Raw genomic sequence first — 144179 nt, 5'->3', positions numbered from 1 at the left:
TCAGCTTCCCCAGATTCCGACCTTTGCCTTCTAGCCCGGTGGGATCACCGTGCGCCTTTGGACTCCAGCTTTCTGTGCCAAATGGGAACCTTACACCAGGGCAAGCACGGGCTCACCTCATCAGCTTCCCCCACTTGGGGTCACAGTCTCGCCCTGCCTGCCGTCCACACCTGAACACAGGCCTCGCATAAATGTCGCCCGATTTTATGGCTGTTTAACATGGGGGGTGGGGGGATAGTCCAGGACCGGTTACTCTGCCACAGCCCAAAGCAGAAGTTCTCCCGACGTCCTTTAATCAGCTCCTTTCACCCAGCTCAGCTATGATCGCCGGCAACCAGGAACCCTGTCTAAGCCACGAAATGATAGCATCTCAACATCTTCTTACAGCAGACAGGTGCCGAGGCACCGTCTCCCGTGGTGTCCCTCAGGGCAATAACATCACTGCAGAGCACAGCTCAGCAGAGGAAGTTTTCTATAGGGAACAGAGGGTAGATAAAACGCAATCCCCAGGCAGGTCCTCGTTGGTCTGGCTTCATCTACGGAGAGCTTTCAAAGCACCTAGAGCAACAGACTCCAGCCCGCAGATTTCAGAGACATCACACCCTCGGGGACCTGGGAGTGACTGTGAGGTTCCACTAACCTGTGTGACTCCGGGAAACAGCCACAGACTAAATTAACACTGTATTCAAATGTGCGTAGATGCTGCTGTACTTTATAAAACATGATTCCATTTTTAAACTATAAATAAATGCATGGTAGTTTTATCTACGCTTTGTTCTCAATCAGCAAGTGTTTAAAGATAACCCACAAAATCGTTGAGGAGGGTGCGCTGAAAGTTTTTGAGGTGATCGAGGGGGCTCATTTTCTAAAACATCAGGAAGGCTGGTCCAGGCGAGTATGCAGTCTGCACCTCTGGCCTTCCCCCACCCAGGACTGTGTTACCAGCCTTTGGTCTACATTGGCTCTGGCCACATGGAACACAAGGCCACGCTCCCGGACAGAGACAGGGCGCAGGCTCCGGGCTGCCGGCTGAAACAGGCACCCTGGGCCTTTATCAGCAGGTGAGCTGAGGCTGAGGGTGAGATAAAGCACGTATTCAGAAGATCCGGCCACCAAGGAGTATCCCACGCCTCCTCAGAGGTCACCCCAAGGAGTAAGGCGCACCACGCTGGAAACGCTGGCTGTCAAGCCCAGTTGGTGCACTTGCCCCATCTAGGTCGGCACACCTGACCATCAGCGGTGGCTGGAAATGTGTGCGGTGCAATGAAAGCCTTTCTGGTGACCTGGCGTGACGCCTGAGTTCTCCTTGGCCTTGGCTGTGTCCCACTCCGCACACCTGGAGAGCCAGGGCGAGGGGCAGGGCAGCAGCAGAGATGCTGAAAGAAAAGATGGGGGGCACACTGGAGCTGGAGGGAGGGAGCTTCAGAGCGAGTCCGCCACTGGCTCAAACTGGTGTCTTACTTTAAGGCAAGAAAGAGGGAAACAAAAAAGAACAGACCACAAATAGAGGATGAACAGGGGTAGGGGAGGACCAGGCGGGAGAAGCAAGAGAAGCAGGGGAGGAGGAGGGTGAAGACACAGAGCAGGGAGGAGGTGGGGGGACAGGGCAGGCGACCACCGTCCAGGGGCCGCCACATCTGGGCCAAGGTGGGCACGGTCTGGTCTGTCCACCCAGCGGGGAGCGCGGTCCTGCTCTGCACAGGATTCCCACGACCGTGCAGAGAAACCCAGCATCGGGGCCCCGGCCAGACTCCGGGGAGTCCCGAGGATGGACACCACGGTGCTGGCGACTCCCCACCTCAGTCTCACGGTCCCCACCGTCCCTGCTGCCTCCACAAACCGGCCCACTCCCTGCTCTGGGTCTCTGCACCCTCCCCGGGGTCCACTGCACCGACATTCACAGCTGTGGCTTCAGGGCACCTTTCCTTTATGACTCACATACATTTTATTTACACATATTTGTCTTCTCCAGGTAGCCTCACAGGAGACATTTCATTTTTTTCCCTACTCCTGTAAAAATGCGTTTTCATGCATTATTCATGATTTATCAATTCCCAGAAATACCCGGCACAGTCGGTGGGGAGTTGGGGGGTGGGGGGCATGGAATGAAAGTCCAGCTTTGCCAGACTTCAGTACGATCTTCAATAATTGGCTCCCGACTCATTTTATTTAGTTAAAAACATGGATTCTTTTCGTTTCAATATGAAACAATAGTCGCCGAGAGTCAATAGTACCACTGTCTACACAAGAGCTGTCGAGGGCTCTCTGAGGGCCGTGGACCACAGCTCGGCTTTCGGTCCTGAAAACTCGGCTTCCCTTCAACCGTGAGCCCCCGCCTGGAGCACAGATCCCATCTCGGGGGCCTCTGCTCTCCCGCGCCCGACACCTGCCCGGGAAATGGGAAGTACTAAGTGATCCCGGATGAGTTAACGAGCTCACGGAGGACGCAGAAGGCCCCCCACCAACAGCAGCCTTGGTATCTGGAGTGGCCCCAGCACAGGACACACAGGAGATGCTGAAACAGGAGGCGCAGCCAAGCCGGAAGCCCACACGGTCGGTCCAGGGAAGACCCGAAGCACAGGTGGACGAAGCACCAAGTCCAGGGTGGACCCCACGGCCAGCGTTTCTGCAGGAAGGAAATGCCTCCGGGAAGTGGTGCCACCGCCCCAGCTAGCGAAACGCAGTTTAGATAGAAGACTGTACCCATCAAAACCATAATAAGGGATTTAAACGCTTCCACAGTTTCATGCTGATTTCAAAGGCCCACCGTCTCCACACACACACCTGGGGCCGGGCGATGCTGGGGCACCTGTTCAAGGTCATGGAAATCGTGCCAGTGAAGCTCTCATCGTTTGGAAGCTTCTCCCTCCCTCGGAGGCAGCCTGCTCCACATCCAGTTGGGAGAGTGTTTGTGAACGTGCGTGCATGCATGCGTGTGTGTGTGCACGCGCACACGTGCGTGTCCTCCCATCCGCTCGCTCAACAGTGGGCTTTGTATCAACACTGTGCTTGGTACTCAGGGCTGCAGGGACCATTTCTCAGCAGAAACATGAAGAGCTGGGTGTGAGTCAGCCTGGGAGCAGCTTCACGAGCTAACAGACCTGCTCTCAGACAACAGGTGTTGGCGAGGGTGTGCAGAAAGGGAGCCCACCTGCACTGCCGGTGGGAGTGCAAACTGTCATATAGCCACTGTGGAGAACAGTGCGGTGGTTCCTCACAAAATTAAGAACAGAACTACCACGTGACCCAGCGATTCTACTTCTGGCTTAAACTGGTGACTCACTTATCACTTACTTATTTTTCCAAAGAAAACAAAAACAATCATTTGGAAAGATATATGCGCCCCCATGCTCACTGCAGCACTATTTACAATAGCCAGGAGATGGAAACAAACGAGGTACCCATCAATGGATGAATGGAGAAAGAAGGTGTGGTGCATACACACAATGGAATATTACTAGGCCATAAAAACACAAGGAAATCTTGCCATTTGCAGCAACACAGATGGACCTTGAGGGCATTATGCTAAGTGAGACAGAGAAAGACAGACACCGTATGATCTCACTCACATGTGGAATATAAACAGCAAGCAAACCAAAGCAAACATGTAGATACAGGGAACAGAGTAGGGGTCACCAGAGGGGAAGGGGTGGAGACAGGGCAAAACGGGTGAAGGGGTCACCTGTATGGTGATGGACAGAAGCTGAACTTTTGGTCGCGAGCACCCTGTAGGGTATCCAGAAGTAGAAATAGAATGCTGTGCTATAAACAAAACATATAATTTTATAAACCAATGTTGCCTCAATAAAAAAAAAACAGTAAATATTAACAATAGAGACACAGGCCCCACGCGGCTGAGACCCTTAGTCACTCACTTGGAGGCAAGGCCAAAGAATTAGGATTTTTAAGCAGCCCTGACCCCTCTGCTGGTCCCTGGACCACCTTGGGAGATGCTGAGCTCATGTGTTTTGCGGATCAGTCACTTCCCAAGCGCTGCCCTTCCCTCAGCAATCCAGGCCTTGAGGGGCACTATACTGGGAGCAGGGTCAGGATGCTGCTCCCAGGGGTCCCTGGAGGGGAAGCTTAAGGGTGGGAGGGAGAAGCCCGAGTCGAGAGGCCCCCAGCCAGACCCTGTGCCTGACGGGCAGAGGAGAGGCAGGAATGGGTCAGTGGCTTTCAACTGTGCTTAGCTTTGCCTTCTGGGGTGGGGTACAGTTGGCTCTTAAGAAAAAGTGGTTTGGATCCCCAAACAGCTCAGGTCATAGCAACAGCCCTGAGACCCTCAGGCTCGGGGTTCCCATGGTTACTCACAAGGAACACTGACAGGGAGGGAGCCCAAGCCCACCTAAATGCCCTCTGCACATTGCCACGTGTCCTTAGAGTTGAGGGGGGAGGCGCTCACTACAGTTGGCCCCTGCAGAGCAAGGTCCTTGTTTTGCAGACAGGGCTGCTGACAGCCAGAAAGGAAGCCGACTCCCCAGGACAGAGTTCCACAGCCAGGCACCGGGCAGACAGAAGTGTTACGCTGTTCTCATAACCACCCCTTGAACCTCGGGGGCTACAGTGCTGCCCCCTTCACAGTCAGCTTCTCGCGTCCAAAGCCAGGCATCCGTAGGAGGTGACTCTGCGTGGCCTGGGCCCCCCGCCTGGGCCCTGCTCGCCACGGTCCCCCCTCGCCCTGCTCCCCTGCTCGGCGTGCACAGCTGCCTCATACAACCCGCCTCATGTCTGTAGGACAAAATTTTTCAAGAAGGGACCAGAGGGAGGTGGGGTAGGAGATGCAGACTGGATGCTTCTGGATGGCGGCCCCCTTCCTCCACCTCTCTTCCAGATGCTGACATCAAGGTTTACACCCGGCAGAAGTCTCGGGAATTTTTCCCTGAGGAAGCTGGCTAGCCTGGGGGAAAAGCCCTGCCAATTCTGTCAGCCGGGGCTCCATGACAAAATCCCTGGCCCCCCGAACTGACATCCTGCGGCAAAGCTCCCCACCCACCAAGACCTACCAGGCCCACAAAGCTGCCATCAGGTTTCAGTGAGCCATTCATAGACACGAGAAGAAGTGCTGATTATGGCCAGATATTTGAGGGAAACTTCTAACATCAAAAACAAAAATAGAACAGACAAACGCAGAACAAGCAAACAAAAGACTCAACTCAGACAGAAAAAAACAGAGTGTGAATCCTAAATTATCATCACAAGGATATACATATATATGTGCGATGATATATGTATATGTATACAGTATCTACGTGAGATGCTATATATGGTATCTATGTGAGATGATATATATAGTATCTATGTGAGATGATATATGTATATAGTATCTGGGTGAGATGATATATATATATAGTATATATGTGAGATGGTATATATATATATATATATATATATATATATATATATATATATAGTATCTATGTGAGGTGATGAGCTAGATGGTGGACTGTCCACTAAACCTATTGGGTTAATCACTGCATCATTTAAGTAAGTCAGATCATTATGCTGTTCAATGTAAACTTACATAGTGCTGTATGTAAATTATATCTCAATAAAATTGGGGTGGAAATTGGAAAAATTTAGAAACAGAAATACAAGAAAAATTTTAAAAGAAACTATCATTAATTTGCTCAGCAAGAAAAGAACAGAAAATGAATTTGTAAAATGAGGCCACTATGCTATACAAAAAAAAATATTCAGAGAAAAAGAAAAAAAACTCTTGGAAATTAAAAAGCAGAATAACAAATATTGAAGATACCATAATAAGTTTGGATTATAAAGTAGAACAAAATTAAAAAGGTAGAAAATGGGCATGAAAATTCAAGAAAGTTACAGAATCAGTTCAGGAGATCCAACGTCAAAAAAAAAGTAGCAGCACAGGAAAGAGAGACAAGAGCATCAAAAAAAAAGAGAGATCCAACATCAAAAAAAAAAAAAAAGTAGCAGCACAGGAAAGAGAGAGAAGAGCAGAGAGAAGGAAATTCACAAAGAAATAATGCGAGAAAGTTTCCAAACACTGAAGGGTAAGTGTCTCCAGCACTTATTAGCCCGGCCCTATGAGCAAAAATGTCCACTGAAAGCACAACCATGTGAAGGGTTCCCAACATCAGGCTAAAGAGAAGGCACCGTGTGGCCTGGTGGTGAAGACACAGGCCCAGCAATCGTTCCACCCGGCTCTACCACTCACCACCTGTGCAAACTGGGACAAGTCAGTCCCTCCAAGTCCCAGGAGCACTTGTCATCCTATTGCAATGACCTGTTCAATTACCTGGCTCCCTTTATGTACTATGAACTCAGGAGGGTAAGGACTGTCTTATCCTGTTAAACAATAGATCCTAAACTTCTGGGACAGTTCTTGGCACATAGCAAATGCTCAATAAATATTTATTGAATGAATGAGTGAATGAGGGGAAGAGCGTGGGTAAGTCAAGTGGCAGATTGAGGACAAAAGTAGCCACCTAGCTGCAATGTCCTAACTGCCTAATAAATCATGAACAGTTCTTTAACTACTCACGCAACATTTGTAAAGTACCTACTGTGCGGCAGGCACTAGGAAGGCAAACATGAATGGGATGCAGTCCCAGGCACAGAGGGGCTCACGGGCTCGCGTTACGATCACCAGTCATTCCCTCCGACACACCCTCACACGCTTACGTGCGTTTCCCCAATGCCTGGACCTCCGGCAGCGAATTCGCCAGCGCTGAACGTCACAAGTCAAGTAGGACACCCGAGACAGACGCCACCCACTTCAAAGAGCCCAAATAATCCTGGGATCACAGCGTTCGCCAGGAACAACACGGGGTGAGGGCCCGGCCGTGCTGCACCCACGGAGCACCTGTGGTTCTCACCTCAAAGGGCTGCCGTCCAAGCACCCCACAGACAGACACCTGCTCGCTCGGCTTCAGGATGTGATGAGCTCACAGCTGGAGGAGTTTGCCCCCATCAGCCTTGACTGATAAGCCCTGAAGAGCATCTCTTTTCTACCTCATTACTGTGCAGCTACCGCTGCCGAGCTGCTGGCATAAATAAGAGCTATTCCTCCTTCACTTAGAATAACCTCATTCTAGTTTCTTCTTCCTGAAGCAGTTATAGTGTAATGATGTCATGTATTTAAACTTGATAAACATAATTACTATCAACATTTAATTGATTCTTGATTACAATCAATTATATTTCTGAAACAATCAAGCATCCTACAATTAAAAATAATTGATTCATTAGCACACCCCCTTACTTGACAATTACACAAATGCATTATTTATGTAATTAGACGCATTTACAGTTCATTATTCCACATGTTATGCTATTGTTACAAAGCTACTAAACTCTCCGGCTTACTTTTTAATCACCCTCTGGCTAATACTGAGACAGAACCCAAAGTTTATTCAAATGGATCCAGAGAAAAACTGGAAGTTACCTACAGCAGCACAATTAAGTTATAAGTCAGAAGCCTGAGTAGCACATCAATTCAAAAACAAAAATTACCTAATTTACCTCCCATATTTTCAGAGGAAGATGTGAGGGTCCGGGGTAGCTGGGATCCGATCACGTATTTTACCAGCTGAGCGCAGGCCAAAATCTTCCAAATGTGGAGCAGGGGGAGGGGATTAGAGAAACGGGAAGCAGGCTGACCCAGAGCAGCGGCTTCTTCAGTCCGGGACAGCAGCTGAATCTGCCCTTGACCCTCCCCGCTCCCTGCAGGGTCCTCTGACCTCCTGTCCCCAAAGGGCATGGCTCACTCTGCTGGGTGGCCACCGCAGCCAACATCTCAGTCCAAGCTGTTCCCTGCTCTCCAAAGGCCTCTTTCTCCATCTCTCCCAATAACCCTTGCCCCACCAAGTTCTTTTTTCAAGACGGTCAAACTGGCATGTGCATTTTCCTTGTTCACTCCCAAAATTCTATTGCATGAAGATAAGAATTCACGGGAACCCCTGAGGCCACACTAGAGCGAGGCTCAGGGACAGCAGCCGTAAGTGGGCCACAGGCATTGGGACAGCTTTCCGGAGACAGAAGGCAAGTGGGGTCGCACTAGGGGATGAGCTGGAGCAGGTGACACGATGGCTCCATCCGCTCCCGGGAGAAAGGGCACCAGAGGCAGAAGCCTTCATCCCACCGGGGCAGTGGGGCCGCCGGCACGGCGAACGCAGGGGCGACTGGTGTTAATCTGGGCAGTTAATCAGAAGAGTTTGTATGCAATCCCGAAACCACTGCTTCCCACCCGCAGAGTCACTGACTCCCACGGTAAAACCGGGGGCGCGAAAGAAACCAGCCATGACTCAGGAGACATGGGCCTTCTCCTAGGGGTGCAGCGCCTGTGAGGAACAGAGCAGAGACTGGCTGCCCCAGAGCATCGCAAGGGAAGGCGAGAGGCCGGGCGTGGGGAGGAGGCGTCACGCTCAGAAGGTCGGAGCTCTCACACACACCGGGGCACCACATTCACGTGGGCTGCAGGGCCCCTTTCACACGCCCCAGCCTCCTAACGGAGGCAGCTATAGCAGAAGAAAATGTCCTTGAAACAAACAAATCTGTACGCTTAACAGACATTCCACATGTCAGTGACAACTGATTCCGAAATCCATGTCAGAACATCGAGAAATTTTCGAATTTTGTGGATAAAGCTTCCTTCAGCAATCCAGTGTTAAAAAATAGGTTTCTTTTTACAAACAAGTATCAGCCTGGCCTCAGTTTCCCTCCCACAACAGTAAACACTAGAAAAAAGTGAAGCAGGGACTTCAGGGTGTTAAGGAAAGTTGGTGATCCCAAAATTCTACACCCAGCCAAGGTTTCAGAGCCAACACCCACGGGCCTGTCCTCAGGAGTGCACGCCAGGCCACCAGCAAAGACATAAGGAGGAAGTCCCTCAAATATTGGCAAAGGGCGGCGTTAGAGCCACATCATCAAACAACTCTGGATCATTGTTTTTAATCAGATGCACCTGTCCTGTGCATTTCTTGAAAGGGAAAACATTTAATGTAAAAAACAGCCTGGTGACAATGTAAGGGGGAGACACACAGGAGAAAGAAGGTGAGGTCAAAAAATAAATGTACCAATTCCCTCCATTTATGTAGGCAAGATCGATAAACAGGTTTCACTCTTAATGTCGATATTTAGACAATATATGCTTTTCTCTTTTCCAGGAAAATGAGTCACCACAATTGAATCAATAAGCAATGGCAAAAAGCTGTGTGAAATTGAACACGTTGTTCAAGAATTTTTTCGAGCAAGCTACCAGCCCCAGACATTTCACAGGCTAGGTTTTCTGACTGTTGTGGAACAGATCATTTCCATGCTAGATAAATGTTTCCAGAGAACACAAAAGGATGGCATGCTTCCCAATCGTTCATTTCCCAAAGCCAGCATATCCTAGAGACACGAGCAAAAACAGGTTGAAAAGGAACCTAAAGGCAGATGCCCTTTATGAAGACAGAGACAAAAATTATATGTGAAATATGACAGCAGTGTGTTAACAACAGTACATCTGCTACAAACATGAAACAAAGGAAGGACTGATCCAGAGTAGGAGTCCTTTCATACTGAGTGATCACTCGTCACAAATACAAAGGAAAGGAGAAAAGCACCATGATGATGTCAATAGATGGTGCAAACCATTTGTGAAAACTTTTTAATAAGCTAAAGAAGAGGAATACTTTCTTGACAAGGTTAAAAATACATCCTCAAACCGCAAAGCCAATGGCCAACACCCAACAGTAAACAAGGGGGAAGACAAGGCAGCTGACTGTGGCCAACATTCTGTGGCCACACAACAGAATGAGGAGCAAAACAGATTTTAAAAGATTGAAGATATAGATATAGATAATTTTGCCCTTTTTTAATTGGTAAAGAAGAGGCGAAACTGACATTACTCAAATATGATATGATTGTCTACCTGAAAAAAATCAAAAATGCACTAATTTTTAAAATTCCATGAATATAAACATAAAAAAGCAATAGTTTTCCTACATGCCAGCCTTAACAGGGCAAAAATGGAAAAAGAATCCTATTTACAGTAGTAAAATTGAATATCTGGAAATTAACCCCACAACATGTACACTGAGCTCAAAGCACTAAAGCCGCAAGCCAGGCAGAGCAACATAGGACACATCTGGACCAAGGGATAAATACAGTATATTCTACATCAGAAGACCCATGCTAAGATGTACACGCTCACCAAACTAACTTATGAATTTGGTGCAATGAACGAAAATTCCAGTGGACTTGTTTCTGTAGAGTTGATCATACAGGCCACCTAGAAGAAGGGAAAGTAAGGAGAAGCAAGGAAGCAAAGAATAATAACTTGGAGGCACACAGGATCCTCCCTGCTGAGGCGCCAGGGCACAGAGAGGCCCAGAAACATGGCCAGCTGGGTCTAAGCAGTCAGCACGCAGGTGGTTTGGCATCCAGAGGCAAGGGCTGGCTGCTGGGGCGGGACCCTGACTCCACCTTCGCAGAGGTGGCCCTGAGCGGCCTGTGTGACTTCTCTTTTCCAGTTCCCTCATCACTAAAGCCAGGGTGACAGCATCTCCGCAGAGTCTGCTGTGCACATCAAAGAGGTCAGTATGCGCAAAGCCCTCAGCAGAGGACCTGGCACCTGGGTAAGTCCTATAAAAGCATGCATGACATAACAAAGATAAATGGTGCAAGGAAATGAGGTAATGGGCGGGGCGGGGGCTGGGGGGGAACTATGAATGAGACCCACATGTGCTCACAATGCACACCCACTGCAGGGCTCAGAGTGAAGTGGCTAAACAATTGTGAAGTAGCTGTGGAAAGTGTAGATGGACCTATCACCTTGAGGGAATAAAGTGTTTCTAACCTGAGAGGGAGGGAGGGAGAGTAAGAGGGGGAGGGGGAGGGGAGGGGGAGGGGAGGGGGGAGGGGAGGGGGAGGGGAGGGGGAGGGGAGGGGGAGGGGGAGGGGAGGGGGAGGGGGAGGGGAGGGGAGGGGGAGGGGGAGGGGAGGGAGGCAGCGGGTAGAGAGTGGTGAAATGCAAAACTGGAAAACTGGGAAAGGCAGCAGTTTTTAGAGTCAGAAGTCCTCAAAAAGCTGAGAGGGGTCAGCTTCCATTTGGGGGTCAATGCAAGGGGCTACAGCACCTCCACAAACCCAAGTGAAAATAAACAGGTCGGGGCAGAAATAATTTCTGGCCTAAGATTAGGAATTCCTCTACCCTTAGCCTTTAATCTACAGGAACCTCCAGAAAACAAAACAAAAAAACTAAAGTATCTCCAATAAATGTCATCCTTTTTTTACATTAAAAAATATTTTCTAAGGAAGAGCATCTCCTCATTAGGGCTACAGAATCCACGTGAATACGAAAGAATGAGTGCTGTGTCCAAGAGGAGTGCGCCCCGGGCCCCGCGCTGTGGCTGTGACGGGGGAAGGCCTCCTGGTTCCCCTTCCTGAGTCCCGCTGCTGCAGCTTCACAGGCGGAGAGCTGCATCCAGCAAATCAAACTGCAGGACGTGAAGCACCGCCGCTCCCGCACTGTGAGCTCACTGCCCTCATTTGTAGGAAATACGAGGCACTAAGATTCTGACACCATGTTCCTTAGACAGAATGGCGACAAGAAGAAGAAATGGCACAGCATGCATCCAGCCTCCCAGATGAGTCAGCCAAACCGTGACAACCGATCTAGGGCTGCTGTGATTTATCCCACGAGATGCTGACCCCAGAGTCAAGCGGATACCAAACACTCCGGAGAGTGCTGTGCGGGCACCAGCAGGCCGGGGCTGCAGAGGAAGCCGTGCCCTCGGCGAGGACTGGAAGGGTTTTACAATCACTGAACAGCGGCAACTGACGGGAAATCTAGCCCAGGCGGAAGAGAGAAGGGGGAGGCGTTTGTTTCCGGTGCTGACCGCCCCCCCCATACCTCCCTCCTCCATTTCTCCCCACCCACCCCACCCACCTAGGCAGCAGCTTGCCTGGTCCCCAAAATGGCCTGTTGTGTGATTGAAGATGTGACAGGAGGACAAGGGTTACACCATGGAAGATGCTCGCGCGCGCTATCTCATCACAGCCATCCCGGAGAGAAGCCATGGCCCCATCTTTCAGAACAGGAAACGAAAGCTCTACAAGCGACCTTGCCAGAGTTAGCCCAGGTCTGTCATGCTTGAGGCCCAGGGTGGAGGGCTCCAGGGAGGTGGTCAGAGCCCCGGGTCCTGGGTGATGGTGGGAAGGGGCCACTGCACACGGCCTCTCCCGTCTGCTCCCCACCCGACCCCTGCTCTGACTGGCAGATCCCCCCATCAACACCCTCCTGGTCAGGACCCTACTTATCGTCAGGTAAGAGTTCGGTGACCATCATGCCGAGGCAGCGAGGATGGATGATGGATTTGGTCACTCCTGCCACTCCCTCGACCAGGACCACAGAGGGCCTAGGCAGGGCCGGGCCAAGCACTGCTCCCAGGGTAGCGGAGAGGCAGGGCCCCAACTGTGCAGACGGCAGGAAGTGGGAGGAGGACACGGGTGTGTGCCACTGTCACAGGATTTGGACAAGAGGACTGAGGTTCCCTCCTGCCCCTTCCACCATCTAAGGATCCTGGCCCGGCCAGATTATGTGAATTTATCAAAACCCTTCATCTGTAAAATGAGCCAACGCCTATATACATAGCTACGCTGTATCTTCTCAATAAGGAGGCTGTGCGGGCCATACACAGGGGTTGTGAAGATCACGACCTGAATCCTGGAAGCAGTGGGGTGTGAACAGGCAGAGAGGAAATGAAAGGCTGATTCAGGCTTCAAGAGGACCAGAAACATAAAATGCTTGATTCCTGCTGGCGATGGGGTGAACGAGATTACAATATTATTTTCCGTAGAGATATGACTCTTTTAATTTCGCTGGAGTACCCAGCTTTAGACAGGAAATCAATTGTCTATTGTTATCAGCCTAGGAGAGGAAATAAGGGCCCACGTCCTTGGGCTGCTGTCTTGGATGTGATTTATTGGAAACAAAGGTTGACTCCTTGATACAGACGCCTGATGGTGGCCCTGGAGCCAGGCTGGTCTGAGCTCAGGCAGCAGTCGGCGGAGCCGCTGGGTGACGAGGGGACAGCGGAGCCCGAGGATGGAGCTGCTGTCAAGGGGGCACATGGGGCCCTTACAGGGGGACTGGACGCACCCACGGGGAGCTGAGGTCACCAGGCCGAGCCACAGTCCCAGGATGGGAGCCTCCACCCGCCCCACCAGCAGCGTCCAAAGGAAGCAGGTCAGAGGCAGAGGAGGCTGCGATGGGGCGTCGGGAGGACAGCCGGGTGTCTGTCCACTAGAGGCCGAAGGCTGACTGTAGGGCGTGCGGGGACAGGCACAGGGACCGGACCCGGCAGAGTCTGGACCCTCCCTCCCTCCCGCAAGGCAGCTCACAGAGTGGCCCCTGGACAAGGCAACTGCATTTCTGAACCAAAAATTGAGATGCAGGTTTTAAAAAGAAAAAAAAAAAGAGATTATTTTCATTTGTAAGTTTACTCGGGACGTCATAAAGGGATTTAACGAGTCATGTGTACTTGTATGTTAAAGAATCAGGTTTATTACAAAAATGAAACATTATGAAATCAGAAAAAAGCCACTCACTCCTGTTCTCATTCAGCACGTGGCTGCCGTGGGGTCCCTGTCACCACGCTCCACCCTCCCGGGTCCGCCTTTGGCTGGGGGGCTGCGGCGGAGGTGCGAGACAGACACGTGCACAGAAACGACCCCTTTAGCTCGGAAGCGAGAGCCATAAGGAAGCAGCCGGCCGAGGGCTGGGGCCGCAGGGCGGTGGCGGACCACTCGCTTTCCTGTCGCTGCCACACACGACCACAGAGGCAGCTGCCTAAATCACAAGCCCTCACCTCACGACGTGTGGAGGCCCCGGCGCGGGTGGGCTGTGCTCCTCTCGGGATGCTTGCGGAGGAACCGTTCCCTGCGAGGCCGCTCCCAGATCCAGAGGCCGCCTGCATCCCGGGGTTCGTGGCCCCTTCCGCCAGCCTCAAACCAGCAACGCGGGTAGAGTCCGTCACAGGGTGCCCCTGACTCACCCTCATGCCCCTCCCACGTGGTCCCGCCGGGTCGGGTAACCCAGGGCGTTCTCACTGCTCACCTTCTGAAGCTCCATCCCTTCTGCAAAGACCCTGAGGCCGCTGCACAGCCCAGGAGCTGGGGGTGGGCGTCTCGGGGCCTTGGTCTGCCTTCCGCAGGGTTAGGTCAGGAAAGGGCTCCTCGAGATCCTGTGACGCTGAAACTCAGACTTGTCTGTTGGAGACAGAGCTGGCCCCGCGGAGAACTGGGGGAGGCACCCCCCAAGGCGAAGGGACAGCAAGGGCCCAGGGCAGGCTGGACGGAGCCCTGCGGGGACGCCGTGGGTGCCAGCAAGAGGGCGGGGCCTGGACGCAGGGCACCCTAGGGCTGGGCTGCAAGTGCAACCAGACCATCAAAGGTTTTAAGCGTCAGAGTCACGTGATCTGATTTCCATTTTTTAAAGATCGCTCTGCTATTAGACATTGAAACAATATTTGCGATGTGTCTTGAGAGCACAGGCAGGATCGAGACATGAAAAGGCTGAGGAATGTGCTTTGGGTACACGGAGAGCAAGGACACAGGCCCGGAGGCAGGAAACCTAGACCAGAGACACAGACCAGGAGTGAGGGGCGCAGGGCTGGGGGGAGGGGGAGGGGGGACAGGGGGGTGCAGAGCCAGAAGGGCGGGGCCCTCGGAGTGGGCGGGGGGCTCAGGCACAGGGATGCAGGCTGTCGGGTGCCATGTGACTTTTAGCACGCCATCAGTGGCACTGAAACTGAGTCAGCAGCTTCCTTACATCATCATTAGATGCCCGTAAAGAATCAATAACTGGAATAGAGGAGGATCTTTGCACAAGGTCAGCTTGGGAGCTGCTGGGAGTGGCAGCCCTGGAGGACCTGCCCACTGATGGCTCTCCTAACACACACTCTGCCTGACCAGAAGTCGGTGGGAAGCTCGTTAACTCGGAAACCTTGAAGTCAACCACCTCCTTTTCTCTCTGCCCTTCCTTTTTAAATTTTTCTTGTTTCCCCAGTGTAGGAAATTCCACCTCAGAAAATCAGCCGCTCCCTGGGGCGGGGCGAGGCCCACAGCCCTGGGCAGCCTGGGGCCCGTGGGAAGGGGCGGCCGAGGCTGTGTCTGCCTTGTGATGTCTCCAGAACAACAAGGCCCCTGCCCACTTCTGCTGTCGGGATCCAAACTGCGGGCCGGGTTGGAGCCGAGTATCACGGGGATTTGTTGAAACGGTAAAACGGAAAATGGAGAGAAAATAGTCAGCTGAGAATACAAACTTACCTCTTTGGGTTCTGTCCTGTCCAAGCACAGTCAGTACAAACTTCACACACACACACACGTACACACACATACATACAAACACGCGTGCACACACGTGTGCACACAAACACATGCACACACATATACATGCATACACACATGCACACAGGCACACGCATATGCATACAAACACGCATGCATACACATGCTGCGTGCGCACACACATGCATACACGCAGGTACACACACAAACACGCACACACACGCACATATGCGCGCACACATACATATGCAATACGCGCATGCGCATGTACAAACATGCGTGTACACATGCATGCATGCACGTACACACATATACATACAAACATACACACACACACACATACACATGCGCACCCAGCCAATCACTAGAACGACTCCAGTTTCCTTGGAAGTGTCAGCCACCCAGCCCCACGATACCCACCTCACTTGGAGAGAGAAACAAAATCCGAGATCCCCAGCTGTGACCCGAGGCTTTTTGGCAGGTCACCGTGTCGCGGCCAGCGGTCCGAGCACAGCGTCAGGGTTGGAGCCCGGCCCTGCCGCGCCAAGTGAGCCCCGCTGGCCAGCTAAACTGAGGCTGGGAAACAGTTAAGGGCAAACCCACTTCTCAGCAGACACGGGTCCTTTAACCCTCCTTTCCTCCCCCACACAGAGGCACCGTGGTTCAGACACCCATCCTGGGCCGGGGCCCCGAGGGCGACTCGAAGCGCCTTCCTTCCCAGGCAGCGGGATTTGCTTGCCCGCCGGGGGCTGCTGACCCCTCGTCCCGGGTTCGGAAAAGGGATCGGGTGAGACTGTGTGATTCTAGTTTCAACCCCACCAATCCACTCGAGAACACACAACGGACTAAACTCTTCACCGCAGGGAGACAGATCCAGACGGCCGGCGCTGAATGCTGCACGACACCGCCCCGCTCCCTCACCTGCTGTCACCCTGGGACCTGCCACTACCTGGGCAGGAGGCACCTCCCCTGCTCTGCGCGCTCACTGTCTTCCCTGGAGCCCGGGAGCTCACAGGCTGATCTCAGACCGTGGCTCCTGGACTCCTGGATGGGCCTGCGTCCACCCTTTCCTTCCACCCCTAAATAGAAAACCAGGTCTGTATCTGTTATGCACAGCCGAAGGGAATGCAACACAGTGCAGCCACCGGGGAAAACAGTATGGATGTTCCTAAAACAAAAACTAAACACAGAACTGCCAAACGATCCAGCATTTCCACTCCTGAGTGTACACCAAAGAACTGAAGGTAGGGCCTCACGTTTGCGCACCCGTGTTCAGAGCAGCAGTATTCACAACAGCTGAAGGTGGAAGCAACCCATGCCTACGGATAAACGAATGGATAAACATAATGCAGTCCATCCCCGCCAAGGAATAGTATTTATCCCTGAAAAGGAAGAAAATCTGACACACGCTACAACATGGATGGGCCTTGAAGACACTATGCCCAGAGAATGAAGCCAGTGACAAAAAGACAGGTACTGCGTGGTTCCACTTACCCAAGGTCCCTAGAAGAGACACACCTGTAGAGACACAAAGTAGGGTGGAGGGGGCAGGGCTGGGGGAGGAGGGGAGTTAGGGTTTGTGGGCACAAACTCTTGGGGTTTTTTTGGTTTTGTTTTGTTTTTTTGCGGTACGCAGGCCTCTCACTGTTGTGGCCTCTCCCGTTGCGGAGCACAGGCTCTGGACGCGCAGGCTCAGCGGCCATGGTTCACGGGCCCAGCCGCTCCGCAGCCTGTGGGATCTTCCTGGACCGGGGCACGAACCCGCGTCCCCTGCATCGGCAGGCAGACTCTCAACCACTGCGCCACCAGGGAAGCCCAAGTCTCGGGTTTTTAAGATGGAAGGTCCTGGAGGTGGACGGTGGTGAGGGCTGCACAACCCTGTGGACGGATGGACATAACACCGCGGACATGTAACGTCTGAAAATGGTTAAAATGGTACATCTTATCAGGTGCATTTTACGGTGACAAAAATATTCAAAAAGAAAAAGAAGGCCAGGTCTTAACCAGCAGAATCACGGCGAAGGCGTTCTTGCCGTTTGAACGCCTGCCCTTACGAGGCCTCTGGACCCGCAGCCATGAGAAGAGTGTGGGCTGTGAGGGCAGGCCAGGGCCCACCACCCAGGCCCTGAGCAAACTGGGGCCAGCTTTGGCTTCCTCCCGCACAAAATGGTGAGAATGCCCACTGCCTCATGGGCCTCCCAGGGAACCCGCAGGGTCCCCGCGTGTGTCCAGGTGGGAGCACACATCCCAGCCCCCGCTGCCTTCTTTGGAGCCCCGCCGGGAAGGAGGAGTGATGGCAGTCAGCTGGGAAACGCCACCACGGGAGGTGTGAAGGGCACTCTGTTCACGGGACTTGTAAAACAGCAATCTGACTGATGAAGACATACAAATGGCCAAGAAGCACGTGAGGAGATGCTCACCGTCACTGGCCGTCAGAGGAATGCAAATCAAAACCACGGTGAGCAACCACGGCACGCCCACCAGGATGCTATCATCCAAAAGCGTGGAAAATGACAAGTGTTGGCAAGGATGCGCAGAAATTGGAGCCTCGTACGTTGCTGGTGGGAGTGGAAATGGTGCAGCCGCTTCGGGGAACACTTGGTCAGTGCCTTACAATATTAAGCACGTAGTTACCGTGTGACCTAGCAATTCCACTCTAAGAAGACGCCCAGGAGAAGTGAGAACACACGTCCACAAAAACCTGTATGCTGTGTCAGCGGCAGCTTTATCCACAATGTCCCCGAAGTGGAAGAAACAACTCAGATGTCCATCAAGTGGTGAACTGATAAACAAAATACAGGCAGACCTCATCTTATTGCGCTTCAATAAAATGGGCAGATACTGTGTTTTTTAGAAATTGAAGGTTTGTGGCAACCCTGCACCGAGCACGTCTATCGGTGCCATTTTTCAAACAGCGTTTGCCCATTTTATATCTCTGTGTCACACTTTGGTAACTCTCATAATATTTCAAACTTTTCCGTTATTACTATATTTATTATGGTACCTGTGAACAACATCTTTGATGTTACTGTTACAAAAGAATTAGGACTCACTGAAGACTCAGATAAGAGTTGGCATTTTCAAGCAATAAGGTATTTTTAAATTAAGATCTATGCATTGTTCTTTTAGACATGCTATTGCACACCTAATAGACTACAGTATAGCGTAACCACAAATTTTACACGCGCTAGGAAACAAAAAAATTTGTGACTCATTCTATTGCAATATTCACTATATTAGGGTGGTCTGGAACTGAACCTACAATATCCCCGAGGTGTGCCTGCATGGTATATTCATATAATAGAATATTATTTGGCACTAAAAAGGAAGAAGGTACTGCCACATGCTACAACATGGATGAACCTTGAAAACATTATGTGAAGTAAGGGAAGTCAGACAAAAAAGAAGACATATTATGGGATTTCATTTATACTAAATGTCAAAAAACAAAAGGCAAACAGACTGAGAAAAAAGTAGATTAATAATTGCCTAGGGCTGAGGTCACGGGGGAGGGAGTATAAATGGCTTGAGGTTACTTTTCAGGGAGATGGCAAAGTCCTGAAATTAGATTGGGGTTGGCTGTACAACTCTGTAAACATACTAGCATTCATTGAACTGTGCCCTTGAAACAGGTGAGCTTTCTAGTATGCAAATTATATCTCGATAAAGCTGTTTTTAACAGCAACCCTGTGCCCTCCCGCTGACTGTCACGCCCCTCTGTCAGATGAGAATAATCCCTACAGCAGCAAAGAAATAAAACCTAGAGTCATGAAATCTACTCATTTCGTAGGAGCATTAAGGGCTCGTAAGAAAATGCCAAGCCCTGCAGGACCCTCAGGTCTCAACGTTTCTTCTTCACTGATGATTTTCTTTCTTTTGTTTTTGGCTGTCATGTGAAATGCATACTTTACGAGAGAAGAGACAAAAGTTATAGCCCAGATGACGCCACTGGCTGAAATGAGGTAGCTGGCGGATATGCCCATGGAAACGCCGGGGGATGCGGGATCAGCAGATTGCTTCGTGCCCTCCTTCAATACGAATCTCCTCCAACAAGGTCAGCGCCGTGGCTTTAGATACAGGGCCTCTTGGGGATATGACATGCTTGTGCGCAACATCACGGCAGAGGCAGCAGGCTGATAGGCTAGGAGGAGGAGCAACGAGAACGACCAAGCACTTGATGAGTATTCCTTACATGTCAAGGAGAGTAGTGCGGGCTCACCGAGGACTTAGCTTCATTTAAACCTCAAAACAGCCTATGTAGTATCTATCATTACCCCACTTTACAGATGAGGAAACAGAAGGTTCATTATGCACTCCAGCGCTCGCAGTGCAGGGGGCCCAGGTTCGATCCCTGGTCAGGGAACTAGATCCTGCACGCCACGACTAAGACCCGGCACAGCCAAACAAATAAATAAATGTTTTTTAAAAATTTATGTGCTCCAGGTGGTGAGGCTGCATTCAGGGTCAAAGGTGATGCTCGGGGCCTGGCCTCCCGGGAGGTGGCAGGTCCCCGTGTTCTGAAAGAGCTGCTGCGATGCTGTCAAGGACGTTATGCCTCACAAGGGGAGGCGGTGGAGCCGCATTCCTAGGAGAGAGGCCAGGAGAGGAGCAGTGACCGGTGCCACACACAGCCGAGGTCCCCGTCAGGCAGCTGGCAGAACACTCTGCAGATGACAATGAAGCTAAGCTCCTTAAAAGGAAACAAAACCAGGGCTCCCCTGGTGGCGCAGTGGTTGAGAGTCCGCCTGCCGATGCAGGGGACGCGGGTTCGTGCCCCGGTCCGGGAAGATCCCACATGCCGCAGAGGGGCTGGGCCCGTGAGCCATGGCCGCTGAGCCTGCGCGTCCGGAGCCTGTGCTCTGCAGCGGGAGAGGCCACAACAGTGAGAGGCCCGCGTATCGCAAAAAAAACAAACAAACAAAAAAAGGAAACAAAACCGAAACTCCAGGAAATCCTCATCTAGAATTTCTTAACCAATTTGTTGTTGGTTCAAGGACTCTGAGCTTCTTGAATTATTAATTAATAATTATTAATTAATTATTAATAATTATTGTTGCAGCAATTCCTAATCTACTTTTTTCTCAGTCTATTTGCCTTCTGTTTTTTGACATTTAGTATAAATGAAATCCCATAATATGTCTTCTTTTTTGTCTGACTTCCCTTATTTCACATAATGTTTTCAAGGTTCATCCATGTTGTAGCACGTGCTCAGTTTTACCTTTGAAACCGTCCTCGTCAGTAATGAGCACTAGGGACACCCCAAGCCCCTATCACCGCCCTCACCCTGCGTCTGCAGGGAGGGCCGCGGAGCTTGAATCCCACACTCAAGGTCATCCTCTGTCTCTCACCGGCTCTGGCGGCACCCAGTGGGTTTCCAAACCAGCCTCGCGGGCAGATCTACCCGCAGCCTCGCACGGACGCAGCTCCTTACTCAGACACCTCGGCAGCGCTGCTGTGAACCCACGGCTTCTTCAGGGAGCATCACTCACGCAGACGACTGCTTCCCTCCCGGGGCAGCGGCACGGCGCGTGAACAAGCGTAAAAGCCACGTGAAGAGCATCCTGTCTCCAGCCTACAACACTGCCTTCCTGCCGAGAAAGCTCCTCCGTGGAAGCGGGGGCCTGCGTCTCCCCTGCTCCCCGCGGGTCCCGGGGAACGCAGCGTCCTGTGCGTGCTGCCGGGCAGGGCTGGGGAGTCCGGACCTCGCCACTGGCCTGCTCTCACTCCTGGCCTGTGGCCCCCGGACGCCGCCTCCACCTGCTGGTCTGGGGGCAGAGGCGGCTGGGTGGGGACAGCTTGAAAGCCTTTCCGGGCTCCTTGCCAGTGCCGACCCTCCCCCGGAGCCATGTTCTGTCCTTTTCCAATGAGGAGTCCTCGGAAGCCTAACTCTCCTCTTCCCCTCGATGCCCCGTGTTCAGAGGCACAGCTGCGGGGAGGTAGTTCCTGGTTCTACAAGTTCCCTCCCCCACCGCCTCCTCCCAGGACCCCGGGGCAGCGGTGAGGACCTGTACACACCCTGAACCCACAGCAGGCCATGCGCAAGCAGGTTTAACCGTCCGTCCCTGCCCTGGACGCCAGCCTCAGCCCCTGCCCAACTCTCTCATCTGCCTGCCGTCCTCCCGCAGTTACCTCACGGGGGGTTAAGTTACCTCTTACAAATTACTCCTCAATTTAGTGGCTTCGTACAACGACTGATTATCGCTTGAGATGCCGAGCGTCAGGGATTCCGGCCAGGCTCACTGGACGGGGCTTGTCTTCACTTCACACGGTGTTGGCCGGGCGGCTTACTGGGCTGGAGGGTCCGGGTGGCTCCTCCCGTCTGTGGGGTCTGGACGGGGTTGTCCCTGGAGCACATGTGCCCTCCTCCGATGGCGTCTCCCTGTGTCCACATGGTGTCATTCTCTAGTGGGCAGAGTGGAGCCAGACGCCCAGAGCAAACGCAGGGCTGCCAGGCCGCTCGTGGTGAGGCCTGGCTTGGTGTCAGTCCAGCACATTCAGCCGTCCAAGCGTCCCAAGGCTGGCCAAGATTCGAGGGAGAGGACGTCCCGGGATGGGAGGATGGCCTGGCACTCAGGAAAGGGCCCCATGGCCACCTGTGCAGGCCGGCCTCCATGTGGCCTTCTCGTGTCCCCACGGTCCTTGTCTGCTGTGGACACTGGCCTGAAGCCAGGACGGGCTCCTTCTCGATGACTCAGCCCCAGGAGGGTGTCCGCGAGGACAGCTCCACTGCCGTGCATGCTCGACTCCCAGCTCTGCACCAGTGACGTGACCTGGAACGAGTCAGTTACGCGCCCCGGTGACCCGACTGTAAATGGAGTTTGCCTGCGCACACCTCGCAGGGTTGTCAGGAAGGTCACTGGACAGCAGGTCCTCGGTGGAGGGAAGCACGTCTGTGCTGGGACAGTGCTGCAACGTCCCTCCAGACTCACCGCCTGATCCCCAGGGGACCGGGACTCAGTCATCCTGCCCCCCACCGTCTGGGGGCTCTTCCTTGGCGAGGCACTTAGGGATGGGGGGAGGGGGGATGCGGGACTGAGCTGGGGCCCCTGCCCCTGGGGAGCTTGCACGGGGAAGGTGGTATAGACCGAATCAGGTCAGCGTGTGGCTGGGTGTGTGGCAACGGTGTAGACCTCCCTGCGCCTCTGGGGAGAACGAGAGCAGCGTCAGCCCCATAGGACTAGTGCGCGGATGAGACAGGCAACGCGCACAGCACCCTGAGGATGGTGGGCACGTGACACACGCGTGGACACATCTGTGTCCCCACCACCAGGTGGCAAGGAAGATAACCGGGTTTCTCCCGGGTTCCTCCTCCGACCTCCCCCTTCCCCTCACTCCCCAGACCTGGCCTCATCACTTATTTACAGCACGCTGTTTTATGCTATTTTCTATCAGCCTCAGTGAGATGAAGCAGCATAAATAAGTGAAGACACTCAATAAAGCCTCGAGGTGCACGGACCCCTCATCGATCGCCACCCGGCGCCCTCTGACCCCTGGCCCTCAACCCCTGCCCTCGGAGAGGACAGAAGAGTCAGCATTTTCCTCGCTGAGCTGGTCCCCAAGTCCCCTCCCTGGCTGGCCCTTCCTCTCAGTTTCCATCTGGAAAATGTCACCGGCTCTGGTGATTTACGCCACTTGGGACATCAAGCTGCCCATGGCCTCATTCCTGGGGCTCCATCTCTCAGAGCCTGACTTGGATTTACTGTGAGGAACCAACGTCCCTGGAACGGGAACGCCTCCGGGCCTTTGCAGGGAGATCGTTGTCTGGGGCTGCCAGCTCCTCCAGGCGGGGCCTCTGCACACAGACAGGCCTGGAGAGCCAGCTGGGGACCTGCAGGCGGGTGGGGAGGACAGGCCTCGTCCTCCCACGAGTGCGGGAGCCTCGCGGACGGGCCCGCACAGCAGCCCCCTCCGCCCTTGTCTCCTGCCCCTTTGGCCTCACGTCAGCCCGACCTCCCGACCCCTCACCTGACCAGCACGGGCCCTCCAAGAGCTCCTTCCTGCCTCTTAAATTTTTAGCGACTAAATACATGTTCTTCTATTCCATTACAACAACAGCCAAGTAACCTTCAAATGCCCCTCTGTACACCTTTCTGAGCTCAGGGGAGGCCACGGGCTGACGGCTGAAAGGGGAAGAGAAGGCTTTATTAAATATGCATCTGCACCCGGCAACGATTTTCCACTCCACTGCTGCAACACAGCCAGGGGTTCCCTGCAGACGCCCCGTGCTCGGCCCCAGCCCAAGTTTTCTCAACTAAAATCACAAGGACACAGCTACGTTTTCGGCCAATAGAAAGAAGCTTTCCCGAAAACTCCTTTTCTTCCTCAGACCTCGCCTGACTCAGCGCCCAGGGCCCCTCCCGTCTCTCCCCGAGGCTCCCAGAGGCGAGGACCACATCTCGGGGGAACTCGCACTTACCCGGGCCCCTGGGCCCTCCGCTCAGCCTGCCCGCTCCTCCAGCCTCGGGTCTGCTCCCCTGGGGACACCAGCCTGTCCTCAGGCGACAATGTCGGATGTCACCTCTTCTCTGAAGACTTCTCTGCTGCGTTCAGTCCTGGAGTCCCAGGAAGGGCCACGGCTCCCTCCTCGCCGCCACCAAGGCCCCCCATTCTGTGTGACGGTGACCACCAGCACTCAGGTCCTCCCGGGGTCAGGGCCTCTGTACACTCATGCGACCTTGGCCTGGTCTGGTGGGTTGCTAGGTGACCACACCCCTCCAGCCCTTGTTAAATAACCACAGGACTTTGAAGTGATCACCCATCTCCACGTCACTCCACAGGGAGCTTCAGCTGGTTGGAAGGGCTGGCAGGACCAGGCCAAGGGGCAGCAGTGGCGCCGCAGCCCAGGAGGCGTGGCGAGGGGGTAAGGACAGGGCGGGGATGGCGGCATGTCCTTTGTCTGTACGTGAGCACCAGCCCCAGAGGTGCCAATGACACCGCTGCTCGCATGGCATTGGGACACGTGCAAAGAAACGCCCGTCTCGCAGAGGCTGTCGCCGCGTGGGACACCGTCCCGCTGATGATAGGATGCCCAGTGACGGCGGGAGAGGCTCCCCTGGTGGCCAGTGGGGAGGGAGGGCGGCTGGCGGGGCTGCAGGTGGGTGTGCCCGAGCCTGGGCTCTTCCTGGGCAGCGGGGATAGCGGCATGGGCTGCTCTGCCTCCCCCAGAAAATACCTGCCTTGCGGCACAAGATCAACTATAGAGTAATGCTTCTTGAATAAAAAATTAACTGTAAAAGGAACTTCATACCTCATTCTAAAGATTACCTAATTTTTATAAACTAGAAATAAGGTGCTGATATTCATGTCTTGATAGATTATAAAAGCCTCTCCCACCCTCCCTTCCGCTCGGGCGGCCGTAACAAGATACCACCCGCTGGGGCTGGAACATAAGCTCTGAGGCTGGAGGACGGAGACCAAGGCCTCGGCAGAGCAGCATCTGGTGAGGACCCAGTTCCTGGATGGCGTGTTCTCGCTGTGTCCTCACCTGGAGCAGGGTGCTCGTGGGGTCCCACCTATAAGGGTATGGATCCCATCGTGAGGCTCTGCCCTCGTGACACCACCACAGTGGAAGTTGGGCTCCAGCCGGGCAGGTGGTCCTGTGGCCTGGCCTGGCCAGGCTGAGGCGGCATCATCTCACTCACACCGGACAGCACCTGCTCTCAGGGACCCGCCTGCAGGAGGGTGGGAGCTGCCCAGTGGCAGCCACCTGCACCTGCTCCGCCCACAGGCCGGCATCCATGGACACGTGAGCCTTGTCGCCCTGGAGCCGGCACTGCCTCTGGGCAGACGTCCTCCACTCAGAGGAGAGGGTTCCTAGTGCCAAACTCAAGTGGTTTTCCCTTCTCACACGCAGCCAAGCATTCAAAACCGGCCCTTGTTTTTCTTGAACCGTATCTGGGGCATGTACTTATTACGGAGTTTCTCCCCCTAGAATTTTGAGTTCCTTTTCCTCACTGAGAGAGAATTAATAACCATCTTCACTGTCATCCCGACTACGTTTGAAGTTCTTCCACTTTTCGGGTGGCGACAGAGCCCACTCCGTCCCAGCAGCACCTGTGCTGACTCACACCAGTTCTCGCTCTGCTTTGGACCAGCCACTCCACGTTTGGGCCATAACTTCCAGTTTCCATCAGTTGAGGGTCAAAAACTCGTTGAACTCATCCAATTATATACCAAGCACTGTGCTGTCATTTTCATAAATTCTCTCATTTCTTACTCCTCAGGAAAGAAGGAGCATCACGTTAAAAATGCAAACAAGGAAAGTGATGCACAGAGTTTTGACTACTGGGACAAGTGGTGTGGCCAGGATTAGAACCTGTGTCTGCTTGGCTCCAGAGGCAGGGCTCTTTCAAGCACATCAGAGCTATTTCCAAATACCATGGTGCCACCATGCTAATTCCCTGCTGCCACCAAGCTGCCACCACACTGCCGCCACGTTACTGTCAGCTGCCCGTTCAGTTGCAGAAGACGAGGGGTCCATTGCTGGGAAAACACTGGCCACATTTAGGACACGGAGGTCTGTGCTCCAGTCCCTGTTCCTATAGGACCCAAGTTTGAGTTGTTTTGGTCCAAACCCACATGAGGCCGGGGTGACTGAACAAGCCTCTCACACGTGTCCCAGGAGTTCCCTTCCCTGGTGAGTGGCAACCAGAGACCAAATCCTAGCATCCCCAGAACATCTCCCTGGGAGCAGGGGGACACGTCCACTCACTGTCCCCTACTTCAGTGTAACTCAATAAAAGTAGCCCAGTGGGCTACCTGGAGATGCTTTGAATATTTTTAAAATTTAATGATTGAATGTAGACCCACCTACGTCTGTTTCTTGTCGCACACGCAGACACACTCCAAGAGAGAACCCCCACTGTCAGACGCTGTTCACCACACACTGTTTCATACCGTTTGGCCTGATTTGATTTCTCCAGGGTCTCATATATTTTGACAAGTGCTTCCTCATCACTCTGATTCGGCACAGAAGCCAACAGTCCCCACCACTGGGTGCCAAATGGTCCATTCAGCAAAGACTTACGGGGTCCTTCCCACAGCCCTGGAGGTGCTCTGGGCTCTGGAGATAGTGATGGAAATGTGCCATATCTGGTGGGTGCACACAGGGTAAAACCCCATATAACTGGATACGCACAAGCACAGATGAACACAAAGAAACCAGGGACATCAGAACAAGACTGGGGGGGGCCGTATCCATGCCAACATCTTGGGAAGAGATTGACTGTAGTTTTGCAAGATGTGCCTACTGAGGGAAGCTGGGTAAGGAGTATGGCGGGGTCTCTCCACGTTGTTTCTTTTTTTTAATTTTAATTATTTATTTTTGGCTGCATTGGGTCTTCGTTGGTGCACGTGGGCTTTCTCTAGTTGTGGTGAGCGGGGGCTACTCTTCGTTGTGGTGCATAGGCTTCTCATTGTGGTGGCTTCTCTTGTTGCAGAGCACAGGCTCTAGGCGCATGGGCTTCAGTAGTTGTGGCTTGCAGGCTCAGTAGTTGTGGTTTGCGGGCTCAGTAGTTGTGGCTCGCAGGCTCTAGAGCACAGGCTCAGTAGTTGTGGCGCACAGGCTTAGTTGCTCCGCGGCATGTGGGATCTTCCCGGACCAGGGCTCAAACCCGTGTCCCCAGCATTGGCAGGCGGATTCTTATCCACTGCGCCACCAGCAAAGCCCTCTCTGAGTTATTTCTTACAATCAGTGTGAATCTATAACTACAACAAAATAAAAAGCTAAATAATAATAAAGGGGGGGAGCCCAGATTTCTTCGCTTATCTCCAGAGACTCTGACCCAGTAGGTCTGGCTGGGCCTGGAGATAGACACAGAATGAACTCCCCAGGGACCTACAGGTCACCAGGACTGAGGGCCACCCCCCGAGCAATGACGTCCTGCAGCATCGCCCTCCCGGCCTCCCATCGTGGGAGGGTAGAGGCGGACATTTCCCAGGACGCCTCGAATTCAGCTGAGCATGTGTAGCTGCTTCTAACGTGACCACGCGGGTGAGCGACTCCCCTCACTTGCACCACCTGGTTTCTTTAAGGAGCTTCCAAACATTTTAACTGTCTCACTAATCAAATCGCGGGCGGTGCGGGCTTCCCCACCATACCCTCCTTGTTTAATTAACCCGCATCTCCCAGCAGCAGGGGCGGGCCGCACGCGCTGTGCTCTCCCCAGGCACATCCACGTCTCGGGCTCCTGGGCTGGGTCCTGACGGCTGTCGTGGGCACAGTGCCCGTGAACGAAGCGATTCAAGGGCACCGCGGTGATCAAGGGGGAGGGTAGTGATCGGGAGGCAGAGCACCGTGCTTTTTAATTATCTGCAGATCTCAATGGCAAAAACAATATTCAGGTTCTGTTCAAGTTAATATGATTAACTATGATTAATAATTTTTCTCTGTGTACTTGGTGGAGTGGTGCTCAAAATTACGATAATAATAATACCTTGTCTTACAGAGTCCTTCCCCCAAAGAGTTCAAAATCTTCCAGAGATTGCTTCGACTTATCTTTCAACATTGCTGTGCGAAGAAAAAATGTAAGACTATTGGCTCAGATTTATATACCCCATTTGGTTGGGGTTAAACTAAGATGAGAGATGGAAAGTAATGCATCAAAAGTCTGACATTTCCTCAGTGTCAATCCAGGGAGAGCTTCCAATTGCCCGTTAAGACTGTATCTGTCGGGATATAAAATCTGACTGCACAACAGACATCTCAGCATCTTAACCCAGTGACACCCACTCGGCACTCACGTCACAGGCTCACGAGGCCCAGGGACCAGGGACCAGGGTCCCTCCAACGTGTGGCTTGACCAGAGTGGCCACGGAGGCCTTGCTGACCTCCGCATTCACCTGGCCGTGAGCACAGCCCGACAGCAGGAAGGACAGCACAGGGGGTTTAGGGCGAGTCCTGGGAGAAACGCAACGCAGGGCTGCTCTCGAGTTTGGCCCCAATCACGCGGCCAGAGGAACTGTAAAATCCTCAGAAATGCAGGTGTGCACAAGCACAGGTGAGCCTCTGCACCTGGAACAGCACGTCCACTGTCTCATCCCCACACTTGTGCTGCCAACTGCATCCACCTTCTTCAGGAAGTACATTGAAGGAGAGGAAACCGTGAAAAATAACTCGTGCCAACCCACACAGAACTTCAAAGTCTCATGAGGAAAGAAACAAGCCCCACTTGTTTCTATAGAGAATCTGCTTACCCCCCAGACTCACTTTCATTCCTTCCCTTTCTCCTTCTTAACAAAGATAACAAGTCACTTCTGGTGCCAGCCGAGATGGAGTAGGTCCACCCCAAGCCATCCCTCCACTGACCACAGCTGGAAGCCCAGACAGAATCCAAACAGAGTGTCTGGGGACCCTGAAACGTAGCCAAGAGCAGGCAGACTGGGGAGGGAAGCCAAACTGGAGGAATGGTCAGCACAGGGGCCAGCTGCTCGGTCCTTTCCCTCCTTTATCTCGGCTTTGTCCTAAATGCAGCCTGAGTCTCAGAACTCTCGGTGAGGGACCTCCCTGGTGGTCCAGTGGTAAAGAATCCGCTTTCCAATGCAGGGGACCCAGACTCGATCCCTGGTCAGGGAACGAAAATCCCACATGCCGCAGGGCAACTAAGCCCGTGCACCGCAACTACTGAGCTCTCGCACCTCAATGAGAGAGGCTGAGTGCCACAACTAGAGAGAGAAAACCTGCATGCCACAACTAGAGAAAAGCCCACGTGCCACAACGAAGACCCGATGCAGCCAAAAAAAATAAAGAAATAAAATAAATATTTTTTTAAGAAAGAGAACTCTCGGTGAGCAGTACAGTAACTCCTGGCCAGAGGACGTGTGAAGGGGGACCTGAGAGGCAGAGCGTTGGGGGAGCCCAGGGTCCTTTCCCTCTTCCCTCTCCTGGCCCTGCTCCAAGGCAGCTCCATCATGAAGCCACAGCCACAGCCAAGGTGGGAGCTCCTAAAATGCCAAGAAAAGCCCACCTCTCTGGGGCAAACTGGGAAGATGGGCCCCTGTGTCCCACAGGATTGGGGGGGTGCATGCTGCTTATCTTTCCTCTTTCTTTTTCTTTTGCCATTTGCCCTAAAAACTACCCCAGTTCTGTGAAACTGCAATACAGTGCATGGGGTGAGGTGGGGTGGGGATTGAATCTAAGGCTCAGAGGAACCAGAACTTTCCAGCCAAAGGACTGGGGTGTGGGGAGTACTGGGGAATTCCTGAGCGGAGAGGGTTCAGAAGATGCACTATTATGTGTGTGAGCTGACACATGTCCCCAACTTACTTCCAGCTGTGCAAGCAGGGGACCCACCTAAGGAAGCACAGCGAGGCTTTTAGACGGAGCTGATACTGAAATCACTTCCCACAGATGGTGGGAATGGCCCGGGGCAGAGGGTCTTACTCTAGAAAGTTTTAACATTATTTCTGAAAAGGCAGCTCCCTTCACTTTATCACCTTTACCCCCAGCCCCGTCCAGCGGCCAGAGAAAGATGAGGGTCACCACCGTGGGCACCATCCTTGCAGAGGACGGGCAGCAGGCACAGTGGACTGAGTGTTTCTCACTAACAGACCCCTCCGTCCCACCCAATGCCATCCCAAACGTCCTTCCACACAAGAGCTCAGGTCACTGTTGGTACTTTCAGTGGACTGACTGCACAAGGTCGGCGACCTCACTCTGTAATCTCCAGAGTTTGCTCCAAATTTGTAGGTTCTATTCTTTGGCTCGTTCCAAGGCAGTAAATCAGAATTCTCTTTATTTTAAAACCAGAAAAAAGGGACTTCCCTGGTGGCACAGTGGTTAGGAATCCGCCCGCCAATGCAGGGGACACAGGTTCGAGCCCTGGTCCGGGAAGATCCCACATGCCGCGGAGCAACTAAGCCTGTGCGCCACAACTACTGAAGCCTGCGCTCTAGAGCCCGCGAGCCACAACTACTGAGCCCACGTGCCACAACTACTGAAGCCCGCACGCCTAGAGCCCGTGCTCTGCAACAAGAGAAGTCACCGCAATGAGAAGCCCGTGCACCGCAATGAAGAGCAGCCCCCACTCGCCACAACTAGAGAAAGCCCGCACGCAGCAACAGAGACCTAATGCAGCCAAAAATAAAATATAAATTTATAAAAAATAAACAGAAAAAAATAGTTTATACACAGAAGGAAAAGGAAATAAATCAGAATTCTCTATCTTCCTTTTGGAAGGGGAGAGAAGGAAAAAGGTATTGATTTGTACACGAGAACAGTTTACATCACGTGGGTGCTAGTTTTGTGGTTATAACGTTAAAGGTGGGTTAGTAAACTCTGGTGACTGGGGAGGCCGGCGGAAGGGAGCTCGGCTGATTGGATCATCTTAAGACACTTAACTCAGCGGCCTTGTGCGAATTCCTGATTTCAATAAATTAGCGGATGAACATGTATAACATGTTCACTAAAACATCTTAAACTAATTTATGTGCTTCTTCCGAGTCTTAGCCACAGTCACTAACATCAGTGATCAGAGTTACACAGGTGGCAGGGGCTAAAGGAGACTGAATTCTGCTACACTTTTATAACCACAAAAGCAGCTGGGGTGAGCGTCTTCCAGGGAGATAAGGCCCCCCGTGCGCCTCCCGACCCCCGCACCCCAGGATGGACACCTGGTCTCTCCAGCCTTGCAAATAGACCCCTATAGACTCCACTTTACCCATTATTATAACACAGCCCTCTGGCTGGTCTCGTTGTTTTCCAGGCAACCCTGAACAGCTGCTCAGGGAATGTCCTCAAATTCACGTCCTGCGCCTAGCCTGGCGCGCACACACGCCAACCCTCTCATTGGTTCCCCAGTGGCCACCGTGGGTGCAGCTCAACCCGCCCGCCCGGCATCCACAGCCCCATGGGCACCACCCGTCCTCCCGCATCTCCTGAGGCCGCGCGGCGCCCAGCACGGCCTCGGTCTCTCGAGCTCCCTGTTTCCCTCAGGCCTCTTCCAGTGCCATCACTGGCCTCTTTGCCAATCTTTTACCTCTTCTGAAACCCTTGATATTTTATCTTATTTTAATTCTGTTTAGGATTAAATCACACATTCGCCAGTCTGTTGCTTGCTTCTACTGTCAAAGAAAAACCAGAGCTGGATATCATGATAAAAACAGATTTTATTCAGGAGTAAGATGGGAGAAAAAAGGCGTCAGTACAGAAACAGTACCACGGAAGCACATGGGGATTCACAGCCCAGAAGCGGCTGGGCTTGGAAAATTACTCAGAGGAACCATCAGGGATGTGGGAGGAGGAAGGAATTTGGGCACCGGACCCAGCAGCGTTCTTGCTGCAGGCAGACGCGGGACCCTCACCTGCGGGAGGAGGCATCCCATCAGATAGGCAGACGGGGCGATTCCCGCTAGACCAACTTAGCAGGACTCTTGCTGTGACCGGACAACGCAGAGATGGATACAGAGGCCCAAAAGTTAAGGGCTGGTTGAAAAGCTGAGGCGGGCCTGCAGAGCGGGGTCAAGGAGAGAGTCCTGGTCACTAGACTGTGAGCCCTGGGACAGGGACTCTGTCACCCCCTGCCGCCCTGTGCCTGGCACAGGTGCCCGCCTGCCCGCCGCGCTGCAGGGCGCTGAGCAGTGCCGAGGGCAGGTGGTGACACATGGGGTGTGTGTCCCCCTGGCTGAGCAGCAGCCCCATGACCCCCACTCTCCCCGCCCCGGCGCCCGGGCCCCGGCTGGTGGCTGTGGTGCCGGGGCTGCTGGGTGCGGGCACTGAGCAAATGCTGGTCGAAGGAATGGACGAATCACTGACCCCTCGACACCTGGTTAAGGGACTGAGGCTGAGATAAGCGGGGAGAGTGGACTGGCCGTCGGAGGCTGTAAGGCCGTTTCCCTAGAGCAGCCGCGTCTAGTAGGGCCCCGGCCTGGGCCCCAGGCAGCACTTCCATGCACATTTATATGCCAGTGTGTGACTACAAATGCAAATCAAAGCTCACCCACCACAGGAGAAGTCGGGGGAGAGGGCCCTGGTCGTTTCCACCTGGAAATGAATTCCTCTCGGTGACAGGAGGGGCCGTTACACACACCACTTCAGAGGAATCCAGTGAGGGGAGTTTTTAGGACGCTCAGTATAACAAGCTCCGGGCGGCTGCTGTGTGAGGGCTACAGGTGGGAGAGCGCAGTGGCCAGTCCTGGGTAACACAGGCCCTCGTCAGGACGGGTGGACTCTCCCCAGGAATCGACGTCCCGAGCACGGGGCAGCGAGGGTCCTGGTGACACTGCTGTCATGGGGACAACCTGAAAGAAGCTGCCACTTCTTGGGGTTCTGCATTGGGCCAGGCACTGTTCTCTTTTCATACATTATAACATGAACCCTGAGGACACTGTTACGTGAGTAGGTACCACAATCCCCACTTTACAGGTGGGGAAACTGAGGCACACGGGAGGTGAGTCACCCTCCGACGGGAAGCGGCAGGTCTGAGCCCAGGCCCCAAGCTCTGCAAAGCCCCCTGCACAAGCGTGCCTGCCCCGACCCTCGTGGCAACCCGCTGGTGGGCAGAGCAAATCCTGCCCTCTCGATGGGTGAAGGAGAATGCTCGGAGGACACCAACAACAACTCCTCCGTCCTAATCCACCTCGCTCTCCTCTGGAATGGGTCCCTGGGGGGCTCACCCTCAGAGTGGATGTCCTGGGAGAGAGGACGTCCCGGGGGAGGGAGGATGTCCCAGGGAGAGGTCACCCCAGGGTAGAGGATGCCCCGGGAGCTGAGCCTTTCTGCTCTGGTCTGCTTCCGATGCATGGGCAGGAGTGTTGAAGGTAAGGGCTTCACAAAACTCGGATGGCTGTGGATGGACCGTCTGCTCTTTAGAGGCTGGTCTGTCGGGCGCTTTGGCCGCTGGCTGGGGACACAGTCTGAAGGAGGAAAGGGTCCAAAGAGCTTGACAGAAAGGTGGCTCGGCAGCACCTGGACGGTGCCCGGGTGCCACATGCGCCAACCACAGCTCCCACACTAGCCTCTAGGAGTGCTCGGGCTGCGTCACTGCCTTTGGGAGGGGACATAATGGGCCAGGCTCCTGTCCGGATCTCGCCAGGACGACTGCTTTATGGCACCTGGAATGGGTTCCACCCTACATGCAACACATCATTCCTCGAACCACCGCATGCTCTTTCCTTATTGGATTTTTAAGCACTTTCAGTCCTCTCCCTTAATAAGACGACCCCAACAAGCTAAAGTTTAAATAAAGCAGTAACTCACTTTAACCTGTCTTCAGTTTATCACACCCAACATCTTGAATATTTCAAAAGGAGCACACATTAACAGTTTTTAGACAAGGATGCATGAAGGTCACCCAGATTTATCCCCTCAGCAGGATGATGGATGCGGCCCAACTGTCGTGAAGACAGAGTGCCCTGCAGTGCGGACGCCTGAGAGGCACCGTCCCCTGGGAGTCTGCATGATTCCCTTGAGGTGGGGTCTGTGCTGACTTCAGGGGGCATAAATGTCCATCAGATCCTCCATTCCTAGCAGGATTCTGCACAGCAGTTAATCTTATCTTAATCATCCAGGGCATGGGAGCTCCAAGCATCAGCCCTGGAACCTTCCTGAGGCTGCAAGTAATTATCTGGGCTGCAGGCAAGCCCAAGGCAGCTGGAGGAGGTGCAGGGCCCCAGGGCTCCAATCTCCGCTTCCTCTGACAGGGTCCCCATGAGGACCCTCACTGCTGGGACACGGGGTCCCTAGACTCAGACTCTGTACCCCAGATATGAGTGTCCTTGACTGACATTCCTCCTCCTCCATGTGTTTTTGCATAAATGGACTAAATTGTGGGCTCTTCTGAGGCAGGACAATGTTTCATTTGTTTTACATCCCTAGTACTTTATATCCCTAGAGCCCAAAGCCCAATATATGTTTGTTAAAGTGATGAACTCAAATACTACTTTGCCAAGACAGATCCTACGGCACTCTTCCCTGAACACCTGCGATAGACCAAATTTTAAGAATAAGCCCAAATGGTGTCATTCCATTGTTTAACAGTATTCTCTTAAAATTTTTTAGAGTTTTGTATAAGGTTCAGATCATTTTTGGAATTAAGTCTATCTATTCACTTAGCAACAACATTTGTTAGAGGTCTATGGCCCCAGCACTGTGCTAGGTACAGATAATTCAAAGATAAAAATAAAATATTTGCATTAAGAAAAAAGAAAGATGTCACATAAGCAACCTAACTTTCCATCTCAAGGAACTAGAAAAAGAACAAACTAAGCTCAGAGTTAGCAGAAGGAAGAAAATAATAAAGGTAAGAGCAGAAATAAATGAAATAGAAACCAGAAAAACAATAAAAAGATCAATACAACTAAGCTGTTTCTTTGAAAGGTTAAACAAAATTGGCAAACTTTTAGCCAGACTCCCCAAGAAAAAAAGAGAGAGGGCTCAAATAAATAAAATCAGAAATGAAAGAGATGTTACAACTGATACCACAAAAACACAAAGGATCATAAGAGATTATTATCAGCAATTAAACACCAACAAATTGCTTGACCTACAAGGAATGGATACATTCCTAGAAACATACAACCTACCAAGAAGAAACTGAAAATCTGAACAGACCAATAACAAGTAAGGAAACTGAATCAGTAATCAAAAACCTCCCAACAAAGAAAAGCCCAGGACCAGACGGCTTCACTGGTGAATCCTACCAAACACTTGAAAAAGAATTAACACCAATCCTTCTCAACTCTTCTAAACACTTGAAGGGCAGGGAACACTTCCAAACTCATTTTACTAGGCCATCATTAGCCTGGCAGCAAAGCCAGATAAGGGCACTACAAGAAAACTACAGGCCAGTATCCCTGATGAATACAGATGCAAAAATTCTCAGGAAAACATTAGTAAATCAAATTCTGCAACACATTGAAAGGATCATGCACCATAATCAAGTGGGATTTATCTGGGACGCAAGGATGGTTCAACATACGCAAGTCAATAAATGTGATACACCACAGAACAGAATAAAAGATAAAACGATATGAGCAACTCAATAGATGCAGGAAAAGCATTTGACAAAATTCAACATCTTTTCATGATAAAACTCAGAAAATTAGGTGCAGAAAGAACATAATTCAACATAATAAAGGCCATATATGACAAGCCCACAGATAACATCATAGTCAACAGTGAAAGACTGAAAGCTTTCCTTCTACAATCAGGAAAAAGACAAGAATGCTCATTCTCACTACTCCTATTCAACATGCTACTGGAAGTCCTAGCCAGAGCAATTAGGCAAGAAAAAGAAATATACGGCATCTAAACTTAATCGAAGTAAAACTGTCTCTGTTTGCAGATGACATGATCTTATATATAGAAAACTCTAAAGATTCCACCAAAAAAACTGTTAGAAACTAAAAAACAGATTCAGTGAAGTTGTCAGATATAAAATCAACATACAAAATTAGTTGTGTTTCTTTACACTAAAAACAAACTATCTGAAAAAGAAATTAAGGAAACAATCATGGGCTTGTTTCCCATGATTTTGTACAACAGTATCAAAAAGAATAAAATACTCAGGAATAAATTTAACCAAGGAGGTGGAACCTCAGTACACTGAAAACTATAAAACATTGATGAAAAAAACTGAAGACACAAATAAATGGAAATATATTCTGTATTCATGATTTGAAAGAATTAATATTGCTAAAATGTCTATACTACCCAAAATGGTCTAGAAATTCAATATTGTTAAAATGTCTGTACTACCCAAAATGGTCTAGAAATTCAATGGAATTCCTGTGAAAATTGCAGTGGTATTTTCTACAAAAATAGAAAAAACAATCCTAAAATTCATATGGAACCTTAAAGTCCCTGGATAGCCAAAGAAATATTGGGCAAGAAGAACAAAGCTGGAGGCATCACACTTCCTGATTTCAAGTTCTACTATTATGGTGTGGTAATCAAAAGCATTAAAAAAAAGACAAATGGACCAATGGAACAGAAATAAACTCATGTGTATATGGTCAACTAATCTTTGACAAAGGCTACAAGAACACACAATGAAGAAACCATAGTCTCTTCAATAAATGGAGTTGGGAAAACTGGGTATTCACCCAGTGAAATTGGACTCAACACCAATGACCAAAATTAAATTGAAATGGATTAAAGATTCAACATAAGACCTGAAACTGTAAAATACCTGGAAGGAAACATAGGAGAGAAGTTCCTTGACATTGGTCTCAGCAATGATTTTTTCAATAAGACCCCAAAAGCACAGGCAGTAAAAGCAAAAATAAATAAGTGTGATTATATCACATTATACAGCTTCTGTACAGCAAAGGAAACAATCAACAAAATGAAAGGCAACTTACGGAATGGGAGAGTACACGTGGAAACCATATATGTGGGAAGAGGTTAATATTCAAAATATATAAGAACTCGTACAGCTCAATAGCAAAGAAACAAAACAAAAACAAAAACCACCCAGATAATCAGAATAAAAAATCGGCCAAGTACCTGAATAGAGATTGCTCAAAAGAAGACACAGAGATGGCCAAGAGCTATATGAAAAGGTGCTCAACATCACTAATCATCAGGGAAATGCAACTTAAACCCACAGTGAGAGATCATCTCACACCTGTCAGAATGGTCATCATCAAAAAGACAAAAGATGAGTGTTGGTGACGATGTGGAGAAAAGTGAATCCTTGTGCACTGTTGGTGTGAATGTAAAATGGTACAGCCATTATCAAAGACAGCATGGAGGTTCCTCAAAAAATTAAAAATAGAACTACCATAAGATCCAGCAATCATTACCTCTGTGTACTTACCTAGAGGAATTGAAATCAGGGTCTTGAAGAGATACCTGCACCCCTATGTTCATAGCAGCACTATTCGTAACAGCCAAGACAGGCAAATGTCCTAAGTGTCCCCTGACGGATGAATGGATAAAGAAAATGTGGTATGTACATACAATGGACTATTATGCAGCCTTAAAAAAGATCATCTTGTCATTTGTGACAACATGGACGGACCTGGAAGGACAGTATGTTAAGTGAGGGGTCCCCAACCCCCAGGCCGTGGACCGGTACGGGTCCGGTCCGCACAGCGGGAGGTGAGTGGCAGGTGAGCGAGTGAAGCTCCTTCTGCCGCTCCCCATTGCTCACATCACCGCCTGAACCATCCCCCCTTCCCCGGTCCATGGAAAAACCGTCTTCCACGAAAGCTGTCTCTGGTGCCAAAAAGGCTGGGGACCGCTGTGTTAGATGAAATAAGCCAGACAGAGGAAGACAAATGCTGTGTAATCGCACTTACGTGTGGAATCAGAAATAGTCCAACTCAGAGTAACAGAGAGTAGAATGGCGGTTGCTGGGGACTGAGGGGAGGGGGGACTGGGGAGACATAGGTCAGCCTGCATGCCAACCCCGCCCAGCCAGTGTCACTCTGTCACCCTGCCTGATGTCGGGACACACTGCAGACGCGGTGAAACGCTGGTCGCCAGGGAGGCCATGGGGCACGGCTCTGAGTAACACCACCACTTAGTCCACGTCGCAGGGCTGTCCCAGCCCCAAAGGAATCGGCCCGAGGAGGCTAATGCAGACCCCTGCAGGCCGGTCATGTGCCTGTGCCCGGCCGGCCGGCCTGTGTTCAGAAGTGCCCGGAGCCCAACACCCACCAAAGAAGCCAGACTGACTTTGCGGTCCGGAGGCGGAGCCAGAGAGGAGCTGGCCCGCAGTTCCTCTGGAGACAGGATGGGGATTAACAACTTATTGGACACCTGCTCGTCCCGGGACCTTGCGTGTGTCAAACAATTTAGACTGCACCTTTAGGTGAGGGCATTATTATCTTTTTACAGTTGAGGAAACTATCGCTCAGAACAAGGAGACCCCCCAAATGTCCCACTTAGTAAAGGGGCTGTGACCCAGGCCCTCCGGCTGCAAATCCCACACACCCGGTTCCTGCTCTGAACGATACTGAGAAGTGGGGGGATCCCCTCGCACGTGTGACGGGCTCCAAGGTCGTCGCTGAGTCCGGCTGACCCAGGAGAGCTGCACGGGCTGGGGGCGGGGTGCCACTTCTGCCCGCCAGCGGCGTCAGGGACCCGCCCACGAGCACGGCCACCCACTGCCCTGCGTTTTTCTCTGTCTGATTAACATTAAACAAAATGAATTTCCCCGTGGCCAACTGCAGAGCTGCTCCAGAAGGCCCGGCTTCTGGATGGTCCTACAGGATGGCTGTGCCGCCCAGGAACAATCCAATGTCCTTGGTCATGGCCAGAGCTGAAGATCACCCTGTGGCCTGGAGAGGGTGGCTGGGGGAAGCTGGCCGTGCCCTGAGCAGCCCTAGCGCTAACTCTGAGCACTCCGGGGGCAGGACGGGGAGTGTCCTGCCAGGAGCCTGGGGCCCCGAGCGCACGAGCCAGCGTCGGAGCTGGAGAGCCTTGAGTCACAAGTGAGCTTCCCCGTGTTGTGCATGAAGCCGGGAGGGGAGAAGGAACTCCACCCATGTCGCCTGGCCAGAAAGTGACCACTCGCCATTCTGTGACCACACGATGGCAATGCCGCTGCATCCTGGCCATGAGCTCCTCTGCCCCTCTGGGCCCGGTTCCTGCCCAGGGATGTCAGGAAACACGAGCCCCATGTGGACCCGCGGGCTGCCTTGTTCAGGCACCGTGGGGCGCCGACTCGGTGGCTGCACGCATGCCAGGCGCTGTGCCAGGACACCAGGGTCCCCACCGGGAAAGAAGGAACCCGTGAGGCCCACACCGGCTGCTGAGGACCACGGCCAAGGACGGAGGGGACTGGTCCAGAAAAGAGGACCGCGGGGACCTCGGGCAGTGGTGCTTCCCGTGCACTCGAGCCGGACCCAAGACCACGCACGGGGCAGGCGGGGCCGGGTGACAGCGGTCGCCCCGGTCAGTGGGAGCGGCAGTTTTCACCCGAGATGCAAGCAAGACATGGCGTCAACTTTGACCACGTCCGGCAGACGCTGAGCCTGAGGACAGCGAAGAGGAGGCTCCCTGCCCACAGGAACCCTCCCACGGGCAGGAGGTGGCGGCTGTTTGCTCTGGCCTCTGGCGCCGGGCCCCTGCCGGCTCCCGTGGGAGCACCCAGCACCCCGCAGCCACCACAAAGCACAATTTAAACGGCACCGAATGACAAGAGGAAGGCAGCTCGCACGTGACCATTTTCCATACGCTTATTAAGCGGTAAGACACAACAGGGCGTGAATTATCATGCAATAGCTCCTGCCTCGAAGCGATTTCAGACACAAAAGTCAGAGGATTCATCATTATCATATATTCAGTTCTATTTTTCTTTTTCAAGCCCTAAAAAATCATGTCTAAATCTCCTAAACCCATCACGGCTACATCGAAGAGTGGATGCGCCGTGAGCTTCGACAGCTGAAAATACGCCACAGCTGCTGAGCAGGAAGAACTCTTACGAGTTCTTCACCTCGGGTCTGGGTTCTGTCACTGGAGATGAAGGTAAGTATCCTGATTCTTACTGTGCTTAAAAAACAAGGCAAGAGAAGGAAGCTGCCAGGGAAAGGCCCCGTGGGTTCAGGTGTAGGAGGGGCCCGAGGCCCAAGGCTCCGGCATGGGGGTGCCAGTGCAGACAGGGCCTCGCATCGCTATAGCTGGTCGCAGCCCCTGAGGCCCTCCCCAGGCCTCCACACGGGGCTCTGTCCCGTCCCAAGGATTTGTCGCGCCCCACCGTGTGGCGGGAATTCCACTAAGCCCCGGCAGCGCCGACGCCTAGCGGGCCCAGCGGGGGGTTCGTTAGCTGGCGGAGAGCAGTGATGCTGGAGAAAAGAGGGTGCGACACGGGGCGATTCTGCCGAAGTCCCTGATGATGCCTCTCTTGTCCTGGTAACTGGCTTCGAACACTTTTAACAACAGCTGATTACCACAAGCCTCAAAAGTGTCCTGGTTATTTTCTGAATGAAGTGCCGGAAAGCCCCTGCTTCCCTGCAATTAGTCGGAGGTGCTGCCACCCACCGCTGACATTTACAAAACGACCACACTGTGTCAGGAGGGCCCAGAACACGCTGCTCTAGCAGCCCGGGGAGCCGACGCCCACCCTGGCCTTGGGGAGCCCGCAGTTGTGCGCAGGCAAACAGGAGCCACTGGCCGTACCCGGGCCTCAGTCACACCCGCACGCATGTGCACGGCTGCCCGTGGAGCGAGGTGCCCTGACTGCATCTCCCTCGGTCTCGGAACCCAGAAGCCCCATGCTGCGTGGGTCCAGAGCGACGCAGACGAGCACCCCGTCCGCCAGCGTGTGACTGCAGGCCTGTTCCCCCGGGAGGAAGCCGTGAGCCCCGAGTGGTCCTGATGGGTGGCCGAGCAGAGAGCAGCAGCTTGTCCCTGAAGGCCTCTCGGGCGACGACACCCCGCCTGGGCCGCCGGTCGCGTGCCCTTGGAGAGCCAGGGGCTTGGGTCCCTCCCCACATGCCTGCTGCAGGCCCCCCGGGAACCTAGCAGCCTGGGAGCCAGGGCTTTGCAGGACTGAGACCCACACCCTGCGCTGGCCGGGGGCCAGCCCCTCCCCCTGCCACACGGCCTGCAGGAGCTGCTGCCTCCTCAGATCCCTCCTTGCGAGGAGACTGGAATCGTCTAAGAAACACCTGGGCCGTTCAAGCAGGCTCCGGCCCCATCAGCGAGCTGCCCTATATCAGAATGTCTGCGTCTGGCCCTCCCTGGAATCCGGGTCCGCGGAGCTCTTCTTCAGAAGACGGAGCTGGGGGTTGATGTTCCTCAGCCTTCCATTCTCTGTCCTCTTCTCCATGGGTCCACCCATCCTGGGTGCTGTGGATGAACGGTCTCCTCCCAAATTCACGTGTTGAAGCCCTAACCTTCAAGGAGGAGGTCTTTGGGAGGTGGTGAGCTCACAAGGGTGGAGACCTCATAAAAGGGACCCAGGGAACTTTCTTCCTCTCTCTCCCTGTGAGGACACAGCCAGGAGGCACCTTCTGCAGGCCAGGAAGCTGGTCCTCCCCAGAGCCCAAGCCCGGATGTCCAGCCCCAGAGCTGTGAGGTGTCAGCCATGGGCGGAGTTCTGTCACAGCCGCCGGGTGGGGCTCAGGTACTGGGGAAGGCCCACTGCCCGGCGCCGATGACAGTACGGGGTCTCCCAGCCCCCCTCTGGGCCCCCACTCCCAGTCCACTGCTTACTGCGCGTGGCCCCTTGAGGCCTCACCAGCATCTCAAACTACAGCCTGAAACGGAATTATCACCACCACAGCCACAAATAAAGATGCGTGTCTCCTCCGTCCCATCCTGTCAGAGTCACCTCCATCCTCTGAGTCGTGCGAGAAATCAAGCTCTAAACCCAGAGGCGTCCCTACTCCTCCATCGCCCCTGCCCCCGCTTGCTGATGGTGTTTCCAAGGCGACTCCTGCATCCTTGGTCCAGGCTTTCTAAGCGCCTCCTGCCGCCATTCTCTCCACGTCCTTGCTGGGTCACAGGGGCAGCGGGACACAGCTTCTGGATCACGAGTGGTCAGTGCACGCACCCTGCTGGCCCCTTGAGACACGCAAGGCCAAGGACGGCAACCGAACCGACCAGCGGCCTCTCTGCACACCCACCCCACCCGACACCTGCGACGGGCACACCCGACACTCCGGTGCTCCTCTGCTCTGCCCAGGCTGTGCCTCTCCTGGGGGCCTTGCGGGGATGATGTCGGGGTCTCAGGGGATAGGACGGTCGCCCGACTCACTGGGGCACGTCCCCGTGGGCAGAGCAAAGAGGCCAATAAGCTCTGACGGCCCCAACGCTTGTGATGCCGGGTGAAGGTGACTCCGTTTACAGCCGCACACAAGCCAGGTGCCATGAATCTGCCGATCTCCTCCTGGAACCTTCCCGGCTGTGACCGGATCACGCGAGCTCAGCCTCCCACTGCCCACTGCACCCCTCAGCCCTCCCTCCCGCCCACCGGGGGTGGGGTTCATGCTGAGTTTTGGGCACGTCGATTTGGGATGCAGCGCATCCTGAGTGCAGCTAGACCCAGGGAATGCTTTCTGGCTTCATGTGAAACCTGGGAAGTCGTTAATTCCACTGTTTTCTCCATCGAGATATTTAAGCGTAGAAGGAAGGCTCCCACCGTGCTCACGCAGGGAGAGCCTCACCCTCCTTTCCCTGCGGCACAGGTGGCCAGCGGGCTCCTGCTCTTCTCCACAGTTGTGGCCCAACACAGCCCTCACTGGTCTGTGATAAAATTCCCTATGGACCCCACTCCTGCAGCACCCTCCCCAGGCCCCCTCACCCTTCACGACTTGGAGCTTCTGGGGGACCAGAGACTCTTCCTGCCTCCTTCCTGCTTCTGCCCAGAGCCCCCAGGGTGCCCCACCTCCACGGCAATCTGATCACGCCACATGAGCACACACGTGAATCTCCTAAGAAACACCTGGGCTGTTTAAGCAGGTTCCAGCCCCACCAGGGAGCTGCGTTCTGACCCTCCCGGTAATTCCAGTCCGGGGAGCTCTGTGCACCATCCTCTCCTGTCTCCAGTCATTCTCATCCTGGGGAGCCAGGGCAACCTATCCACCCATCCCCCCTCCCTCCACCCATCCCCCATTCATCCCCCCATCCCCCCACCCATCCATACAATCTTTGAGAACCCATGTGCCAGGCCCTGAACTGTGCACTGAGGGACAGCAGTGAACAGAGAACAGGTTTCGGGCCCCCATGACACAGTCCGCTGCACCATTAACATTTATCAATACTTCCCACGTGGGTAAGTGCCATGCAGAAGGAAGTCATATGAGAGAGAATAACAAGGAGGAACTACTTTAGATCTAGTGGTCGGGGAAGCTCTCTGGGGATTTATACTGAGTCTTGAAGGAGGAGCAGAGCTAATCAGGCAAAAACAAAACGGCACCTTCTCCATGCCTTGATCACAAAGGAGCACGCCCCATCTTCAAGGAGGGTTCATTTGGAAACTAGAGACGGAATCATCTTCCCGTGATATAGCTTCAGCCACGTCACCCTTGGGCACCAAACTTCCCGCAGCCCTGACAGCCTGTGTCCCTCCAAAGGAGTGCCTAGTCAGCGCAGTCTGCTTAGAGGCATCCCCGCCCCTGGTCTGCCCGCTTTTCCCGTGCTCTCCTGAGGCTGAAATCCATGGAGCGGTGCTGAGTCACTTATCTCTGTCTATTCATCTTCTTTCCTTTTTTGTTCCTCCTTCCCAACAACGTGTCCTTTTACTATGGGGATTATTTTAGGCTGATTATTTTGAAGAAGCAGAAGACTCAGGAAGAAGTCTTGCTTTTTATCCCCCCCTTTCCTGCCTAAAGGAGTGTAGATAAAGGGCCTGGTCCAGGAAGTGCAGTATCACCAGAGATGCCCACAAAGAATACTGGTGGGGTTGGGGGGGGGGGTGCTGCAGGGCCTGGAGACCAAAGTCCCATCCACGTCCCACTGTCTCTGCGTGGCCCAGCAAACACTTGTTTACCAAACATTTGTTTTTCCACTTCCGTGTGAATCTCTCCTCCCCTGTGAAGTCCCAGGCCCTCCCCGCTGCCTCAGATGGCTCAGGCCTCCACTGCCCAGCCTGTCCTGGGGTCTCGGTTTTCTCATGGGGCCTCTGAACCTACATAATTAAATTTGATTTTCTCTGGTTATCTGTCTCAGGTCAATTTAACTCTTAGGCTCAGCCAGAAGAATCTAGAAAGGGTAGAGAGAAAAATTTTCCTTCCACAACATATCATGTAATTTCTGATCTTTTATGTTGAAATGGACCAATGTATATGTGTTCCTATTAAGATAACCATTAACACCCATGCAGCGCTTACTGTCCTAAGTGGGCTATAAGGATAAATTAATTTAATCCCCCAAAGCCCTGTGAAGGTCATCCGACTCACAGGCAACTGAGGCATCCCTGGGGACGTGCCTGGCCGGCGCTGAGCCAGGCCTGAGCCCTGGAAATCTGTCTGGGGAGCCTTTGCTGTCACCGCTCGGCCACACGGCCGGGAGGGCCATGGGCGTTCGGAAGGAGCGCCCCTCATCCTGTCCTGCTGGACCCCAGCAGGCTCAGTGAGCGCTGGCTGAGCTGACTGCCACTCAGGGGGCGAAAGGCTGTCCAAGGAACCGTGGAGTTTAACTCAGCGCGGAAAGGCTCGAGGCTGACCGAGCACAACATGAATTCGAGGGGGCAGATGAACACAGGCTGAGTAACAGCAGGCGGCCTCAGGGAAGAGGCGAGAGCTGAGCTCAGCCGCAGAGGACGGACAGGCAGAAACCACGAGAAGACATCAGAGGCATGTTGGGTGGGGAAGGGGTATCAGGAGCAGAGTCAGGGAGGTGGACATGGGCAGAACGTGCCAGGAGAGAGGGCAGCCAAGGACAGTGACCAGCATGTGGTCTTGGTGACTCTGGAAACTACGGCTGGAAATCCTGGGTCACCGCGCTTCAGGATTCAGGACTGTTGGACCCCGGGGGCAGCGGGGTCCCTGAAGGCCCCTCCTGTGGGAGTCGGTCCAAGTGCTGCTCTGCAGTAGCCATGCTTTGTTGTTTTTCTAACCATTTTATCTAGATTTTATTTGTAGACCCTGAAAATTCCCATAAATTCCAAGGATCACAGGAGAAACAAGCTTATTGCTTTGAGCTTGCCTGAGATAAAATCTCCCTTAATCTTGGGTCTTGAAATATAGCCATGGAGAAATTTGGTTTCAATATGACAAATCTCCAAATTTCCACCTGCATCTCGACTTTCATTTCATGCACACTGATTGCAGCACTTTCTGTTGCAATTCTATTCTATAACAGCTTGTAATTATTTTATGGGTGAACGTCTAACTCTTCATCTCTTCACACGGATTATTTTCTTCAGATTTTGAAGTTCTCTTCTGCTCTACTGTCTGTTTTTCCTCTTGGTTCCTTTAATTTGTATGTTTTTTTTCCCAAATAACTCACATCATGAGCAAGACACACTGCTGGGCAATGTGGAGACACTGCAGGAGCTTTTCCTCATCCTCTTGGACCTGCCAGTGGACTGTTCAGGAAAAGTTCTGCAAAGGAGGTGGGATTTGAACTGGATCTTGGACTCTCTGAGAAGTCTGGCTCCAAGCCAAGATTCTGCGCTGGCATCTTCAGGCCAGAGGATGGGTAATGTCAAAGGCCATAACTGGCAGACCTCGCAGGGAAGCTGCCCTCCCCACACAACACTTGTACACAGCCAGTTCACTGCAGTCCCCGGAGTTTCAGTCAGGGTCTCAGGCCCCCTGGCTGGCCATGCTCTCCCACCTGCCGATGCAGGGGACACGGGTTCGAGCCCCGGTCCGGGAAGATCCCACATGCCACGGAGCAACTAAGCCCGTGCGCCACAGCTACTGAGCCTGTGCTCTAGAGCCCGCGAGCCACAACTACTGAGCCTGTGTGCCGCAACTATGGAAGCCCTCGCACCTAGAGCCTGTGCTCTGCAACAAGAGAAGCCACCGCAATGAGAAGCCCACGCACCGCAACGAAGAGTAGCCCCCGCTCACCACAACTAGAGAAAGCCCACGCAACAACGAAGACCCAATGCAGCCAAAAATAAACAAATAAATTTATTTTAAAAAATAAAATAAAATGACTCGGTTTATAAAGCATACATATATATGTGAAAAAATAAGTAAACATAAAATATCAAAAAAAAAAGAAAAAAAATGGGGGGACGAGCCCATCTCAGGCTAGATCCACCAGTGAATGAGTTTCATTTTTTGAGTTTTGAGGACTGAGGGTCTGTAGGCAACCTTTGCTTTGCCTTGACCTCTGGGGTCCGCCTGACCCGTGTACTGGCAAGGCCCACCGCCCCGGGCAGGCGTCCCAGCTCGCGTCCGTGCAGAGCCTGCGCGCATTCAGTCAGCGCCGAACGTGTGCAGCGTGATGCTCTTGGTCGTCTCAGTCCAGTCGTGAGCGTGGGAACGGGCAGCTGCTGTGACGGAGACTGGGGGGCCGGCCCCTCTGATGGGGCCCCCCAGGAGGCGAGGGGCCCGAAGGTGCAGAGTGAGGGGTGCAGGCTAGGGATGTGGGACATGTGCTGGGCCTGAACTGCAGAAAAACCGGCGGAGGCAGCCAGGGCACGAGGCGGGGCTGGGTTGGAGGAGGCGGGGCCGGCCGTGCGGAGCCCAGCAGACCCCGGAGGGACCCTCAGAGTCTGTGCTGAGCACACAGGATGCTGCCCAATGTGGGGCTGGACCTGGGCCTTTTGGGGAGTCGGTGCAGCCAATGGGTGAAGGGCGGGCGGCCGTCTGCAGGGAGACAGCAGAGGCCTGGAGCCCGAAGGCTGCTCCAGACACGGGCCCACGAGGCGCCGTGCTCACTCCTCCCCACCCACTGGAGGGAGCCCAGCTGGGCTGCTGAGCAGCTCACGACCTGATGGCGTCTTGGTTTAGGAGGCGTGGGGCTGGGTGCAGGGTCAGCCATGACCTCGCGCTGCTACCGGGGCTCCAGGGGATGAGCCTGGGGTGCGGCCGGAGGGAACCCAGGAGCAAGAGGCCTCACGACAGAAGGACAGGGAGCGGGCAGCCCTGCAGGGGCCACAGGCGGAAGGCCCACCTGGCCCTGCTCTCCTCAGCCCCACCCCAGGGCCCGGCGCCTGGCAGTCCACGTGTCCCCTCAGCCCCCTGGCGGACACACGTCCAGACCGAGCCTGCTGCCCATTTGCCCATCCCGGTCCACGTGTCTTGATCTGGTCTCTGCCCATGTTCTTGTCATTCTTTTGTTTTTCTTGTTTTTTCCTTTATTTTGGTCCTTTTGATTCTCTTCCCCCTTTCCTGGAATCTTCACATCGTTTTCTGTGCCGTGTGTTTGCCCATCCGGCCGCAGAGGCAAGGAGGGGGCCCGGGGTGGGGGGAGGGTGGGGGAGGACCCCGAACCTCCACTTGGAAGTTGCTTCTTCTGTTGCAGTGAAAGCTGCTCTGCTAGAGTCCACCTTAGGGCTGTCCTGACACTCGGTGGCAGGCCCCCAAGAGCACACCAAGCATTTAAAGGCAGCCCTACTCCCCCACCCCAGCTTTTCCACCTCCAGACGACATGGCTCTTGCCACGTGTCACAGACTGGGGCCTGTCCTCGGCGCGCCCATGGCCCCGGCTGGGCGGCCGCAGCTCCCCGCCAAGCAGGAGGATGGAAGGGGGCCCAGAGGCCTAGCTTGGAAAACAATCTGGGCACCGCTGGAAATAAAACAGGCACGTTCATCCCAAGCTCCTGACTTACCCCCACCCCACGTTTCCCCTTTGGTAATCACAAGTTTGTTTTCGACATCTGTAAGTCTGTTTCTGTTTTGTAAATATAAGATAGATAACCAACAAGGACCTACTGTACAGCACAGGGAACTCTGCTCAACATTCTGGGATAACCTATGTGAGAAAAAAATCTGAAAACGAATAGATAACATGTATATGTATAATTGAATTACTTTGGTGTACACCTGAAACTAACACAACATTGTAAATCAATTATACTCCAATAAAATTTAAGAAGGATAAGACACATTTGACTAAATGCAATAAATTTTTGTATAGTAAAAAGACAAAACAAAAAAATTAAATTTGATAAATCCAAATGTGTACATTTAAAAAAAAAATGCAAACATTCCCTCTGCATCGTCACATCTGCCACACCCTTCTGTCTGGTCCCGGACACGAAGGCCATCAGGCTGCATACGGTGAAGAAGGGGAGCCCACAAGATCCGTGTGGACGGGGAGGCGACCAGGGACCAGGGCTGCCCCAGGCTCCAGCAGAGCACCACAGGCCCGTCCACTCCCAGCTGAATCCCTGCACCCAGAGATGGCTATGTTTACCTCACAAAGACGTCAGCAAGGTGGACCGTGTCACGTATTTGAAAGTGTGCACATTTTACAACACGACTGTTATCTGCACCGACTCACAGGGGACCCACTGGATGATGTGATGGCCGTGGGTGTGAGAGCAGCAGCCCTGGGTCTGGGGCTTGGTGCCCTGGCATCACCGCTTCCCGCAGCCCGATCACTCTCCCCTCTCGTCCTGCAAACGACCAGCGTTTAAACACGGAGCTGTCCCCATTCTCGAAGCGGACAGCAGCCCTGCTGGCCCCTGCCTGCTGCGGGACCGTTCGCAGGCTGCCGACACATCTGCCGGCTTATTCCTCCCCATTCTCTCTTGAACCCACTCCACCTGCTTCCCGTGACAGCTGCCGTGTCAGGTTCCCCAGTGACCCCCATGCTGCCAGGCCAATGGGCTCTCAGCCCACCTGACACCCCACAGCGACACTGACAAAGCAGACGGGCTCGCCAGCTTCCAGAACACCCCACACACCGGGCCCTCCCAGCTCCCGGCGGCCTCTTCCCTCCCCTTGGCTGGATCCCCTGCGCCCAACCTCACGCTGGGGCTCGGCCTCTGGTCTTCTCTCCAGGGACGCCGTTGGCCCAGAGCTCCGCACACCCGTCTGCACCAGGAACACAGACTCCCACCTCCGCTCGCCTGGCCTGGACCCCACCCCAGCCGTCTCATGTCTCCAAGCATCTGGTTGGCTGGGCCACTTGACCACTTCACAGGCATCTCAAACTCAACAGCCCAAACCCGGCTGCTCATCTTCCCGTCCCACCCCCCAGCCTCCTCCTCTGGTCCTTCCTGTCTCGGTCACCGTCCTAGTTGCTCAGACCAACCCCCTGGGCCCTCCCTGGTTCCTCTCTCGGCCTCACACCTACTCTAATCTGTCAGTAAACTCGACAGCTCCATCTGCCAATCCATCCAGAAACCAACCACCTGCCAGCATCTCTGCACCAGCCCAGCCAGCGTCACCGGCACGTCTGCACCCCAGGCTGGCTCTCTCGCTGTTCTGCATCTGCGTCTCCACAGGGACACATTAAGTTAAGTTGCAGGGAGTTCCGGTCCCTGATAAGATGGAGGAGCCTCTCCAAAAACGCAGCCACACGCGGACAGGGCTTATGAACAGCTCTCTCCTGTCATTTTAGGAAAACGGAGGCTTGTTCTCTGGCATCCCAGCCTCCCGGGCGATTTTTGTGCGGCAGTGGGACAGTCTGCAGAAGCCTCGGACTGGGGGAGGGACGCCTCCTCTCCAACTGCCCGGAGGCTATGTCCCGGGAGGGGACCCTGCTCCCTCTCTCTGTTTTCCCACCGCTGGCCGGGCGGCTCCGGCATGGAGACGGTGCAGCAGAACAGGGGGAACAAAGCCGCAGTCTGATGTGTAAAAAGGAAAGCACCAGAAAGATCTCAAGAGCGGGAGGAGCTCGTGAAAGCACCCCATAAAGTTGTTCAGGAACTCCTCAGTGATAGACACACAGCTTAGCAGAACAGGACGGTCCAGAAATAGGCCTGCACAAGTAGGGCCAACTGACTTTTGACAAAGGAGCAAAAGCAATTCAATGCAGGAACTACGGTCTTTAACGAATGGTGCTGGAATACTTGGATATCTATAAGAAAAAAAAAAACCCACAACCAAAACCTCACACCTTATTTAAAAAACTCAAAATAGATCATAGCTCCAAATATAAACTGTGAAACTACAACTTTTAGAAGAAACATTGGAGAAAACCTTCCTAACATTGGATTTGATTCCAATATTTCAATCTATAAAAAAAAAAAAAGTTGGGTAAGTGGGACTTCAACGAAACTCAAGACTTTTGCTCTGCAGAGACGCTGCTAAAAGGATGAAAAAGAGAAGATAAAAACTGGGAGAAAATATTTGCAAATTACACAGCTGGCCAAGGACTTTTATCCAAAATATGTAAAGAACGTTCTAAACCTAATGGACTTAAACACAATAATCAACAATCGATGTAACTTTAAAAACGGGCTCCACCAAAGAGGACACGCGGGTAGATGGTGAGTTAAGTGCGCGGAAAGCCGTTCCGCATCGCTGCAGGGAAGCACAAATGACAGCACCCCATGCCCGTGGGCAGCTGAGAAAGCTGAGCACCCGCCCGCGGCCCCTCGGGAAGCAGTGCAGCAGTTTCCTCCCATAGAACGCAGTGCTCACACTGGTCAGAGCTGACCCTGCGGCAGGGGCTGCAAACTTTTTTGTAAAGGGTCAGACAGCAAAGATTTTAGGCGCTGAGGTTGCCTGGCCACTGCTGCACGTGTGCCGAAGCACGTGAGTAAGGGCGGTGCTGCGTGCCAATAAAACTTTATTGACAGAAACAGGTGGTGGCAGGGATTTGGCCCCCATGACCTCAGGCTATAGTTTGCCAACGCCTGCCCTGGAAAATGAAAACTTCTGTTTACACAAACACCCATACACAAAGATTTACAGCAGCCGATAGTTCCTGCAGGACTGCAGACCCCACGTGAGCCCAGAGCTTTGCCTCGGTCGCTGCAGAGCTGGAGCATCTTACACGGCGCCTGGCACACAGGAGGCGCTCAACAAACACCTGTTTGTTGAGGACTTTCATTAGAGCTTTTTTGCACTCCTCACAAACGCAGGTCTTCCCTGGAAGCAGAAATGCTGAAGGGCCTTAAACACCACCACCCCCTGCCTGCCCCTCCACCACAGCCCCGTCTGTCCTCCACTCACCCACGGTCCCCACTCTGCCCACAAACTCTTACCCCTGAAAAAAAGAAACAAAACCCAGACATGCCTCTCTGGGCTCACAGTGCAGCTAGAAACCACCACACAGACACTCCGGGGACGACAGATGGCTTCAGCGTTTAGAACGAGTCCATTCTCAAGCTGAAGCCCGTTGTGAAAAAAGGACTACGCCTGACAGCCATCTCGGTACAGACGCGACACCTGGGCAGGTGAGGCCACGCCCAGAACAGACCCCTGGACCCACGGGAGAAGGAATAGGCAAGAGTCCCGTGCTCAGAGTTTCAGGATCACCTGACAACGTGGGGTTTCAACAGGTAAGCGTGCTGCATGACCCGGGAACACGCATGTGACCTCCAGGCGATGAGGATGCCATCAGAGTAAAGGAACAGGACCCAGTGGGGCACCATGCCCGGGGATGGGGCACAAGGCCGGCAGGAGACCCCTGGTCACTGACAGCGTCAGGGCTCCCCCAGGCCAGGCCCGAGCATGGGCAGGTCAAGCCCAGGACGAAGCACGGGAGGCCCATCTGCCTTTTTTTCTGGGCCAACACGGAGAAAATGAACAGAGACCGGGTGATGGGGCCATACCGGGGGCAGAGCTCCTGAAGAAAGAGCTGGAGCCCATGCAGCGTGGCCCTGCTCCTTTTATTTCGTTTTTAATCTTGAGAGAAAGATGAGTCAACATTATGGAAGCAAATTACAGAGAGACTCCCGACAGCCTTAAAAGCGAGAAGAGGAAGTAGGCAGTGACCAGGCAGAGGCCAGCCCGCGGAGCCCCAGCTCAGTCTGGGGACGGTGTTTTCGCTTCCGGCAAGGGGAGACTTCAGGTGCCAGTGGTCGGCTGGCAGATGCTCCGTCACTATTCACAGGTGCTCGCATCAGAGCAGAGTGATGCTGGCTCTCCCAGACGGGGCTCCGCCTGGAAAGCCAACGCCCGCCACACGGCTGCCCGCGGCTGGGAAGCCGCCCAAGGACGGCCTGGCGGGTCAGAGCAGTATGTGGTACTTCAGCGCCCGGGGTACCCTGTTGATGACCAGCCTCCCGTCATAGCTCAGGGAGGCAAAGAGCCAGGGGTCGGCTGAGGACCAGTCCACGGCGTACACGCTGTCCTCGTGCTCCTCATAGGTGGCAATGACGCTGTCCTGGGGAGGCTCCTGGCTCCTACAAGGCACCAGAGACACGCGTGCATGAGTGAGGCGGGCGCCCTGCCCATCGGTGGCAGCAGGCCTGGTCTTCTCACCTGCGCAATCGGGCAGTCCCCAGGAGCCGAGGGGGCCAACGGGGGCGCCCCTGCGGGAGCCCAGAGCCATCCCGTCCCCAGCCGTGGGCCCTCGCGGCTCGTGGGGGGCCCCCTACCGCCTAACACCTCCCTCCGCAGCTCTGCAGCAGGACGTGCTCGGGCTCGGGGGACAGGGGCTGGGGAACGTTCATGGGGCTAAGTGGACAACGGCCAAAACTCCTGTGACATCTGCCAGAGGGACCTGGGGACCGGCCGGCACAGCCCCCTGGGGTGGGCATGGGGAACCCTGCTCAGGACGAGGGTGAGGGGCCGGAAGGCCGGCAGGCCCTGGCCTGGGCTGTGACACCTCCTGGCACCCCGTTCACATGGGAGTCGCTAGCCCCTTCCCTGGGACGCCTGCCCGGGCGGTGCTCACGTGCGCGGCCCTGTGTGGGAGCACGCGGAGCCGGGCCGCCCGCCTGGGCCTCCGAGGTCACAGGCCTGCCACGCGCCGGGCTGCTTCTCCACCCAGCAGGGCCTCCTCAGCACTTTTCTCCCCATTTCGTGGCTCTTTCTACCCAAGGAGCTCTCAGCAATCTGGGACTTTTCCCAGGAGACAGCCCGCTCCATGTGCCCCCAGGCTCGGACCCTCAGGCATCCCACGGCCCGACCCTCCCAGGAAGCCAACCTGCGGTGGCCAGCAAACACCCGGGTACAGACACCGCATACAAGTCCTCAGGGGACTCCCATTCTCCTGAACTCACTAAGACATGGGGACCAACCCCAGGAGCAGGCCTGCGGGAAACCGTGGCGGCACCTCGTGCCAGTGCCGTTGCCCGGCATGCCTGCCAGCCACACGCGCCTTCCTTCCTAGTGCGCTTCTCTGAAGCTGCCCACGTGCAGGCAGGACCCCTGGATTAACACACGGGGCCAACGAAGGGGCCACCAGCTCTGTCCCCGGTACAGACAGGGCTCGGACGCCTGCTTGGCCGTGAGAAGAGAGGACCGTAGAAAACACCCAAGCCCTGCACGTGGTAGGTTGCCGGACTGAAGCCGCTGCAACTGTATCTAAATACTCAGTTTGAACAGAAAAATGATTGCGTTTCTCTCAAGAGAGACAATCGGCAGACTGCCACCAGCCAGCTTCTCACACAGGAATTTTAGGCTCATCTCAGGTGGGCAGAGGAAGAAATCAGAAAGCAGAAGTGTGAAGAGTCTCCAAACAGAACGACAAACCCCTCTCGTATTTTACGGCTCAGACCACTCAGCTCGACAGGGTTTTATTCCAGAACCTCCTGCCCTGGAGGCGGGCGACTCAACTCCACGGTAGCTCTGAATCACAACGGGAAGCAGCGCCGCACACGAAGGCGCATCCACTCCAGGAACAAGACGTGCCTCCTTTACACCCACGCTGCTGACACAGGACACGGGCTCACCCCGCCACTGCTGCCCTGGACCAGGCCGCCCTGTGTGAGCCCCGAACCCCAGGACCCCACAAGTCTCGAGGTGCGACCCCATTGTGAAGAGAGAGCCCCCAAGCAGAGCAATTAGGATTGGAAAGAGTTTGGAAAATACTCAGCCAAGATGGTGAAGCTGTGGGAAAAGTCAGCGAGGTTTCCCGCACAGCACCCAGCGTCTCGGGGGAAGCAGTGCGGGGGGGCCGGGCCAGGTCTGGGCCCGAAGTCCCCGCCTTGACACCTGCCAGCGAGGGTGGCCAGTCCACGACCTGATCCAGGACGGCACGGCCAGGAGGGACGCCCGCCACTGCCTCTCCCACAGGGTGTTACGAGGGCCGGCGGAGGTCGCTTCTCACTCCCCAGGGCTGCAGACGGGCCACGGTCCTCACAACCTTACGTGTGACGCTCAGTAAGAACGTGGACAGACACGCGTTTCAGAGGCCACAGCGGATGGCGCGGCTCGGCTGCCCTACCTGGCTGCCCTACCCGACTCCATGGCCCACAGCCACGCGCCTGCGGGTGGACACGCCCGACACCAGCCGCAGGGACCGAGCCACGCCCACAGCCACGCCCATACACAGAGCCGCACCGGAGCGCTCACCTCTCCTCCTGCTCGCTCAGGTCGTCGTCGTCCACCAGGTGGCCGAAGGGCTCGGAGGAGATGGACACCATGTTGGAAAGGATGACCCTGCTGTCACTGCTGCCCGTGAGGACGAGCTGGTCGTGCGAGTGGTTGTATCGGACGCCCCACACCCTGTGGGAGGACAGGGAGGCCGGGTCCCACCCGCTCGTCTATCACTGGGTGGCTCCCAGCAGGGGCAGGCGCGTGGCACGGCTCTGAAACCTTCTGCATCCTGACTAACGGAGACCAAATGGCAGCACGGACCCCAGCGGGGAGGCTTACTGCTCAGGAGCCACACAGGCTTTCCAGAATTCTAAAGGCAAAGGCTGCCCAAGAAGCAAAATACGGACTAGAGAGAACCTGTGACATAGGTCGCACCCCAGGGCAGCCTCCCAAGGGCTGCTCTCTGGCCGGGTCACTAGACCCAAGAGCTTGTGAGCTGGGCCGCCCGCCGGTGGACCCAGGGGACAGCGGAGAGCCGGACTGCCGCTCGGGGCCAGGGGACGGAGCGCCTCCCCAGACCACAGGAATTACGGCCACTCACTGAACCTGTCCAAACCACACTCCAGCATTCAGGTGGTAAATACACACACACACAGATATGCACATGCACACAAGTGCACACACACAAGCATACACACCCATACGCATGCACAAAGAAGCATACATACACACACCAGTACATGCACACACACACGAACATGCACACAAGCACACGCATGGAGACAAACATATAAGCACACACATATACATACAAGCACACACACGCATGTACACACAACATGCTTTATTTGAATAAAAACTGGCTCATACTATGCACGATTTTCTATGACTCGATCTCTTTCACTTAGCAAAAAGTAGCCAGCACATGGCATATACGTAAAAACAGCGTCTCAGGGAGAACGGTCAGTCTTGGGCACTCTGCGTGTCCCTGCACACGGCCATCCCGCACTCCCTCTGAGAGCGGCACCATCCCCGCTGCAGCGACACCACTGGACAGACTTGACCAATCCCCTGCTGCCAGGCCCTGAGCAGCTCCCGGCCTCCCTGCGCTGTGCACAATGCCACGTGGACATCTGTGCATGCTCATTTTTGCCTATTTGAACCGGCACTATTTCAAGAGAAAACAGAATCTAGTGTTTTTCTTCTTTTCCTATGTTTACGAATCACAAACATTCAGATTTGGAATTAGTGTTCCTTTAGGAAAAATAAAACGGGGTTGATTGAATGATTCACAGCAGCACAAACTAAGCTGGTTTGTGCCTTTCCAAACGGTGAAGTAATTAGCAAAATAAATTGCCTAAGCCCCTCCCCCAAGCGGCCCGCGCGAGGAACGCACCAGTGGGAGTGCTCCTCCAGCGTCTTGACGGGCTCGGTGACGTTGCGGGTGTCCCAGAACTTCACCCTGCAGTCGTCCCCGCAGCTGGCCAGGTAGTACTGCTTGTTGGGGTTGAAGTCCAGGTCCCGCACCAGCTGGCCGTGTGCACTCTCAATGCAGTAGATTTGGCTGTGCAGGGGTGGAGGGGATGGGCACAGGTAAGAGGTGGGACGAGGGAAGCCAGTGACTGCACCCTGCACCTTCTCCCGGACCCCGTCCAGCGCAGGATCCAGGCGGGGCGCTCCTGTGCGCAGGCCACGCCTGCGACCCTGCAGAAGGGTGGCTGGTTGGCGGCGCTCAAAGGTGTGACCTAGAATCTTGAGGATGAGAGCGATCCGGAGGGATGAGGCTGCCACGGAGAAGCAGAGAGAGACTCCAGACAGAAAGGCTGACCAACGTCTGGAAGGACGCAGTGAGACAGAAGGAAAAGGGAGGGGCTGGGAAGCGGAATACAGCACTGTTGGTGTCGGGAGATGGAGACAGAGAAAAGGAAGGAAAGGTTGGGAAAGCTGTAGAAACACGGAAGGAAACAGTGCTCGTCACGGCTGGGCCTCATCCTCGCACACAACCCGGTGCCGACACTGGGCATGGGCGGGCACGGGGCCGAATCGGCCCCACCGCTGTTCAGAGCTCACGCGTGCCCATACGTGTGCGTGCTTGCACGTGTGTACACAATGCACAAGCATGCACACACCAGCCGTACACACATGCACACGCATGGGTACCTATGCCCACACATGCACGTGTACACACCCACATGTGGGTGCACCAGTGTGCACAGAGGTGCAGGCACACAAGCACACACAGACCTAACTGAAGCCCCGCCATCCACCTCCAGGCTGCTCCTTGCAGGGTGCGGAATCAGAATATTCCATCTCCTACAGTGACCCCCTCTGATACCACAAACGCAAACCAGAGGTGCAGGTCACCTGTGGCAGGACAGTGGCTTCAGACGAAGAGCTTGTGTCCCAGCAGGATGGACAGGGGCCCCCGCCAGTCCCAGAGTCGGCCCCGTGAGACACCCCGTCCACTCTGCCCGCTCCACTTCCTCCCTCGGCTGTGACTTCACCTCTCCTGCAAACCCTGAACCTCGTGCTCTGCATGGCTCCCACTGGGACTGCTCCCGTAACCAGCTCCCTCGCCCGAAACCAAGGTCTCCACAGTCCCATCTCACGTCAGATGACCTCAGTCCTTTTCATCTTTTCTCCCATGTTGGGTTTTCTGGCCCCAAACCACTTTTAAATCTTGAACCGGTTTTTACATCCTGAACCTTCCCAATAGCCTAATATTTTTTCCTAAAATAAGATACCCGAACCTTAAGATCTTCCGAGTGAAACAGGGAAATGAATAAAATTAAGCCCGGCGAGGTCCTAGGGAGCTGGGGGGAGTCACACAGGCAGAGAGTATCGACTCAGGCTTTCCTGGGGCTCTGTGGGCAGCGATCTGAATACAAAAGCACAATACATTCCAGAAGCAGCACTGAAAGCACCAACACCCAGGCTGTTTGCAGAAGAGACACAACACCAAGGAGAAGAGCCCCCGGGTCGCCTGCTGCCCATCCCCCCAGGGACGGCAGGCAAGGGGGCAGCAGGGCGCTGCCTCCCAGGGCCCCTCCTGCCCCCTGGCTTTGGGGTCTGTAATGTCAGTCTTCAAGGTTCTCATCTAGATACCCAAATCTACACATCCTTCAAAGAACAATGAAAACGGGAAAAGATAGCCACAGGCCCTGGAGGAATGGATTCCAGTCCCGACATCCAAGCGCACAGCTTTCAGCTTCTGATAGGAAACCCAACAACCCCCACCCCCACCCCCGCCACCGCCCAGACAGACAGACAGACACACACACACACACACACACACACACACACACACACACACACACACACACGTCAAATACTGATTACCCCCTGCGCTTTCAGAGGGGCCGTGGACCTAGATTTAAAGCTGGGCCCCCACCCTCAAAGGCAACACGAGCTATTTCACGACATCCGTCTTTGCGGCTTAGTGATAAATTACGGTGTGCTGAGGGGATAAACTGTATCTTAAAAAAGACTGCAGGGCCCTGTTGCCATGACAACAGTGTGCACACCACCACTCCTTCGCTGTCAACGCCACACCTGGCACAGAAAAGCAGCTCTCCCGTGTCCCATTAGAAGCACTAGCTGTGTGTGTAACGACTTAAATAACAAACTACGACCGCCCCATGGGTGTGCATCTTGAAGGTGCAGAGATGGTCGAGCTCCATGCTTAACCAGGGGACGGCAGCCCTCACCTTGTGGTCGCCGACCATGGAGACCGAGAGTCTGCGGTCACCACCTCAGGCCTGAGCTGCTACAAAAGCCTGACCTTGATCTCCACCGGAGACCGCCGCTGCCGCCGAAGGGCGCCCACGGGAACAGGACCACCGGGGCGGGGCGCGGACCCACAGCGCGGGTGCACTCAAGATGGGGCAGAGAAAGAGGACGAGGCGTACGACTTCCCACAAGCCCGAGGCCAACACAGACAAGCCACATGGCCTCAGCACACGAGCCCTGGTGGATGGGCGTGGGGGGGCAGGGAGGGGAGGGGCCGTCACTGACCTCATGGTCCGCGTGTCCCACCCTCGGACAGCCGTGTCGTTCGCCGTGGCCACCTGGGTGCAGTTGTGATGCGGGCTCCACCGCCCCGTCGTGAACTTCAGCTGTCCCTTCCCTTCCAGGGACGCCGAACTGGCCAGCTGCAAATTGGGTGATGTTTTCAAAGGAAGAAGAAAAGACAAGTAATTTGAACTCTATTCAGAGCATTTAAGAGGATATCTTGTACGGGCTATCATTGAAGATAATTACTGAAAATAATTAGGAAGCTCTGTCTTTGTTTCCTCCCCTTAGAAGGCAAGAATGTTTGAACCTTATTTGGAAAAAAAATATATAAAACTGAACACAGCAAAAAATAGAAGGCACGTTAACAGAGCCTCTATCAGACAGGACTTGCCAGTGTGGGATTAGGGAGAATCCACTCAAATCTGAAGACAACACGCACCAGCTCCGTCTGGCTTCCTCCAAAACCAAGGACGAGGCCCGCCGGTCCGCACGGCCAACCCCAGGTGGAGAAGGACAAAAGGCTGCGACCCACCCAGACGTGTGCTCAGACGTGTGCCCTCCCCTCCCTGCTGCGAGGATCTCGGCGTCCGTTACTCGGGGGTTAACTAAACCCCAATAGGTAACGGACGGCGGAGACCCTCGAGACCACCAGCGCAGTCGAGGCCGGGCCCTGGTGCAAGCCTGGGAGAAGGGCCCCCTCCACCCCCGACCCCGCTGCCCCACCGGCCCTCCCACTTGCCGTCTACAATCTTATGCACAAAGGCCTATCACGCGGTGGTGTCTGGAGGCAGGAGGGCTCCAGGCTTGTCTGTGGTCCTCAGGTTACTCGACCCTCCGTGATTCACTTCACTTTACCCTGAACACTAGCCTCGCCCTGCGGACCCTCTGAGAGGGACCCGGGCATGGCCACGGCAGCACTGGACAGAGGCCCGAGGCTGTCATCGGGCCCCAGACTTGGCCCCGGCCGGGGTGGGCGCACGGAGTGGGCGGTCAGTGCAAGGGGATGGAGCAGAAGCCTGGGGAAAACAGCCAGTTTCCGCTCCAGAGAGCCTGGACCAGTTAAGAAGCCTGACAGCGGGCACGTCGACTTCCGAGTGAGAGCCCCGCTTACTCTAGCACCCACTGCAGCAGAGGTCGCCCAGCCAGGACACGCTGACCAGCCGGCAGCGGCAGCTCGCCTCTCTCGGTTCTGGACAGTTTCATGTCTCAACCTGCCCCAGAAAAATCCTTCTCCCAAAAACCCATTTTCCTGCCTCACGGATTCAGCAAATCACGTGGATGATGGGCCTCTGAAGTCCTTGCGGGTGCACACGCCCCCCTCCCGGGGACTGAAGGGCTAGAGCTGACGGGAGGAAGGAGGACGGGTGTCTGTGCCCGTGAGCGCGGGGGGAGGGACGGGAGGGACACGTCACATCTCTAAGGAGACACGCAGGCGGCTCCTGTGTCTTCCCGGGTGCCTGCCCAGCTCCTGGGCCCCAGCCCTGCCCTCCCCCGCCCCACCCCCTGCCCACAGCCAAACGAGGCAGCGGAGGAGAGAGCCCGCCCCCTGGAAAAGCGGGGGTTCTTGTTTTATAAGACCCCAGTTAAAATACCTGTTCTGCCATTACAGACCGAGCACCACTTATTAATCTCCTCTCCACAAACGTTAAAGGGTTAGTCTGGTCTGGGCAAGACATGTGTGTTGTGTTAGTGTCGGGGGGACCCAACCAGGCACGGCGGCGACGGAATGAAACAGGGGTGCCCACCCGCACCTCAAGGAGGAAGTGCCCGTGCTCTGGGCACTCCCAGGGCTCACATTCAAGCTGCCAGGGAGGCTCCGGGGAGCAGCCATCACCTGAAACAGGCCCCGGGGTGCCTGGAGTGGGGAGAAGGGGCAGGGAGAGCGGCCGAGGGTGGAGGAGAGCAGCTCCTGGGCCGAAAGCTCAGCAGGGGAAGCGGGGCCTCGAAGGGGGACACACCCCCAGGAAGCTCCCAGTGGCGACGCAGAGCCGCACCCAGCAGCGCTCCGCCCGTGGAGCATGCCCGATGGCGGGCGCAGAACTGAGCCTGGCCGAGGACAGCGCCGCAGGGCGAGAAGAGCCAGAGGCCGGGCGAGACGTCAGGAAGGACAAAGCGGCTGAGGGACAGAAAGGGGGCCGCTGGCCAGCAGGGCCTGGGTGCTCCCACGGGACCTGGCAACACCTGCTGCCCAGGCCGCAGCTCAGGCCACCTGGGCAGAACCGGGCCTGAGGTAGCTTGGCAGAGAGGGCCACGTCGGGGACCCAAACCCAGGGCCATCCCAGTGCCTCCCCTCCAGGCCAGCACGCTCACGGCCACCCATGGAGCACCTGCGCCAGACACCCCACAAGAGGGCCCCACGGGGGACCCCACTGACCCTCAGTCTCACCCCCAATCTCCTGGAGGATGTCGACTGGCTCAGCCGGGTGGGGAGCCCGCCGGGAGGGGTCAGCAAGGGCCGAGGGGCTGGGGGCGGCAGAGGGTCTGCTCCTCTGATGATGGGCAGTGGTCCCACCCCTTTTCCCCTGCATCACGGGCCACGGCTTCTCCTTCTCTCGTCATCTGAGCAGCAGAGGCAAGTCAGCCCAGGATCAGGGGTGCCATCACCTTCAGGGGCACGTGGGGGGCACAGAGCATGGACAGGTCACAGGGAGGAGGCCCGGCCCCCAGGCAAGACGCAGAGGGGACCACACGGTGCGACCACCGCAAAGCCATGGAGGAGAAAGGGACGGTGGCAGGAGCCTCACAACGCAGGACCTGGACTCTCAACCACAAGGGAAGGCCAGTGAGAGCTGGTGTGGGCAGAGGGCATCTCGGCCCTGCCCGCAGCAGTGACAGGCACAGCCTCCTGAAGAGGGACGGCGGCACAGAGCCCCATACCCTGAAATGGGCCTAAAACACGAGCATCAGACACACAGGGTGAGCTTTTCCACACTGGGCTTCAGCTTTTCCAGCTGTGGCTGGACGTTTAACATCCACATTGACAGCACCAACCAAGAAACAGTTTTATGGCCTCTCCTTTAGGGAAAAAAAACTAGCCAAAAGAAACATGTACAGGCGCCATTTCAGTTTTCTGAAGACTAGTTAAGTAAGATCAACAATCAGGTACATAAAACGGTTGAGTATACAACTCAGCCATAAAAGAGCGAAATTCTGCCTTTTGCAGCAATATGGATGGACTTGGGGGGTATCATGCAGACAGAGAAAGACAAATACTGCATGATAACACTTATATGTGGAATCTAAAAAATACAGCAAACTAGGGACTATAACAAAAAAGAAGCAGACTCACGGGTATAGAGAACAAACTAGGGGTTCCCAGTGGGGAGAGGGAAGGGGAGCGACAATGTAGAGGGAGGGGATTAAGAGGTACAGACTATTATGTATAAAATTAAGCTACAAGGATGTAGTGTACAACACAGGGAATATAGCCACTATTTTATAATAACTATAGATGGAGTATAACCTTTAAAAATTGTGAACCACTACATTGTAAACCAGCTATACTTAAATTAAAAAAGGTTCCGTATATTTTCTAAGTAATCAGCATTCAGTGTTCTAATTAATTTTCTATGAACACGGGGATGCATTATCAAACTCTTCAGAAGCGTGAACACATAAGGTCCTATCATCAGAAGACAGGCACTGTAAACTCAGCAGAGTGAATTCTTGAAGAGGCTGCTGTGGGAAGCACCATGAAGTTTGCCAAGCGGGGAAGATCCGTAACAGTGCGCAAAGCACTCAGGTCGAATCCTAACAAACGACACTGCCAGCAAAGCTCTCTGCACTTGCTCTACTCTGACTCCATCAGGGCTCACGCAGAAGTTAAATCAGCAAAACTTAACACGCACTGTCTGCTTCCAAAACCCACACTGAGGAACAGCCCACAAGAAACCCAGGCCCTGGGTCCAACCGCATCCTGCCACAAACGCGTCCATGAGCTCGGGAGCAGGTCCTCCCGGTAGAGCCCTCGGATGAGACGCCAGCCCCACTGACACCTGGCCTGCGGCCTCACGAGAGACTTGAGGTTGCGGGCTCTTGACTGTCCCCGCAGAAACCACGTGATGGCCGTGGTGGGCAGCGGGAAGCACTAACTGGGTGGTCATTTGTTAGGAAGCACAGATAACTGATAAGGTGTTAACCTGAGGCAGGGGAGACTCCGAGTGAACTCAGTAGCTGAGAGGCGGCCCCTGCCCAGCCCCCTACTTCACAGGGAGGGTAGGTGTCTCGCACTGGGCCCCACAGCCGCGGTGCGGAACAGGACCAGCTCCAGCTCCAGCTCCACTGCACAGTCTGGTGCAGGAAGCACCAGGGCCACAGAACGCCATGCCCGCAGGTGCCGAGACGTCTGCAAGGTGGATTTTAATGAAAACCTGGAAGAGATCTCACCATCAATTTTTAAGGCGCTACTCAGGGCAGCCAGCATGGTGCAAGTCGTAAGGTTAATCAATCACTTTTTCTGGTTTCCTGGTGACGCAGAGACAGAACTCAGCAAGAACTCCAGAGGGTGCGATGCACACAGTACTCTGCTTCCCAGCATTAAAGAGAAATATTCAGTGCTTCCCAGTCCAGAAGGAATGATTAAAGGCTCCCCAAATCCTCTCTGAAGGAGTAACTAGTGCAGGACAAGAGCAAGAGAGGCACCTTCTATGAACAAAATGCTGTGACTGGAGCCTTCAGGAGCGGCTCGAGGGAGGCATGAGGTTCCAACCAAAGCTGCACCCCCACCAACAAGCCCCACGGCGCCGACAGGGGACCAGACCTGGGGAGGGGGCAGGCCTAGAGGACGCGGGACCGAGCACGTGCTCATCAGCACTGAGGGTGACGCAGGACCAGAGGGGACAGAGAGCACCACCGCACCCCCTGGAAGGAGAGCCTCGGCGAAGCCACAGCAGGGCTGCAGCTTTCGAGCGTAAGAGACATAAAGTGTCCATGCAGGCAAGTCCACCGCGTGCCCCGGCCCAAGCTGCTGGGAGACAGCAGCTTGTCACACAGCAGACGCCACCACCACCGGAGCCCCTCTTCCCGTCAGACCCCGCAGCGCCCCCGGGGACTGAGACGGCCCTGAGCCAGGGCTGACGGGCTTGCTCCCCTTGCCAAAGACGGGTTTAGGCCTGGACACACGGTCGTGCCTGAAAAGGGGACAGAGGGACTTCCAGGAAAGGCTTTCCTTTCAAACCGAGGGAGACGTGGGAAGGAAATCTGCTTTCTCCTTGTGGATGTGGTGGGAATCTGGATGTGATGCCTGGAACCGCTGCAGTCACCTTGCGGTCATGACGGGGGGGGGGGCAGCAGTGACACGTGGACATGGCAGAGCAGAAACATGCAGAGTATCTGCGTCCTCTGCTGCTGAGACACTGAATTAACCAACCCCAGAGGGGCTTTGTTTCCATGTTTCTTGTTACAGCACATTATTAAACATCCTCTTTATCTAAGTCACTTCTTATGTCCTGCAGCCAAATGCATTCTAACCGACACACCTGTGATCCCTCTGAGACGCCATCGGGGATGCCTCCAGCTGCGGGAACGGCAGCCCCAGCTTTGAGCAGGACCCCTGAGCTGGGTCCCCGCTCTGCTGCCTAGTGAGTAACCTGACGAGTTACTTTGTCCCTCTGAGGCCTGGCTTTCTCTCCTGTGTCTCACTTGTAAGACGGGGATATTAAAGAATCTGCCCCCCAAGGCTATAAGGATTCCAAGAGATGACATTCCTAAAAAGCCCAGACACTGCCTGGAGCTGTGCCCCACCTTCAGGGACAGGGCAGAAGGGGCGGGGTGCCCCTTCTGGCGCACAGGGTGGGTCCAGGGTGGGTCCAGGGTCGTGGTGGGAATGGGGCTCCTCAGGACTCCCCCAGGCCCATCGCTACCCTCAGGACGTGGAAGAAAGGGTGCTGCCGCCCCCGCCCCTGTTGCCAGGGTCAGGGAAGGCGGGCCGCCTGCCCTGCACATGGCCCACACCGGACCCAGACCCAACAGGGCTGGCGGCTCCCACCCCCAGTCAAGGACTCTGCCAGCCCCGAAGAAGCGTTCCCGCTCCACAGAGCTGACACGGGAAGGTTTTGAGGGCAGCCTCCTGAAAACCAGAGTCCTCCTGTGTTTAGAAAATGCACACAAGGCAGCAGGTGCCAGCACGGATGAGGAACTTGAGGTCATTTGCAATTTATTCTTAGTTCATTTCCAACAAGACTTTATTTGTAAGAAGAACAGAACTAAAAGGGCTTTTCCCCTTTGCTGCACCAAAACCCAACCTCTCCTTGTGGAGAAAAACGTGCGCCCGACACCCACAAATGTGGGCTTGACCTCGGCTCCAGACTCAAAACGGGAAAGGTTGTGAGGGCAGATTTAAAGTTTTTGGCCAAGGTGGACGAGAATGTAACAAGTATTTCTGTCACACCAGTGATACACTAGTGATGTGCTGGAGAGACAGACCTCCCTGTAGGTCATTCTTTGGAGAGGGAAGAAGAGGGAGGAACAATGAAGCTCAGAGCACCAGGAGCTCCGTACCAAGCAGAGCTCACTGCTGCTTCCTGTCTGAACTGTGATTAGCACTTGCTGACTTCGGGGCAAGTAACCTAATTACCAAGTAAACACAGACTGCTTTTCGGCACCTCGATTTCTCCGCCCTGTACCTCTTGCCTCTGCACTAGGATCCTACTGGGTAACCCGACGCTCAGTTGTAATCCACTTGTGGAGACCGGATATTCTAGCCGCTCGATCCGTCCACGCGTGCATGCATCCCTCCATCAGGCCTATATAGACCACTCGCAGTGCACCAGGCACCATGGGGGATGTTGTCCTCACATAATGTTACTGTTAAACTGCCCTACTCTACAGATGTGGACGCTGGGGCTTGGACGGCCAAGCAACTCGCCCAAGGTCACACTGTGAGTGGGACTTGACTCAACTGTCGGTGTTTGTCCCATGTCCACGTGTCCCCAGTCCCCCACGTCCCCTTAGCCACTGGCCCACGCCTGCCCCAGCCTATTCCAGGAAAACCTGAACATTTGAATTAAAGGCTTATCTGCACACTATAGCCCCTGTAACTGGTGGCAAACTACAAAAAAGCAGAGACAATATCTCCGTATTTGTCACACCCCAGGCTGTGTGGCCACGGCAGGCATTCAACCCCAATGTCAGTGACAAGCACGTCAGCCCTCCCAGCTCAGCAGGTGCTTTTTCTCACCCACTCTTAGTTTCTAAATGTACATTTACTCTTTCTTACAGAAAGAAGTCTTTTGCAAGCTCAGGAAACACTTCCTAGCTAAATACCTCCGTTCAGCCCATTCTGCATCTAATGATTTTCTCCAAGATCCACCTGGAAGGTTAAAAACTACTCATTGTCTCCAATATTTACAAAACCAAAAGGCATATGCAGCCATTAAGCTATGATACTAAGATATGTTACTAAATCCATGTTTTCTTAGAGTTCATGGCTTCTTTTTTTTAAACAAATACCCTAAAACATAAATTCAAAGGACTGCTGTCTGAGAGCTGTGGCTCTAAAGGTATTATTATGGTAACAATGCAGACACCGCTCAAAATATTTTGGAATACCTTTTTACGAGTCTCACAAGAAAACCAGTTTTCTGTCCATGAACAGAGAAGTTGTGGTATATATACATACACAATGGAATATTTTACTCAGCCATAAAAAAACAAAATAATGCCATTTGCAGCAACATGGATGGACCTAGAGATTGTTATACTGAGAAGTTAAGTCAGACACAGAAAGACAAATATCATATGATATCACTTATATGTGGAATCTAAAAAAAAAGGGGTACAAATGAACTTATTTACAAAACAGAAGTAGAGTCACGGATGTAGAAAACAAACTTATGATTACCAGGGGATAAGGCAGGGGAGGGATAAATTGGGAGATTGGGACTGACAAATACATGCTACTATATACCAAATTTGTATGGAAACACAAAAGACCCCAAAGAGCCAAAGCAATCTTGAGAAAGAAACATGGAGCTGGAGGAATCAGGCTCCCTGACTTCAGACTATACTACAAAGCTACAGTAAACAAGACAGTATGGTACTGGCACAAAAACAGAAATATAGATCAATGATACAGGATAGAAAACCCAGAGATAAACCCACGCACCTATGGTCACCTAATCTATGACAAAGGAGGCAAGAATATACAATGGAGAAAAGACAGTCTCTTCAATAAGTGGTGCTGGGAAAACTGGACAGCTACATGTAAAAGAATGAAATTAGAATACTCCCTAACACCATACACAAAAATAAACTCAGAATGGATTAAAGACCTAAATATAAGACCGGACACTGTAAAATTCTTAGAGGAAAACATAGGCAGAACACTCTTTGACATAAATCACAGCAAGATCTTTTTTGACCCACCTCCTAGAATAATGAAAATAAAAACAAAAATAAACAAATGGGACCTAATGAAACTTAAGAGCTTTTGCACAGCAAAGAAAACCATAAACGAGACAAAAAGACAACCCTCAGAATGGTAGAAAGTATTTGCAAATGAAGCAACTGACAAGGGATTAATCTCCAAAATATACAAACAGCTCATGCAGCTCAATATCAAAAAAACAAACAGCTCAATCCAAAAATGGGCAGAAAACCTAAATAGACATTTCTCCAAAGAAGACATACAGACTGCCAACAAACACATGAAAGGATGCTCAACATCACTAATCATTAGAGAAATGCAAATCAGAACTACAGTGAGGTATCACCTCACGCCAGTCAGAATGGCCATCATCAAAAAATATACAAACAGTAAATACTGGAGAGGGTGTGGAGAAAGTGAACCCTCTTGCACTGTCAGTGGGAATGTAAACTGATACAGCCACTATGGAGAACAGTATGGAGGTTCCTTAAAAAACTAAGAAAAAAAAAAGAAAACTAAGAATAGAACTACCATACAACCCAGCAATCCCTCTACTGGGCATATACCCTGAGAAAACCATAATTCAAAAAGACACATGTACCCCAATGTTCACTGCAGCGCTATTTACAATAGCCAGGACATGGAAACAACCTAAGTGTCCATCAATGGATGAATAGATAAAGAAGATGTGGTACATATATACAATGGAATATTACTCAACCATAAAAAGGAACGAAATTGGGTCATCTGTAGAGATGTGGATGGACCTAGAGGCTGTCATACAGAGTGAAGTAAGTCAGAAAGAGAAAAACTAATATCATATATTAATGCATGTATGTGGAATCTAGAAAAATGGTACAGATGAACCTATCTACAGGGTAGGAATAGAGACACAGACGTAGAAAACAGACATGTGGACACAGAGTGGGGAAGGGGAGGGTGGGACAAATTGGGAGACTAGGATTGACATATATACACTACCATGTGTAAAACAGATAGCTAGTGGGAACCTGCTGTATGGCACAGGGAGCTCAGCTCGGTGCTCTGTGATAACCTACATGGGCGGGATGGGAGGGGAGGGAGGTTCAAGAGGGAGGAGATATATGTATACATATAGCTGATTCACTTCGTTGTACAGCAGAAAGTAACACAACATTGTAAAGCAACTATACCCCAATAAAAAAAAAAAGATAACTAATAAGTACCTACTGTGTAGCACAGGGAACTCTACTTAATACTCTGTAATGGCCTATATGGGAGAAGAATCTAAAAATATTTTTAAAAGAGTAGATATATGTATAGCTGATTCACTTTGCTGTACACCTGTAACTAACACAACATTGTAAATCAACTCTACTCCAATAAAAATGAAAAAAAAAAGAAAGAAAACCAGTTTTCAGAGAGTTTGAACATGGTTTCCACTAACTAGCTTTACATTATAAAGCTTGCTTAACTATCTTATTTACTAGATTTTGCTCCAAATGACTTTTGACTGTTTCCCAAAATCTAATCCACGTTCACAGGACAAAATGCTGCTGCCCATCCAAGACACGCAGATTCCAAGCGCAAGCTCTGCAGGAGGGTCGGCTGGGCGCATGTGCACGAGAGGCCCTCAGTACACGTCTCTGTGGGACGACGGGGCAGAGCGGGCTTGAACTGCAGACCCACATCTGTCACCCAGGCCACCTTCAGAAAGTCCCTTGCTTCCTGGGCCTCACTCTTCTCACCTGTGAAGCGAGGGGTCAGATTACAGGATCCGAGGTCTGTGCCTCTCTTTAAAGGAGCTACTTTAAAATGAGTGAGCAAGGGCAGGCTGTTGCACCCTCAGTGAGTCCTGGCTACGCCTGCACAGCGGGTCCAGGGAGCCCCCACAGCCCCTCGTCTGCCCCCAGCCAGCGATGCCCCTGAGGCACCTGGGGCCGCAGGGCTTTCCTCTCATTAGAGGCAAGAGCTGTCATGCCCTCGGGCATCACAGGTATTGCAGGGAGGGAAGTGAGGGGCCCAGAGGAGGGCTGTGACCTTCAAATTCCCTTCAGGGATGCCTGCGGCTGGGAGGGTGGGGCAGATACACTTTTCTTTACAGCTCCCACCAAGTGCAGCAAAACCCCGGGACTTTATACACAGAACAAACACAGGTGGGGAACAGGCTGACCAGGGAGGGCCCTGGGGCACGAGGAACACACAGTGTCGAGGGTCTGTGTTTTCTCTCCCGCGTGGGCCCCAACCCAGAAACACCCCTGGGGACAGACCCCCAAAGCTCCAGGAATGCTGCTCCCTGCAGCCCAGGGGCCAGGAAAGGCAGCCCCGAGAGACAGGAAACTTCTTGACAACTGCTCTGCTCCAGACAGACACCTCACCCAGGACAGCGAAGGCCCCGAGACTCTGTCCTCACCTGAGCCCCCAGAGAGGGTACAGGCATTGTCTACCCACACCGATTCATGATGGACCATGGCTGAAATGTAAAATGCAAACTGTAAACCTGTAGGGAAAACACAGGAGAAAAACTTCAAGGTCCAAGGCTGTTCACAGAGTCCTCAGACCTGACACCCGAGGCACAATCTGTAAAACTCATGCACTGAACTTTATCAAAATGAAGAAGCTTGCAGACCATGGAATATCTCTCGGCGCTAAAAGCACACAAACTGTCAGGCCATGAAAAGCCACGGAGGAACCTTACATGCAGTGACTAGAGAAAGAAGCTGGCCTGTAAAAGCTACACCCTGTATGAGCCCAGCTCTAGGACACTCTGCAAGAGGCAGAACTGCAGGCGCAGTAAAAAGATCAGTGGTTGCCACAGGCTTAGAGGGAGGGAGGGCTAGTGGAGCAGAGGATTTTTAGGGCAGTGAAGACACCAAGTATGAATCTGTAATGGTGGATACGTGTCAGCACACGTGTCCAAATCCGCAGACGCGCGGCCACAGGTCAGTGTGGACTCGTCACTGTAGTAACTGCCCCGTCTGCCGGGGACTGTGTAGGGAGGGATGGGGAATCCCTGCACTTTCCCCTCAAATTTGCTGTGAACCTAAAACTGCTCTAAAAGATAAAGGTCTGTTGAAAAAAGAAAAACCTTAGCCCTGCAAATAAGAAGGGAGGCGACACCAGGACCTGCTTCCCCAACAGGACCAGGGGCTTGAGTGACAGAAGCGTACCCTCATCTAGGGCTGCTGTCCAGACCCCTGCTGTCTGGGGGGCGGGAGTGAGGCCCTGGTCCTGGGGCGTCCGGAGGATGGGCGTGTCTCGCGACCATCAGGGCGGAGGCAGAGATGAGCCCCCAGGCCGGGCCATGCGGCCTTGGCTGCGCTGAGGGCACCCAGTCTGCCAGGACCGAGCCACAGGGTCTGACCAGGGGCCCGCTGAGCAAGCCTCCCTCCTCTCTGTGGCCACACTCAGAGCCCAGGAAGCCAGGGAAGGTAGGGCCACGGGTGAGGGAGTGGGGAGCCCGGGCCGCACCACCAGGCCCAACCCGCCTCTGCCCTGGTCCCAAGGGGCTCAGCCTGCACCCAGTGCTCTGTCCCCAGACAGCAAGCACATTCTGTGCTCCGGGCTCAGCGGGCATGGCTGCACGGAATGATTCTCCGGTCACCACCTGCTCCCGCATCTGCCTGTGCTCAGGCCTTCTCTGGTACGCTGTAAACCTTGGACTAGAAATTTCTGAAAATACACTGTGTCCTTGAAGCCCGTTCTCTCCCTTCAAAGAAGTGCTCCTGTGGGCAAGTGCCCCCAGGCCTGCACCTTGAGTGGGTGACACCGGGCCCCCTTCCTCCCGCTCTGCCGTCCCTGCACCTCAGGAGAAGCTGCTTCTTTCCACAGCCAGTGAAAGGAACTAGAACCCAGAGGTGCACGCACACAGACCCAAACAGGGAGGCTCTGCCTTGGCCCTCATCGGGGTCCAGGACCCCATGGAACCTCCGCCCCAGGCCTCCCCTGGGCTCCACTAACGATTATAAATGGCAGAGAGCCTCCAATTTAATTGCAAAAGGTAATGATGCAGTGAGCATAAGATTAGATTCTCTGCAGACGGCAATATCCTCAAACAATAAGAAAAAAAATAGAGGAGCCGGGTATGAAGACGGTCGAAATCGATAGGAAGGTTTCAGTATTAAATACTCCAGCCGAGGGTCGCAAAGTGGTATCGACAGAACTGCTGACAGCAGATAAAAAAGGGGGAGAGAAAACGAAATTGGTCTCTGCAGAAAATAAGTTACAGATTAATCACCCCACCATAAAATCATTTTGAGATGACTGAGGGTCTGAAGAGGTGTTCACGCTTTGATGACAGGACGGGGCCCGCAAAGTCGGGGCCCTGGGAGCCACTGAATCCTAACGCCACCGGCTCCCCTTGGTGCCTCCTGCTGGGCGGGGCGGCAGCCGCTCAGCCAGCCCCCGAGCATCCTCTGGACCAGGCCCAGGCTCCCAGCCCCGAGCCTGCCTCGAGCCCCGGCATTTTCATAGGAAAGCACTGTCCCCCTTTCTGTCCTCAAGTGCAGTCTGGAGGAACACCCCACCGAGAGGTAGGCTGGAGTCAGGGGACGGGAGAGGCCCCTGGACTCCGGCCCAGACGGCCTCGCAAGTCCCCCTGGAAGGTGGGGGACTGTGCAAGTGTCTGCCCAGACCTGTGGGGGCCCCAAGGACAATTGGAGGCAGCCAGTTTCCTTCAAGTTTCCTGCTCGAGCTTGAAAGTCTGGGTGAAATTTGTGTTCTACTCCATGATACAGAGATGTGTCTTTTCTTTTTTTTAAATTTTAATAAAAATAGTGATTTCTTTCCTGAAGTATTATACTCTTAAGTTCACATTGAAGCCTGGGAGACACCCTTCTGACAATGCAGCTTTAAGACTCACACAGGACACCCCATACTGTGAAGGGTCTGCCTTCTGGGTCATGTATCGACAGTGATAAATCATCACTCACGCATCTCTTCACCCAGAGGGTGAAGACAGGCTTTACGAACACTGTGGGTACCACGAGGGGAAAGTGCTGACCACGCATCCCAGGAACAAGTGGATAAGGTGAGATGCAAGCTCACTGAAGAAACCTGTCCAAGAGACGCCGTTCATGAACCCGTGGCAGTTGGGCCGCAGGCCCAACTGAGTGGGTGGCATTAGAAGCTTTCATTTCAAATGTCTTGGTCTTCTCTCTAAAGTTGTCGCTTTGACATGCAAATGCAATGAAATTATGAATGCATGTAAAAAACACATTTTATAAGAGGAAACTTTAAGGGATCATATATGAAAATATACCAATTGGCAGAGCATTTACTCTATGAAGGACAAAGCATTCAAAGTGATGAATATTTGAAAGCCAAACTGGTTCCCAAGAAGGTTGCTGCTAAATATTAAACAGGTCTGGGAACGAACAGGCCTGTTGAGAGAGACGTAACCTTCTGGTTGGGAACTTGCAGAGACAGCTACTCTCGGCCTCGGTGGCAGGATCTGAGGGTGACAGGACGGGTGGGAATGGGATGGAGAGACAGCCTGTGTGCAGGCAAGGGCTCCAGCGCCCCCGTGGACAGATGGCTGACGTGCCTGACGGCTACACCCTCAGGACCATGCACACACGTGAATGAAAGGAAGGCAGGCTGAAAGGTCACTGGGTCACAGTCAACCATTATTTTCACAACCAGGAAATTTGCCTACATGACTGCTCCTACCTGAAAGGTGATTTTAACCAAATACACATTGAAAATACATTCATTAAAAAGACTTATACTTGAAACAGAAGACTATAATTTTGGATATCCTGCTAACTCTTTTGGACAAATTATGGCCAAAGGGGGGAGTTTTGTCAACATCCAGGGTTCTGTGTCCTATTTGTACATGGCCCTGAGGCCTGAATCCCAAACAGCTTTTGCCTGAAAGAGAAAAATCACTCAATTCTTTGACTGATGATTCAGTCTGTTCATTAATTATGTCACAAACAATGTCAAAATTCTAAACATATATGATCAAGAAGTGTATTCTGAATTTGGCTGAAAGGTCAAATTAAAAAAATACAAAAAACCAAAACTGTGTAATTCCTGTTACTTACCACAGCCTGGCTGGAGCTTTCCTGCAAATCCCACAGCAGGATGTGGTTGTCAGCCAATGAGATGACTCTCTTCCCGTCTCCCGCGGGCTCCCACGCGACACTGAGGAAGGAGGGGGTCAAGCATTACATGATGTGTGAGAGTCCCACCTGAGGCCAAAAGCTCTTACACATGGCCCTCAGCAAAGCCTCTGCCTGGCCCTTTGTCACCAGCAGTGTTGTCAACAGCTCTGCAATGACATGGTGCAGTACCAGGCTACCACTCTGCTGTGGCCTGAATGTCTGTATCCTTTCCCAAAGTCACCTGGTGTTGGGGGGGTGGTCTGGGAAGTGATTAGGGTTCAATGAGGTCAGGAGGGTGGGGCCCCATGATGGGATTAGTGCCCAGTACAGATTGACACCAGAGTTTCCTGAGCTCTGTCTCTCGATATATGTATATCTCTGTCTCTCCCTGTCTATTTCTCTGTCTCTCTCCCTATATATCTCTTTGTTTCTATATCTCTGTCTCTCTCTTGCTACCATGTGAACACACAGTGGGAAAGTGGCCACCTGCAAATCAAGAACAGAGCCCTCACCTGCACCATGATCTCAGACCTCCAGCCCCCAGAATTGTGAGAAATCAACATTTCTGTCGTGTAAGCCCCCAGCTGTGGTGTTTCGCCATGGCAGCTGGAGCTGAGACACTGCTGACAGGTTCTCCCAGAGCCCGAGGCATGGAGAGCTGACCAATTCTGGCCACAGAGACACAAGGGGGCCTGCTGGGCGCTGGGTCTGAAGAGGCACAGGTGGACAGTGTGATTTTGGAGAGGATGCCCACGTCTTTGGCTGCCACCACCTGGGAGGGCAGAGCTGAGAGCAGTGTGGGGCGGGAGGTGGGGAGGTCACAGCCCTCAAGTACCCACGAGGCCTGAGATGTCAGATAACAGCTTTCTGTTTCAGCCTATGTGAGCCACAGTGCCCTGTTACCTGCAGCCAAAACCTTCTTAACTGATACATATTTGAATAACAAAAGACAAAAATCACATCATCTCTATGATAAAACCATGAAGAGATCAAAAATTTTTCAGTTTGATCACAAGCGCGAATTTCTGTCTTCCCTGATGAAATTCTTAAGTGCTTATAAAGAAGAGAATTTCATTTCACGTCCTCCAACACGTGAGTATTGAAGACATCGATAGAGACCCTCACAATTTCTCTTTCACACAGAATACAATACTGATTGATTGGGTGCCCCTCCCTAATACCATTCTTCAAGACTGTCAATGAGCTATTATTACTTTTATCACAACAATAATGTATTTCAAAACTACAATTTCTTTCTCATTTATAGTTTAAAAAGCTCTCACAGTACATAGCTGCGTACAGTACAAAGCCCTCACAGTACATCACTCCTGTATTGAAGAGCTTACTGTATCTTTTCAAATAATAACAAAGAAAAACGCACAATATCTAGTAAACAAGAAACACCATAGCTGGAAGAGACACCAAGAAATCTGGTACTGAAATCTGTGGCTCCTATTTTGTTAAGATAATGGCAATTCTAATTTTGAAGACACATCTTTGCAGCAAGTTGACTGAACTTCTCTTGGTAGCCTGTTTTCATGGGGACACTTATGTAGAGTTCAGACAACTGACCATGAACACCAAGGAAAAATGCAAAACAGTGAGAGAGGGAAGAAAAGGGCCACCCACGGCCCTGTCCTGGTAGAAGGTCACCCGCAGCCCTGTCCTGGTAGAAGGTCACCCACAGCCCTGTCCTGGTAGAGGGTCACCCACGGCCCTGTCCTGGTAGAAGGTCACCCACGGCCCTGTCCTGGTAGAGGGTCACCCACGGCCCTGTCCTGGTAGAGGGTCACCCACGGCCCTGTCCTGGTAGAGGGTCACCCACGGCCCTGTCCCAGTAGATGGGCAGGTGACAGCTGAGAAGGCCCAGCTTGCACACCTCTTCCCAAGCTCTGCCCAGCAATAAAGACGTCTGACTAGGGAGAAGACAGCCCCACCCCAGGGGAGGGGGCCATCCCACAGCCACAAGGCCACGTGCTCCGTAAAAGTCTAAAACGTCAGAGTTTAGCTGGCCTCAGGTACCAGGCCTGAGGAACTGGAATCGTCATAAAAATAGCTTTTTCTTTCATAAAATGAGAATTAAGAATTTCAGCAAAGTAATCCTTGGGCAGTTTAAGTAGGTGTACGTTTTCCACTAGTAACTTAGAACATCTTAAGGCTGACACGCAAGTCAAAACTTCTCCTTGGGAAATGTGTATCAAAAAAGGAAAAAGGGAAAATCTTTGAGACCATCTACCTATTACTTCTCTCTTCAAAGACCTATAAGCAGACTAAGCATCACGATGACTTTAAAAGATGGTTCCAACAGGGCATTACAGTGGCATCACTCCAGCCGTTACCAGTCTGAAGGTCAGGAGCTACCACCATGCGCACATCAGCAGTTCGCTTTTAGTTACAGAGGACGTTTCATCAGAAGTGTGCTTTGAAAACACACACACGCGCGCACACACGCATGCACACACATGTGCACACACACACGCACGGACACGCACGCACACATGTACACACACCGAGCAACAAAACCTCTCCATGACTTCTGGAGGTACCTGGCAGGAGGGAAGGCTCTTAAGGCCCCGGCCATAGACCCACCTAATTTTTGAAAGCACCTGATAATAACAGAAAACTCTAGGTGCTCCCGGAACTAAAATTCTCTGAATAAGGCTCAAAATGGACTTGTTGTTTCAACTCCAAGTGATGAGAAATCTTAAGTAAAGATTTGTTGCATTTATTATAAAGTAAAAATTGTAAAGGCTTATAATACACATGAACAAAATTACCAGGGGCAAGCCAGAGCCCTTCCCTTTGAGCAATCACTCCGAGCTATTAATCTGGGCCCCAGCAGACGCGGCTCCATCGGCGCTCGGTCCGGATGTGGAGAAGGACCTCGATGAGACAGAAGTGTCTGGGCACAGCCCTTGTCTGACCCACACCGTCCCAGCCCCGCCGGAAAGCTGAAGTCTTACTGCAGGCCTTCCTTCCAGCGGAACTTCCCGGGAGGACGTGTGGGGAGAAAGGGCGCTGTCTGCCTAGAGAGCCCTGGGTCCCGGGGCTAGGGTTCCAGCAGCACGACGGGCAGCTCCCGGGGCAGGGTGCCGGCGCTCTCCTCTCCGTCCGCTGCACCACAGCCCACAAGGGGAGTCCCCTTCCCTTCCTCAACTCACAGACGAGGGGACAGACTTGGGAGGCTGAGTGGCCTGCCCCAAATGCAGTGGCTGTGAAAGGCAGGGCTGAGCCTCCAGCCAAGGGCTGACTCCAGAACCATAGGTCACGACCAGGCCTGAGAGCTCATTGTTTTTAAGCTCCTTAGCTTCAATATCACCATTAGGCAAAGAGACGAAGGAACACTGCCTGACGCCTCGAGTTAAAGCAGCTAATCATACTGACTTACTGTGTTGACACACTTGGGAAAAACAAAGCAGATAATCACTGTTTCCTTATGGTGCCTTGGTCCCCGTGACACACGCATCTTTACCAAGACACATGCAAACGCATCTGAGAAGTGGTTCCATGCAGCAACCCCCAAGAGTGTCCACATGAAGAACCTTCCAGAAAGGTAAAGTGATGACTTGTTAACCCAAAGAAACATCTCACTTTTCAGAATTAAGGATTTTGAAAGACTAAACACACTCAGACAAAACATACACACAACTGAAAACACAGACGGCATCTAAGGTAGATGACCCAGAACAGTGAGGGGCAGTGGGGCAGCTCAGAGTCTGAGGCGAGCCTGCTGGAGTTGGAGTCCCAGCTCTGGGTGCCGTAATCTCTCAGTGCTTTGGTTTCCTCATCCGTCCAGTGGGGGTAACAGGAGTGTGAAAGTAGTCAGCAGTACTGGTTTGCGAAGATCAGGGTGATATTTAGAACAGTGCCTGCACACAGCAGGTGTTGAATAAGTCCTAGATGTATATTATCAGATGCAGTTAGAGCTGAGCCTCTTAAATTGAGGACCGCACTGCCCTCCAGGGGTATTTGGGGGGGCACTTTTGGGTTTTCATGATGACTGGGAGGGCCAGGGCTGCTGGATGTCCCCTAATATGCCAACAGCCTTCCACAACAAAGACTGTCCACCCCAAATGTAACAGCTTCCCTTTGAAAAACCATAAAGCTTACTTTGAAATTTGCCTTGAACATTAAAATTATCACCCTTACATGCACCAAAAATAATTCCACGGAGATTTATTTTAAGGGAAAAAAATCCTCGAGCGAGAGCGTTCAGAAACTCCGCTCTTCACCTGCTCTGAAAGGGGCCCAAACTTAATGGTGTTTCCCTGTGAGCTCTTCGCTGCCAGCAGCTGGGGTCCTGAATCACCAGCCCCGCTCTCTCCAGCACCCGGGCTTTCCTCTGGTGGTCTTAACCCAAAAGTGGGCCAGGCATCCTGATTCCCCCTCGGGGTCTGAGAACCTTCCAGGGTCTGGAGTTACCGACCCAGGAACCAGTGACTAGGCTCAAGAGCCCAGTGCCCAGGCCCTGCACCAAGGGCTTCTGCTTGGCACTGTGTTAAGGTTAATACATGAAATGGGAAGCCTTCCCCATATTCTCATTCTCTTTGTCTCTCAGCATCTTAGCCCGAACTTTGGCTCCCCTCAGGGACGGCGTAGGTCCCTGCACTGCCGGGCAAGTGTCAGCCCCCCTCCAGCCCCCGGGCAGCTGTGCTCCAGGCACCCGAGCTGCTCCCCACGGAGCCCTGGCTGCAGTGAGGCAGAAAACAGGTAAACCCCAGAGCCGGGACTCGGATCCAAGCTTCAAAATAAGCGGACAAAGGGGAAGGGGGGGATGAGTGAGAAAGATGCCCAAGTCTGTTCCAAAGCTCGTCTCACTCGTTCTGAGTCACAGACACGCGCACGCACAACACATGCACATACATGCAGGCACAAACACAGACACACACACACACACACACACACACACAAGAGCACTGGGCAAGCTGGAGTTAAGGCCTTTTTGGAACTAATGCAACATCTGCCCCTGAGCTGGGCCATTCATGCTCAGCCCCTGTGTTCTGAGGAAGGCAGATCCACACGGAAGAATCTCCAGGAATTAAGGCGCGCCTCTGAACATCTGCCATTTACTTCTGAGGGGATTTAAGTGTGTAATCTCTGACTTACGTGCAGTTGAAAGGAAAGGGTGCATGTCTGCCTTTTCCCTGCTACAGGAGTTAACCTTGCCGTATTTACTTGGATGACCAGAGATGTCCAAAGTAGAAAAGGAGAGGAAAAAAGAGGTACTTCAGAAAACTTATATGAGTTATGTCACTAACAGTTTGTTAACTGCCCTTGAAAAAGCCTAGATTAAGCAGAAAGCCACCAACCATCCTGGGATGGTGCGAAAGCCCATGGATTTTCTCTCCTGGGATCCGTCTAAACCAGGCGTGAGGATTCCGGGGGAGCATGGAAGGAGAGGTAAACACACCGTTTCCAGGTATGGGACACACTCCAGAGTCTCACTGCTGCCGCACCACCAGCTCCCACCACAGAGCCCGGAGAGGTGCTCTAAAAACACGAGAAGGGGGCCCAGCACCCGGCACGTCTGGTGGAGGCTCTGATCGGGACGTGCGTCTGCCAACCCCAATGTTAAGGGTGAGTTTGGGCAGCCCACATTAAGAATGCTAAGAAAAAACAGACAAAACCCCACACGTACACTAAGAGGGGGGAGGGGGGTGACTGAAAGATGCATCAAGCATAAGCAGGACTGAGGCTCAACCCGTAAAACTAAGTGCACTTTCCAGGCCACCGAGCAGGGTGATGGTGGGTCCCGATCGGTGGACAGTCCCGCACGATTACCACCGGCAAGATGCGCCCAGACCCTCGCCTCCCGCCTTGTCAGCCTCACCCTGGCTTCCCAGCTCTTAGTTTCTCTCACCTCATTCCTTTCATATATTTGCCTTTTGTCCTATAAGTTCTGCTCCCGTGGAAGCTGCAACAAACCAATTCTGTGTGTTCTTCTCCAGGTGGGATCAACCCAGGACAGTCAACACAGCCACAGGATCGGGATCCCTCCTAAGGAAGAGGGTCCCCAAGGTGCACATAGCACTGTCGCCAAATGAGACGCCATGTACCACATGGGACCTAACTGCTGAGCAAAGCTGCTATTTATTGTCTACCCAGGGCGACACACCCGAAAGTAAGTGTGGTGAGTTTACAGGGAGCAACCCCTATGACCACGAGTGTTTGGAATAGTGGAGTATGCAAAGTGCAAAAACAAAAAGGAAATTCTATTGCGTCACGGCTCATCACCATGAAACCAGTGCTATAAACATAAGAAAATAACCCAGAATTTCTGCCATACTTGCTACTCCAAACTAAGTTTATTTCTTTGTTCATAAAAATCATCCACGTTTCTGCTTCATCACACTCTACCCGTGAATGTGAGTGGACATAAAATTATATTAACAAGCCCTGAACAAAGTAGCATACACCTAATATATGTACTCTAGCTATATCCCTTCGTAATCACTGAGAGAAAAACACAAGAAAAGGGCCATTTCTGCAAATAAACCCAAATTAAAAACAAATCTAAACTTCTCTCAGGCAGTTAACAAGGACCTAATGGCAGGAACAATGGTTCGCATCTGGCAGGTTTCATGCTGATCAAACAAAACACACACTTCTCTTCTTCAGATAAGTGACTCCAAAATGAATGATTCACACTCTGGATTTTGGCACCTGGGGTGAGGACACTCAAAGGACACTGAGAAACTCTCAAAACAACCTCAATATAAAATTAATTTTAATTCACGTAACTGACATATCCTACCTATTCCCTGCAGCCTCTTCGGGTGGGAAGTGGGGCCGTCAGGGCAGCATAACGGCCAGGAGGACAGAAACCACCCCGACACGACAGGCAGGAGACGGCTGCATGTGCCGCAGAAACCAAAGAGCCAGCACACGAGGGGCTGGGCCAAGACCGCTAGTTCCCGGGGCATTCCGAAACCCACAGTCACTACTTTACTGAAAAAGGGAAAACCCCAAGGCAGAAGCGAATCTATTAAGTCATTGGTGATTCTATCAGTGGTTACCAGTCAAATTTTGAAAACCCTTTACAAAAAGAATGTAAAACATTATTTCCCCAGTTTATACATCTCTCTCTTAAAATACACAGATGTGGCAATCTGGTTAATTTCTTCCTGCTCAAAAGTCAAAAAATCACAGCAGAACACAAGATAGCTTTTCATAAATGCTACAAGGATTAAAAAAAAGGTCACTTTAAGAGTTACACCATTAAGTCAGGAAGCCCGCTTTGATTGAGTCTGTGGATGCAAGGTTTCCCGTGGCCGAGACACACGGATACTTGTAGTGAAAGAATCATGCTTATGCACTGCCGGGTACCCCTTTCTGACAACACACGACTGTGGAACTTTGGGCACTGGGTGACTTAGTTATCCAAAGTCTGTGTTTCTTCTGACACCTGCACACACACACTTACATCAGCCATGTGCATGGCTCAACAGAAACACGCCCTCCCACTAAGAATCCAGCCATGGACAGTGTGTGGGCAAAAAGACCTGCACTCCTCAGAAGCCTCCCTGGGCGGGACACGACTGAGGCCCAGCGCCTATCACAACGCAGGGCAGATGCACACAGCTGCACTGGCCCTCCTGGGGCGAGGCTCCTGTCCTGTCCTTCTGCCCCAAAGAGGGCTGAGGGGCAGAGCCAGGGGGCAGTGCAGGGCCCTCAACCCTGGAACAGCTGACTCTCACCAGCCCTGAAGTCCAAGTTCACACAGGCCCACTGCGGCCGCTCACTGCAGACTCCACCCAAGGCAGGGAAAAGAGGGCAAGTGCAGGGCAGGGTGGGCGCCGTGTGGCTTGGCGGCACGTCCAGGAAGCTCAAGCCTTCTGCTCCTGGGTCTCACCAGCAAGTTCTGGGTTGGCTCGGAGCCATGACACATTTTGACGTGAAACACCTCCCGAACCCCAAGCAGCAGCCCTGGCTGTCCCTGCTCTCCCCCTCCTCCCACACCCCGTTTCTCAAACAGCAGAAGAAAAATCGACTACAGTTTAAAATTCTCCAGGCAGAGTTAGTGGTCCTTCAGGTTTACATTTTTTAATTATTTAAACCTCAAGTTTAAATAATCACAAACAGAACTTCAAAAAATACATTCTCCTAAACTATCCCACTGGATACAATGGTATATGTCTGCCCAGCGTGTTCTGGGAAAGACCCTTTGGGTTCACGAGAGAACCAACTGAAACACACTTTGAACCCTAGTATTTAATGGAAACTTGAACTACGATCTCAGAAAGAATATGAATTTATCCTGTAATATAAATATTTATACTCTGCACCGTACGTTCAGATTTTCGTATTTTGACTCTTCCTAGATAAGCTGTATCTGTACAGTGCATTTTACTATTTTTTCCTCATCACCCGCTTCCTAATACTTAGCTTCAATGACCCTCACAAGGCGCCAGGGTGGCTCTGACGACCATCCCCATTTGACAAAAGAGACTTTAGCCAAAGTGAGAGACGAAGACATCTTTATATTGTCCTGTAAAACCACAGACTGTTCTTTTCCTACAACATAAGGGATGCGAGGCCTCATTCCAGGCTTCTCTTAAAGCTAGCGGACCACTTTAGCGGTGAGCCAGTAACCAGGGAAGCAACTTCAGGGCTCCAGCTTAAAAACCTTACACCTAAGTACATCTAGGTTGGATGAAACCAGAAAGCACAAACCTGGACCTTATAAAATCTGATAACTCTTCTGTGATGACACTGTCATAATCACAGAGACCTTTCCATCATCACTGGCAGCAGAATCATACCGTAGGATCTCTGAAAATTTCAAACATCTTTTTTTATGTATCCTCAGAGACAACTTTGAAAAGATATTAAGGATAACTTTGAATTTACTCTTTGTAACATTCACCCAAGTCAACTTACACTGTTCTATACACTGAAGTGAAAAGAAGAAACACAAAATCAGAGAGGAGGTCAAATCCTTTCTTCTGGCCAAACCACCTCAAGTATTTGGAGACCTGCACAAGTTTCTTTTCTTCTCTTTCCTCTCTAAGCTCAACACCAAAGCTTATGGCCCTTTTTCCTTCTTCTAATAAGAACAGTAACATGCACACCCGCTTCCCAGAAATTCCTGACCCTCTCAGCCGGCCTGGCATTCCAGTGTGATATTTACCTCCATCTGCACTGCAGAGGTATCTTCTCCCCAGAAAGCAGAGGTCAGCGGTCACTGTGCAAGTGCCACGGGCATCTGCAAGGACATCAGAGAAAGACCCGGCACGTCCCCCGTAGTGAGGCTAACCCAGCCCGTCGCGGGCCCTCCACAATCTGGGGGGGGGGGGGCAGGGTGTGTGAGCAGGGGCTGCAGCTGACCGCCACTAATTTCGCTTCCATCCCCCAAAGCTGCTGGTTTCCGATTTTAGTGGTTTCTCCCTTAAGGAGACTCTCACCGTCCGTGAAACACTGCAATCTGTATGACTGCTCCCGACGCACCACTTGGGAAATGGTGCGTGTTTCCATTATCTTGACTTTGCTTCCACTCTCCAGCAGGACGCATTAATCCACAGCCAAGGTGCGTAACTCCTCAGCAGCTGGAGAGCCTCTTCACCATCAGAAGGAGACGGAGAGCCACAAAATTACCCTGTGGTGGCTAATCAGCCCTCGGGCCAATCTCGACGGTGATACAGCCCCTACCTCATGGGGAGCCAGCGCCAGAGAACTGTCACCTCCTTCCTGCTCTTACCTGCCGCGTCCCCAAACACCTCGCCTTCATCGGGGCTCCAAAAGACACCAGAGTACACAGGAGACGGGTGTAATGCCAGGAGGCCCTAGAGAGTTCGGTGGGTCTGCAGCCCCCCACGTGCCCAGCTCAGTGCCCATGTAGACACCGCACGTGCTGATAAAACGCATCACCCGTCAGTGTCAGCACTGACCCTGGGAGACCCCTAACTCCAGAGAAGAACGAGCACACAGCACACGAAGGGGGAGTGTCAGCAGCCCTTCCTCACCTACCCCCGAAAAGGGAAAGAGTGTCAACTACACGTGTGACACTAGGACGAACTCTCACCTCAGTGTCTTTAACATAACAAGGTAAAATTTTATTAATTTTACTTATCTACATCCCATATCCTTCCAAAAGGATTTAAGGCAGCTAATATACATAACCTGGAGTATGACGGGATGAGATACCCTGAAAATGGTGAAAAGACCACAGTTCGGTAAAAGCATCCTCATGGCTCGGTCCAAGCCCTGCAGGCAGCCCGCCACCAGCTGAACTGACTTCACCCAGGAGGACCTCACGTGAGTGGCGTGGTCACGGCCGTGTGTCTGTTGAGCAGCAGAGCAGCCAGTGCCACTCACCTCAGTGCGACAGGCAGAGTGGAAAGAGGGTCATGAGTTATGACTAGATTCAGGGAAAGGCACGCGACACTGAGCAGGTGTGAAAGAGAGCTCACTGCATCCAGTGAATTTAGAGCTGGTAAGAACATCAGAGACTCCTGAATTCAACCCATTTTACACACGAGGGAATGAGGCCCAAACTGACCTGACTCGCCAAAGGGATGCCGTGAATTAGCTACAGATCGGCAGGCAGAGCCCAGGGCCACGGACGCCAGGCCCACCGTTTCTTCCACAATCACCACGCTGACTGCAGGAGCGAACCAGGAGGGAGAGGAGAAGCATGCCGGAAAAGATGATGACTCTAGTATCGGCAAAATGAGGGGGTCCCCTCAAGAGCAGAATTCGTTTACACTGATCATCCAGAAAGGACCAGCAGGAATATGCATGAACACTCCCCAAACTTATTCTGATGAAGATGTGTCTATACTCCCAGCGCCTGACACCACTTCCAAACCACAGGATGACAGCCACAGGCGGTTCCCAATCCGCGTTCTGCAGGTGTGCTCCTGCAGCCAGACTGCCCAGCTGGGAGGCCCAGTCACTCCCCCGAGGAGCGAGGGACCCTGGACGCAATCTCCTCCTCTCTCTGGCCTACAGTTAACTTACCTACAGAGGTCCCCACTTTACAGGGTCACAGTCATGACTCAGCATCGTTTCTGCGGCCCCAATTCGCTCCCTTTCACACTCAGCACCCGGCGGAGCGCTCCGTGTGCCAGGCGCTGTCCTTGGTGCTGATGCAGGCTATAGGACGCAGCCTGCATCCTGACAGGCCCCTGCCCGGAGGAAGCTCAGGCTACAGAGAAAGAAGCAGGAGTACACGCACAGAGAGGGGAGGGTCAGGAGGTGGTGACTGCTATGACGAGGTAAGACTGGGTAAAATGACAGAAAGGCGTGAGTGGGGCTGGAGCAGTGATCATTTCGGAGACAATGGTTAGGAAGGACCTCTCTGAGGAGGGGACACTCAGCCCAGAGGAGCTGAGTGCTGCAGGTCATGGGGCGGCCCCTCCGGGTCAAGTCGGGACCTGTGTCCCCACAGGGCGAAACCAGGGAGTCAGGCCCGGAAGGGTCTGGGGGGTACGTTACACCAGCCCCTTCACTGCCTTATTTACATCCACGCAAAGTACCACATTCCAGAGACCCTGCCATCAGCACAACGAGAAATGTCTCACCTCCTTTTCAGGAATGGAGACCTGATCTACAGAAACAGGTGACTTTCCAGTGACCCTACGGCCACCTCGGGGAAGGTGAGCACAAGAGACCCACCGTGCACTAGCTGACCCTGCTTGCGGCGATGCAGACGTGGGAGCCGTCTACCCCATGCCCTGCGCTCCAGAACAGGAGAGGCTGAGGGGCCCTGAGGACAGGAGCCCCACGCCTCTGCCTGTCAGCGCAGCCACGACTCCAGGGCACTGGGACTGTGTGGCATTCCTGGACACTCCCTTCTGGCCAGCAGCGGCCGATGGTCAGAGCATCTGGGAGCCCCTCTCCTGGAACTGCTCTCAGCACAGATAACAAGCCAAAAGGAAAGCAAGCAAGTGAACACAGAACACCGACTGCCTCATGTCTGACCACAGTGTCCTTCACCTCCACGGATCCACCAGTCTTAAATTTCCAAAACTCATATTCCTTACCTAATAATGAAACCTTGACACCACCGAGGACACTTCAGAGAACGTGCACGACAGCCCCACATGCTGATCAGGATGCCGAGACTGGACCCGCACACACGGCTGGCACGACCCCTCTGGAGCAGAGCACAGCCGTTTCCACCAAACTAAACACTGCGCCGCACGGCCCAGCGGCTGCCCCCAGGCACCTGGCCAGGAGAGTGGAGACCCAGGTGCGCAGGGTACCGTTCAGAGGCTGTCTACGCACAACAGCCCGAAGCCGGGGACCCAGATGCTCCACAGGGGAACACTTACACGGACTGTGTCCACCCCACCCGGAGTCCTACTCAGAGTAAGAAGGAAGGAGGGACGATGAGCAAAAGCCGCCATCGGATGCACATGGCGTGACTCCACGTGCAGAATGCTCTCCCGGTGACGGCGCACCGGGTGGCGCGGGCTCACAGCGGTCAGGGATGAAGGGCGGGGCGTGGGGGGGCGGCGGTGGCCGCAACAAGGCGGCCCGAGCGATCCTGGTTCTGTGCCCCGACCGTGGTGGTGACTACACAGACTGACACGCATGATGAGATGCAGGGAACTCAGCGCACACACAGGCGGGGGTGCGGAACACATGAACCTGCGTGGGGCTGTGGGCTGCCTCGATGGCAGTGGTGCATGGTCCCTGCTGGGGGAGACAGGTGGGCACGCAGGGTCTCTCTGAGCTGTTGCTACAACCGCACCTGCAGCCACAGGTGAAAAGGTCAAAGACACAGAGCGATGCAATGGATAACAAAAAAGACTTCAAGCACTTTGAACAAGAGCAGCAAATCGGGAGTAACGGCATTCCGAGGAGACTCCGAGGAGGACGGGTCTAAACACCGACACTCATCTCCTAGCATGCTCCCTTCACAGGCGAGAGCGCAGGCGCGCTACATCCACCTCCCGACGATGCCCGTGGGTGGGCGCGGCCTGCTCCCCCACGACGGCAGCTCTGATGGAGCATTTGGGCCCAGGTGGGGAGCGGGGAGCGGACGACGGCCCCTCCCTTAGCCCCTCGTCCCTACATCCCCTCGTCCACAGGGGCAGGTCCCCTCCCGGCGCTCACCCCTCTCTGCACTCGCCAAAGGCACGTAAGCCGCCTGTATATGCCGGCCTCGCCCGAAATGACTGCGGGTCTGCACTGTCTCACTCACCCATTCCCCAGTGCCGGGGTAGCTCCTGGGACAGATACACGTGCACGCACACATGCACACACATGTGTGCACGCACTCACACACACGTGCAAATGCTTGCTGGGGAAGCAGGGCTGCCACCTGAGGCGCGGGCTGCGAACAGCTGTGCGGTCTGCAGCGCTGTCCTGCTGCACACGCGGGTAGTCTCTCAGGGGGCAGGACAGCCCCTTCTGTGCAGATGGCCGGCCTCCTGGGAAAACGCAACAAGCCCGACCTGGCACCTGCTAACCACCTCCACACACAGACCGACAGACGGAGGCCCCCCAGGGCCCTGGCCACGCAGGCCCCCAGCTCTGCCCCCCCCGCCCTCCCCTCCTCCAAACGCAGCTGACTGTGGGGACCAGTATAAGTCCCAGCTCCAAACGTCACCTCCCCAGAGACTCCGTCATCAACTCCTCTAGTAAAAATTAGGGACTCTCTCCTCGGCGGGCCCACGGCACACGGTTCAGAACGACTCCAGCGCGGTCCCCGCCTGCCCTGGGTCTCGGTTAGGTGTTTACACCACGGCCTCCCCGAGAGACCGTGACTCCTCGAGGCCAGGTCCCCTGACCCGCCACCCTGGGTCCCTGGAGCCTGGCAGGCGTGTCCAGCAGGTGCTTAATAAATACCTGCTGGATTAAATTTGTTTAATCGGTAGGGGTGACTAAGAAGTGACTACACGGAGGCTCTTTCTTATGTACCTGCACACACACGCACACGCACGCACACGCACGCACACGCACGCACACGTGGGAGTGTGACCGTATTAAGCAAAACAATTACTGTTGTAACCGTCAACACCCATAACAACACCCATAACATACGTTCCCACGGTCCCTTCTAGAAAGCACGGCCCCCTGAGTTTGCCAAGGCCTTCGGCAACTCGACACGTGAGCCATGAGCGTCGTGAGGAGTATCTGTGCGTTACTGCAGGGGGCACAGCAATCCGGCCATCGCAGCACGCGGGCAGCCAGGGGCCTGGGGGCCCTGAGGGATGCTGGCGGCGTCCCTCCGTCCTGAGACTGCACAGGACACTTGGGGAAATAAATGCAGGATGAAGCCTCAGAGGGCTGTGGGCACAGCACGACCTGCACACGGGGCGTCCACACTTGGTCCACAGAAGAAGACATCATAAGCCTTCAACCCAAGGTAACAAATAAGTTAATTTATGCACAGGATTGCTGAGTGAAGGTGCATCTATGAGGTTAAAAGCAATGCAGCGCTTAAGTGCTGGACGGCACCTGACTGCCATCCTCCTGGCAGGTACCCGGCAAGACTGACTTTAGAAGAAAAGGATCTGGACGCAGCTTTTCTCAGTACGTGTGCAGCAGGGTGTCCATAGATTTCTCTCATCTGGGAAACAACTGGCACTAAAGAGAGAGCGGAAGCAAGCAATTTATGCAGAGAGGCCTCTGTGGTGGGGGCCTGCCTCCAAGCCTGCCTGGGCACGCAGGGGCGGAACCTACCAGGCGGTGCTGCCGTGGGCCGCGGGGCCCAGGTGACAGAGCAGCTCCAGGGCGTGTGCAGGGCTCGCTGCATCCTCCGGGGACTCGTGGCCGCCCGGCTCCAGCTCCGCTGGCATCCTCCACACCGCGGCGCACGTCACGACTTTGCCATCTGCAGCTGAGGGACAAGGGAGACGTGAGCAGAGCGTGGCCGCCCGCCCTGCGGACGGCGCCCACACACGCAGCCCCGGGCCCGCACCCCTGCCCTCGAAACGCCGACCAGGCGGGAGGCTCCAGACCCTGCTCCCCTGCCCTGTTCCAACACATCATCCTGCTTTAGAAGAAAATTTAATTTCCTCAAAATCGATTTCCTCCTGTTCTTCCTCAACAGCTCTTCAAAAAAGGGAGTGAAATGAAGGTGGGGCGCAGCTAAAGATATAATCACCACGGGTGCAGCTGGGGTCTAAGAGAGGCATTAAATGGATTTTCCCTGAAAGCTCTGTGAGAGCACCTTGCACAGGGGCTGAGAGCCCTGCACACACTGCATTCACACGTACGTGCTAAATGGTGTCAGTGTCATGGCACAGGCCCCCGTCCACTGAGGGGATGAGTGCGGGCCGGATGCCACAGGCTAAGCCCTGGTGGAGAGCAGTCCGGCGCCCGATGGTGACGCACAGCCACTTTGTGGACAGGGGCACTGAGCACAGACAAGACACGCGGGTCACCTCTTTTCAGGAACCTGTCTGGCTCTAGGTCTCTGCCCTCTAAACAACTTTTCTTTTTTTTTAAAAAAACAATTTTTCAGTAAGACACAAAATAAGATGAAAAGACAAAACAAAAAGAAACAGATTTAACATTATGTGGTTAAAAACCGAATCATAAATTCCTAAATGTAAACCCTTTCAAAATTTGCTTTCCATTTAGTTCTAAATGGCATATGTGATAAACACCTTCCCCTTTAAAAAATGGTCTTTAATAAATGATAATAAAACAATGAACAGGCTTCAGCATTAAATCGTCAATTGGTAACATGTGAAGAATATGAAAGAATTGTAGAAAAAGAAAGAATACCCCAAGAAATAAGAAAACAAAGGACCTTAGAGTACATTTTAAAACGTCCCACTTCTTATTAGGTACATGGTCCTCCAATCTAAACACCAACTAATGAAGCAAGAAATACAGCAGTGAAGACAACGGGCAAAATGCCTGGCTCCCCAGGTACGATTATCATAATACCATTATTACCCATGATCAAATCGTCAGTAGAAGGATCAGGGTTTCAACCAAGGCTTTCTGATCCCAATCTCAGTGCTCAGTCCACATACTTCACTGGGTCTGAGAGAGTATGGAATTGCAGCTTAAAGAAAAAAGAATCATGTATATTACATATAAATTTAATGTTAACACATCCACCTTTAACCATGAAAAAGTAGTTCACGACAGCTTCTGCCTACAAGAGAAATTGATTTTTTTGCTGAGATTTTCAGTTCCACAGTCTTGCTGTAGAGCCCATGGGATTGGCAGTGGAACTCCTGAAACAGGAGAACTAACTAAAGAGAGAGTTGGCAACTTTAATAAGCTGAAAAGAATAAGCAAATGCCCGAAACATTCACCCGGCAGAGGCACAGATTATACTAATCTCCCTAAATGACAGAAAAAGAAACTTCTAATCTGAAAAGTGATGGGACTGACAACATGAGAACTGAACTGTGGCTGCAGTGCACAACATGACAGAAGATGACACAGCAAAAATAGCTACTGTGCGGGAAACTAGTGCGCGGGAGAAGCAACTAGTGGCGGATTTCCCACTGAACGGCTCCTTCTTCTGAGAATTCTGTGCATGTGTCAGGAAAGTAACTCCTCCTGTAGCTGCCTGCTCACCCAGCAAACATAACTGCCGGGGGGTGAACAGTTAAATACTTTCCTCTTGAGAAGAGGAATGAGACGAGAATGCTTTGTGCTACCACCTGTAGCTAACGTTACAGCAGAGGTCCCAACTACTTCGGTATGGCAAGAAAAAAAATAAAGATATGAGAACATGAAAAGAATAAAAATACTGGGGCTTCCCTGGTGGCGCAGTGGTTGAGAATCCACCTGCCAATGCAGGGGACACAGGTTTGAGCCCTGGTCTGGGAAGATCCCACATGCCGCAGAGCAACTGGGCCCGTGAGCCACAATTACTGAGTCTGCGCGTCTGGAGCCTGTGCTCCGCAACAAGAGAGGCCGCGATAGTGAGAGGCCCGTGCACCGCGATGAGGAGTGGGCCCCGCTTGCCACAACTGGAGAAAGCCCTTGCACAGAAACGAAGACACAACACAGCCATAAATAAATAAATAAAGTAAACTGTCAACAAGTAAAAATAAATAAATAAACACTATTAAAAAAATAAAAATACTGTTACTTGCTAATGATTATATGTATAGAAAATTTAAGAGAATTTACACTTATAGACATTAGAAATAAAACAGGGAATTTAGCAAAATTGCTAGACACAAGGGTGATATATAAAATTCGATTGGTATCTATAGATTAACAACAAAAATTTTAAAGACAAAATTTGAAAAACTATTAACAATAGAATTAAAAAATGAAATACCCAATAATATCTCAAACTAAAGAGGTGCCAAATGAAGACTACTGCTGAGAGAAGGCGAAGGCCTCAGTAAATGGAGAGGCATACCATGTTCAAGGATGGGAAGCTTCACTACTGTAAAGAGCCCTTGAACCCCAAAGTTCTAGATGGCTTTTTTTTTTCCTTTTTTTGGTAGAAATCAACAACCTGATTCTGAAGTCCTAAAACTTACATGGAAACGTGAACCGCCCAGATGGCCAAGACAGTCATGCAGAAGAACAAAACTGGATGGTTTACAACCTGATATTAATTTACTGCTGATACACAGATAGATCAATAGCCCAGAGAAAGAAAATGGAATCCAGAAAGAGACCTTACACAGATGGTCGCCTGATTTACAACAAAATGCCATTTACTGGAGTGGACAAAGGATGGTCTTTTCAATAAACGATGCTGGAGCAATTTTATCAATATATCCACATGAAAAAAACGAGCTGCATTCTACCTCACAACACACCCAAAAACTACCTCCAGACAGACTGAAGTTCAAAATGAGAAAGACAAAATCATACAAATCTTTTCTAGACGATATAGTAGAATATCCTCATAACTCTTCAATAAGCAAAGATTTCTTAATCAGGGCAGAAAAACCACTAATCACAAAGGAAAAGACCGATAACAGACTACTTTATAATTAAGAACTTCTATTCACCAAAAGACATTGGACTTCATCAAAATTAAAAACTGCTGCTCTTGGAAAGACACTGCTTTAAAAATGAAGCAAAGCTTGGAGAAAATATTCAGAATACATATGTCTGTATCCAGATAAAGGGCTTGTATCCAGAATATATAAAGAACTCCTACAACTTAATGACAAGACAAATAACCCAGTTTTTAAAAGTGGGCAGAAGACTGAATCAGACATTTCATAAAAGAAAACATATGAACGGTCAACAAGCACCAGAAAAGATGCTCAACATCAACAGTAACTGGAGAAACGCAAAACAAAACCAAAATGAGATACACTACATACCTGCCAGAACGGCTAAAATTTAATGTAAAAATGATCACCACCACCAAGTATTGGCAAAGATGTGGAGCAACCAGATCCCTCAAAGGACTGTTGGAAAGAGCGTAAAATAGTTCAAACACTTTGGCGGCTGGACACCCACATACCAGGTGACCAGCAATTCCACTCTCAGGAGAGGCTGTCACAACGCGCGGCCTGTTGGTAACAGGCTTTGTGGCCGCTCTCTGATTCCAGCAGTTAAACCTGGCCCCAAAGCAAGAGTGGCCTGGTGATGGTATGTATGTAACTGCCAGAAGCCACGGGCCAGCAATTAGCCTAATGACCGACAGGCCAGGTTACCAGCCAAGGAAGGCCAACTGGCCGATAGACAACAGGAGATGGTGCTGCAAGGAGCGAAACAGATGGCCCTCCGACCCAGCCCTGGCTGCCCGCACACGCAGGCAGGAGTCCACACAACTGTAGAAGGAAACAAGAGTGAGCGAACAGGAGGCTGGGGGCATAACCCCACTGAAAGTCGTGCTCCTTTACCCAGGCCTGGTCTGAGCCAGTTTCAGACACGGGACCCCCTGTCAGAAATAAGGCCGGATACCCAGCAGTCAGAACCCCGCAGCACCAGGGCAGGTGTGTACTGAGACGATTCCCCAAGTCTTCGCCCAGGGACCTCGCGCTGCTTACTTGGTGATCACACGCCGGGCACAGGGCCACACCCTGGCAGTTCAAGGTCCACTGAACCCAAAGCATCCCATGTCCCCCTGTTAGACTGGGGACATTTGGGGGCCAGGCAATAAATGGACAAAGACAGGTCACAGCAGACCCAATGGGCCTGAAGACCCTCCCGGACATATGTCATTTCCATGGGCCTGACATGGCAGTGGGTAGAACACCCACTGCCCTGAGGCCTGTGCGGTCAGGGGATGGAAGCCTCAGAAAGTGCCCTCCCACCCCATCAAAGGGTGGCAGAGACATGCGCCGACTTTAAGGACCAGGGCGTGGAGCGCCAGGGCCCTGTTTAATCCGCTCTCTGGCCTCTGCAGAAAGCCCGTGGGCCCTGGCGGGCAAGCGCAGACGGCCATCAGCCCAGCGACGGGGGAGCCCTACCTGCTCACAGCTTCCCTCGGCCTCAGGGACAGGACCTGTGGACACTGCCCCCGAACGCCCCCGAACATTCTCTCCTGCCCCAGAGAACAAAGAGGCCTGGGAAGCGCCTGCGCCTCTGTGAGGAGGAACCTGGGTGTGTTTCGCCAGAGCTGCGCTGGTGCCCCGCTCACTCCACCCTCCACGCCTGGGAACACTGGGCCTGCCCAACCACAAGGGGGGACGCGGGGTAAGGGCCAAAGGGCTCTCAGCAAGGTTGGGCTGGGATGCACGTTTGGGGGACCTGCTGGTGTGGAAGATGGTAGCAGAAACGGTAGAGCATCGGCTTCACAGAGGGACCCCAGGTTTCCAGCGAGTCACATGCCTTTTGAAAAACTACTCCGACCGTGTTTCTGGGCCCTGATGGATGGACCGCAGGGCACCAACTGACCGAGTATCACTCCTGCAAGAGCTTAGTCGTACCCACCAGGGCACAGAGCCAGGCAGGCCCAGAGGGCACAGGCCACAGAACACACATCCCCCACCAGCGCCTGCCTGTGCCGATGGCCAATTGGCTGCAGGGGGAGAAAGAGCCTGAACGGGTTTACAAAAGCGTGGGCTTGGGCAGGCATAGCCCACTATGGGCAGTGGCTACAAAGCAGGTGCACTCAGGGCGGCTGGGAAAACGATGGCAGGGCGGGGGGGGCAACACACAGAGCTGCGAGAGCCGCCCTGCCCCTCCTCTCTGTGTGTACCCGAGGCCAGAGGCCAACCGGTCCGAAGCCCAGAAGAGAAGGACTGGAAGACTCGGAGGCACAGAGCCGAGTCCGACACAGACGCTGCCCACGAGGATGCAAAACACAATCAAACGGTTAAGTGATACAAGGTCAAGATCGGCAAGTGCTTTGAGAGATCCAGGTGAGGTGCTAAAGGAAGGAGACGCCTTCCCTGAGCGGGGAGGACCAAAGGAAAGGGTGCTGGGAACAGGAGCTACTTGACCTCAGCCCCAAGGAGGGTTTGGGCACATGGAAATGGACACAGAGGCGTCCTGAAGCAGGATTAAGGGCCCAGGGACCTCGGAGGATGGAGAATGGTCAATGGTTGTACTTAGGATACGGTGAAGGTGAATTAAAGCTGGGAGAAATGAGGTTTGAAGCCCTCTGAGGACCAGACCAGGAAGGGCCTTGAGGACGGATGAGGAGTGTGGAGGATCTGCTCCAGACACCGGGCGGAGGCTGGCGGTTCTGAATTGGGACCCAAGCGCCTGGCAGAAAGTAGGAATTTAATCAGTGCAAGGTACAAGGTGAGTCCGAAGCCCCTCACTGGAAAATGTACACGCTAGAAGTTATCCTGAGGAAGACCAGAAAGTTACCGAGTTTGGTGCCCATGGGAGGTGCCTGCCAACGTCACCTCCCCTAGAAATGGGCAAACCTGCAAAACACGCTGCACCAGAGTGTGTGCTTTTGGTCTTAGGAATACGGTAGGCATTATCAGAAACTCTCCAAATGCTCAGAGGCAGATGAAATGGAAGGTAAACAGTGCAAAATGAGAAACGCTGGAGGTATACCCATCGAGACATGCAAATTGGCTCTGAAACGCTAAGGATTTCCGTATCCATATGAATCTCAACAGCATTCAGCACACACCCACCAGCTATCAAAGGAACTAAGGCGGTTTTAAGAAGGAAAACCCTATCTTTAGAAGGAAAATGCTGTAATAACCACTGAGGCATTCTTCTTTAATCTCTGTTTTCAAAGCTATCCTGAAGTTAGGACCTGCAATGTAACCGCCCGAACTACTGCTCCAGTGCCCAGGAGCCCCAAGAGGGCAGGGCCTGCCACCAAACGAGCCCAGCCTTCACACAGCAGATTCAGACCACAGGACATCCGAGGGAAGGGAACTCCGCACCATGCCTCTGCATCCTACAGATGAGGAAACCGAGGCCTCCAGAACCTAACTGCCCTCCCCTGGCTCACACGGCTCATAAGCACCAGAGTCAGAAATAAGATGAAGCCTCCTGTGTCCAGAACAGCCCACCGCTCTGAAAGGGAAAATACAAGCCGTGCCCTAAAGGCCAATTTGATGCCAGTCTATCTTTTACAGGTAACACACGAGCTAAAGGCACTTAGTGAGATAAAAAGATAATCGGGCAAACAAGTGGAAAAGGCGTACTTGAGGCTGCAAGTGTGCCCACGCAGTGTGCGGACTGCCGCAGGGATGTCGAGTCCAGGGCTTAGGGGGCTCAGAGGAGATGAGACTCTTTGTAAGCCTCAGCAACCGCGCCGGTCAGCTCGGCTAAAGGGCCAGCGGTGCCTGGCTGGGGACACAGTCTGACCCCAGCTGGAGGGGAGGGGCTGCCACAGGTGCTGCAGCTCAGAATCCCAGGCTATCTTTAGAGACTTCAGCCCGCTCTGAGTCTCACACAGGCTGAGCAGGGTGAATGAGGCAGAATCCGCTCCACTAAGCAACCAAGCAACCGCCCGACCAGGCATAACTCGGCCTGCCCGCCAGTGAGCCCGGAGACACGCCCAAGGCCCGCCTATAACAACCTCAGCCTTCTAGGTGCTTGAGAAGAGCGTCCTGCGTGAACTACTCCGCCCGGCGCGGGGAGGAGCCTGCAGTGAGGAACAAAGGAGAGAGAGGTGCCTCACCCCAGCACTAGTGCAGGAGCCCCTGTACCGGAGATGCCATCGCAGGGACAGGATGGGGTGGGGGGCTGGCCGTGAGCTCTACAGACGGGGTGGGCCCAGGAAGGAAGCACGCTAGCCCGGGGGCTCTGGCCTCGGAGAAAAGAGAGAGGAGATCTGGGCGGGTCCTCAAGAGCCCCTGACCTGTGTGACCAGCAGACTCGGGTCTGGGTGGAGCCTGCCCTGAGTCCCCACAGTGAAGAGTCACAGCCTCTCACTCAGTTCCTGAGACAGTTCACAGACCAGGGCCCCTGCCCAGGTCCCCCTGGGGAAAGACCCGATAGCACTGCCACGAGAATACACTGTACGTTTTCCTCAAAGCCTTCCCCCAAAGAAGCCAGGCGCTTTCCAGGACAGCTGGGCCACAAGGAGAGGGCCCCGTGAGAGCTGACAGAGCCCCCGGGCTCAGCACACCCCCCGTCTAGTCGTCAGACCTACGGGGTGGCGGCCAAGGCCCCCCCGCGAAGGGCCAGCGGGCCCAGCTCCTGAAGGTGTACTGGGGAAGGCAGGGGGAAGGACCCCCACACAGCACCCACCCCAGGGGCAGCGGAGCCAGTGGTGAGACGTCCCCACCCATCAAAACAGGAGCCAGAGGCAGCATCGCACACGGGCGTCGAGAGCCCAGATGGCCCTGACCTTGGGAAAGAGCTGGCACACTGAGTGTGCTCCCGTCCACACCAAACCCACAGGGCACCTGCGAGGAGGCAGCAGATTCCAGGACGGTGGCAGTGGATTGTCACAAAGCTCATCAGGCAGGTGACGCCAACTGCAGCCACGGTTCCGGTGTGCTGCCGTCACGGAGGCAAGACAATGCAGCCTCGGCTTCAGGCGCGGGTATCGATGGAGGGTTTCTGCTCACAAGGCAGCTTGGAAGGGTCACCAGCAGCCAGGCCCCATTGCCAGCAGAGACAACGGCTCCCGGTTCCGGCACGGCCGCACCTGCTCTCGGGTCCTGAACCCACCGGAACCTCCTCCGGGGTGTGCACGCCCTGCCCGCCAGCCCAGTCGGGCCCGCCACCTGTTTCTGCACGGCCCACGAGCTGAGCATGGGTTTGCATTTTAAAAGGGACAAAAAGGGAGACAGGAAGAGCCTGAGACAGGGTCCGCACGGCCCACGAAGCTGGAAGGGTTACTACCGTGCCCCCATCTCAGCTCCGTAGGCGCCGGTCACAGCCTGCTCTGCAACAAACACGCAGCCCCTCGGGCACCCTCCTGTCGGCCTGCCCGGTCGGGGGTCTGGGGGCACTGCAGGAGGAAGGCTTCTGCAAGGGGTCCCGTGAGTGGCACGGTGCCAGGGTGTCCAGAGAGCTCGACCCCGAGTGGGCCAGAACCCTCGTCCCCCTGCGGCCCTGCTGTCTCCGCCTGGCAATGACCTTTCCACGGCCTCCCAGCCCAGAGCCCCAAGCCCAGAGCCCCGGCGGCCCACCCAGCTCCGGAAGGCCTCACACCCAGGCCAGCCTTCTGGTTCCTCCCTCAGGCCCCTGTGTGGTCCCTGCACCAGCCAGGACGGAACCACGTGAGCACAAAGGCGCAGGTTCCCACTCACGGCCCTCGTCCCAGAGCTCCAGCACAGCCCTGCCCTCCCGGCTCTGCTGGGACCACCCACCCCATTACTCCTGAGACCGCCAGAGACATTCACAGCCGTGGCCCCAGTGCTGTCCAGACTCCCCCAGTCTCTGTAGCAGGCCCTGCGGGCGGCGCTGGGGCCACCGCCAGCAGCCTCCTCCGAGTGACCACAGGAACGCGCCCAGGCCACCTGCCTCTCGCCCTGCAGCCCCTGCCCACAGACCGCGCACCGGCGCCCGGCAGGGAACACGTCAGCCAGGCCCCCCCTCCCTGACCGCCGACCCTGCCCCCCCTCCCTGACCACCGACCCTGTGGCTCAGCCAGGCTGCCCCCGCAGAGGCCTCTCCCTGCCCACCTCTAAGGGGGCGCCGGCTCTCCCTCCAGCGGGCCAGCTTCAGACCACAGAGAGACTGCCCGTCTCGGAAACTCGACTTGTACAGACTCAGCTCCTTCCAGGGACCGCGCACCCCAAAGCTGTGGCTGTGTGCCTGGGCCAGCGCCCTAAGAACTGCCGGCACAGGGGGTCCTTGGGTTTAACCTTGACCCCCGACTGCAAACGCTCTGCCGTCAGAGCCTACGGAGGGTCGCGGCTGCGGCGCAGGCTCCTGGCAGGGGTGCGCTCTGACGGGCTGGGGACAGGGCCAGCTGGCTGCGTGATGCCGTTGCCCGGGGAACGGCCACTGAAGCGTGTGCCCCTCCACAGGCGCGGGAGCCCAGCTGGTGCCCATTACCGCGCTCGGGGTGGTGGGCCGGAGCCAGCTCCAGAAGCCGGATCCTCCCCACCGACAAGCAGGCTGATCTGGTGGCCTGGCTACTGAGCACAGCAGCCCTCACCCGCCCAATAAAGTGCAGAGCGGAGAGAAGGAACCATCTCAAGGACGCGCTCTTAGGAAACGATCCCTGCCGACTAGCAGTGAGAACGAAGGATAATCCTTTTTCCTTTTTCTTATTGTAAATATTCCTCTTTCCTCTCTTTGTTCTACTTAAAATGGCTGAAAATGCAGGAAGTGAAGCGGGGAATTCTGAAACACAAAAGTAAAAGACTCAATTTAAAACATGTCTGCCTGATCATCAATCTTTTTTAAATGAACTGGCCACTATTTGGAAATTCTGGATCTTTCCACGAAACACACACACACACAAAAGCTGCTTGGGAGGCTTGACAACATCTTACACATTTACAGCACTTTCCACGGGACAATCTCCAAGCGCTCACATCTTTACAAGTCCCAAAGGCAGCTGAAGTTGGTCTGACTGTGCCATTTTCATTTGCTGGAAAGCTCCTGAAAGGGAGGGCTGGGAAGCGGGCGGGTGGCGAGTGTGTACGCGGTGGACCCCCGATAACGTTCCCTCCTGGCACCCGACCGGCACCCCACAGCCCAGCTGCTGGACGAGGGGTACGCGACAGGGAAACAAACGGCTGGAGCTGACAGACCCCAGTCCGCCGACACGGTCCCGGGCAACGGGTCTGCATGCCCCCACATCAGCCCTCGCTCTCCCTCCGCCTCGCCGCCCCGTGCCCGAGGGTAGGTCATCCGCCACAGCTCCTTCCTGCCCGGCCTGCCCCCGTCCTCCACCGCATCCTCCACCCCCTCCCCCTCCCCTCCCCCTCCCCTCCTCCCCCTCCCCCTCTCCCTCCTCCTCCTGGGTTTCCCAGCTTCCCCTTCCCCCGCTCCTCCGCGTGTGGCATCTTCAGTCAGTGCTGCACGTGGGAACCTGGTTCCTTCCCTGCAGCATCCTTCATGGCTGGGGGAGCCACCACGAGTGGTGAGTAAAAGCGATGCCTGTCACCTCTGGGTGGGAGCTCTGTCCCCTGTACTGCAGGTGACACTCAGGTGGTGGCTTCCCTCGGCCTCGGCAGCAGGATGAGACAGGAACAGGGCCCAGCCAACCTGCAGGGACATGCAGCGGAGCACAGGCGGCAGGAGAGAGAGAGAGAGGCAGCAAAGGGGGCGGGGGGTGCAGCGGGGCTGGAGGGCAGGAGCCCCTGCAATTCAGCCATGGAGGGACCAAGGAGCTGTGAAGGCCGTGGAAAAATACCCAGCAACCCAGCACTGCTTCCAGAAGAAAAGTTCAAACAAGAACAAAAGAGTATGTACAGATTTTCAATACAGCTTTGTTTATAAGAGAAAAACATTGAAAATATAACCAAAGGAGAATTGGTTACATACAAGAGACACTTCATACCACCACTGAAAATGACCGAGAGGTGCACCCGCTCTCAGCTCTCTCGCCCTTGAACCCAGAGCCCTGGCGCCAGAAAGCCAAGCAGCCACGTCGAGAGGCCACACAGACGTTGCAGCCACTGCTCAGTGTTCCCGGCCAAGGGCCGGTGTCAGCCACTGTACATGGGAGCAGATGGGCCTCGCGAGGACCCCAGCTGCATCCCTCCAGAAGCTCCGGGCGAACCTCGAGGGCACGTCATGACTGCTGTCACCAGGCCCACCTGCGTGTGACCCTGAAAACGCCTCACCTGACACGGTTTCCACTCATCTCCACGGCAGAGCTGGGCCTCAGAAAAGCCCCAGGACGGGCGCACAGGAGGAGGGTGGTCCAGGAGGCCTTCCTGCCGGGGGTGTCCTGGGAACGTGGGAACCCCGGGTGAGAGTCTGGAACTCAGGTCTGGAGCTGCCGTGGCTGTCAAGCTTCCAGGCGTGTCCTCTGAGGGGTCGTGTACTTTCACCTCACGGAGTGGGAAGACCGTTCGTCAGCGCACAGAAAAGGCAGCGTGCTCTGGAGGGCAGGGGTGCCCTGCATCGCCTCGCAGCCCCCAGGGCCCCTCGCAGGGCACAGGCACCATGTCCGCATGCCCAGCAGCCCCACGGCGGGTCACCCATCTCACATGCAGAGAGGAAACCAAAGTCCAGAGAGGGGTAGCCAGCCCAGGACACGGCTGAGAACACGGCAGCAGGGAGGAGCAGACGGACTGCAGGCCTGACTCCAGAGCAAAGCTGCCGACACCAGGCACTGGGCCTGCTGAAGAGACACAGAGCTGCTTCCACGAAATGAGGCTCCACGTGGGCGGGGTGTCTAGGTAACGCCTGTCCTCCCAACACGAGAGACTTGCCCGGCACATGGCACACGCTTGACAGTACTTGCTGGGTGCACGGACCGAGGGATGGACAGGTGGACATGTGCTCTGGTGCCCGTCCAGCGTGCGATCCACCCACCCATTCACCGTGTGCCCAGCATCAGCCAGGCTCTCTGGTTTCCTAAGAGGAAAAGAAGACCAGGAAGGCCCCTCCCGCAGGGACCAGCTCCAGTCCGTCTCCTGCTCATGCCGGCTGTATCCACCTGCCCCAGCCTCGACGCTCCACGACATTAGCTGCACCCTCAGGGCCACTCCTGAGGCTGTTAGTGTCCTTTTCCCCAGGAGTGGTTCCTGTGAAATGCTGGACACACAGTCTGTGAGGTTTAAGGACAGGACCTCGCTGGCTCCTAGAAGACCAGCAGCGACCCCACCCAGGCTTTCTAACACACTGGGGCTGTCCCCCCACCACCTGCAATGTGGGTTAGAGAGAGGATCTTGGGAGGTGAGTCTGGACAGGGAGGGGCCAGTGCTGGGGGAAAGAGAGTCCGCAGGAGAAGCGGGCCACGCGTGACCCGCTTCCCTCACTGGAAACCAGGGATGTTCTTTTCCAAATACTCTTCTACTTCAACTAAGGGACACAGAGGTCCTCTAAACTACAGACCACCATCTCATCCCAAAACAGAAAAGGAAGTCAAACACTGAATTTGAAGCAGATTTGGGGACCCTTTAGTAGTTTCAGAAATTTTCATTAAAGTTACCCAACTCCTCCAAAAGTTACCATGGAATAAACAGACAGATGACCATGAAACACCAGATGTTACAGCTGAAAAAAGGTTTTCCATCATTGGTCTGCTAGGGCGTTGGAAAGTTCTTTTGCTTCTCTGACTGGCAGTATCGAGCAAATTACAGTCATTAATGATGCAGGAATACTACTATAAAGAACTACTATAAAGAACAAGACAATTACAAAGCCAGGCCATTGCTGTGGTCCTTGTAAGAACACGTGCTGACTGGAGTCATTGCTGGGCAACAGGACCCGCCTCCCCTCCCCTCCCTCCCTCGGGCTCCTCAAGGGTCGCTCCTGGACCTATCAGCCAGTGCTGGGGTGGCAGACACTTGACTCGAGTCCCAAGGCGCAGATCCCAGTGGACAGGACCAACCCTTCACCATCTCAGAGAAAAGCTTCCACTGAAGACAGGGTCAGATGCTGCAGGATGGCGGAGACACACCCACCTTGGGAGCCCGACCTCTAAAATCAGACACATCTTGGGCTTCCCTGGTGGCGCAGTGGTTGAGAGTCCGCCTGCCGATGCAGGGGACACGGGTTTGTGCCCTGGTCCGGGAAGATCCCACATGCCGCGGAGCGGCTGGGCCCGTGAGCCATGGCCGCTGAGCCTGCGCGTCCAGAGCCTGTGCTCTGCAGCGGGATAGGCCGTGGCAGTGAGAGGCCCCCGTACCATAAAACAAAACAAAAGAAACCAGACACATCTTACTCAACGCAGGGCCCTGCACTTATGGAACGTCTATGAGGAGGGGGCTTCTCAAAGCAGGGTCCAGCGCCTTCAGTTGGCCATCCTCTCACAGGACGAGAGTGGCACAGGGGTGGCGGGGAGGGACTCTCTCCAAAATTCACAGAGTGCGGCGTCACCTTGGCGCCACCCTCTGCGCAGGCTGGACATCCCCCCAGGCCACCACGTCCCGGCCCGCGGACAGGAGGACAGCCACCCTGCTGTGATCACGGGGCTTCCCCCGGCCCCTCCACACACACCGTCTCCCCTGATTAGAGGCAGCCCTCCAAACCCACGACTCTCACACACTGCTCCGCTTCTGCAGTTTTAGCTGCCCACCTGCTCTCTCCTGGAACAGGACTGGCTGGGCGGGAAGACAGGAGACAGCCCCTCTGCTGCCCTCCCCCCAGCCGCCACGTGCCCACTGCTTTGCCTCTCTTCTCTGCCGCTCCTCTGCCACTCTTGCACTCTAGGAGGGTTACGTCCCAGACTGAGTTTTAAAACAAAGGACGCCAGCCTCAGAGTGTCCTTTCCCTCCGGGCAGACGGGGGTTGGGGGAGGGGGGTTGACAAGACCTAGAGGTGACGCCTCCACAACCAACGGCGGGAAACGGGGCAGGAGACACAGGGCCCAGGAGGCGGGCGAGGCCCACGGGCGGCCCTGGGTCCTCGCCTCCCCGGCCTGGGCGCTTGGTGTAACAGGGAAGAACCCTCTGTCTTCCATCACAAGTTGATCATTAAAGGGCTGTTGCCTATGAGCTTAAATTATCCATAATGGCCCACCTCTCGGAACCCTGCCTCCCAGGCCATGAGCATTAAGCTAAAACACCCCTGTCTGGCTCCCAGCAAGCATCCTGAGCAGGACCCCTGTGAATGACGGCAGGAGCAAGGAAGTAACACCTCCCCTCCGGAGGCCGATGGGAACCAGGCAGTGTCCGACTTTACTCCCTCCTTTGTAGTACAAAAGGAGCCTGAATTCTAACACAGGCAAGATGGATCTTTGGGGTATGAGCCCACCGTCTTCCCAGTTTGCTGGCTTTCCGAATAAAGTCGTTATTCCTTGCCCCAGTACCTCACCTCTTGGCCACCAGCCTGTGGTGTGGCGAGCAGAGCGAGCTTGGACTTGGTAACGGGGGGCACAAGAACCAGGCGGCGAGCTCCCCACCCTCGCTGCCGCCTCAGCTTCCCCATCCCCGGCCAGCAGGCGCTGCAGGCCCAGGGCCCGTCCCCGGCCCAAGGCCAGGGCCTCGGCCCTGAACCCGCAGAGGTGCCGACCGCACCCAGTTTTCACGGGCAGCCTGCCTGTCCTCCCGCAGCCCCACTGACCGGATGCAGGGCACACTTCCCGTCCAGCACTGAACCCGAACCGCTCATCACCCAGGCTGCCAGATGCCCCATCTCCACCAGCAGCACCAGTGTCTCTGCCCCTCTGACACCAGGCATCACGGGCATCCAGAACCCCCAGCTGGCACTGCCAGCAGCTCTCGCAGGACGGCCCCCAAGTCCTCCCGCGGCCACCGCACTCCGCCCCCTGCTCTGCCCCCGCCCCGCCCCACTGCCCCGGTCCCCGGAGGCACAGGCCTGTCCCCGGCGGCAGGCCGCGAGGACCTGTGCTCCCTCAAGCCCCGCACGCGCTGCGCAAGCAGCAGCTGGATACATACCCGTGGAAAGGATGGATGGGCAAGCCACCCCTCCCCTGCCCTTGGCCACACGTCCCACCGTCCTCAGAGCTGGGCCTGCAGGGCCCTCCAGGACCCAGCCCGCCAGCCTCCCACCTCACAAGGCAGCCCGGCTACTCCCCACTCCCGACACGGCTGGCCTGGCCTCCGTGCTGTCTGCACCTGGACATGCGGACACTGCCTGTGTCAGGCCCACGGCAGCCCCTGGAGCGGGATTCTCCCAGATCTCTGCACAGTGCACACGTGTGGCACGCACACACACGCACGCACGCTCTCCCCTCTCCTACCCCAACCAAAACCACACCCTCCCTCACTTTACCTCGCCCGCGAGCCGCTCTTCTCCACTAGGGTCTGTACCTGCTTCCCTGTGCAGCGGTCTTCCTTATGCGTCCGGCCCAGTGCCGCACCTACAGGTCTAGGCCAGGGCCAGCGGGTGGAAACAGCCCAGGACAGTGCCGAGCGGTCGTTATCGTGTCATATAAAGCACTCGAAAGATGGTGAGAGACGTAAAGCCCTTCTTTAAACGCAAAAGGACACAAAATGATGACCCCTTATATTAAAGATGCTATTTTGCCACTAACACGTGGTAGGCAATCAGGTACGGAGGGCTGTGATTTGGAAAGGTAAAAGTTCCCGGGGACCTAAAACACAGTCAAGAGAAAATCTTTCCCCTAAGACGGGGCCACAGCAGTCAACTCCAGCTGAACCCCTTTAGGAACATTTCATAAAGGTTATTAATTCCGACTCAGGCTTTATCACAGCTCTTGCCATCTGGCCATCCGTACTGACTTTAAGGTGCCCCAGGGTTTGCCAAGGAGGAAGGTGATGGGGACAGGGGCGAGACAGGACCCAGGGAAGGCGGGGACGGAAAGAGGACAAAATGCAGGCGCAGGACGCCTGGGAGGCAGAGCCCACATCCCCGGTCCTGCTGTGACCGACCAGGCTGATGGCCACTGGACCACGTGTGTCTGTTTCTGCCTCAACTAAGCAAGAGGGACGCAGAGAAAGCCCAGCTCACCTCCTAGGGCTACAAGCCAAGCTGCGGAGCAGGGAAAGCAGCCAGGGCTGTTGGACCTCTCCACACGTGGGGAGGCAGCTCGGCTCTCTGATCAGGAGGGAAAACAGGCTTGAACTTCGGCTTCTGCTCGAGCGCCCGAGATTCCGCAGCTCTGGCTTCGACGAGGACAACAGCCCTGAAACCCAGTGTCCACACCGAGGAACGAGCTCCCGCTGGGTCTGAGCACCAGTGCCCGCAGCGGTGGGGACGGCGGGGGACACAGCTCAGGGAACAGTCGCAGTCGCACCCAGCATCACTACACAGACACTTGGAGGTCAAGAATTCAATTTTTCTGTAATTAGGATTCACATCAAGGCAAAATGGGACGCCGTCTTATGTGAGTAGCACACACTTCATTACATACCTGAATGCCTTCTCCGTATCAGATTCTGCTAGGCACTGAAGATTTATCATTTATAACCCATCTGCTTTCAAAAGGATCTAGGAAAGATGGCTACCTGCTAAATGCATGATGGTATAGATCAAGATAATATTATTAAAAAGATGTATTTTAAAAATAGCTTTATCTGAATACAATGCATACTTCCATTAAGACAAGAGGTTTAAAAACAACCAGCATGAATGCATATTCAGTGGGCAACATGTTTAAAACGCATGTGGGATCATACCACGAGGGGACACGCATGGGTGAGCAGCTGGGCCAGGTCCTGTCCACAGCCTCTCTTTTAATCCGTACGACAGACCTGCCAGTTATTCTCTTTTTGTATTATGGCATTATTAACATTTTACAAACAGCAAAACCAAAGTTCTTAAGTATCAACCATGTCCCAGACTTCCTTGGCGAGAACGTAATTGGATATTATCACGTGGGACAGTTGGTGCGGCCACGTACCCATAGCCGAGGGCACACAGCTGGTAAGGGCACAGTCGGGAATCAGACGGATCTCTGCCCGACTCCAAAGCCATCTGTCCCTTGTCTTGCGGCCACCCCAGGGGCACCGCCCGGGCACCCACTGCTGGACAACGCGGTGGCCTTGGGTCCACTGTGTCCTGCTCTCTGAAAAAGGTCTTAGCTACCTGCTAAAACCTCTCAGGGATGGCTCAAAACTCCTGCCGCCTGGCCCCACTGTGAAATATTCTGGTTCCAGGTAAGGCCGAGGGCTGAGACCTGCACGGGGAACTTGGGGGACCCTGGTGTCTGGCCAGGCTGACAAGGATCGTGGGCCTAACATGACCGGGATGCTCCTCACAGCGCCACGATGGTGATGAACAGAGCTTTCCTTTACAGCCGGCTACCGTGAGACCCACCTCAAGCATCTCCCTCATCACCACTACGATCTTCACAAGTAGGTGTGTTATTCCTCCTTTACAAATAGCGATTCTCAGCCTCAGAGAACCCAAGAAACTTCCCCAAGGTCACACAGCCTCGTGGAGGGCTGGGGTTCAAACCCAGGTTCATCTGATGCTACCAACACCACCCAGCCTCCTGTGATGGACAGATAACAGCCTCCAAAAAAAGCCCTCAGCTGCGTCATGGCAACTTTTGCCAGGATGATGGCAACAGCAGGCAGAGATTAAAGTAATGCCTATTTCTTTATACCGGATGACTACAGACTGAAAGTTTGTGTCCCACCCACCCCCTCCAAATTCAATGTTGAAATCCTAACCCCCAATGCCATGGTATCAGGAGGCGGGGCCTTTGGGAGGTGGTCAGGTCATGAGTGGAGCCTCATGATGGCGTTCGTGTCCTTGTAAAAGACACCACAGACCCCTTCACCATCTGAGGACACCGTCTACGGATGAGCGAGCAGGTCCTCACCAGACATGGAATCTATCAGGCCCAAGGCCTGACCTTGGGCCTCCAGCCTCCAGAACTGTGAGAAATCAATGTCTGTTGTTTATAGGTCACCCAATCTACAGTATTTATATAGCTGCCCCAATGGGTTAAGACAAGGATTCAACTCTTACCAAAAGTCAATATAATAAAATTTGAGGCAGAGATGGGAGGGGAAATGTTTTGCAAAAGAACTAAAACTGAATATAAACCCTAATGGCTAAATCTAGAAAAATATAGCCATTAATAGGACAAAAAAAAAAAGAGTAGTTTTCCACATTAAACAAGATTAGCCATTCTAAACCAATTATATAAAAACTTTCAGTTCAACGCAGGCTTCCAGGTGAATAAAAAAATGTATTCTTCCTCCGCTGTATGAGTTCTCCTGAGTCCTGTGCCATCCTTTCTCAGCACTTCTTTTGTTTCCTTTCATTCCATCACAGAACAGTCTTTGAGAAATTACCACATCGCGAATCTACAGACTCATGACATGATTTGCTGAATGACTTCAGCTCAGAACATTCTGATACACATAGAGCCTTGCCACCAGCCCCCAGCGCCACCTGCCAGGCCACCCCAACGAGAATCCCCAGGGCCGTTCAGCAGACGCTGGGTAAAGGGCGTCATGCCCTGGGTGAGAGGCTTCCTCCGTGGTGTCCATGGTCAGGGCAGGCCTTCAGGGCACTTGGTGACAGGATGGAATCGCCCTGCAGCCCGTGCGGTGCCCGACGAGCAGGGCCCCGGCTAGACGGGGAGTGGCTCGTGCTCTGCCCTCTCAGCAGCACTGCACGCTCCGGGGTGAGCCGTCCTGCCCCCTGGACACCCATTTGGGCTCCGAGAAGAGCATCAGAAAGCCTGGTCCACGGGCACCTCCTGGACTGGTCACCACGTGCACTGCAGCTCTACCACCTCTGTGGACCCTCTCACACCCCAGATACTCACTGCCCCTTCCTCCTGGGTTTACAGCGAAGCGCGGCCCTCACAGGTGTTAGAATAGGTGTCTCCAGGCAGTGGGTCAACTTTGCTATCGGCTCCAGGTAAGAGCTACCCACGCCATGAGAAATTAGTTGTTACTCTAGGCAGTGGTCAGGTCATGGGCAGCTTTATCACAGGCAACTCTGACTCTGCCCAGACCCCACCCTTCTGATGTCTCGAGAGTTCCTGCAACGTGGTGGGAAGTTAACAGAAACCACACAGAGCGCTCAGTAAGATGTTTCTTCTTTGAATTTAATCAGATGCAGTAGTGGCTATTTGAACATCACAGACTCCAAGCAGAGAGAGGCCACCCTGTCAGCCAGGCCAGCAGCTGTGGTCTTGGCCACTCTACACACAGACATACTATAGTGCTACACACACACACACACACACACACATGAAAAATGCATTCTGTGTCTTTAAAAAAGAAAAGTTTGGAAATCCCTGTTCAGGACTAGCTGTGACGCTTTTACTGGCGGCTGGCGTGTGGGGCAGAGCCCAGTCTTTCTAACGTCAAGTGACACCTGCTTCCCTGGATCTACCCGTCAGGCTCTCCCGGTGTCCTGGGAGGAAAAATTAATCCGAAGGGACTGACGGCTTCCAAAGTCATCCCGATACGACCTAGGGTCTTACTGTCTTGGCCGTGTCTGCAAACTGGCTCTGTGCAAAGGACCGTCCCGCCACTGTTCAAGGGCTGTGATGCGTACTCTGCGTCCTCCGCAGAGCTGTGCACCCCTCAATCTGCTCTACGGGGGGCACACTCGGGGGTCAGGCTGCTCCATCCCATCACTAGCAGTGGAGATGGGGCTGAAGCCCCAGGGGAAGAGAGGAGCCCACAGACACACACCCCCGACCACGGTGAGAGGGACGCCCCCGCCCCTCGTGCAGGACAGCCTCAAACCCGGTGCCAGCCGCTCCCTCCCCCGCTGCATCCCTGGTCAGCGTGTCCCTAGGCACACGGCCACGGAGCTCTGCTCTGTCCTGAATCCTCTCCCCACGAAGCTACGCGAGCCTCTGCCTTCCCCACAGGGCGCTGCCCGCAGTCCTGCTGCGTGCCTCTGGTTCCATGGGCTCTCCCGACAGCTCCAAGACCCAGCGCCACAGGCACAGGGAGCTGACGAAGCTTCTCCTCGCACGTGCAGCTCCTTTTCCCGGAATAGAGCCCAAAGACATATTCGCTTTTCTTCCCCAGTGGGCAAAGCATACTGCTAGCTTTACCGCACAGCCCACTACAAACACCATTTGTGCACAGGCTTTCAATTTCAGAAACGGAAATGTTCTCTCCCTCTCCCCCTGTCTCTGTCTGTCTGTCTGTCTGTCTGTCTCTCTCTCTCTCTCACACACACACACACACACACACACACACACACACACACACACAGAGCGGTTGCAGCCCAGCTCTTCTCTGGTTTTGCCAAATCATGAAAGACGTCCTGAGAGCTTACAGGAAATCTTACGTGTCCCTGAGATGTCACTCAGCGAGCAGGGACCAAAAGGACGTGGGCCCCAGCTCAGTCCAGCTCTGACTGTGGGTGATCCTGGAGCCCCTCAGGCGCTCGGGGCTCGAGTCCCACTAATACACAACAGAACGGTCAGATGGATGGTCCCCATGGCACCTTGTGACTGAAACCTTCAATTCACCAGCACCAGGATGGAGCGCGCGGCAGGCAAAGTGCAAACTTCCGTGCGGGGCAACCACGGCTGGATCACAAATGACCAGGGAGCCACAGGGAAGTGCCATTCTTATCAGTCAAAACAGTCCAATTCCGTAGAGTTCTACCTAAAACCCAGGGAATCTCAAGCAAAACACAGCCTCTCAGTTTTCACATGAATGTCCAGGGTTACGCTAAGGTAGTTTAAAAATGTCAAAATTCCAAAATTCTGTTCGGTCAGTTCAAAAGACAGTTTTGCCCACGACATATGCATCTTCTATTTGTACCCAGAGGGCAGTTGACACGCGTGAAAGGCTGACTTTAGGTAACTCTGCCATTGCATCCTCTGCTTTCCAGGCACTCCCGTCTCTTCCTGACACTAACGGAATCGGTCCCTAGAAAGCCTACCCGGGCGTCACCAATGGGCGAGGGCTGCGTCCCCCCCTCACGCTCCGATGAGCATGTTCTAACCACTTCCCACGGGTCAAGGTCAAGTGGACTCTGTGAACTCACCCAACACCCTGTCACAGCCCCTGCCTGCCAACACCAAGCTCCATCGAAGAAAGAATCACTCAGAGACAAAAACAGGAAGCTGCATGTCACCCACTTATGTCAGGAGTAAGGTAGAGAGTCCCTGTCATACAAGCGCCTGGTGCTCCGATGGTGTGTTTGTAAGCCAGGTGTCACCAGGGCATACATTCTGTGGAAACACGTGTTCCACAGGTCGCAGCACTGAGCGAGCAAACAAAGCCTATGAACGCGTAACTGGCGGCAATTCCTGCAGAAGCCCCGGAACATCCTTCTAACTATCCTTCAACACGAGATCTTGGTCTTCAGTGGCACACTTGAGTTTTCAGAAAGTGGAAAACCTCCGAGTCCATCCTGATGAATGAGAAGGGCAACCCAGCAGGACAAAACCACGAGGAGCCAGGAACACCGTACAAGGTCCGGAGAGAGAAGTCTGAGAGGGCAGGAGAGCTGACTTAATCAATTTAAAGCAACTTCAGTCAGGTTCCCACAGCGTTCGGGGTGTGGTGGTTTCCTGGGACAAGCAGAGGTCAGCACTTCTCGGGATGTATGGCTTCTACTCTGTTTAAGATGATACATTACCTCGTTTTTTACGCACCCCTTCTGGGATCAGCAACTCGGTTCCTAGCAAGATGCACTGAACGCGATGGAGACAGGGCCCCTTTCTCAACAGGCAGAGGCGCGTCACTCAGACTCACCCACGGATGGCCAAGGGGAGGCCACTTGGAGGCGGGGACCCTCCTGACCAGGCCGCTGGGTCGGGGGACACGCTCACTCCTTCCAGCTGGGCCAGCTCGTTTCCGAGTGATTCGTAATCACCCTGAGGCTCAGGACGCCCTGCAGGCCCTCAAGCGAACACACCTGAACCCTGTTAGCTTAAAAACCAAACAACTCTTGGGAAAGTATCTCTGGCCACATTATATCGGTTTGACAATTCACACCTCTCACTTTCAGTTCAAAGGCTGGCCAAATGTGAGCTCAGAGTGATACAGTAAGATGGTTAGACAACGACGAAGTTACAAGCGGCAAAGAATGATGAACAATCTGAAAACTTCGGATACTCAAATTCACCATTTAAAGCATCTGGGGCGTTGGACGTGGCGGGCGCTTCCACGAGGAACACGAGGGACTAAAGACAAAGGCAGAAGCTCAGTCGGAACCCCTGACTCTGAGCCAAGGAGGGGGAGCGGCAGCCGCTGAGGACCTCACATGACCCGCACGGAGCTCGGAGGGCGGGGAAATGGCCAGGAGTGACAGCGCAGAACCCAAGAGGACTTCCTAATAGGGCTCCTGAGTCCACACGGGCTGCACGGACTCTCCAGGTGAAAAGGAAAGGAAAAACCCCTGCATAGAATAACCCCACAGTGACTCGAGGAGGATTCTGGATCCAGACATTTAGAAACTTCTTGGCACAGGGCAAAAGAAACTAATTTCCCTGAACTCGATCAGCTGGAGTCCAACTCAGGCGCCGGGGCATCCGGTGGGAGCACGAGGGATCCAAGGGGTGGAGGGAGCCCCTGCCTGACATCCTGCACCTGCTGGGGAATCAGGACGGCGCCGCACTTCCGGATCACAGGGAAAACTGATTTTAAAGTAGAGAAAAAAATAAAAACCAACACTTCGGAGGATTCGGTTCTTCCTAGAAGGACCTGTCTCCTCTCAAGTCACTCACGAAAATGAACGATTCCAACACGAGTGGTAAATGGTGACCTGTCATCTCCAAGGCTTTAGGAATTAGAAGGCCTCCCTCCTCTAATAAATCCAGGCCATCAGCTTGGCCGGGCCGCCCCGTCCTCCTCCCGGCCCAGCGTTTTCCTTTTGGTCCCTGAGTTTTTTCTGCGTGGCCGTCTTCTCAGCGCAATGATGGGCCACAGGAAGCTGGTCCCGAGAAACCTGGGAAACGACGGGTGCTGGAGGCAGGAACAGGGACGACGAGGGGACATCCAGGAGGGGCAGGTCTGCGTCGTGGCCGAGTGGTCGCCACCGGGAGAGCTGGTGCTGGCCGCGCAGCCCCGGCTCGTAACCGACCCCCATCCCTGGTCCGGGCAATGCCGCCGCGGGGGCACCAGGTAGGGCCCGTCCTCGCTGTCTGACGGTGAGCTCCGCACAGGCCGGGGTCTCCTCAGGACGCAGCGAGGGCCGTGCGGCGCACAGGCAGCTGGCACGTGGGAGCCTGGGTGGCCCGACAAGGAGGGGAACAGGCTGGGCCTCCGCCTCCTCCCCTGCAGACCTGGGGTGGTAACTGGAGACGGCCCAGCTCGGCTGCGGGAAGCGGTCACTGTCACCACCGGCTGACGTCACCACCCCCGGGGTGGGGCCTCCCGCCTCCAACACAGCACATCTGTCAGACTCCGGTTGCGCCCACCAAGCCAACCCTGCTGATTGAAAGAAGAGATGAACAAGAGGGCGCGTCGTCGGTCGTGACGGAGAACCAGGCCCTCGTCTGGGCAATGCTGGAAACCACACCCAGGACCGGCCCAGCGGGAGCCACCACAGTCACCCAAGCATCGAGCATCACGGAGGCCGGCCCACACCAGGCCGGGACCTGCTCCCACCTGGAGGCCACAGCACTGCTGCCGCCGACCCCCAGCCCCCAGCTGACGGCTCTGCAGCCCCACACCGGCGACAGTGGGAGCCCCCGCTGTCCTCCGACATGGCCACCTTGACCCGAGGAGCCTGGGTCACCTGCTGGGTCCCTGCCCCAAGGGACACTGGAAACTTGGTTATTTCCATAAGGGAAATGGGACAATCACCTAGGAATCACCCCCAAATGCAGGAAAACCATTCAAAAGATGATGAGCAGCCCCAAATAAGTCAGGGGTCCCTGCCTTGATTTCTGAGTGTTCTGTCCCCAGCACAAGGGAAACAATGTAAGACAAGTGATGCAAACCACGGTCGGGATCCCAGAAGAGCTTCGCCCTCTGCTGTCCAAGCCCACCATCCCATTGCCGGACATGGCTTTCCTTCTGGTTCGCAATGGTGTGATTTAGCCAAGACGGAAACACGAGGCAAGTACGAGACCCAACTAAATAGTTATTGCTTGTTTTTAAATGGAAGATTTTTTTAATCTTACGTAATTACATTGTATTGAATAACGGAGAATAATTATCATAAAACCCCATCATTCAAATCCGATTTGCAGAAACAGTATCATGGTTTAAAATGAAGACTTTCTGAATTGCCATACTTTTCCGGTTTTTCTAACTCTGTAACTCTGCCGTAAGGAAATGTCCCCAAGCGCAGAGGCAGCGACGCCGACCCGAATGGCTAAAGCAGCCCCAGAGCATGAGGGCAGGTGGCACTGAAGGTAAAGTGGCTCAGAGGGCGGACAATGCGAGAAAATAAATTTATATTTTTTAACTAAAAGAAAAACAAAAACCAAACATAAAAATATATACATATATAGAAAATAACACATCTGATGTCAATGTATGTAGAGCAAACCTTAAGATTATGTTTTTTAAGTGGGGAGGGCAAAGAAGCTTTCTCCTTTCTGCATAGAAGGTTTCTGTACTTCTCTGGAAGAAGACTTGACAAGTTATGTATGTGAAGTGTAGTATCTAAAGTAAACACCAAGAAAACAATACACAGCAGTAGATTCAAAACATCATAAATAAATCAAGATGGGATTTTACAAAATGTTCAAGTAACCCACAGGAAGGTAAGAAAATGAAACAGCAATGAGAAACAAAGAAACAGGAAACATAATAAACAGCCCGCTTCAGCCCTAACACACCAGTAAATTAAATGGTCTAAACACATCAATTAAAAGATCGGCAGAATGAATAAGCCGCACACACACACCCCCAACTATATATACCGTCTACAAAACAACTCACCTCCGAAACTACAGGGAGGGGCTTCCCCGTGGCCGGTGCCTGCCCAGGCCCAGGACAGACACCTCCCATGGGCACGCAGATGAAATTTATCCGCTCACACCTCCCTCCTTGTCTCATATCACCCATCCTGCTTTTTAGCTGGAGGGGAACTGTGACGGAAATGGTGGAGGCAAACCAGGAGAGGATCAAAGAAAGCATCGATACAGACACATCTTTGGAAAAGTCTGCTCCCTTGAACTGGACTGCGCTGGGAGGTCAGGGAAGCTCTAGAATATTCTGTCTTTAGCACAGCCCCCTGGGGACCGGGGGCGGGGGGGACCCAGCCACCACCCTATGCACACAGGTAATAGCATCCACTGAGGGCAGGCGTCAAGCAGCAGACCACCATGTTCTGTCGGAGAACAGGGACGAGCTTAGAAGTACATTGTTAGTTCAGAGCCAGGTCAGAGAACAGAGGTTCAGGGGCCACTGAAGACTGACGATAGCAAATAGGTGTTTGTTATGTGAAGAACACAAACAGTTTCCAAAGAATAGGATATTGTAGAAATCCTTCTTAATGTTTTTGTTAGGAAGAGGAAAAATACCAGTAAGTCCTCAAACGTTTTTTAAAGTCTTGATAATTTTAAAATAATAAATTAATCTGAACTTTAGAGTAACTTTGTACTATATTACATAGAACACATAAAAAAATCTGTAGGGTACACTGGCACTTGGGTACGATGCCTCTCATAAGTATATAAATATTTAAAATTTATTTTTATCTATTAAACTTTGGTACACTACTAAATGTTTCATCATTCTTTCCCCCCACAAAGCATCAGATTTCTTTTTCAAATAAATCAGTCTCGTTTTCTATACAGTGGGGGAAATAATCAGGGGGGAAAGCAGATTTCTCTTGGAAACTTGATTGTGATAGAGTTATCTACAAGACCCTGAGCAAATGAATTCCTCTCAACTTTCTTACCTATAAATCTGGTTCTATGACGATGTCTATACCAGAAGACCACCGGAAGTATCAGCTGAAATAGCGTGAGAAGTGCTTTGGAAGCTGCACGGCACTGCACAAGCGTCAGGTCACACAGGGAGAGGCTCTTGGCCTTCTGTGCTTTAATTGCTGATAGACCAGGAGAAGCAAAGGATTTTGTTCTCCTTGGTCTTGTCTTATACACTCTCTAATGATTAGTCTGATTTTCAAAAAGAATCTATGATTTTCAAAAATACACTAATTACTAATTCTGTATCTTTTAGATACAGAAAAATTCTTTTAGATACAGAAAAACTCTTCCCTATTGGATGAATAATCTGGGATCTGAAATTTACATAGAGTTTTACAGAAAACGTGCATAGATTTTGGAAATCCATACAGTTCTTATCCTGGTGCCATTCCATCTAGGATCAGGTCCCATAAAACAATAAGATAATAAAGTAAGATTCTTTATTGATTCTTCTTTCAAAAGCAAATGGAAAACTCATGCAGGGACCCTAAATTCTTCAGTGTCATAAATTTCCTATGACAGCAACTTGGCGATTCTGACATAGGTCAGTTACCAAAGGCATGAGTTACTGAATTTGGCCAATTCAACACGCTTTCCACAATTTTGGGACCTGGAAATGACTTGTTTTAACATCTTAAAAAGAGATTTTTAGAAATTAGTGACAGACACTGTTTAGTTTTGTTTTGTGGGTGGTTAGCTACAGATAATCCCAGGAGGCCAAGGACCTGCTTTTGTTCACACCTTGAGCACAGGAGGCAGTTGAGTATTTGAGATCCAGAAACCACCTGACACTCTCTACGTTTCACCTCTTTCTTCCAGCCTCAGGACAGGGTAGACGCGCCTCCCAAACCATCACCCTCCGTCACGCCCAGGGGATGGCACGACGTGGAACTCGCAGAGCTGCAGGGCTGGACAGGAACTGAAAGACCACGAGGTCCGGTCATCCGCCAGACCTGGGACCCCTGTAGCGTGGGTGTGTGCGGTCACCAGTGTCCACCGGACACCCCCAGGGACAGACACCTGACTTCTTCAGGGGTGTCCACGCGGTTTCTGGTCCGACAGCCGCTGTGACTCCTCGCCCTGCAGCTCCCACCGACTGGCCCGAGAGCGAGCGCCCTGCTCGGGCTGCAAGGCACAGCCGCTCCTCCTCCGACCCCGAAGACGAGTCCCCGGGTCCTCCGGGTCTTGCCTCCATGAAAAGAGCTGGGGCCTCTGCGGGGACTTCCACAGGCCCTCCAAGGCCACCAGGCATCGGGGACAGAGGCTAAGGTGGCACTGACATTCAGGCGGCTGTGGCATAGAACTGAGTTCACAGAAGAGAAACCCGCAGTCAGGCCACGTCCCGACTGAGCGGGGAGGCTTCTTTCCAGTTCACTTATGGGCCTTTTCAGGAACTCCCTGAGGATACACTTTGTGAGATTCCAACCCCCGCTTCCCATGATCCTCCCAAGTGCTAACTTCTGCCATTCAGGGCGTGCTCACCTTTTTCAGTGCATATCTGTAACGCACTATTAAACTTGAAGTTTTATCCCCAGATTATAGGTGAGGCCCAGATTAAGGTGGAGGGAGCCACAGGATCTCAGGAAGAAGGGCCATGACAATCGAGTCCCGACACCAAGGCCAGGAACCGGACACGATGGGCCCAGCCAGTTGCACCCCATGAGGCAGCCTCACGTCCAAGGGGCAGAAAGCGCCCCTCAGAGCACTAAGGGTCCGCGAGTCACAAACCCAGCCGCACGGCAGACACACAAGTCAACTGATGGAGAGGCAGGTGCCGCGTCTGCTGCATCCGTCGCTCCGCTCAGCCCACCCCTCCGGGCCCCACGGGAAGCAGCCTCCAGGACCCCGACTCCCCCTCGGGCAGACACAGGGGCAGAAGGGCAGGCAGGGCACCTCCAGGTGAAGGCCCCACCACCCCGTGACCCCCGTCAGACCCTCGTCCACCACCTCCTCCTCGTATTCTGGCCGTTGCTTCGGGGTTCTCTCTCCTTTACTGACCAATCCCCTTTTGTTTTCTATTTCTTTTTTTTGGGCTGCACCGTGCGGCATGAGGCATCTTAGCTCCCCAGCCGGGTATCGAACCCATGCGCCCTGCAGTGGAAGCGCAGAGTCTCAACTACTGGACCACCAGGGAAGTCCCTACTGACTAATCCCCTTGAAGGCTGGGTCCACACCCCGTCCATCTTCAGATCCTTAATGGCCAGAGCCGTGCCTAAAACCAGGGGGCCGTAAGACATGCGTGTTGAAGGAACAGAGGGACGAGAAGGGCTTGGGCAGGTGGAGGGCCGGGCAGGACCAGCCAAGCCACAGCAGAGACCGGGGGCATGTGGACAGCCCCCCACCTTCCCGGCAGCCCCGCTTCCGTCGCCCTCCCCGGAAGCACTAGCTGAGGATGAACTGACAGCCGACCCCACCAAGGCACCCACTGACCACAGCTCTGGGCAGGTGGGACCAGGCACACAGATCCGTTCCCAGGTGACCCCTTGCCAGGATGCCTGCCTCCATAATCCAAGGAAAGGCCTGCTAATGGCGACAGGTTGAGCTCTCAGGACGGATGGTGGAAAAGCCCTGGTGCCCGTGGGGTCTCCCTGGTACCTCGGGTCTCATCACCTCCAGCCTCACCTGCCTGCCCTGTCTCACCAGAGCCCAGGGGCCACTGGAAAGATACGGAGTTCTGTGGGCCCTGTTTCTGCTATACACTCACACCCAGCGGCATGTGCCGTCCTTAAAGCCTCCCGTGGAATGAGGGAGGTTTCACTCTGGAACCAAGGATGATTCATGCACTTGCATATTCGTTTCTGGAAGCAATAACGCATGTTTATTTTAAAATCACAGGCATACTCCCATGCACGGTTCTGTGCCCCCTCCACAGGTCTCCTGTGCATCCCTGCACCCAGGAGTCACCACCCACGGGGACCTCGCCTCAGCCCTTTCCCAACACACAGCCCAGCGCACCGTGGTGGGGGGGACAGGCTGGCTCGGGATGAGATGGACTGTGACGGGCAGAGATTTGGAGGAAGGATGCTTGAGGCGGAGAGATCAGCATGGAGACCAGCCAGAGAACTGGAAAAGTACAGGTGGACGGGGCGTGAGTGGAGCCCTGGCGCTGGACCGTGCAGTGGGACAGGAGGACAGTTTGGGGCAAGCTCACAGAGGACGTGGGACAGGTGGGACGGCCCTTTACATGGCACCGCGATCCCATAATTACACCCCCACTTCACAGGTGCAGACAGTGGCCCAGAGAGGGCCCCTAAGTGCTCCAGGACAAGGGGGATAAACGGGAGGGCCAGGACAGGGTCCCAGGGCCCCGACTGAAAGGTGATGCTCTGGGCTGGCCGCACAGCTCGCGGAAAGCACTGCTAGCTTCTGAGAAGCAAGAGCTGAGAGCCTGCAACTGTGCTTTAGAAAAATCAGTTATGGGAGTCAAATTACAGCCGTCAAGGTGAGAACTGAAGGCCCAAGCTGGGGCCTGGACAGGAAGAGACAGGAGATAGTGGACTCCTGGGGGGTGGGGAGGGAGGGTGAGGCCAAGAAGAGGTCATCGTCAGAGTCTGACCTTCACCCTTACCCTGGGGTCTTCGTCAGCAGGCGCCACGGGGCTCCTGGGGCTTTCTCCCACTCCCACCCCCTACACACACACACACACACACACACACACACACACACACAGTCACAGCAATAGCTTGGGCCGTCTCTGAACTGCAGGCCTGGCGATGGGCCTGAGATGCTGGGCCCTGGAAGGCGCGGCTGCCGTCCGTCTGTCCATCCCTCCTCAGCTCACTCACCAGGAGAGCAGGGTGGATGCGGCAGCCGTATTTCATCACCGCCACCCTGTCAGCCTTTCACTGTTCTAATTTCCCAAAGACCCTGCGCTGGCGTGATCTACAGTCTTCCTGACATTTCACCTTCCTCTGCTGAAAAATTCATCCCGTCCTAATGTGGGATGCTCTCTCCCGAGCGCGGGGGAGCGAGATTGATTCCGCTGCCGGTAATACCAGCTGCCAGTCACCCAGCCCTTCCTCCACGGGGTCTCGGGATGAGTGAACCTGGCCGCCAATTACATGGAAGGCTTCTAAAATCCCGAACTCATCACCCCATGCGCGTCTTTCTACCTTTGTTCTCCATCTTGGGTTAACCTTTATTTCTTTTTTTTTATTTTTAAAGAGGCTGTGTTGGTCTTCCTGAAATTTCACCAGCATATCAAGAAGGCTTTTCTCATTTCAGGGCACTTGCACCTTTTTTTAAAGACTATTTTCACAGGGTTTTATGTCTGGCAAGTCACAGAACCACACAGTGACATGAATGACGCTGACAAAGAAGCAGGAGCAGGGCCTCCCGCGGCCCTCAGTGTCACGGCCCCCTTCTCCGTCCCCTCCCGTCCCTCAGGGGTCTCGTGAAAATGCAGATCTGACCCCAAAACCCCCCTGGCTGTGGGGCTCGGGTGCGTCACTCTGACCTGCCCTTCCAGTGGCTGCTCCCCACACCCAGCACCAGCCTGAAAAGCCTTCCACCCAGGAAATCCTTCTCTTCCTGGGGACCCAGCGCACAAGCGTCGTCACCACCCCAGCCCAGTTGTCCACAGACGCGTGCACAGCGCCTGCCGCCACACCTCCCGTCCACGGCCCTCGAGGCCATGCCCTCCCTGGCCACACCCCTCCCAGCCACATCTCAAACAGCCTCAACATGAGCAAGTCAGAGAAAATGCCTCCTTAAAATAGATGGCAGGCCTTCAAGGTCTCACCTCTAGTCAAAATCTAGACAGTAGGGAGGCCTACTGTCCGGCCTGATGGGTGGATCTACTCCTGAAACACCAGGAACGTGCAGAGTGATGGAGGCTGGTTACTCACCCCTCGGTCTGTGAACCTAATCAGGATAGAACCCCCTCCCCAAACCTCTCACATAAATCAACGAATCAAAGAATCCACAGCTCTTACAGGCTGAACTGTGTCCCCCAAAACTCACATGCTGAAGCCCTAACCCCAGCACCTCAGAATGTGACTATATTGGCAGACACGGCCTTGAAAGAAGTGATTAAGGTTAGATAAGGTCATTAGGGTGGGGCCCGGATCCGACAGGACCAGCATCCACATAAGAAAAGGGGCTCAGGACACAGCCAAACCCAGAGGGACGATCACATGATCACACACGGAACCAGGGAGAAGCCAAGAGGAGGGGCCTCGGAGGAACCAGCCCTCGACTCCTGGATCTCAGACCGCAGCCCAGAGCTGTAACGGATACATTTCTATTGTTCACAGCACCGTCTGTGGGGTTTGTCGCGGAGACCAGGGCAGACGGAGACAGTGGCCCGGGCACAGCACCGTGGAAGGAACCACCTCGAGACGGGGTCCCGGCCTCACAAAGCCGGGCAGCTGGCGGGCCCTTCCCTGCATCTCCGGGGAGAGCCGGGCAGGGGGAGAGGGCGGGGGCCAAGGGCACAGAGCAGACCGCCAGGCCGTGGAAGAACACAGCCAACAACACATCTGGAGTTGAGGGAGGAATCTGGCACAGTGTTTTTTACAGTCTTACTGGAAAAATTAATTCAGACCGGGCTTTGTCTAAGCACCCCCTCGTGGCCTGAAACCTGGAGAAAGGACCATAAACAAAGTGCACTGATAAAGGACAGAGTGTGAAGCTGTGAGGAGGTGTCCGGTGGGGAGCCCTGGGGACCACGTCTTATCTAACATCTTCATTAGTGACCTGGAAGGAGCAGTAAACAGCACATTAATTAAATTTCCAGATGATACTAAATTTGGAGGTGCTACAGAAAGTCAGTGAGGACAGAGAAACAATACAGATGGGATCCAAAGAGGTCAGTCGGGAGTGTAAGAAACAATCCAGGGTTCTGATTCCAAAACAAGAAGCTAATCAGAAACTTCCCCTCCATTCTGGAACTCCATCTAACTTCTATCAGATGACTGCATGAGAACAATGCAGGCGGCCCTTGTGGTCTGAACTCTCACTGCCCAAGCCCTCAGTACCCACAATCAGGAGCCTGATGAATTCAGCAAGGCTCAGATGCACCCCCAGCAGTCAGAACGCTCCTCACCTGCTATCCAAAACTCAGAAGCCAAAACAGATTCTGGGCATGTGGCACGTGTCACACAACTCAGTGCCTAGAGGAATAAGAGCAGCGGGTTTGGGACATTGGGACGAGCAACTGAATACTGGGTCTATAAAATACAATCTACTTCTAAAGAGATAACGGGGGCCTGTGTTACGATCTGTGACCTCATTGGCCTCTAAACCCCAATATTTGAACATTATTACAAACATCACTCAAAAGTGGGGGCCATTACATCTCTATTCTTTATGACAAAAACCAACAGGAAGAAAACATCTTTATAACAAGGAATGTTTGTGAAATCCTTGCCCAGAAACAACATCCTTGAAGCCTGAAGCCCTGTGGGTCAGGTGCTCTGGAGCCGAGCTGCACAGATTCAAATCCCGGCTCCACTGCTAATAGGACCACCAGCCTGTAAATCACTGCAACAAAGTCCTCGCTGGGAAAGTGCACATAAAGCAGGATTAAACTAAAAACTAGATAGCTGGTGCACCCCATGCTCACTGCAGAGTTACCCACAATAGCCAGGACGCAGAAGCAACCCAGGTACCCACCGATGGGTGAATGCACAAAGGGGACGTGGTGAGTACACACAGTGGAGTATGATTCAGCTGTGGAAAGGACTTTCTCATCAGCGACACCGTGGATGCACCTGGAGGGCACCACGCTAAGTGAAATGAGCCCAGTGGAGAAAGATCCCACACGTATGTGGGACCTGGAAAAAAAAAAGAAGAACAAGCTCACAGATACAGAGAACAGATGGGTGGTCGCCAGAGGTGGGGGTGTGGGTGGGAGAACTGGGTGAAGAGGGTCAAAAGGTACAAACCCCAAGTTGCAAGATAAATGGGTCCTGGGCAGGTAATGTACGGGACAGCAACTATAGTTAACAATACTGTGTTGTATATTTGAAAGTCGCCAAGAGCATTTAACCGTACGGGTATCAAATCGTTACACTGTACACCTGACACTAACACGATGTTCTATGTCAACTATATCTCAATAAACTGGGAGAAATTCTAATAGCAGAAAACCAGATAGTTCACATAACGCTGGGGCCAGTGCCCAGCAGCTTAGCATTAAATGGCAGGTGTCACGGTCAACATCACCAGCACATTTCCTCATGGGTAAAACAGGATGGTAACAGTGATGGTGAGAGCCACCGTCAGTGCACGGCTTCCCAGTAAGCGCCGTGAGCCGTGAAGCAGGGGCCTCAAGCCCAGTCTTCTGGGCGAGCCCACTCCCCACACACCCGATGCCGGCCAGGCCCTCTGATGGGCTGCACCTCACCCCTGCACCCCGCAGTCCAGGCCGTCCAGAAGCTTTGCTTCCTCTTCCCGGGAAGGCAAGTGGCACATGAGCCGGAGGTGGGTAGAGGGTGCTTCTCTTTGCCAGGCCACCTCATACTCATCACTAACAGGTAAGCTGTTCATGGGAACAGGCAGCAACGACATGAGCAGTTTTTGGCAAAAAAGAGTTCATCACGTCCATACCCTGAAGGAAACAGCACTGGAACGAAACAGTAACTTGACCCCAAAATCACAACCAACAGCCTCTGTGGTCAACATTCCACGTGGCTGGTTTCCCATCGCTCACCAGACAAAGTGACCCCAGTGAAGTACATCCACCTGAACCCCAGACCGAAGAGGGTGTGACGAAATACACACCCTCACATTCATGCAGCACACGCATCCCGCACGCACGGCACACATTCAACTGCAGACCCACCGGGCTCCCAGCCCCAGTGAGATCACCTTCATCTGACGCTGGTCAGCGCACAGCTATCCCAGCGAAGAGAGGCCCGTCAGTTCTATTTTTGTTAGTCACAAAAAACGAGAGCCCACAAAATCTATAAGCGTTAAATGGAGTACAAACCATTTCCATTTCCAAGCCCATTCTTCTTGGCCTGGTGTGAGAAGGAAAGACGAGCTGACACTGCCGGGACCTCCCATGTCTGCAGGGCCAGGGGCCGACCCGGCGCAGGGCTCCTCGGGGCTCCCCAAAGAGACTGCTCCCCCCGGAGAATGTCCTGACCTCTTTCTTTTCAACACACTCTTCCTCGGCACCAGGATCATAAGAAAACTTACCTCTCCCCTTGCCTAGCTGAGCACCTACACCCTGAAAGAAGGCGTCAGTCTTCCCACATCTGCACAGAAAACACAAAGTCGGTGTCAGCTGGGGGCACGCAGCCCGCGTGCTGGGGAAAGACCAGGTGGTGTGTGGAGCAGGTCCTTCCCGGGCCTCCTCTACTCAGCAGAGCAGGCGACAGTGTCGTGGACTCTAGTTTCTCTCCCTGCTCCTCGGGGACGCCATTCTTCTTAAAAACCTCAACCATTTTATCTCAGAATTATGGTTTCATAAGGAGGGGCCTTAAATCATTCTTTTCCCGGGAAAACCTACTTCCTCCCTTTGCTTATTTTCACAAAGTAACCATTTAAACTCAAAAAATGCTATTTTCTTATTTGACGCAAAGATCAATGGGAAACTGCAGCTGTAAAGAGAAACAACCGCATTCCGATCTGCTGCTACCGGAGACCCCTAGGCGGGCAGCTAGAGGGACTCTTAGCACCTCACTGCTCGGGTGACCCATGGAGTCTGGGAGGATGGGAACGGTGACACGCGAGCGGGGACCCGAGGGACATGGTGGACAGAAGCCACACTCACTAACGTACCTCTCAACAGAGCCCCACCATGTCATCCTGGGCCGTATTTTGGGGAGTCATCATACAAGCCCAAAGGATACTGATTCCTCTTAAAACTTAACTGTTCTCACAGGCAATTATTGACAGGGGAGCCGGCAGTGAATCCCACCCTCACTTATGGGAGATGGCCAAAGACCCGCCGCAGGGCAGCTCACGGTGGGACCAGGCCGGGGTCGGGCTCTGAATCTGCCACGGTTCCCCTCCCCCCTCCCCCTGCCCTCCATGGTGCCCTGGCTGCAGGACCGGCACAGACTTCTGACTATGCATTCGAGGACAGGACCCCGACGCGGTTTTCCAGCTGCGCCCACTGAACGGGCTGCCATCAGTGTCGTCTTGCACCTGCCCTGTGGGATGTGCTGTGGCTCTCGGAGCCCGGTACTCAGTCTCACATCTTCCCACCCTCAGCTCGTACTGCAATGTCTTACGCACAACAGAAACTCCAAGAAATAATGATTTAAAAATATGAAATGGGAGTGAATGTCTAAAGCCAGAAACTTGTACTACATTGGTGTGGCCTCAGGATGGATCAGCAGGCTCTAAACAGCCCTCTCATGTGTGGAACTCCGACTGAAAAGGCGCTGTCTGGCAGTCAAGGGCACCGCCTGGAACCAGAATCCAACGCTCAAATCCCAACTCTGACCCCACCAGACGCATGACCTTGAGAAAGTCACTCAGCCTTCCGATGCCTCAGTTTCTTCATCAATAAAATGCGAACTTGATGAGCAGGTGCTCCTCCAAGTGTTTAAACAGTGTCTGACACCCACTGCCAGCAACGCACACTGCAGCTACTGCCAGTCTCATGGCTGCTGATGGAGCAGGGACGGTTCTGCTGTAATGACTGTCATGAGCTTAAATGCAAGTCGTCACTCACCAAACCAACTCTATAAACCCAAAGTGGCAAAATCCATTAAAACCAAAACTGTTACAGTCTCCCAAGGCAACAGAAATAAAAGCAAAGTAAAGAAATGGGACCTAATCAAACATAAGCTTTTACACAGCAAAGGAAACCATAAACAAAACAAAATGACAACCTATGGAATGGGAGAAAATATTTGCAAACAATGAGACCGACAAAGGCTTAATTTCCAAAATATACAAAGAGCTCATACAACTCAATATCAAAACAATAAACAACCCAATCAAAAAACGGGCAGAGGGGCTTCCCTGGTGGCGCAGTGGTTGAGAGTCTGCCTGCCAATGCAGGGGACACGGGTTCGTGCCCCGGTCCGGGAGGATCCCACATGCCACGGAGCGGCTGGGCCTGTGAGCCGTGGCTGCTGAGCCTGCGTGTCCGGAGCCTGTGCTCCACAACTGGAGAGGCCACAGCAGTGAGAGGCCCGCGTACAGGAAAAAAAAAAAAAAAAAAACATGCAGAGGTTCTAAATAGATATTTCTCCAAAGAAGACATTCAGATGGCCAATAGGCACATGAAAAGATGCTCAAAATCACTAATTATTAGAAAAATGCAAATCAAAATTGCAATGAGGTACCACCTTACACCAGTCAGAATAGCCATCATTAAAAAGTCTTGAAATAACAAATGCTGGAGACAGTGTGGAGAAAAGGGAGCCCTCCTGCACTGTTCGTGGGAATGGAAAGTGGTGCAGCCACTATAGAGAACAGAATGGAGGCTCCTTAAAAAACTAAGGAACCATATGATCCAGCAATCCCACTCCTGGCCACATCTGGAAAAAACTCTAATTCGAAAAGATACATGCACCCCTATGTTCATAGCAGCACTATTTACAACAGCCAAAGACATGGAAGCAACCTAAGTGTCCACTGACAGATGAATGGGTAAAGAAGATGTGGTACATATATACAATGGAATACTACGCACCCATAAAAAGAATGAAATCATGCCATTTGCAGCAACACGGATGGACCTAGAGATTATCATACTAAGTGACGTAAGTCAGACAGAGAAAAACAAATACCATATGCTATCACTTACATGTGGAATCTAAAATATGATACAAATGAACTTATTTACAAAACAGAAATAGACTCACAGACACAGGAAAAAACTTATGGTTACCACAGGGGAAAAGGTGTGGGGGACACAAATTAGGAGTTCGGGATTAACATATACACACTACTATATATAAAATAGATAAACAACAAGGACCTGCTGTATAGCACAGGGAACTGTATTCCATACCCTGCAATGAACCATAATGGGAAAGAATATGAAAAAGAATAGATAGATAGATATATGTGGATAACTGAAGCATTTTGCTGCATACCAGAAACTAACACAACTTTGTAAATCAACTATACTCCAATAAAAAACAAAAGCAAAAACAGAAAACCAAGACCACTAAAGCCCGCACGGCCTCTGGCTCCTTCTGGGGACCCAGGAACTGGCGGGCAGGCGAAGCTATACCTCGGCTCCGCTCGGTGTTTAAAAGGAGGAGGAGCCCCCGCCACTGAAGGCCACAGACAAGCTCTCAGAGTGATCAGAGGGCGCGCCTCCCTCCCGTCGTCGGAACCGTCCCACATGGGCACGGCACAGAGCCAGAGATGAAGGGCCAGGCCTAAGAAACGGCTCACTGCACCAGCCAGGGCACTGGGACCAGCTGGGCTCCCCCGATGCCCCAACCCGGCCCCTCAGAGGACCCCTTTGGGGCCTAGGGCCCCGCCGTGGCTCATTCCATGGGTCAGGCGGGGACAGAGGCAGGGATCCTCCAACTAGAGGGCGAGGCCGAGGTGAGAGGAGGCTGTCTAAGGACAGGAACACCAGCCCATCCATCCGGGGCCTTTGGACTTGGCCAGGGAGGTGAAGGCAGGAGACGGTGCCAGGACCTGGGAGGCTGCCCGCCGGAGGGGTGCCGGGGAAGGGTCGTGTCACTGCCAAGTCTTTCCTGCTACACTAGGAGCCTCCGTCCGCTTAGAACAAAGGCCCCGCCTCGTCCTCCCCAGGCCATGCCTAAGCCAGGCAGAGGGTCCAACCTGCACGGAAACCTGCAGACTGGCCCGCGTCTGCCTAAAGGGATCAGGGTGCTGTCCGAAAGGTCCCCACACGTCTCGGGTGGTCATGAGATGCAGGCGAGTCTGCATTCCCCTCAGAACCACGACACCCACTGGAGGCTATAAATGACGGTTTCGGTACGCTCAGGAGAGAGCACATTGATCCTGTGGCCTCGAGCACCCCAGCGCCTACCCCTGAAGGTTCTGTGCCTCAAACTCAGGAGCTCCCGTGGTGGTGGGACGGCTGGAGGGGCATCAGGGCTGAGGTGCTCCTGAGGGACCCTGCGGGCTGTGCCAGGCCGGGGCCACCACCGCTCCCGGAGAAACTCAGCAGGACCAGGCCGGGCGCCCGTGAAGACCCGGGCTGCCGGGGCCCCCCAAACCCTCACACACCCAGCCTGAGCCCTCCTCGCTCCTTGCTTCCAAATAATGGCGTGGGTCGAACTGCACCCATTTTACAGGCGAAATCGCCAGATGCTACCAGGGCGGCCAGGATGGAGAGCTGGGAAGCGGCTGGGAAGCAGGGCCCACTGCCCATCTCTGGTGGGGCCACCTCTCCTCATCGCTGTCCCACCCCCACCTGAACAGGAAAATGCTGGAAAATAACTGGGGACGATCTGGCAGAAATCACTGGACCGTCAGCATCTAGTGCCCTTTCCAGTTGTTCAGTCCCATGGCCTTGGGCCTCACTAACTACACGTGAGCCACAGAGAGGTTCTCACGGAGGGGTCACATTCACCTCCTGGTCTCCGGCGCTCTCCCCACTTAGGGCGCAAACACTGAGATTAACTCAGCATCCGTGGCATCTGGGCCTGGGTCTCCTGCTCATTTGCTCGGACATCTCAGCACCCTCATTCCAAAGAAACTCAACACATCTTTTGAAATCCCAGAGACCAGCCTTTCAATTCAGTTTAAATCAGCCGATTCCATCCGTAACTGTTTTCTGAGCAGTGATTACACACAGCTGTGTGAGTGAGCTTCCAAAAGGGGCCACGTCCCATGTCCGCCCAACCATCTGCTTGGCGCCGTGCACACTCACCACGGCCCTGGGCCGCACGGCCCCACGGAGCCAGCCTCACCCACCCACGTGCCCTCGTTCTGCTTCCACGGTGATGCATTTTCTTGTAAAATTATCAGAAAGAAAAGCTACAGTGTTTTTTTTTAATCTTCATCCACGTAGAATAAGTTCCAAAAGAGTTTACTACTAATACAGCTTCCCTGCCAGCACCTGGACTCTGAGAACATATTTTCACAAAAATCCAGGTGATGGCTAAAGTCAGATTGACAGCAGTTATAGATCCCTATCAATAATCTGGAACAAGCTACATCTGTCACTTGCTCCTCCAATGACAGAGACATAAGCTAGGATAGATGGGTGTGTGGCTTGCTTGGAAAAGGAGTTTGAATGTCTAGTTTACTTTAACCTACAGCAAATTCACTATCATTTTTCAAGACAGAGAACATAACTCTGCAAGAAGTTTTTTGCCTGCAAGTAGTACCTACTTGGGCTGTGCAAGAGGATTTAATGCTGCTTTATTCACCCTCCCTCCTCAGCAGGAGAAAAAAAAGGTGTGGAGGGAGGTTTTCTCACCTGCATTTATAAACGTTAAGTTGTGAGTTAATCCAATTCTCTGTAGTTATTTACAAGGCCACTGTGACATTTATTCCAGAGTGTGTGTGTTTGTGTGCACACGTGCACACACATGCATGCATCTATCATAGTACAGACTTCTACTGACTTGCAGGGGGGGTTGCATGTTGCAATAAACAGACATAATTTAAACACTGCTATTTATAAGAAAAATCAATTCCAAGATTCCTCAAGAGCAAACAGTTTCTAGACGCTCTGTGTGGAAGCCCACATCTCTGTGCTTCCTTTCTCCTTTCCTCCCAAAGCCAGAATCTGAATGCTAGTTACTGACAACGACAGAGTAACAACAATTAAGGAAGTCGTGTGGCCAGTTTAGCACCATAGACTTTGGACTGACACAAACGCTAAAACGTCCCAGAGACGGGAAAGCAGACGGTAGGCTGAGCAGAAGCCTATGAAGGATCGTGACCATACAGCACGCGTGTGCACCGAGAAGCTGTGATTCACTGGTCCTGCTATCACACGTACTGATAGGTGATGAGAAAGATGCAAGTCCAGCTGCCCTCCTGAGGGTGCAGCTAATTAAAGATGAGGGCAGCTACATCCAACCGTGGAGACCCTCGGGCACATCACTCCCACTCCCCGGGGTCAACGCTCCTGGAACAGCCATGATTCCAGCTTCAATTCTTAGGCTTTGGATTACAATAACCGCTTAGTATAATCTACATTTACCCACAGTATCACAACTTCTCTTCTTTGTTCCTGACTGGAACATCTTATAAATCACGGGCCGACCCAACAGTGGGCGCACACAGACCCCTAGGGATACTCACTCTTGTTGTAGCAGGTGGCCAGCACTCCCTTGTCTGCAGGGCTGGCACTAATGTGCCAGATCTCACCCGCTTGATGGAGAAGCACATTTTTATTTATAATGTTATTCTCATCATCAAAGTCTATGACGTGGATCTACAAACACAAGGAAAGAGAATGTCAGAACCTCACAGTTTCCACATGCCTTCATGCAACACAGTGACTACAGGAATAATAATCAAATGCACCTTTCACATCTTTACTGAACAGTTATTCTTACTACACTAACAGTATACACTTAAGACAAGTGTGAAATCCCCACAAAGTATTGTTACGATTTGCAGCTACAGAACCCTGCCCCCTGCCACATCAACTCCTAAAGAGACAAGACACCAAAAGCTGCGTCCCCGCCTCGCTTGGTTAGGCCATGGCTGGTGCCAGGGCCAGAGTCTTCCAGGATGGTGCCACCAAGCCAAGACTGTCCCAGACCTGCTGCACAGCTGTGGGAGGAGAACGGGGCAGGGCACTGCTGCCTGATGAGGCCCAGTCTTAGCCCTGCTCTGCCCACTCTGTAGTGGGCACAATTTAACTCACGTTGGAAAGAAATGAGGCAGGAAGGGGTGAGAAAGCGCTGCGTGTTAGCACATCTTAAACCTCTTTTTAAAAACAAAGCCAACAGCTGTCAATGCTTCTGATCATATAACATTGATTATAACGACATGACATTTTAGCCACTAAATGAAAAGTTACATGTGCTATCACCATGCTTTTCTGGATAATTTTTAGAGGAATGGAAATGATGTCCACGTTCACTCTCTTATCAACAGTCAAGTCACTGGAAAAAATAAAATTAAACATTTTAAAAATAAATTGATACTTGTAATTATGAATCTGCACAAAGATTTATATCCAAGAATGTTCACTGTGGCACTGATCGTCATAATGAAAAATTAGAAGCCACCTAAATGTCTGGCGACAGGGAACTGTTCAAATAAACTGTAGTACTTGACTGTAATATAATACTGTGAAGCCATCCATTCTACTATGAAAACTATTTAGTCCCAGGGAAGAGGGTCCGTAACATATATCCAAGGGGAAAAGAACCAGTAAGAGAACCGCACACACGCACCACACGCTTTCTGTTAAAAATCAAGCACATCTGAATGAGAGAACCAGAAAGCGACTGGTTACCTTTGGGTGGTGGGATCATAGCGGCTTTTCCTTTACTTCTTCGTGGTTTGTTTTCATTTTTAACATTTCTCATGATTAATATGCACTACTTTGCAGTCAAACATTAAATGATATTTTAAAAACTGTTTCCATGACACCCGAAGCATCTCCACTCTGCACTTGCTCAGGGCCTCTCTCTTCTCGGTTGCTTGCTTTGTACAGTGTCCTCAGGTGAAAACAACCCCCGGCACCTTAAGGGGTCCAGTTTTCAAAACTGTTTCCATGACACCCGAAGCATCTCCACTCTGCACTTGCTCAGGGCCTCTCTCTTCTCGGTTGCTTGCTTTGTACAGTGTCCTCAGGTGAAAACAACCCCCAGCACCTTAAGGGGTCGCTCTGGACTCAGAGTAGAATTCAAATCCCGCCATTCCCACTTACGGCCTGTGTGACCCCAAGCCTCAGTGTCCCCGAGAATACAATGCAGGTGAAGGGACAAAGCTCCTGGGATTGCTGGGACCAAGGGGTCGTGCAGGGCTGATCTCGGAGTGGGGGGGCACACACACTAGCTCCCGCCCTTCTCTGGGGGAGGGAGATTAAAAACCATGACTGTTGTTTTTATCTTTAAAACTACTTTCAGTCAGTTTCTCCCAGCACTCATAGCCCAATGTAGTTTTCACAGTGGGTTTGGAAATACTCCTGGTGGACAGCTTCTACATTCTAAAAGTTATATGTGAACACAGACTAAAAGGCAATACACAAAATCAGGCAGAATTTTTGTGTTGTTAGGGTGAACAGGAAATTTTTTTCTTAAGTATTTGACGTTTCCTCCTTATCAGAAAATCCATGAACACTTAAAAAGGAGGCACTTAAATGTACAATTCTTCCTCTCCCCAGAGCTCTCCCTCTGCAGTGCCCTGAAGCATCGGGACCACCACCCGGGGGAGCACAAGAGCTCTGGCTCCTCCTCTGCTGGCTCTGTGGACCCAGGTGCCAGGTGAGCGCACAGCCCCCCTGCACACCTGCAGCTCCTAGCTGGGAGCCGTCCTTCCACCGGACCTCTGACCTCTGTGCCCACACTTTGCGCTCCTCTGGAGGACCTGCTCCGTCTGGGGAAGGCTCTTCCTTCTTGTGAAGACCAGAAGCACGTGGGGTCCAAACAGGCTCTAGTACGTGATCCCAGCTGGTCTTCCTCTGGGCTCATTTCTTACCCACTCAGGCACACACAAGTCAGCCTCTGCCCTAGACGGCTGGGCGTTGGGAGGAGTCCAAGACCCCCACACACACAGGTCCACCTCTCCTAACCTGATAGTCTGATACTATGGCCCTTAACCTTCATCATTAAGCTTTGGAGTCCTAGCGTTCTTCCATGTCCTCACCTACAGCAGGCTCATGGATGGGTCCAAAGGATACGTCTTCATGAGATGTTGTAATCCAGGTACGCTCAGAGAGAACGGTAGGACATCATCACCACAAACAAGTAGGGATCAAAAGAATAATGACTAATATGCAAAATGCGACAGGCACCGAGCTATTTTACACACGCTGGTTCCTTTAATCCTAAAAAGAGCCCTGTGATAATATGATAACCTATCATTATTAGCCACGACTACAGGGGAAGAAACCAAGGTTTACAGAGCTGGAGTATCACGGTTCATTCGGTTAGAAATGGGATTCCAGAGCCTGTGCTAAGAGCCGCCACACCGTCGGGGCACGGGATACCCCACCCTCCCGACACTAGGCTTTGCACTGCAGCAGGGCAGCAAGAGTAGCAGGCAGCTCCTGATTCGGAAGAAAGAGACGGTAACTTAACTGCCTGTCCTCAGGGCACCACCCTCTGCCCAGCTCACACAACGTACACAGAAATGTTCTGTTGCATAAACATATGCAGTTACAGGCCAATTACAAAAACAAGTACTACAGTGGAGAAAACACCATGATTAAAGTGAGTGCAAAGGATTATGGGGGCACAAAAGACAGAACATTTATTGTTGGCTCAGAGGGTGGGGAAGACGTGTGGTTGTCTGGGTAGTGTGTAAATGTTACTTTAAATTCTTTACACAATTGCTGAGCTTGGAAAATGCTTCCAACAGCTTGTAATGAAGCTCAAGGTCATATGTTTTGAATTACCATTATTAAAATTTTAAAGTTGGACTTACCAGTGCAGGGCTAAGGGCACAGATGACACTATAAAAATTTAGAAGCCAGAGTTATAAAACTTATTAGGAAACCTGTAAAGATGATCTTAATCAAGCCCCCTCATCTTCCCGCAGAATCAGGGCTCAGAGAAAGCTGTCCATGTCCACAGTACCCATCACTGGAGCACGTGACTCCAGGCCGCTGCCCTCTGTGTGCTTCTTTTCTTATTGAACTCAAGGTAAAGTCTTAAAAATTCAAAAACAAAAAAAAAAAAGTGTGGTAAAATTGGAAAGGAAAAAGCGAAAGCTCGCCTCCGGGGGAAAGTTAAGGATCCTCCCTTCTCGCTTCCAGAAACCGCCCTGGATCCAGCCTCACCAGAAACCCAGCTCTTCCTGATGCTTCCTTAACAGGAGCATAAGTTCCTGTAGTCATTAAAGGAGGGGGAAGGATGGGGCGGGGTCGGGGGGGGGGGAGATGGGGGGGAGGGAGGGAGACGGGGGAGGGGGGAGGAGGGGCAGGAGGAGGGGGACGGGAGGGTGACGGGGGAGAAATGGAGGCTCAGTCTGGAGTGGGGCTGGGAACCTGAATTTCTAACAAACGCCTCCGGTGATTCTGAGGGTGGCCAAATACAGGACCTGCAGGCAGAGAGGGCACATGAGCAAAGCTGTCCTCAGTCAAAATACAAATACAGAACAATCGAGCTGACACGTTAAAAAAAAAAAAAAAAAAAAAAAGATTACAAAGGAAAAGACCCATGGGGAAAGAAGGCCGCTGCGTTACCAGCCCCTTGGAGATGTCGGCCTTCTCAGTGACTGCTGAGAGAGGGCCCGCCACAGTGGTCCTCTCTGTCACCCTGGCGCTCACCCATCTACGTGACAAACAGGGGAGAAGCAACATGCAGAGAGATTCTGCAGGGAAAGCACGGTGCAGAAGCAACCCAACCCCTGCAATGCGAAAGCCCTGCCCCTGGGCTCTGCCAGAGCTTCCCGCTGGACCAGAGAAGCACAGCCTCCCAGGAGAGCCCACCTTCTCACAAAGGAGCGCTCAGGGGAGACCAAGACTGCAGAAGTGCCCGTCCTGCTGCAAACACAGGCAGCGCAAAATTAAAGGCACAGAAAATAAAGCAGCTCATCAGACAAAGAAAGGCCAGCAACTGTGACAGCTCCTCAAATTTTCACGAGAACAGCCGGGCTGAATTAAGTAGCACTGATTCAGGTGAGGGGCGCTTTCTAGGGATTAACAGTTGCCAGGGAGGAGCTGATGGCCTGAGGCAAAGCTGGGGAGGGGGACAGAAACCCTACCAGCCACCCCTCCTTCCCCAGGCAGGGCGGAGCTCCGGAGGGCGGGGTTTCAGAGCTGGGCTGAGGTCACGTGATGCCACTGTTACTGTCACAGCTGGCACTGCAGGTGCTTCGGGGCAGGGGCGGCACCTCCTCCCACAGGGGCATCAGCCGTGGGGGCGCCACAGCAAGTGTCCAGGACGCGCCCTCGCCCAGCCGAGCTTCACAGTTCACGGCGCGTGCAAGCGAGGAGGACGCGGGGAGAGGGAGCCGGTGGCTTGGTGGTCATCCTGCCGCGTTTCAGCAGGGCCCCAGGGAGAAACCGCGTGGCTGCTAGAGCCGACCCCTCCGTTTGGAAATGGGGCCAATAGCACCCGCCCTGTCCACTGAGGGCGCAGTGGGCACCACCTGCCTGCACTCCCCGTCTGGCCCTCAGTCCCCCGTGGCTCACAGGCCAGGACCCCCATCATTATCTTTCTCTCTCACCAGCTCATGGCTGGAGGCGGCTGGGAGTACGTCCCAAGGAGGGGAATGACAGACACACAGCACACAGCACTGCCAGACAAGGACACACATGACACCGCTGACCAGAGAGGACACAGAGGGGAAGCCCCTGTCCACCCTCACTGCAGGGAAGCAAGCCGGAGACAAGGGAAAGGAGACAGGGGCAGTCAGCCAGAAGGCCCTCATCATTTTAAAACGCAGGTGGTAATCGTGTGATAACAGTAACACAGTCAGAAACCAGAGGGACAACCGGACTTCCTCTGGAGACAGAAGGAAATAGGGATGCTATGCTCCCCCCACCGCAGGGCATCCTCTCCCGGGGGCAGATGCCTCTGGAAACACGTGTCACACGTGGGAGGAAGCATGTGGCACACATGTAGGGAACCATGCACATCACATGCGAGAAGACCTGGGTCTCACATGTGGGAGGAAACATACTATATGTGAGGGGAAGCACTGTCAAGTGTGAGAGGAACACACGTGTGACGTGGGCAGAACAGGCATGCATGTCTGAGACGAAACATGCACGCCGGGCGTGAGGACTGTTTCCGGCTGCACAGGTGTCCATGCATGCGGCCTGGCCCCCCTGCTCCCTCTCGCCTCTCCCTTCCCCTGGGCTCCCTCCCCGGGGATGAGCCAAAGTACTATGAAAACACAGGCCCACCGGCAAGTGACACAACTCATCACAGCCTGAAGGCCTCAGCTCAGACACCCCCTTCTCTGTGACGCTGGCTCTGATGCCACCAGGAAGAAACTGGTGTCCTTCCGGCCACGTGCCACTCTCCTGGACCTCTCTCCTCAGTGTCACTGCAGTTATCTGCACATCTATGTCACCGCATCATTGGAAGCTGAACTCGGGGCACAAATGTATCTGTTCCTTCTGTGAGTCTCACACCTAACACAGTGAGAGGAATCAAGAGTCCTGTCACCACACTAAATAAGCATTGCTGAGCAAATGAATGAATGAGTGAGTGAATGAATGACTGTCCCAACAAGGCCACATACCTTTCCCAGAAACAGAAAAGAAACACCAGCAGGTCAGAAACACTCTTTCATTCCTATCGTCTGGATTCACATCCAAAAGACCACCACAGGTGAAGAGTGTAAAGAGAAAGTTATAAACCTCAGCCTCCACCCTTTAATTCAGCTGTGGCCAGAAAAAAATAACTGAAGCCAGAGGCTACAAGCCTGAATCAGCAGCTTAATGAGGACTTTTTTTTTTTTTTTTTTTTTTTCCGGTACGCGGGCCTCTCACTGTTGCGGCCTCTCCCGTTGCGGAGCACAGGCTCCGGACGCGCAGGCTCAGTGGCCATGGCTCACGGGCCCAGCTGCTCTGCGGCATGTGGGATCTTCCCGGACCGGTGCGCGAACCCGTGTCCCCTGCATCGGCAGGCGGACTCTCAACCACTGCGCCACCAGGGAAGCCCTTAATGAGGACTTTGAAAGGAAAGAGCCGGCAGAGCACACAGTGGTCCTGCACCTAGCACTCAAGGAGCCTTACACACTGGAGGATGCGGAAGAGGTTACCAAGAGTTACGCACTTGTTACCATTAACTACCGAACTTTTCTGGACCTTACCATTGGAAAGTTGGATTTCTAAGACTGATTTTTAAGAACCAAAGTCTCTCAGCTAAGATGATAATGTTTCTTTCACTAGGCCCACGGACCGACGGCCCATATTCTAAAAGCCAGGACTGTTCCCGCAGAGAGTACATTTGATAAACAGGCATATGGAGCTGCAAACTACGTTTGTCAGGAGGCTGATGTCCCCCCGGCTTAGGTAATTACGATCCATATGACAGGGCCACAGAAGAGGCGCTCCCTGACACTGGTTAGCAATGCAGATGCTGGGCCCACCCCCGAGATTATCTTGCTTCAAAAAGGATTTCAGGAAGATTAAAGCACTTTATGTCATTTGGGGCTGATCCTTTCTTAGTATCATAACCAAATGGTATACAATTTTGCCTGATAAAACCAGGTACAATGTAACTTATTAATGCCTTACACTGCCTCATTTTGTTCTTAATTCATTTGTTTCTGTCAGCTTTTAATATTTTCTAGAAAAAATTTATAAGCATCCCTCATTAAATAATAATAACAATTTCTTTCTTTTCTTAAGAAGTTTAAAAACTGATGTTCAGGAATCCCCTGGTGGTCCAGTGGTTAGGACTCTGAGCGTTCACCACTGAGGACGTGGGTTCAATCCCTGGTTGGGGAACTAACATCCTGAAAGCCGGGCGGCGCAGCCAAAAAAAATAAAAATAAAAACTGATGTTCTACCAAGAAGGTCAATGGTACAGGCCCGGAGCTGGGTGGAATTGAAACACAAGTAGATGAGAAAAAGGCAGTTAGTCGTCCACCTGGCTCTGTCCCCAGGCCTCTAACACCTCCCCCATCACAAACTCCACCCATCCATCCCCAGAGGAAACAGCTGTGCCTCCTGTCACCAGCTCCCTGTGCTGTCACCTGGTTAGCCTTCCCCTCTCTCCGCCAACCAGCACCCCCAGGCTGCACGGTGCTGTCACCGGGTTTCCTCTTGCCCTGTGAGACAGCCACTGCTAACTATCTTTATAAACAAATCATTCCCATCTGACATTTTCCAGGAGGAAAGTAACACACACACATACACACATATTCAGAAAACTGGAAATTATAAAGAAACAATTTACATCACATTCACATTCCCTGAAGATAACCATGGCTCAAATTTCGAGCCCTTTTGACCTATTTCTAGTCTTTATTCTATGCTGAGATTCAATTTTGTACTTCATCTACTTTTTTTAATAGAGGTATAATTGACATAACATTACATCAGTTTCAGGTGTACAATGGAATGATTCGATATTTGTATATATTGCAAAACAATCTACTTTTTTTTTTTTTTTTTACACAATAGTGATCGCACAGTATATACAATCTGAACATTTCACAGAATCACCTAAGAATTTTTAGGTTGTAACGCTTCTGAGGAGACTCAGCTTTCCAGGCGTGCAGTGAGGGAGCACACTGCCGACAGTGGCCAGGCTCAGCCAGGCTAAACATGTGACCCTGCCATCGAGGATGGGAATGCCACAGGATCCAACCTACTACCTGCACGATGTGGTCGCTTCTCGCGCTTTCACCATTCTATGCACCAATACGATATTATCCCTCGTATATAAAGCTTCTTCGATGTTTTGAGTATAAGAATTACGTGTTAAATAATATGAACACTTATTTATGAAGCTCTAGATGTATACCATCAAATTAGCTGCCAGAATGACTATGCCAACACAAAGTCCCTCATCAACACGGGAGGGCGAGGATTTCACCACACCCCATGTGGCACTGAATACTCTTGGACAGCGATTTTAACACCATGACCCCCCAGTGACAACAGTAACTGGATGGGGGCTGCACCACGTGACACCGCCTGATGTGCGTTTCCCCAAGATCAACGGCAGTGCACAACTCCGCAACATCCACGGCACCTGCAGACAGCCCTACCTCTATTTGAGGATGAGGAAGACGAAGTCCAGCAAGGTTAATCCATTCGCTCAAGGTCATACTTTTGTGTCAAGCCGTGGACTGAACCTCAATCTTGTGAGTATCCAACAGTCTTTCCACTATAGTGGCCAGGACAGCACATAGGTCACACCCTGTATATCTCCCTGGACCAACTGGCAGAGACAGCCTGGAACTCTGTTGCACTGGGATTACGGCCTCATCCAGGCTCAGCTAGAGAGAGTGCTGTGAGCCATCAGAGCAGTCGACCACTGGCTGGGGTCAAAGGGGTGATGCTGACCTCATACCCTGGGTTGCTTCTCAACCACTTACACGGTGAATCCTATATACCCACAAAACCAAAACACGAAACTACGGCAATAATGCTACACAGAATAAGTTTAAATTATTTAATTCAATCATCACATACAGTTGGCTATGTAAATCCCAATGAAAGTTTTATTTTGTTTGTGTGGCATTAATTTTCTCAAATGTTGCTTGAAAAATCAAGAATGAAAGTTATAAAACCGAGAACAGGCTTAGTAATTAACATGTATACATTTGTCAAAAATAGTTACCTGATTATCATATTTTAGAGACTGCGTCCCCACCAGAAACCGAATGGCATCTGTTTCTGCCGTTTGAGGTGTGAGAGCACGTGCCTGCAGGAGGGAAGGAAAATGCACACACATGTATGAAGGTGGGATCCAACAGATTAGAAAGGCAGTTGCCTCTTCTACTGCTGATGGAGTAGCAGCTGGTACAGAGCGCCTGCAAGGCAATTTAGAACCATGCACGAAGAGCCCTCAACTCCTGTACACTTTGTGACACAATTCCACTTCCAAAGTATATCTGGAAACAACTGTAAGTGGGCACAAAAATTAAGCAGTAAAGATATAAATTGTGTTTTTTAACAAAACCATTATTTATTTTCAACAGTAATTGATTGGTTGAACAAATTATTCTTCAATAACAGAGCAGAAAATGGCTCCCAGTGATGGCAGAACAGGTGGTTTAAGGCAAGTCTCCTGCAGAGCCAGCTGGAAAAACTAAACCAAAAAGCTTGAGTTTGTTTCAAGGCTTCAGAAAGCTGCCAGTCGTGAAATGCAAGCTCCAGGAAAGGAGAGAAGTCAGAGGAGGGCTGACCTCCACCCACTTTCACCTGGAGGCCCTCATCAATTTGGAACAGGCGGCTAAGCGGTGATGTTGAGGAGAGCGTCTTACAGGCTCCCAGAGCTGGGCGAGCAGAGTGCGGATCCTCGGGGGAGGAGGGGCCAGCAGAGCGCGAGGCTTTGGGGTGGGATCCTCCCCAGCCGGGTCACAGGCCAGGCGCGAGGGCGAACTAGAGTGAGATGAACCTGCTCAGCCTGGAGCTCCAAGTCACCTCAGCCCTTGAGTGGATCTCAGGTGACCTGAGCCCGCTGGCGCTCCTGTGCCCGCCCGCCGCCTGCCCCAGACACCTCGCCCAGCCAAGTCTGGAGCTCACTTTTCAAACAGTGGCGAAGGCTTTTCTCCTCTCTTCTCAGACTCTGGGAAATCATACAAAAGCAGGAAGGAAAATGAAGAGCACAAACACAAACTCTGTCTTCGGTGAAATGCGGAAACATCTGTAATCCAAACGCGCCTGAGAACAAAGCCTCCGAGGCGGCCAAGGCCCCAGCTGAGAGAAGACACCGCAGAGGACTCTGGCCGCGACACCCCAGACACAGGCGGGGACAACACCAGGAACCGCCCAGAGGGGGTGGCAGAAACAGGTGCCCTGCACACGCTGGGACAAGAACAAGAGCAGGGCTGGGGACGGACTGGCATCTCCTCGGGAGCAGCCTGGGGCTCCGTGGGACGGAGTGGGAAGCCGGACTCTGCCAGACGCGTGGCCTCGGGGTAAATGCCAGCTAAAGGGTTTACTCAACAAAGCCCTGAGCTGCAAGAACTCCTGTCGGCCCGGGCGTGGGCCTGGCCCACCTCCACCTACAGAGCCTACAGCGAGCTGCTGCACGCGAGGGCTCAGCCCTGGACATGATCTAGGGGCCAGCACGGGAGCCCTGCAAGGGCACCGCAAGGAGGGATGGGGAGGGGGAGGGGGAGGGGAAAAGACAACGGGAAAAGGCGTCAGAAGATGCAAGCATTAGGCGGATGCTGCCACAGAAGAGCCAGAGCCCGTGATTATACACACGGACACTCACCTACAGAACTCAATGGAGCAATCAGCTCTTCACAAGCGAGAAAAGACTAGAGAGGGAAGGCAAGACAACCCCAGACAACTGAAGCTGAGTCGACACAGCCGGAGGAACTGAAAACCAGACCCAATGCTGGAAGGACGCAAAGACAGAAACCCCAACGAATAATGTATGCAATATCTGAAGATACAACAAATCTATAGAATGAAAGTATAAGATGGCTTTGTGCTTAAATTTGTCACTGTTAAAATGCAGTGTCTTCGTGCATTGGGTTGGAAGCAGCAGATCCACTGGCTATTTGATCACAGTTACTGTACGTCCTTTAAAATAATCTTCCACCCTTTAAGAAAAAGGGTCCTAAAACTCACCCAAGATTTGATATATTACTTGTCTTTATAGTGTAAACAGATTTCCAGTCGTCATCTTGCAGAGCAAGCATGATAGGAACAGCACACCCTAGACCATCTAGGTTATGGTAATAGGAAACACAAGAACTTAGGCACTTGGCTCAAAGGGATGCAGGGCAAGGAAGTGGAAACTCCGGGAGGAGAAACCGGCACCGGGTGCACAGCTAGTAAGGACGGCACTAACCAGGCAATCCAGGACACGCACACAAAGATGAGGTAAGGTACTCAACTTAAAATTCAAATTTTTTCTGCGCAAAAATCCTGAAGGGCTGGCTAAACAAGTCATGGAACCCTACTTGAATCAGCAGTCAACAATGTAATTAGAAAAATGAGAAACCTGAGTATAGATTTGGCAAAAGATTGTAATTAACTATATTGGGAGTCTGAAGGAAGACAGGAGAGCATAGAAAAAGCCAAAACTCCTCACGTGCCATGCCATCCAGTCGCCAGGTTATATGGAGAGATAAAAGCAAGAAGGTAAAGACTAGAAGAAACACTTTTTAAAATGTTGAAAGTGGTTGTTCTCAAGAACTCAGAGAAGATGGAAAGGGAGTGCTTAGGGCTGGCTGACTTTTAATCAGATTTTCAGCCACTGACTGCTTAGACAACTCGTAAGAATTGCTTGTTTTAAAAATTTTAAATACACAAAAAGAAAAAGCTAAAATCATGAACACAAGTCAAAACGTTGCAGAAACACGGATGTGCCTGGCATTTTCTCATTTTAACAGCCCCTCTGTGCCGGTCTTCTGCCTCTTATTTGCACAGTGGTGCCTCATTTTACCCTCCAAGCCTCATTACCTTCAGTCGATGGTCAATAATCAGATTCCCATCTTCTATGTAAACTGTTCTCCGCAGTGATCTAAACATCACTGACAACCAAACCTCCACTATAACTTTCGGTTCTTTTATGTTTACTGTAGTAATGGTTCTTCAAATTCAAGAAAGCCATGGCCCACAGAGCTGTGTAAAGTAAGCAAGTGCAAAAATCAGCTACTTCTTTTAACATAAAAAAGAAATTAAAAAAAAAAAGATAAAGAGATTCAGATAAAATGCTTGATGCCCAAGGCAAGGATCTACTCCGTTGATTTGTCAAAATCCCAGGAAACAACATTTCAGTTACCTCAAAGATCCAACAGTGAAGATCAAAACCTCCGGGTTACTTAGGAGATTACTTAAGGAGATCAAAAAGTTATTAAGTAGCATTGGAAGAAGATGCACACTTTAGGTAGCACAGGTCAGAGAAACTTCTCTCTCCCCTTGTGCACCCTCTGGATGCACCATCTGGATGTACCCACATGTGTACCTTGTTAAGGAGAAAGCAGTTTAACTTTGTGGTTAAGGAGCTTTGAAGTCAGTTTGGGTTTAAAGCCTACCTAGGCTAGAATCCTTAGCTAAGCAGCCATAGACCACAGGAAAAATAGCATCTACCAATACGACTGCTGTGAGAATTAAACAAAATATATGTATGGTGTTAAGCAGAGTGCCTGACACACAGTTAAGTTCTCAATAACTGGTCGCAAAGCACCAGTCTGTGTGATAGAGCCAGCTGTCAAGCCCTGTAACAGTTCATGACTCATAGGACACTAAAATACTGCCCTGTGTGGAATTTATCTGTTAAGAATTTTGTCTCATTATAATAATCAGAACAACATTTACTGAATGCTTATTATATGCCAGGCAGTGTTCTAAGTGCTTGAATTAAATGTATTAACTCATATAATTTCATAACAGCCACAAGGGGGAGATGATTATTTTCCCATTTTACTGACAAGGAAACTGAGGCCCAAGGTCACACCGTAAGTGCTGGAGCCGACGTCAGCATTAGGGGAAGCTGGGTGAAGGGGACACAGGAACTTTCCGTGTCTCTTCGCAACTCTTAGTGTAGATTTAACATTGTGTGAAAATTAAACGCCCCCCCCCAAAAATAGAGTGCCTGCTTCCAATGGCGTTCCATTGGAACGCCAATGCTGGAGGAAAGGTACACAAGCAAATACACCGAAGTGAGTGGTGAGAATTAGGCCACAAGGAACGCCCGGGGCTGAGGGGAGGCGGCGGGGGCTCCCAAGCCGGGGGGTCGCGGGCAGAACCGCTGCGCCCCCCGTGTGTCACGCAGGCCCCCGGCCCGTCCTGGATGACCAGGGCCTCTGGCCCCCGAATCCCCAGTGACCTCGGCTGCACCGACGTCGCTGGGCCCTCCTGTCACCCACCTGGAACTCCAGGCCGTAGATCACCGGCGCGTCGTCCTCCATGCTGCGGCGGCTCAGTCGCCTAAGGCCGGTCCCCGGAGCGGGTGCGCCCCACCTCAGCGTCCATTCATTCCCTCCAGCCCCGGCGGCGCCAAACAGGAACGCTTTCTGGCCCACCCCGGCTCCCGTAGGGCTCACTTCCGGTGTCTTCCTGATGAGTCATCAATGCGTTCCTCGCCGGCGGCCAATGGTGGCAGCGCCGGGCTTGTGCGCATGCCCACTTGGCTCCCATCCGGGCTCTCAGCTCCCAGGATCCGGAGATTGGGACCGCGAAGGGAGGACCGGCCTGGGGACTCCCGCAGGGAGGCGGGGGCGGAGCGAAGCCGGCCCGGCCCGGCTCGCAGTTACGGCCGCCCGGCGGCCTGCAGCTCGGGACCCTCCCTGCTCCATCGCCCCAGAGGGAATGGCTTCCCTGAGGCTGTGACGCTGTCGTTGGACGGCTGGGTGCCGGGACGCATGCTTTGTAGGCACTGTCGTTAAGTTCTTCGCTCCAGCCTTACGGCTAAGGCATCATTCTTACATTTTACAGATGGGCCACTGCAAATTTCAGTGACAGTTGAGGGCACAGAGAGGTTAAGTTGGGGGGCTAGGGTATGTGTCTGGTCTGTCAGACTTAGGTAGGCCGGGACCAGGATCCTTAAAGTCAGGGACCGGGCTAGTTCATATCTGCAGGCGCCAGGCGGTGTGTGTGGGGTGGCCAAGGGATCGCACTGCCAGGGCTGGGGTGATGCCTGGCATCGAACCACTGGCATTGTTTGGCAGCATTTGCCTCTGTAGGGAGCCTGGTGGGAAGATCCTGGGGTCATTGGATCTCCAAGGACTGTCATGCTGGAGAGGTTGCCCCGCTCAGGCAGTACTCCCAAAGTGCCTGCCTTGACATTAGGCAATGTCTTTGGCAGACAGGAATGACATTGCATGGAGTCCCAAAATCCCCATAGCTGAACCTCCTTCACTAACCTGGGTCCCATAGGTTTCCAGGACCATGCACCTCTCCTCCATCTGTGTGACCATTTAACTTTTCTCTCTTCCCTTAATCTTTGTTTCAAATAACGAGGTCTGGAATAGTATATGAAAAGATGTTTGATATCGCTAATCATCAGGGAAATGCAAATGAACCACAACGAGCTATCACCTCACACCTGTTAGAATGGTTGTCACCAAAAAGTTAAAAGTTAAGTGTTGGCAGGATTGGAGAAAAGGGAACCTTTGTACGCTGCTGGTGAGAATGTAAAAGGATACATCGACTATGGTAAACAGTATGGAGATTCCTCAAAAAATTAAAAATAGAGCTACCATATGATCTCATAATCCCACTTTTGAGATCCGAAGAAAATGAAATCCCTATCTTGAATAGATATCTGCACTCCATGTTCACTGCAGGATTATATTCAGTAGCTGAGACATGGAAACAACCTAAATGTGTGTGAGTGTGTGTGTGTGTATGCACACACTCAGCAAGGGCTCACTGCCTTATGCCCATAGAAGACAATACTATGGTACCAGCTTTTGAGAAAAGAATGATCTTTATTGTGAGGTTGACCAGTAAGGAAATGGGAGACAGGTCTCAAATCAGTCTCCCCAGTCCAAAGTTCGGGGTGAAATTTAAGGGGTTAGGGAAATTTCAAACTTGAAAGCTGATTGGTTAGCCTCAAATCAGTCCATATAAACTACCGGTGCTGCTGGAAGCCAGATTTTCCTTATTGAAAGATTTCTTGCCTCATAAAGGGCTCCAGTGACATTTCTATTTGAGTTCTGTAGTCTGAAGATTCTTTGGGGGTCATCCTGGAGACACGTGCAGTGCTGTCTGTAAAATAACTCAAGGTTTGATTAAGCAATTTAAGGAGAATAAGCAGTTTAAGCTGGTCAATGTTTTTTAACATGCTTTTTCATATATATAATGAAATATTATTCAACCTTAAAATGAAGGAGGTCCTGTCGTTTGTGACAACATGAATGAACCTAGAGGACATTGTGCTAAATGAAATAAGCCAGATACAGAAAGACAAACACAGTATGATTCCACATACATGTGGAATCTAAAAGAGAAAGTTGAAATCATTGTAACAGAGAGTAGAATGGCGATTACCAGAGGCTGAGGGGTGGGAGAAAGGGGAGATATTGATCAAAAAGTACAAACTTTCAATTATAAGATGAATAAGTTCTGGAGAGATAGTTAATAATAATGTATCCTATACTTGATAGCTAGTGGGAACATGCTATAAGGCACAGGAAGCTCAGCCCGGTGCTCTGTGATGACCTAGATGGGTGGGATGGTGGGAGGTCCAAGAGGGAGGGGATATATGTATACATACAGCTGACTCACTTCGTTGTACAGCAGAAACTAACAACATTGTAAAGCAATTATACTCCAATTTAAAAAAATATACTATAATTGAAATTTGTGGAGAGTAGATTTCAAGTGTTTTCACCACAAACACACAAAATGGGAAATAAGTGAGGTGATGAATAAGTTCATTAGTTCCACTGTGGTCATCATCTCACAATGTATAGATATATCAAAACATCACGTTGTACACGTTAAATATTTACGATTTTTATGTCAAAAATAAAATATTTTTTTACATCTTTATTGGAGTATAATTGCTTTACAATGGTGTGTTAGTTTCTGCTTTATGACAAAGGGAATCAGTTATACATATACGTATGTTCCCATATCTCTTCCCTCTTGCATCTCCCTCCCTCCCACCCTCCCTATCCCCCCCACTCTAGGTGGTCACAAAGCACCGAGCTGATCTCCTGTGCTATGCGGCTGCTTCCCACTAGCTATTTTATGTTTGGTAGTGTATATATGTCCATGCCACTCTCTCACTTTGTCACAGCTTACCCTTCCCCCTCGCCATATCCTCAAGTCCATTCTCTAGTAGGTCTGTGTCTTTATTCCTGTCTTATCCCTAGGTTCATGACATTTTTTTTTGTTAGATTCCATATATATGTTTTAGCATACAGTATTTGTCTTTCTCTTTCTGAGTTCACTCTGTATGACAGACTCTAGGTCCATCCACCTCACTACAAATAACTCAATTTCGTTTCTTTTTATGTGCCACATCTTCTTTATCCATTCATCCGATGATGGACACTTAGGTTAGATATCAAAACATCATGTTGTACCCCTTAAATATATACGATTTTTATTTGTCAAAAATAAAATATTTTAAATCATTAAAAAATAAGAATAAAGAATTGGCTGGGTCTGGTTTGCCTTAGTTGTGCTCCAGCGCCTAGCGCTGTGCCTGGTACTTAAGCTGGATAGGAATCCTTGGATGAACGAAGAGATCTGGGTGGTTACACCAGAAATCAAGGAAGCAGAGGCACAGACGTGGGCATCCTATTCACCGGCACCGTTTGCCTAAGATTAAGTTGCGGCGCTAAGGAATGCAGGATCTTCATACTGCTGTATTAAATCCACCCAGCTATTATTCGTATTCTTATTACCATTTTTATCGTTAATGTGGTTACACAGTAGTACAGATGCATGGCAGGAAAAGTTGAAAATACATATAGGCACAAAGACAAATCCCTGAAAATAAATGTTTCTAGGGTGATTTGGCTAGGAAAATAAAGAGCTTAACCATCTCCCTTCCAG

General features: G+C 52.8%; 1 protein-coding gene across 2 annotated transcripts; it reads right to left on the bottom strand.

The window, feature by feature from the left end:
• Positions 1 to 42837: 42837 nt before the first annotated feature.
• EIPR1 (EARP complex and GARP complex interacting protein 1) lies at positions 42838 to 140690 on the bottom strand. 2 transcript variants are annotated; one of them, XM_022561429.2, is made up of 9 exons: positions 140537 to 140689; positions 136324 to 136407; positions 127196 to 127328; positions 87076 to 87232; positions 72382 to 72481; positions 57991 to 58127; positions 55373 to 55540; positions 54013 to 54165; positions 42839 to 51896 (listed from the first exon to the last, which is right to left on the bottom strand). In XM_022561429.2, the coding sequence occupies exons 1-9, from the start codon at positions 140576 to 140578 to the stop codon at positions 51722 to 51724; spliced, it is 1149 nt and encodes a 382-aa protein (XP_022417137.1). In that variant the 5' UTR covers positions 140579 to 140689; the 3' UTR covers positions 42839 to 51721. The 2 variants fall into 2 exon arrangements, with proteins under 2 accessions (XP_089779615.1, XP_022417137.1); XM_089923489.1 differs by lacking the exon at positions 54013 to 54165 and having other exon boundaries at positions 42838 to 51896; positions 140537 to 140690.
• Positions 140691 to 144179: the final 3489 nt, after the last annotated feature.

The sequence above is a fragment of the Delphinapterus leucas genome, chromosome 13 (genome assembly GCF_059928025.1).
Source record: "Delphinapterus leucas isolate spDelLeu-1000000601 "Yukka" chromosome 13, BTC_Dleu_Yukka2, whole genome shotgun sequence".
Taxonomy (NCBI): Eukaryota; Metazoa; Chordata; class Mammalia; order Artiodactyla; family Monodontidae; genus Delphinapterus; species Delphinapterus leucas.
The sequence above is the reverse complement of the archived record's forward strand: the minus strand, read 5'-3'. Positions and strand labels throughout refer to the sequence as shown.

Coding starts and splice junctions, on each gene's coding strand:
- EIPR1 (XM_022561429.2), bottom strand. CDS start 140,578: ATGGAGGACGACGCGCCGGTGATCTACGGCCTGGAGTTCCAG. Junction 136,408..140,536: donor TCTACGGCCTGGAGTTCCAG/GTGGGTGACAGG, acceptor TCCCTCCTGCAG/GCACGTGCTCTCACACCTCA. Junction 51,897..54,012: donor CTGAGCGAGCAGGAGGAGAG/GTGAGCGCTCCG, acceptor GGTGCCTTGTAG/GAGCCAGGAGCCTCCCCAGG.